The sequence below is a fragment of the Nannobrachium achirus genome, assembly GCF_963921795.1.
Source record: "Nannobrachium achirus genome assembly, chromosome: 9".
Classification (NCBI taxonomy): domain Eukaryota; kingdom Metazoa; phylum Chordata; class Actinopteri; order Myctophiformes; family Myctophidae; genus Nannobrachium; species Nannobrachium achirus.
In genome coordinates, this window is record NC_137818.1 from 49,275,849 (window position 1) to 49,394,416 (window position 118,568).

Consider the following 118,568-nt stretch of genomic DNA (forward strand, 5'->3'; position numbering starts at 1 on the left):
CAAGCTAGAAGGAAGCATTATAAAAATGTTCGTCTGAAATTATCTTTGGCCTTGGGAACATGTCAGAGATCAGCTTTTAGCTTACCTCTTCTGCTGGAGTGAAATGATCTCAATGCCTTCAGATCGAACTAATACCTCATATTCTCTTCATCATCCTCTTTGGGTCTTCTTGAACCATTCTTAGTCAGGCCCCTCCCCTGAGACCAATTTTCCATGGGAGACCCTACCAGGAGCACTAGGCACCGGAGAACACAGCTCCCAGGTTCATTGGGGCACGCAAACCTCTCCACCACGATAAGGTGATGGTTCTTTCGGAGAGGAACCTGTAAAAAAGAAAAGAAAAAGAAATTAGATTAACAATATATTACAAACAACAAGAATCCAACAGAGTCAGAAATGATAATTAGAACATTACAGTTAAGTAAACATTGTTTCATACCTTACCTAGATCACACCTACATTAGGAGAGATTGATTCCCACTTACCTTGTTATCAAGCTAGAAGGAGGCATTATAAAAATGTTCGTCTGAAATTATCTTTGGCCTTGGGAAAATGTCAGAGATCAGCTTTTAGCTTACCTTGTCTGCTGGAGTGAAATGATCTCAATGCCTTCAGATCGAATCAATAAGGAGTAAGTAAAACTGTTAAATCTGAATTTATCGTTGGCCTTGAAAACTTGTCATTCCATCAGCTATGATCTTACCTCCTCTGAAATAGTGAAATGATCTCAATGCCTTCAGATTGAACTAATACCTCGACTTCTCTCCATATTCAAGTTCTCATTAGAATTTCAATACTCCTCTTCCATCACTCAGCTTCCCTTCTTCTCTATTTCAGCCTCTGCCTGTAAAATGACACACAAAATGAAATGATTGTGAGAAAACACACTAAAAACAGCAAGCACAAAACACAATCAAATATGCATTTGAAAACAATACAGTTAAGTGGACATTGTTTCATACTGTACCTTGCCTATATCACACCTACATAAGGAAAGATTAGGTCCCACTTACCTTGTTATTAACCTACAAACACCAAGCACAAAACATAATGAAATATGCTGGATGTTGAGAAAAGGGCAGGTGTTGGCGAGGTTCCTTGGATGTCGAGAGGAGGCACTTCAGCTCTATCACACACTCAGGTGTCGTCGCGTTTCCCTGAATGTCGAGGAGGGAACCGCGACAGTCCTTGGATGTCGAGAGGAGGGCCGTCTACTCTACCACACACTCAGGTGTCGTCGAAGTTCCCTGGATAAAACATACATATGAAAACAATACAGTTAAGTGGACTTATATTGTTGAATAAGGGGCCCGTTGCGACCGCATTTCCTTGCTGACGTCGACCCCGTCTGCATTTGAACCCACGGCGGGAAAGGCGTGTGCTCTAACCGCGACACTAGGGCAGCCCCATATCAAATGCCAAGAAGTAGTAAACTAAAAACTTGGGTAAACCAAGAACCCATTTGTAAAAATCTATGAAATCCAAACATCAATAATCTGCACATCAAAGCTATACACACTATAGCTTTGATGTACGATAGGATACAAACACATTTCAGACACTCTTAATCCAGACCGATTTACAATAAGGGGCCCGTTGCGACCGCATTTCCATGCTGACGTCGACCGCAGGCTGCGACCGCATTTCCATGCTGACGTCGACCCCAGGCTGCGTTTGAACCCACGACGGCAAAAGGCGTGTGCTCTAACCACGACACTAGGGCGGCCCCATATCAAATGTTCGTCTGAGATTATCTTTGTCCTTGTGAACATGTCAGAGATCAGCTTTTAGCTTACCTTGTCTGATGGAGTGAAATGATCTCAAATGCCTTGAGAAAAGGGCAGGTGTCGGCGAGGTTCCTTGGATGTCGAGAGGAGGCCCTTCAGCTCTATCACACACTCAGGTGTCGTCGCGTTTCCCTGAATGTCGAGGAGGGAACCGCGACAGTCCTTGGATGTCGAGAGGAGGGCTGTCTACTCGACCACACACTCAGGTGTCATCGAGGTTCCCTGGATAAAACATGCATATGAAAACAATACAGTTAAGTGGACATTGTATCATACTGTACCTTACATAGATCACAGCTACATAAGAAGAGATTAGTTCCCACTTACCTTGTTATCAAGCTAGAAGGAGGCATTATAAAAATGTTCGTCTGAAATTATCTTTGGCCTTGGGAACATGTCAGAGATCAGCTTTTAGCTTACCTTGTCTGCTGGAGTGAAATGATCTCAATGCCTTCAGATCGAACTAATACCTCATATTCTCTTCATCATCCTCTTTGGGTCTTCTTGAACCATTCTTAGTCAGGCCCCTCCCCTGAGACCAATTTTCCATGGGAGACCCTACCAGGAGCACTAGGCACCGGAGAACACAGCTCCCAGGTTCATTGGGGCACGCAAACCTCTCCACCACGATAAGGTGATGGTTCTTTCGGAGAGGAACCTGTAAAAAAGAAAAGAAAAAGAAATTAGATTAACAATATATTACAAACAACAAGAATCCAACAGAGTCAGAAATGATAATTAGAACATTACAGTTAAGTAAACATTGTTTCATACCTTACCTAGATCACACCTACATTAGGAGAGATTGATTCCCACTTACCTTGTTATCAAGCTAGAAGGAGGCATTATAAAAATGTTCGTCTGAAATTATCTTTGGCCTTGGGAAAATGTCAGAGATCAGCTTTTAGCTTACCTTGTCTGCTGGAGTGAAATGATCTCAATGCCTTCAGATCGAATCAATAAGGAGTAAGTAAAACTGTTAAATCTGAATTTATCGTTGGCCTTGAAAACTTGTCATTCCATCAGCTATGATCTTACCTCCTCTGAAATAGTGAAATGATCTCAATGCCTTCAGATCGAACTAATACCTGGACTTCTCTCCATATTCAAGTTCTCATTAGAATTTCAATACTCCTCTTCCATCACTCAGCTTCCCTTCTTCTCTATTTCAGCCTCTGCCTGTAAAATGACACACAAAATGAAATGATTGTGAGAAAACACACTAAAAACAGCAAGCACAAAACACAATCAAATATGCATTTGAAAACAATACAGTTAAGTGGACATTGTTTCATACTGTACCTTGCCTATATCACACCTACATAAGGAAAGATTAGGTCCCACTTACCTTGTTATTAACCTACAAACACCAAGCACAAAACATAATGAAATATGCTGGATGTTGAGAAAAGGGCAGGTGTTGGCGAGGTTCCTTGGATGTCGAGAGGAGGCACTTCAGCTCTATCACACACTCAGGTGTCGTCGCGTTTCCCTGAATGTCGAGGAGGGAACCGCGACAGTCCTTGGATGTCGAGAGGAGGGCCGTCTACTCTACCACACACTCAGGTGTCGTCGAAGTTCCCTGGATAAAACATACATATGAAAACAATACAGTTAAGTGGACTTATATTGTTGAATAAGGGGCCCGTTGCGACCGCATTTCCTTGCTGACGTCGACCCCGTCTGCATTTGAACCCACGGCGGGAAAGGCGTGTGCTCTAACCGCGACACTAGGGCAGCCCCATATCAAATGCCAAGAAGTAGTAAACTAAAAACTTGGGTAAACCAAGAACCCATTTGTAAAAATCTATGAAATCCAAACATCAATAATCTGCACATCAAAGCTATACACACTATAGCTTTGATGTACGATAGGATACAAACACATTTCAGACACTCTTAATCCAGACCGATTTACAATAAGGGGCCCGTTGCGACCGCATTTCCATGCTGACGTCGACCGCAGGCTGCGACCGCATTTCCATGCTGACGTCGACCCCAGGCTGCGTTTGAACCCACGACGGCAAAAGGCGTGTGCTCTAACCACGACACTAGGGCGGCCCCATATCAAATATCAAATGTTCGTCTGAGATTATCTTTGTCCTTGTGAACATGTCAGAGATCAGCTTTTAGCTTACCTTGTCTGATGGAGTGAAATGATCTCAAATGCCTTGAGAAAAGGGCAGGTGTCGACGAGGTTCCTTGGATGTCGAGAGGAGGCCCTTCAGCTCTATCACACACTCAGGTGTCGTCGCGTTTCCCTGAATGTCGAGGAGGGAACCGCGACAGTCCTTGGATGTCGAGAGGAGGGCTGTCTACTCGACCACACACTCAGGTGTCATCGAGGTTCCCTGGATAAAACATGCATATGAAAACAATACAGTTAAGTGGACATTGTATCATACTGTACCTTACCTAGATCACAGCTACATAAGAAGAGATTAGTTCCCACTTACCTTGTTATCAAGCTAGAAGGAGGCATTATAAAAATGTTCGTCTGAAATTATCTTTGGCCTTGGGAACATGTCAGAGATCAGCTTTTAGCTTACCTCTTCTGCTGGAGTGAAATGATCTCAATGCCTTCAGATCGAACTAATACCTCATATTCTCTTCATCATCCTCTTTGGGTCTTCTTGAACCATTCTTAGTCAGGCCCCTCCCCTGAGACCAATTTTCCATGGGAGACCCTACCAGGAGCACTAGGCACCGGAGAACACAGCTCCCAGGTTCATTGGGGCACGCAAACCTCTCCACCACGATAAGGTGATGGTTCTTTCGGAGAGGAACCTGTAAAAAAGAAAAGAAAAAGAAATTAGATTAACAATATATTACAAACAACAAGAATCCAACAGAGTCAGAAATGATAATTAGAACATTACAGTTAAGTAAACATTGTTTCATACCTTACCTAGATCACACCTACATTAGGAGAGATTGATTCCCACTTACCTTGTTATCAAGCTAGAAGGAGGCATTATAAAAATGTTCGTCTGAAATTATCTTTGGCCTTGGGAAAATGTCAGAGATCAGCTTTTAGCTTACCTTGTCTGCTGGAGTGAAATGATCTCAATGCCTTCAGATCGAATCAATAAGGAGTAAGTAAAACTGTTAAATCTGAATTTATCGTTGGCCTTGAAAACTTGTCATTCCATCAGCTATGATCTTACCTCCTCTGAAATAGTGAAATGATCTCAATGCCTTCAGATCGAACTAATACCTGGACTTCTCTCCATATTCAAGTTCTCATTAGAATTTCAATACTCCTCTTCCATCACTCAGCTTCCCTTCTTCTCTATTTCAGCCTCTGCCTGTAAAATGACACACAAAATGAAATGATTGTGAGAAAACACACTAAAAACAGCAAGCACAAAACACAATCAAATATGCATTTGAAAACAATACAGTTAAGTGGACATTGTTTCATACTGTACCTTGCCTATATCACACCTACATAAGGAAAGATTAGGTCCCACTTACCTTGTTATTAACCTACAAACACCAAGCACAAAACATAATGAAATATGCTGGATGTTGAGAAAAGGGCAGGTGTTGGCGAGGTTCCTTGGATGTCGAGAGGAGGCACTTCAGCTCTATCACACACTCAGGTGTCGTCGCGTTTCCCTGAATGTCGAGGAGGGAACCGCGACAGTCCTTGGATGTCGAGAGGAGGGCCGTCTACTCTACCACACACTCAGGTGTCGTCGAAGTTCCCTGGATAAAACATACATATGAAAACAATACAGTTAAGTGGACTTATATTGTTGAATAAGGGGCCCGTTGCGACCGCATTTCCTTGCTGACGTCGACCCCGTCTGCATTTGAACCCACGGCGGGAAAGGCGTGTGCTCTAACCGCGACACTAGGGCAGCCCCATATCAAATGCCAAGAAGTAGTAAACTAAAAACTTGGGTAAACCAAGAACCTATTTGTAAAAATCTATGAAATCCAAACATCAATAATCTGCACATCAAAGCTATACACACTATAGCTTTGATGTACGATAGGATACAAACACATTTCAGACACTCTTAATCCAGACCGATTTACAATAAGGGGCCCGTTGCGACCGCATTTCCATGCTGACGTCGACCGCAGGCTGCGACCGCATTTCCATGCTGACGTCGACCCCAGGCTGCGTTTGAACCCACGACGGCAAAAGGCGTGTGCTCTAACCACGACACTAGGGCGGCCCCATATCAAATATCAAATGTTCGTCTGAGATTATCTTTGTCCTTGTGAACATGTCAGAGATCAGCTTTTAGCTTACCTTGTCTGATGGAGTGAAATGATCTCAAATGCCTTGAGAAAAGGGCAGGTGTCGGCGAGGTTCCTTGGATGTCGAGAGGAGGCCCTTCAGCTCTATCACACACTCAGGTGTCGTCGCGTTTCCCTGAATGTCGAGGAGGGAACCGCGACAGTCCTTGGATGTCGAGAGGAGGGCTGTCTACTCGACCACACACTCAGGTGTCATCGAGGTTCCCTGGATAAAACATGCATATGAAAACAATACAGTTAAGTGGACATTGTATCATACTGTACCTTACCTAGATCACAGCTACATAAGAAGAGATTAGTTCCCACTTACCTTGTTATCAAGCTAGAAGGAGGCATTATAAAAATGTTCGTCTGAAATTATCTTTGGCCTTGGGAACATGTCAGAGATCAGCTTTTAGCTTACCTCTTCTGCTGGAGTGAAATGATCTCAATGCCTTCAGATCGAACTAATACCTCATATTCTCTTCATCATCCTCTTTGGGTCTTCTTGAACCATTCTTAGTCAGGCCCCTCCCCTGAGACCAATTTTCCATGGGAGACCCTACCAGGAGCACTAGGCACCGGAGAACACAGCTCCCAGGTTCATTGGGGCACGCAAACCTCTCCACCACGATAAGGTGATGGTTCTTTCGGAGAGGAACCTGTAAAAAAGAAAAGAAAAAGAAATTAGATTAACAATATATTACAAACAACAAGAATCCAACAGAGTCAGAAATGATAATTAGAACATTACAGTTAAGTAAACATTGTTTCATACCTTACCTAGATCACACCTACATTAGGAGAGATTGATTCCCACTTACCTTGTTATCAAGCTAGAAGGAGGCATTATAAAAATGTTCGTCTGAAATTATCTTTGGCCTTGGGAAAATGTCAGAGATCAGCTTTTAGCTTACCTTGTCTGCTGGAGTGAAATGATCTCAATGCCTTCAGATCGAATCAATAAGGAGTAAGTAAAACTGTTAAATCTGAATTTATCGTTGGCCTTGAAAACTTGTCATTCCATCAGCTATGATCTTACCTCCTCTGAAATAGTGAAATGATCTGAATGCCTTCAGATCGAACTAATACCTGGACTTCTCTCCATATTCAAGTTCTCATTAGAATTTCAATACTCCTCTTCCATCACTCAGCTTCCCTTCTTCTCTATTTCAGCCTCTGCCTGTAAAATGACACACAAAATGAAATGATTGTGAGAAAACACACTAAAAACAGCAAGCACAAAACACAATCAAATATGCATTTGAAAACAATACAGTTAAGTGGACATTGTTTCATACTGTACCTTGCCTATATCACACCTACATAAGGAAAGATTAGGTCCCACTTACCTTGTTATTAACCTACAAACACCAAGCACAAAACATAATGAAATATGCTGGATGTTGAGAAAAGGGCAGGTGTCGGCGAGGTTCCTTGGATGTCGAGAGGAGGCCCTTCAGCTCTATCACACACTCAGGTGTCGTCGCGTTTCCCTGAATGTCGAGGAGGGAACCGCGACAGTCCTTGGATGTCGAGAGGAGGGCCGTCTACTCTACCACACACTCAGGTGTCGTCGAAGTTCCCTGGATAAAACATACATATGAAAACAATACAGTTAAGTGGACTTATATCGTTGGATAAGGGGCCCGTTGCGACCGCATTTCCTTGCTGACGTCGACCCCGTCTGCGTTTGAACCCACGGCGGGAAAGGCGTGTGCTCTAACCGCGACACTAGGGCAGCCCCATATCAAATGCCAAGAAGTAGTAAACTAAAAACTTGGGTAAACCAAGAACCTATTTGTAAAAATCTATGAAATCCAAACATCAATAATCTGCACATCAAAGCTATACACACTATAGCTTTGATGTACGATAGGATACAAACACATTTCAGACACTCTTAATCCAGACCGATTTACAATAAGGGGCCCGTTGCGACCGCATTTCCATGCTGACGTCGACCGCAGGCTGCGACCGCATTTCCATGCTGACGTCGACCCCAGGCTGCGTTTGAACCCACGATGGCAAAAGGCGTGTGCTCTAACCACGACACTAGGGCGGCCCCATATCAAATATCAAATGTTCGTCTGAGATTATCTTTGTCCTTGTGAACATGTCAGAGATCAGCTTTTAGCTTACCTTGTCTGATGGAGTGAAATGATCTCAAATGCCTTGAGAAAAGGGCAGGTGTCGGCGAGGTTCCTTGGATGTCGAGAGGAGGCCCTTCAGCTCTATCACACACTCAGGTGTCGTCGCGTTTCCCTGAATGTCGAGGAGGGAACCGCGACAGTCCTTGGATGTCGAGAGGAGGGCTGTCTACTCGACCACACACTCAGGTGTCATCGAGGTTCCCTGGATAAAACATGCATATGAAAACAATACAGTTAAGTGGACATTGTATCATACTGTACCTTACCTAGATCACAGCTACATAAGAAGAGATTAGTTCCCACTTACCTTGTTATCAAGCTAGAAGGAGGCATTATAAAAATGTTCGTCTGAAATTATCTTTGGCCTTGGGAACATGTCAGAGATCAGCTTTTAGCTTACCTTGTCTGCTGGAGTGAAATGATCGCAATGCCTTCAGATCGAACTAATACCTCATATTCTCTTCATCATCCTCTTTGGGTCTTCTTGAACCATTCTTAGTCAGGCCCCTCCCCTGAGACCAATTTTCCATGGGAGACCCTACCAGGAGCACTAGGCACCGGAGAACACAGCTCCCAGGTTCATTGGGGCACGCAAACCTCTCCACCACGATAAGGTGATGGTTCTTTCGGAGAGGAACCTGTAAAAAAGAAAAGAAAAAGAAATTAGATCAACAATATATTACAAACAACAAGAATCCAACAGAGTCAGAAATGATAATTAGAACATTACAGTTAAGTAAACATTGTTTCATACCTTACCTAGATCACACCTACATTAGGAGAGATTGATTCCCACTTACCTTGTTATCAAGCTAGAAGGAGGCATTATAAAAATGTTCGTCTGAAATTATCTTTGGCCTTGGGAAAATGTCAGAGATCAGCTTTTAGCTTACCTTGTCTGCTGGAGTGAAATGATCTCAATGCCTTCAGATCGAATCAATAAGGAGTAAGTAAAACTGTTAAATCTGAATTTATCGTTGGCCTTGAAAACTTGTCATTCCATCAGCTATGATCTTACCTCCTCTGAAATAGTGAAATGATCTCAATGCCTTCGGATCGAACTAATACCTCGACTTCTCTCCATATTCAAGTTCTCATTAGAATTTCAATACTCCTCTTCCATCACTAAGTTCTGGAGCGAGGCCCACTCCGACACGCCTAGGCCTTGGAACACATCTCCATGGCCCGGTTCTGGAGCGAGGCCCACTCCGACACGTCCAGGCCCCGGAACACGTCTCCATGGCCCGGTTCTGGAGCGAGGCCCACTCCGACACGCCCAGGCCTCGGAACACGTCTCCATGGCCCGGTTCTGGAGCGAGGCCCACTCCGACACGTCCAGGCCCCGGAACACATCTCCATGGCCCGGTTCTGGAGCGAGCCCCACTCCGACACACCCAGGCCTCGGAACACGTCTCCATGGCCCGGTTCTGGAGCGGACGCTGGATGTCGGGAGGAGGGAAACGCGACAGTTTCCAGGATGTTGAGAAGGCCTGTCAACTCACCCAGGTGTCGTCGCATTTCCTTGGATGTTGAGAGGAGGAAACTGCCATGGTTTCCTGGATGTTGAGAGGACAGCACTCGTCGTTGAGATTCCTGGGAAGTAGAGAGAAAACAATGCCAACGCAAGGAAATAAATCAAATGCAAAATAGATTAACAGTGTCGTCGAAGTTCACTGGATGTTTAGAGGAGACGTGTCACTCCAGGAACACTCCGACACGCCCAGGCCCCGGAACACATCTCCATGGCCCGGTTCTGGAGCGAGCCCCACTTCGACACGCCCAGGCTTCGGAACACTTCTCCATGGCCCGGTTCTGGAGCGGACGCTGGATGTCGAGAGGAGGGAAACGCGACAGTTTCCAGGATGTTGAGAAGGCCTGTCAACTCACCCAGGTGTCGTCGCGTTTCCTTAGATGTTGAGAGGAGGGAACTGCCATGGTTTCCTGGTTGTTGAGGGGAGTGCACGCATTGTTGAGATTCCCAGGAAGTAGAGAGAAAACAATGCCAACGCAAGGAAATAAATCAAATGCAAAATAGAGTAACAGTGTCATGGAAGTTCCCTGGATGTTGAGACAAGACGCGTCACTCCAGGAACACTCCGACACGCCCAGGCCCTGGAACACGTCTCCATGGCCCGATTCTGGAGTGGACGCTGGATGTCGAGAGGAGGGAAACGCGACAGTTTCCAGGATGTTGAGAAGGCCTGTCAACTCACCCAGGTGACGTCACATTTCCTTGGATGTTGAGAGGAGGGAACTGCCATGGTTTCCTGGATGTTGAGAGGACTGCACGCGTCGTTGAGATTCCCGGGAAGTAGAGAGAAAACAATGCCAACGCAAGGAAATAAATCAAATGCAAAATAGATTAACAGTGTCGTCGCAGTTTCCAGGATGTTGAGAAGGCCTGTCAACTCACCCAGGTGTCGTCGCGTTTCCTTAGATGTTGAGAGGAGGGAACTGCCATGGTTTCCTGGTTGTTGAGGGGAGTGCACACATTGTTACAGTTTACAGTTTAGGCATTTAGCAGACGCTTTTAATCCAAAGCGACTTACAATAAGCAGATAACATCACAATAATAAACAAGATAATATGTCAGTACATCATCAACAATATAACAAATGCAAATGTATATCTATCTAGAAAAAAAAATTGTTGAGATTCCCAGGAAGTAGAGAGAAAACAATGCCAACGCAAGGAAATAAATCAAATGTAAAATAGAGTAACAGTGTTGTCGAAGTTCCCTAGATGTTGAGAGGAGACGTGTCGCTCCAGGAACACTCCGACACGCCCAGGCCGCGGAACACGTCTCCATGGCCCGGTTCTGGAGCGAGGCCCACTCCGACACGCCCAGGCCTTGGAACACATCTCCATGGCCCGGTTCTGGAGCGAGCCCCACTCCGACACGCCCAGGCCTCGGAACAAGTCTCCATGGCCCGGTTCTGGAGCGGACGCTGGATGTCGAGAGGAGGGAAACGCGACAGTTTCCAGGATGTTGAGAAGGCCTGTCAACTCACCCAGGTGTCGTCGCGTTTCCTTGGATGTTGAGAGGAGGGAACTGCCATGGTTTCCTGGATTTTGAGAGGAGTGCACACGTCGTTGAGATTCCCAGGAAGTAGAGAGAAAACAATGCCAACGCAAGGAAATAAATCAAATGCAAAATAGAGTAACAGTGTCATGGAAGTTCCCTGGATGTTGAGACAAGACGCGTCACTCCAGGAACACTCCGACACGCCCAGGCCCTGGAACACGTCTCCATGGCCCGGTTCTGGAGCGAGCCCCACTCCGACACGCCCAGGCCTCGGAACACGTCTCCATGGCCCGGTTCTGGAGCGGACGCTGGATGTAGAGAGGAGGGAAACGCGACCGTTTCCAGGATGTTGAGAAGGCCTGTCAACTCACCCAGGTGTCGTTGCGTTTCCTTGGATGTTGAGAGGAGGGAACTGCCATGGTTTCCTGGATTTTGAGAGGAGTGCACACGTCGTTGAGATTCCCAGGAAGTAGAGAGAAAACAATGCCAACGCAAGGAAATAAATCAAATGCAAAATAGAGTAACAGTGTTGTCGAAGTTCCCTAGATGTTGAGAGGAGACGTGTCGTTCCAGGAACACTCCGACACGCCCAGGCCGCGGAACACGTCTCCATGGCCCGGTTCGGGAGCGAGCCCCACTCTGACACGCCCAGGCCTCGGAACAAGTCTCCATGGCCCGGTTCTGGAGCGGACGCTGGATGTCGAGAGGAGGGAAACGCGACAGTTTCCAGGATGTTGAGAAGGCCTGTCAACTCACCCAGGTGTCGTCGCGTTTCCTTGGATGTTGAGAGGAGGGAACTGCCATGGTTTCCTGGATTTTGAGAGGAGTGCACACGTCGTTGAGATTCCCAGGAAGTAGAGAGAAAACAATGCCAACGCAAGGAAATAAATCAAATGCAAAATAGAGTAACAGTGTCATGGAAGTTCCCTGGATGTTGAGACAAGACGCGTCACTCCAGGAACACTCCGACACGCCCAGGCCCTGGAACACGTCTCCATGGCCCGGTTCTGGAGCGAGCCCCACTCCGACACGCCCAGGCCTCGGAACACGTCTCCATGGCCCTGTTCTGGAGCGGACGCTGGATGTAGAGAGGAGGGAAACGCGACAGTTTCCAGGATGTTGAGAAGGCCTGTCAACTCACCCAGGTGACGTCACATTTCCTTGGATGTTGAGAGGAGGGAACTGCCATGGTTTCCTGGATGTTGAGAGGACTGCACACGTCGTTGAGATTCCCGGGAAGTAGAGAGAAAACAATGCCAACGCAAGGAAATAAATCAAATGTAAAATAGAGTAACAGTGTTGTCGAAGTTCCCTAGATGTTGAGAGGAGACGCGTCACTCCAGGAACACTCCGACACGCCCAGGCCCTGGAACACGTCTCCATGGCCCGGTTCTGGAGCGAGCCCCACTCCGACACGCCCAAACCTCAGAACACGTCTCCATGGCCCGATTCTGGAGTGGACGCTGGATGTCGAGAGTAGGGAAACGCGACAGTTTCCAGGATGTTGAGAAGGCCTGTCAACTCACCCAGGTGACGTCACATTTCCTTGGATGTTGAGAGGAGGGAACTGCCATGGTTTCCTGGATGTTGAGAGGACTGCACACGTCGTTGAGATTCCCGGGAAGTAGAGAGAAAACAATGCCAACGCAAGGAAATAAATCAAATGCAAAATAGATTAACAGTGTCGTCGAAGTTCACTGGATGTTTAGAGGAGACGTGTCGCTCCAGGAACACTCAGACACGCCCAGGCCCTGGAACACGTCTCCATGGCCCGGTTCTGGAGCGAGGCCCACTCCGACACGCCCAGGCCCCGGAACACATCTCCATGGCCCGGTTCTGGAGAGAGCTCCACTCCGACACACCCAGGCTTCAGAACACTTCTCCATGGCCCGGTTCTGGAGCGGACGCTGGATGTCGAGAGGAGGGAAACGCGACAGTTTCCAGGATGTTGAGAAGCCCTGTCAACTCACCCAGGTGTCGTCGCGTTTCCTTAGATGTTGAGAGGAGGGAACTGCCATGGTTTCCTGGTTGTTGAGGGGAGTGCACGCATTGTTACAGTTTACAGTTTACAGTTTAGGCATTTAGCAGACGCTTTTAATCCAAAGCGACTTACAATAAGCAGATAACATCACAATAATAAACAAGATAATATGTCAGTACATCATCAACAATATAACAAATGCAAATGTATATCTATCTAGAAAAAGAAATTGTTGAGATGCCCAGGAAGTAGAGAGAAAACAATGCCAACGCAAGGAAATAAATCAAATGTAAAATAGAGTAACAGTGTTGTCGAAGTTCCCTAGATGTTGAGAGGAGACGTGTCGCTCCAGGAACACTCCGACACGCCCAGGCCCCGGAACACGTCTCCATGGCCCGGTTCTGGAGCGAGCCCCACTCTGACACGCCCAGGCCTCGGAACAAGTCTCCATGGCCCGGTTCTGGAGCGGACGCTGGATGTCGAGAGGAGGGAAACGCGACAGTTTCCAGGATGTTGAGAAGGCCTGTAAACTCACCCAGGTGTTGTCGCGTTTCCTTGGATGTTGAGAGGAGGGAACTGCCATGGTTTCCTGGATTTTGAGAGGAGTGCACACGTCGTTGAGATTCCCAGGAAGTAGCGGGAAAACAATGCCAACGCAAGGAAATAAATCAAATGCAAAATAGAGTAACAGGTTGTCGAAGTTCCCTAGATGTTGAGAGGAGACGTGTCGCTCCAGGAACACTCCGACACGCCCAGGCCGCGGAAAACGTCTCCATGGCCCGGTTCTGGAGCGAGCCCCACTCTGACACGCCCAGGCCTCGGAACAAGTCTCCATGGCCCGGTTCTGGAGCGGACGCTGGATGTCGAGAGGAGGGAAACGCGACAGTTTCCAGGATGTTGAGAAGGCCTGTCAACTCACCCAGGTGTTGTCGCGTTTCCTTGGATGTTGAGAGGAGGGAACTGCCATGATTTCCTGGATGTTGAGAGGAGTGCACGCGTCGTTGAGATTCCCAGGAAGTAGAGAGAAAACAATGCCAACGCAAGGAAATAAATCAAATGCAAAATAGAGTAACAGTGTCATGGAAGTTCCCTGGATGTTGAGAGGAGACGCGTCACTCTAGGAACACTCCGACACGCCCAGGCCTTGGAACACGTCTCCATGGCCCGGTTCTGGAGCGAGCCCCACTCCGACACGCCCAGGCCTGGAACACGTCTCCATGGCCCGGTTCTGGAGCGGACGCTGGATGCCGAGAGGAGGAAAACGCGACCATTTCCAGGATGTTGAGAAGGCCTGTCAACTCACCCAGGTGTCGTCGCGTTTCCTTAGATGTTGAGAGGAGGGAACTGCCATGATTTCCTGGTTGTTGAGGGGAGTGCACGCATCGTTGAGATTCCCAAAAAGTAGAGAGAAAACAATGCAAACGCAAGGAAATAAATCAAATCCAAAATAGAGTAACAGTGTCGTCGAAGTTCCCTGGATGTCGAGAGGAGACACGTCACTCCAGGAACACTCCGACACGCCCAGGCCCTGGAACACGTCTCCATGGCCCGGTTCTGGAGCGAGGCCCACTCCGACACGCCCAGGCCTTGGAACACGTCTCCATGGCCCGGTTCTGGAGCGAGCCCCACTCCGACACGCCCAGGCCTCGGAACACGTCTCCGTGGCCCGGTTCTGGAGCAGACGCTGGATGTCGAGAGGAGGGAAACGCGACAGTTTCCAGGATGTTGAGAAGGCCTGTCAACTCACCCAGGTGTCGTCGCGTTTCCTTAGATGTTGAGAGGAGGGAACTGCCATGGTTTCCTGGTTGTTGAGGGTAGTTCACGCATTGTTACAGTTTACAGTTTACAGTTTAGGCATTTAGCAGACGCTTTTAATCCAAAGCGACTTACAATAAGCAGATAACATCACAATAATAAACAAGATAATATGTCAGTACATCATCAACAACATAACAAATGCAAATGTATATCTATCTAGAAAATAAATTTGTTGAGATTCCCAGGAAGTAGAGAGAAAACAATGCCAACGCAAGGAAATAAATCAAATGTAAAATAGAGTAACAGTGTTGTCGAAGTTCCCTAGATGTTGAGAGGAGAAGTGTCGCTCCAGGAACACTCCGACACGCCCAGGCCCCGGAACACGTCTCCATGGCCCGGTTCTGGAGCGAGGCCCACTCCGACACGCCCAGGCCTTGGAACACATCTCCATGGCACGGTTCTGGAGCGAGCCCCACTCCGACACGCCCAGGCCTCGGAACAAGTCTCCATGGCCCGGTTCTGGAGCGGACGCTGGATGTCGAGAGGAGGGAAACGCGACAGTTTCCAGGATGTTGAGAAGGCCTGTCAACTCACCCAGGTGTCGTTGCGTTTCCTTGGATGTTGAGAGGAGGGAACTGCCATGGTTTCCTGGATGTTGAGAGGAGTGCACGCGTCGTTGAGATTCCCAGGAAGTAGAGAGAAAACAATGCCAACGCAAGGAAATAAATCAAATGCAAAATAGAGTAACAGTGTCATGGAAGTTCCCTGGATGTTGAGAGGAGACGCGTCACTCTAGGAACACTCCGACACGCCCAGGCCTTGGAACACGTCTCCATGGCCCGGTTCTGGAGCGAGCCCCACTCCGACACGCCCAGGCCTGGAACACGTCTCCATGGCCCGGTTCTGGAGCGGACGCTGGATGCCGAGAGGAGGAAAACGCGACCATTTCCAGGATGTTGAGAAGGCCTGTCAACTCACCCAGGTGTCGTCGCGTTTCCTTAGATGTTGAGAGGAGGGAACTGCCATGGTTTCCTGGTTGTTGAGGGGAGTGCACGCATCGTTGAGATTCCCAAAAAGTAGAGAGAAAACAATGCAAACGCAAGGAAATAAATCAAATCCAAAATAGAGTAACAGTGTCGTCGAAGTTCCCTGGATGTCGAGAGGAGACACGTCACTCCAGGAACACTCAGACACGCCCAGGCCCTGGAACACGTCTCCATGGCCCGGTTCTGGAGCGAGGCCCACTCCGACACGCCCAGGCCCTGGAACACGTCTCCATGGCCCGGTTCTGGAGCGAGGCCCACTCCGACACGCCCAGGCCCTGGAACACATCTCCATGGCCCGGTTCTGGAGCGAGCCCCACTCCGACACGCCCAGGCCTCGGAACACGTCTCCGTGGCCCGGTTCTGGAGCAGACGCTGGATGTCGAGAGGAGGGAAACGCGACAGTTTCCAGGATGTTGAGAAGGCCTGTCAACTCACCCAGGTGTCGTCGCGTTTCCTTAGATGTTGAGAGGAGGGAACTGCCATGGTTTCCTGGTTGTTGAGGGGAGTTCACGCATTGTTACAGTTTACAGTTTACAGTTTAGGCATTTAGCAGACGCTTTTAATCCAAAGCTACTTACAATAAGCAGATAACATCACAATAATAAACAAGATAATATGTCAGTACATCATCAACAATATAACAAATGCAAATGTATATCTATCTAGAAAATAAATTTGTTGAGATTCCCAGGAAGTAGAGAGAAAACAATGCCAACGCAAGGAAATAAATCAAATGTAAAATAGAGTAACAGTGTTGTCGAAGTTCCCTAGATGTTGAGAGGAGAAGTGTCGCTCCAGGAACACTCCGACACGCCCAGGCCCCGGAACACGTCTCCATGGCCCGGTTCTGGAGCGAGGCCCATTCCGACACGCCCAGGCCTTGGAACACATCTCCATGGCCCGGTTCTGGAGCGAGCCCCACTCCGACACGCCCAGGCCTCGGAACAAGTCTCCATGGCCCGGTTCTGGAGCGGACGCTGGATGTCGAGAGGAGGGAAACGCGACAGTTTCCAGGATGTTGAGAAGGCCTGTCAACTCACCCAGGTGTCGTCGCGTTTCCTTGGATGTTGAGAGGAGGGAACTGCCATGGTTTCCTGGATGTTGAGAGGAGTGCACGCGTCGTTGAGATTCCCAGGAAGTAGAGAGAAAACAATGCCAATGCAAGGAAATAAATCAAATGTAAAATAGAGTAACAGTGTTGTCGAAGTTCCCTAGATGTTGAGAGGAGACGCGTCACTCCAGGAACACTCCAACACGCCCAGGCCCTGGAACACGTCTCCATGGCCCGGTTCTGGAGTGGACGCTGGATGTCGAGAGTAGGGAAACGCGACAGTTTCCAGGATGTTGAGAAGGCCTGTCAACTCACCCAGGTGTCGTCGCGTTTCCTTGGATGTTGAGAGGAGGGAACTGCCATGGTTTCCTGGATGTTGAGAGGAGTGCACGCGTCGTTGAGATTCCCAGGAAGTAGAGAGAAAACAATGCCAACGCAAGGAAATAAATCAAATGCAAAATAGAGTAACAGTGTCATGGAAGTTCCCTGGATGTTGAGAGGAGACGCGTCACTCTAGGAACACTCCGACACGCCCAGGCCTTGGAACACGTCTCCATGGCCCGGTTCTGGAGCGAGCCCCACTCCGACACGCCCAGGCCTGGAACACGTCTCCATGGCCCGGTTCTGGAGCGGACGCTGGATGCCGAGAGGAGGAAAACGCGACCATTTCCAGGATGTTGAGAAGGCCTGTCAACTCACCCAGGTGTCGTCGCGTTTCCTTAGATGTTGAGAGGAGGGAACTGCCATGGTTTCCTGGTTGTTGAGGGGAGTGCACGCATCGTTGAGATTCCCAAAAAGTAGAGAGAAAACAATGCAAACGCAAGGAAATAAATCAAATCCAAAATAGAGTAACAGTGTCGTCGAAGTTCCCTGGATGTCGAGAGGAGACACGTCACTCCAGGAACACTCAGACACGCCCAGGCCCTGGAACACGTCTCCATGGCCCGGTTCTGGAGCGAGGCCCACTCCGACACGCCCAGGCCCTGGAACACGTCTCCATGGCCCGGTTCTGGAGCGAGGCCCACTCCGACACGCCCAGGCCCTGGAACACATCTCCATGGCCCGGTTCTGGAGCGAGCCCCACTCCGACACGCCCAGGCCTCGGAACACGTCTCCGTGGCCCGGTTCTGGAGCAGACGCTGGATGTCGAGAGGAGGGAAACGCGACAGTTTCCAGGATGTTGAGAAGGCCTGTCAACTCACCCAGGTGTCGTCGCGTTTCCTTAGATGTTGAGAGGAGGGAACTGCCATGGTTTCCTGGTTGTTGAGGGGAGTTCACGCATTGTTACAGTTTACAGTTTACAGTTTAGGCATTTAGCAGACGCTTTTAATCCAAAGCTACTTACAATAAGCAGATAACATCACAATAATAAACAAGATAATATGTCAGTACATCATCAACAATATAACAAATGCAAATGTATATCTATCTAGAAAATAAATTTGTTGAGATTCCCAGGAAGTAGAGAGAAAACAATGCCAACGCAAGGAAATAAATCAAATGTAAAATAGAGTAACAGTGTTGTCGAAGTTCCCTAGATGTTGAGAGGAGAAGTGTCGCTCCAGGAACACTCCGACACGCCCAGGCCCCGGAACACGTCTCCATGGCCCGGTTCTGGAGCGAGGCCCATTCCGACACGCCCAGGCCTTGGAACACATCTCCATGGCCCGGTTCTGGAGCGAGCCCCACTCCGACACGCCCAGGCCTCGGAACAAGTCTCCATGGCCCGGTTCTGGAGCGGACGCTGGATGTCGAGAGGAGGGAAACGCGACAGTTTCCAGGATGTTGAGAAGGCCTGTCAACTCACCCAGGTGTCGTCGCGTTTCCTTGGATGTTGAGAGGAGGGAACTGCCATGGTTTCCTGGATGTTGAGAGGAGTGCACGCGTCGTTGAGATTCCCAGGAAGTAGAGAGAAAACAATGCCAATGCAAGGAAATAAATCAAATGTAAAATAGAGTAACAGTGTTGTCGAAGTTCCCTAGATGTTGAGAGGAGACGCGTCACTCCAGGAACACTCCAACACGCCCAGGCCCTGGAACACGTCTCCATGGCCCGGTTCTGGAGTGGACGCTGGATGTCGAGAGTAGGGAAACGCGACAGTTTCCAGGATGTTGAGAAGGCCTGTCAACTCACCCAGGTGACGTCACATTTCCTTGGATGTTGAGAGGAGGGAACTGCCATGGTTTCCTGGTTGTTGTGAGGACTGCACGCGTCGTTGAGATTCCCGGGAAGTAGAGAGAAAACAATGCCAACGCAAGGAAATAAATCAAATGCAAAATAGATTAACAGTGTCGTCGAAGTTCACTGGATGTTTATAGGAGACGTGTCGCTCCAGGAACACTCAGACACGCCCAGGCCCTGGAACACGTCTCCATGGCCCGGTTCTGGAGCGAGGCCCACTCCGACACGCCCAGGCCCCGGAACACATCTCCATGGCCCGGTTCTGGAGCGAGCTCCACTCCGACACACCCAGGCTTCGGAACACTTCTCCATGGCCCGGTTCTGGAGCGGACGCTGGATGTCGAGAGGAGGGAAACGCGACAGTTTCCAGGATGTTGAGAAGGCCTGTCAACTCACCCAGGTGTCGTCGCGTTTCCTTAGATGTTGAGAGGAGGGAACTGCCATGGTTTCCTGGTTGTTGAGGGGAGTTCACGCATTGTTACAGTTTACAGTTTACAGTTTAGGCATTTAGCAGACGCTTTTAATCCAAAGCGACTTACAATAAGCAGATAACATCACAATAATAAACAAGATAATATGTCAGTACATCATCAACAATATAACAAATGCAAATGTATATCTATCTAGAAAAAAAATTTGTTGAGATTCCCAGGAAGTAGAGAGAAAACAATGCCAACGCAAGGAAATAAATCAAATGTAAAATAGAGTAACAGTGTTGTCGAAGTTCCCTAGATGTTGAGAGGAGAAGTGTCGCTCCAGGAACACTCCGACACGCCCAGGCCCCGGAACACGTCTCCATGGCCCGGTTCTGGAGCGAGGCCCACTCCGACACGCCCAGGCCTTGGAACACATCTCCATGGCCCGGTTCTGGAGCGAGCCCCACTCCGACACGCCCAGGCCTCGGAACAAGTCTCCATGGCCCGGTTCTGGAGCGGACGCTGGATGTCGAGAGGGAAACGCGACAGTTTCCAGGATGTTGAGAAGGCCTGTCAACTCACCCAGGTGTCGTCGCGTTTCCTTGGATGTTGAGAGGAGGGAACTGCCATGGTTTCCTGGATGTTGAGAGGAGTGCACGCGTCGTTGAGATTCCCAGGAAGTAGAGAGAAAACAATGCCAATGCAAGGAAATAAATCAAATGCAAAATAGAGTAACAGTGTCATGGAAGTTCCCTGGATGTTGAGAGGAGACACGTCACTCCAGGAACACTCCGACACGCTCAGGCCCTGGAACACGTCTCCATGGCCCGGTTCTGGAGCGAGCCCCACTCCGACACGCCCAGGCCTCGGAACACGTCTCCGTGGCCCGGTTCTGGAGCAGACGCTGGATGTCGAGAGGAGGGAAACGCGACAGTTTCCAGGATGTTGAGAAGGCCTGTCAACTCACCCAGGTGTCGTCGCGTTTCCTTAGATGTTGAGAGGAGGGAACTGCCATGGTTTCCTGGTTGTTGAGGGGAGTGCACGCATTGTTGAGATTCCCAGGAAGTAGAGAGAAAACAATGCCAACGCAAGGAAATAAATCAAATGTAAAATAGAGTAACAGTGTTGTCGAAGTTCCCTAGATGTTGAGAGGAGACGCGTCACTCCAGGAACACTCCGACACGCCCAGGCCCTGGAACACGTCTCCATGGCCCGGTTCTGGAGCGAGCCCCACTCCGACACGCCCAAACCTCAGAACACGTCTCCATGGCCCGATTCTGGAGTGGACGCTGGATGTCGAGAGTAGGGAAACGCGACAGTTTCCAGGATGTTGAGAAGGCCTGTCAACTCACCCAGGTGACGTCACATTTCCTTGGATGTTGAGAGGAGGGAACTGCCATGGTTTCCTGGATGTTGAGAGGACTGCACACGTCGTTGAGATTCCCGGGAAGTAGAGAGAAAACAATGCCAACGCAAGGAAATAAATCAAATGCAAAATAGATTAACAGTGTCGTTGAAGTTCACTGGATGTTTAGAGGAGACGTGTCGCTCCAGGAACACTCAGACACGCCCAGGCCCTGGAACACGTCTCCATGGCCCGGTTCTGGAGCGAGGCCCACTCCGACACGCCCAGGCCCCGGAACACATCTCCATGGCCCGGTTCTGGAGAGAGCTCCACTCCGACACACCCAGGCTTCAGAACACTTCTCCATGGCCCGGTTCTGGAGCGGACGCTGGATGTCGAGAGGAGGGAAACGCGACAGTTTCCAGGATGTTGAGAAGCCCTGTCAACTCACCCAGGTGTCGTCGCGTTTCCTTAGATGTTGAGAGGAGGGAACTGCCATGGTTTCCTGGTTGTTGAGGGGAGTGCACGCATTGTTACAGTTTACAGTTTACAGTTTAGGCATTTAGCAGACGCTTTTAATCCAAAGCGACTTACAATAAGCAGATAACATCACAATAATAAACAAGATAATATGTCAGTACATCATCAACAATATAACAAATGCAAATGTATATCTATCTAGAAAAATAAATTGTTGAGATGCCCAGGAAGTAGAGAGAAAACAATGCCAACGCAAGGAAATAAATCAAATGTAAAATAGAGTAACAGTGTTGTCGAAGTTCCCTAGATGTTGAGAGGAGACGTGTCGCTCCAGGAACACTCCGACACGCCCAGGCCCCGGAACACGTCTCCATGGCCCGGTTCTGGAGCGAGCCCCACTCTGACACGCCCAGGCCTCGGAACAAGTCTCCATGGCCCGGTTCTGGAGCGGACGCTGGATGTCGAGAGGAGGGAAACGCGACAGTTTCCAGGATGTTGAGAAGGCCTGTAAACTCACCCAGGTGTTGTCGCGTTTCCTTGGATGTTGAGAGGAGGGAACTGCCATGGTTTCCTGGATTTTGAGAGGAGTGCACACGTCGTTGAGATTCCCAGGAAGTAGCGGGAAAACAATGCCAACGCAAGGAAATAAATCAAATGCAAAATAGAGTAACAGGTTGTCGAAGTTCCCTAGATGTTGAGAGGAGACGTTTCGCTCCAGGAACACTCCGACACGCCCAGGCCGCGGAAAACGTCTCCATGGCCCGGTTCTGGAGCGAGCCCCACTCTGACACGCCCAGGCCTCGGAACAAGTCTCCATGGCCCGGTTCTGGAGCGGACGCTGGATGTCGAGAGGAGGGAAACGCGACAGTTTCCAGGATGTTGAGAAGGCCTGTCAACTCACCCAGGTGTCGTTACGTTTCCTTGGATGTTGAGAGGAGGGAACTGCCATGGTTTCCTGGATGTTGAGAGGAGTGCACGCGTCGTTGAGATTCCCAGGAAATAGAGAGAAAACAATGCCAATGCAAGGAAATAAATCAAATGCAAAATAGAGTAACAGTGTCATGGAAGTTCCCTGGATGTTGAGAGGAGAAGCGTCACTCCAGGAACACTCCGACACGCTCAGGCCCTGGAACACGTCTCCATGGCCCGGTTCTGGAGCGAGCCCCACTCCGACACGCCCAGGCCTCGGAACACGTCTCCGTGGCCCGGTTCTGGAGCAGACGCTGGATGTCGAGAGGAGGGAAACGCGACAGTTTCCAGGATGTTGAGAAGGCCTGTCAACTCACCCAGGTGTCGTCGCGTTTCCTTAGATGTTGAGAGGAGGGAACTGCCATGGTTTCCTGGTTGTTGAGGGGAGTGCACGCATTGTTGAGATTCCCAGGAAGTAGAGAGAAAACAATGCCAACGCAAGGAAATAAATCAAATGTAAAATAGAGTAACAGTGTTGTCGAAGTTCCCTAGATGTTGAGAGGAGACGCGTCACTCCAGGAACACTCCGACACGCCCAGGCCCTGGAACACGTCTCCATGGCCCGGATCTGGAGTGGACGCTGGATGTCGAGAGGAGGGAAACGCGACAGTTTCCAGGATGTTGAGAAGGCCTGTCAACTCACCCAGGTGACGTCAAATTTCCTTGGATGTTGAGAGGAGGGAACTGCCATGGTTTCCTGGATGTTGAGAGGACTGCACGCGTCGTTGAGATTCCCGGGAAGTAGAGAGAAAACAATGCCAACGCAAGGAAATAAATCAAATGCAAAATAGATTAAGAGTGTCGTCGAAGTTCACTGGATGTTTAGAGGATACGTGTCGCTCCAGGAACACTCAGACACGCCCAGGCCCTGGAACACGTCTCCATGGCCCGGTTCTGGAGCGAGGCCCACTCCGACACGCCCAGGCCCCGGAACACATCTCCATGGCCCGGTTCTGGAGCGAGCTCCACTCCGACACACCCAGGCTTCGGAAAACTTCTCCATGGCCCGGTTCTGGAGCGGACGCTGGATGTCGAGAGGAGGGAAACGCGACAGTTTCCAGGATGTTGAGAAGGCCTGTCAACTCACCCAGGTGTCGTCGCGTTTCCTTAGATGTTGAGAGGAGGGAACTGCCATGGTTTCCTGGTTGTTGAGGGGAGTGCACGCATTGTTGAGATTCCCAGGAAGTAGAGAGAAAACAATGCAAACGCAAGGAAATAAATCAAATCCAAAATAGAGTAACAGTGTCGTCGAAGTTCCCTGGATGTCGAGAGGAGACACGTCACTCCGGGAACACTCCGACACGCCCAGGCCCTGGAACACATCTCCATGGCCCGGTTATGGAGCGAGGCCCACTCCGACACGCCCAGGCCTTGGAACACATCTCCATGGCCCGGTTCTGGAGCGAGCCACACTCCGACACGCCCAGGCCTCGGAACACGTCTCCATGGCCCGGTTCTGGAGCAGACGCTGGATGTCGAGAGGAGGGAAACGCGACAGTTTCCAGGATGTTGAGAAGGCCTGTCAACTCACCCAGGTGTCGTCGTGTTTCCTTGGATGTTGAGGAGGGAACTGCCATGGTTTCCGGGATGTTGAGAGGAGTGCACGTGTCGTTGAGATTCCCAGGAAGTAGAGAGAAAACAATGCCAACGCAAGGAAATAAATCAAATCCAAAATAGAGTAACAGTGTCGTCGAAGTTCCCTGGATGTTGTGAGGAGACGCGTCACTCCAGGAACACTCCGACACGCCCAGGCCCTGGAACACGTCTCCATGGCCCGGTTCTGGAGTGGACGCTGGATGTCGAGAGCAGGGAAACGTGACGGTTTCCTGGATGTGGAGGAGGCCCGTCAACTCTATCACACACTCAGGTGTCGTCGCTTTTCCTTGGATGTTAAGAAGAGGGAAAAACGATGGTTTCCTGAAGTTTGAGAGGAGTAAAGGCGTCGTCGAGGTTCCCAGGATGTAGAGGGAAAACAATGATAAGCAAGGAAATAAATCAAATGCAGAATAGATTAACAGTGTCGTAGAGGTTCCCTGGATATTGAGAGGAGACTTGTCACTCCAGGAACACTCCGGCACGCCCAGGCCCCGGAACACATCTCCATGGCCCGGTTCTGGAGCGGACGCTGGATGTCGAGAGGAGGGAAACGCGATGGTTTCCTGGAGTTTGAGAGGAGTGCAGGCATCGTCGAGGTTCCCAGGATGTAGAAAGAAAACAATGACAACGCAAGGAAATAAATCAAATGCAAAATAGATGAACAGTGTCGTCGTGGTTCCCTGGATGTTGAGAGGAGACGTGTCACTCCAGGAACACTCCGACACGCCCAGGCTCCGGAACACGTCTCCATGGCCCGGTTCTGGAGCGAGCCCCACTCCAATACGCCCAGGCCTCGGAACACGTCTCCATGGCCCGGTTCTGGAGCGGACGCTGGATGTCAAGAGGAGGGAAACGCGACGGTTTCCTGGAGTTTGAGAGGAATGCAAGCGTCGTTGAGGTTCCCAGGATGTAGAGAGAAAAAAATTACAATGCAAGGAAATAAATCAAATGCAGTATAGATTAACAGTGTCGTCAGGTTCCCTGGATGTTGAGAGGAGACGCGTCACTCCAGGAATACTCCGACACGCCCAGACCCCGGAACACATCTCTATGCCCCGGTTCTGGAGCGAGGCCCACTCCGACACGCTGAGGCCCCGGAACATGTCTCCTTGGCCCGGTTCTGGAGCGAGCCCCACTCCGACACGCCCAGGCCTCGGAACACGTTGACGCTGGATGTCGAGAGGAGGGACACGCGACGGTTTCCTGGATGTAGAGAGAAAACAATGACAACGCAAGGAAATAAATCAAATGCAGAATAGATTAACAGTGTCGTCAGGTTCCCTGGATGTTGAGAGGAGACGCGTCACTCCAGGAATACTCGGACACGCCCAGGCCCCGGAACACGTCTCCATGGCCCGGTTCTGGAGAGAGGCCCACTCCGACACGCCCAGGCCCCGGAACACGTCTCCATGGCCCGGTTCTGGAGAGAGGCCCACTCCGACACGCCCAGGCCCCGGAACATGTCTCCATGGCCCGGTTCTGGAGCAGACGCTGGATGTTGAGAGAAGGGAAATGCGACGGTTCCCAGGATGTAGAGAGAAAACAATGAAAACGCAAGGAAATAAATCAAATGCAGAATAAATTAACAGTGTCGTCTAGGTTCTCTGGATGTTTAGAAGGCCCGTCAACTCTATCACACACTCTGTCACGTTTCCTTGGATGTTGAGAGGAGGGAACCGCGATGGTTTCCTGGATGCTGAGAGCAGTGCAGGATGTAGAGATAAAACAATGACAACCTAAGGAAATAAATCAAATGCAGAATAGATTAACAGTGTACATTGTATCATACAGTACCTTACCTAGATCACAGCTACATAAGGAGAGATTAGTTCCCACTTACCTTTTTATCAAGCTAGAAGGAGGCATTATAAAAATGTTCGTCTGAAATTATCTTTGGCCTTGGGAACATGTCATAGATCAGCTTTTAGCTTACCTTGTCTGATGGAGTGAAATGATCTCAATGCCTTCAGATCGAACTAATACCCCAACTTCTCTCCATCGTCATAAAACCAGCAACAACCTTAATATAAATACAAATATAATCTATAATGACAGTATAGCACCAGCACATACAGATAAAAGTGAAACATTAATTACTTAGGTACAGATTACAAGTAGAGATGTTACCGATCAATCGGCAATGGATCGGATCGGGCCGATCAAAGCGTGATCGGCGATAATCGGTGGTTTAGATCAAAAGGTAAATTCACCGATCCGATCGGATCGGTGCATCCGATCAACCAGCCGTTCAGTATGCCCACTTGAGGCCATTTTTTGGTATTGATTTCCACAGTGCTGAAGGAATAATTAGTTACTGCTATGATAATAAATACATAGTAATGCTGGTAAATAACTATAAGGCAAATATATAAATTAATTCATGAGTGAATTAATTAATTAAAGTTAAAACATTAACATTTAGAAAATATAAATAATAACTTGATCGGATCGGTGATTGATCGGTATCGGGTGATAAAACTTTTGTGATCGGTGCTCGGTGATCGGTTCCAAAAAACCTGATCGGACCATCCCTAATTACAAGACATACAGTACATAAAATATTAACACTTACAACACGAAAACCGTTGTTAAAAATGTAATCATCCATTAATAAAAATGAATTATGACCCATCGATCTAGCCTCAACAACACATTAACCATGTCAAACAAAAAAAAAACTGTTAATAAGATCTCAACCATCTTAACCCTCTAAGGCCCAAATATAGAAATGCTTGAAATAAAAAATTGAAAAAAATCAGATGGTGTTGTAGGAGTCCTAATCAGAGGAAAATGTAATGTTTTTTTCAAAAAAATGTTTTTTTAAGGTTTTATAGCCATAAATCATAAATCATAAATCATGCTCTAATTTACATATGGGGGATATTTTTCACAATAATAACATATGTACATGTTCTAGACATTCTAATGATCACCCAAAAAATAGTACAGGCATTTTACTTATGTTTTTGTGAGGAATAGCTTCCATGAAAAAGTGAGATGTTGTTCATCAAAACTCTGGAATGTCAGCGGGTGTGGCGGTTGTGAATGTCAGCCCCTGTGGGGGGTATTTATATGCAAATATTGTGGCCAATGGCATTGTAATACTAAACAATAGAATCCAATGATGATGTTTAGGTGGTAGGGGGAGCTAAAATAAAATGATTTAAACCTTTTTTTGGATAAAATACAAACGTTGTAATATTACAACAGTGGGCCTTAGAGGGTTAAACTTATTTAACCATGTCCAACAAGCAACCATTAATAAGATCTTAAACAACTAAAAAGTCTAACAGCACAACTTGTATTAGCATTTTTCTAACATGATACATAAGAAATAAAAATTAACTGAAAGTGATACATTTTGCAATACTTACAGAACTTTAGCGTCCTCCACTGGTAAAACGAGTAGAAACTTTTCCCTTCATTCCATACTTCATTGGTTCTCGAAGTGGGGTCCGGGGACCCCCATGGGTCCTTGAGGGAGTTCTAGGGGGTCCCCAGCTAAATGATAGTTAGGAACAAAAGAGCAGTGGTGGAAAAAGTACTCAAATTCTTTACTTTAGTAAAAGTATCAATACTGCAATGTAGATGTACTCCGTTACAAGTAAAAGTCCAGAATTCAAAATGTACTTGAGTAAAATTATGAAAGTATTGGCATCAAATATACTTAAAAGTACCAGATGTAAATGCACAAAATGTTTGAAAATAGCAGATCTACAAGCTCACAACGCTGTAGATTTTTCAAACAACCTTGCTATAAAACATGGCTAAAGTGTTTAATGTGTGTTTTAAAATATTATAACTTACATCCAAAAAGTAACTAGTAAAGTTTTCCCAGATGTAGTGGAGTAGAAGTGAAAGTATTGGAAATTGGAAACACTCAAGTAAAGTACAAATACCTCAAAAGTGTACTTAAGTACAGTACTTGAGTAAATGTACTTAGTTACTTTACACCACTTCACTGGGGAACCAGAAAGGACTAGCGTTTTCGCTATTTCAATAAATAAATAAGCATGCATGGACAAACATATTCATGAACTAGAGCTGTAAAAGTCTTCTCTTAGTTAAGGGGGTCCCTGTTAGGGGTCCGCGGGCTAAAAATAGTCAATTTGGGGGTCCTTGACATGAAATAGTTTGAGAACCAGTGATTAAACCAACAGTAGATCCATATTCCCCTTCATTACGCGGCTATCGTGTTCTCAGTGTTGTTGCCAGATTTTGCTGGAGAAATAAGCAACCGGGTACAGGAAAACAAGCGACTACAGGCCACATGAAGTGACGTAGGCTACTGCACATAGCATAACCATGCAACGGCCCACTGAAACGCTAACGCTTTGAAAATAAAATGCAATCTACACAAGCTCACAACGAAACAAGTAACAATAATTTACAAACTTAACAGAAAAACAAGTCCAACGTCGCTTATAATAAGCGGACATGGCAACACCGGGAGAGAGACGCTGCGGTGATCGGTTTAAAGCCGAACATGACCGAACGTGACCCGAGTTTTACCGAACCTTCAATGCTGTGACGTTACCGTTTACCCGAAGTTTTCCGAACCTCTACCGCTGTGACGTCACCGCGGCATGCGTCGCTCTCATTGGTCCAAGCCGACCGGCCCAAGTTCAAAACCATACACAGGTGCACCGTGCGGTAACCATAGCAACTGAGCAACGGCCCGCGACCGCGACTTTTGGAAAGTACTACGTTCATATTGGATACATATTATTCACTGACATTAACATTTATTAGCCTAATTAAATGTTGTTTAAAATAATAACGTTTGTTGTTAAGCAACAAAACAAGGCAGCAACTGCTTGCTACTAGCTAAGCTAAGCTAAGCTAAGCTAATTTAACAGTTAAATATGACACGACCAAAACCGTCTCCCAGACGAAAATTAACGATCAACTGAAAAATCGACGGTGCTTTGTGGCCTCCGAGGCTAAATTAGACTACGTGTATGCAATGTAAACACTAAACACACAAGCACCACACACACAGAAACCATAAAACGTAATTATTGTGCCGAATTCCTAACAAAAACACAAATAAATAAACCATTTACCTGCATGTTGTGTCCAAAAGTGAATTTCAAGGTTCTAGTCTAGTGGTCAACGAACGTCGGTTGATTCCTACGCTTGGAGGGCCCTCTGCTGGAAAGACAAGCCGTTGCATCATCCATCCCTTTCAGACAAGTTCAAGTTGACGATCGGAGGCGACATCGTTGTTGTGGGGTTGAAACCAAGTCCAAAACCGTTCGTTTTGTATGTATCATTTTAAAAATTATTTAAACTAGTGAAAGAAAATGTGCAGATCTGCTGTTTTCACTACTTTTGTGCGACAGTCAGTCTTGTGTGATGAAGCAGGGCGTTTGGCTATACTTTGCAAAAGAAAGAAAAAAACTCAAAATGTGAAACTTGGAGATATGAGGTTTCTATCCGACAGTGACATTATGTTGTTGATCTCATTATGTTGTTGATGTCCGACGGTGATGATATTGTTGTTGATCAGCTGCTGCCTGCTGCTGGCGCGCCGCCGCCGCTCTGTCCGCTCAACTGCGCGTTCTGATCTGACCACGGGTTTATGTACGCCCTGCGTGGCAGCGCAGAGCCAATCAGCGTGCGCGCGGCTGGCACGCGCTGTCGCGCGTCACGCTCATTGGTCCGCTTGGGTGCGTGTTCTGCGCTTGACGGTCTACATAGCAACCACCGAGCAACGGCGCTGAAACACTTTGAAACGCCTACGTGTATTATATTTTGATTTTATGATGGGGTCATAAAAGTACCGTGCTTAAGTTTACTGTACTCAATTTTTGAGGTATTTGTAATTTGCTTGAGTATTTCCCTTTTTACTTCTGTGCTGCAACCAATGGCTGCAACTCCACTACATCTCAGAGACAAATATTGTACTTTTTTCCCCCAGTTACTATATTAGGCTACTTTGTAGATTTGGATTATTATTACAAAATATACATTAACCACTTCAGCCCTGTATGTATTTCGGCCATTTGAAAATAGCAGATCTACACTACAAGCTTAGCTCACAATGCTTCACAATGTGAGGTATTGTGAGCTTGTAGATCTGCTATTTTCTATATTTTCCAACTATATGTGTTCCACACATTTCCACCAGGAGGCAGTGCAGGGACACTCTTACACCCCGCTCCCCCAGCTCCTCTATCTGTGTTCCGGTCGGAGCAGCACTCCTTCCTTTCCCCAGTGCCGTTGTCTGCTAGTATGGCACTTTATAACTACAAGAAGATTATGGTGGTTCCCACCGCAAAGGTACGTTTTTCACTCACTTTGGCGTTTCGTAACCCGTCGGAGGTGATACCGTTGCTTTGGTTTTGTAATTTAAGTCTTTATGTGGTTTAGAGTAGCCATAAATTATAACTCCGGAGAGGATGCTAATATGCGGAGGTTATGTCTAGCATCCTCTCCGGAGTTATAATTTATGGCTAGGTTTAGAGATGCCTGTGAGTTGTCAGAGCTCAGCTGAGACACAGACACGTGTTGTGATAGCTGATAGCAGTGCAATACTGTGGAAAACAGACACCAGACACGACATTACACAGAATAGTACGTTAGCCAGTAGTTCTCTTTCTGCACCAACAGTGCTAAACTAAGTGTAACTTCAAAGTATTGTGTAGCATCAGCATGCCATGCTGTCTAATGAATATTCACAGACTGAGTGGGAACAGTGGCCTTTGGCTGTGTGTTAAACTGGTAATAGATTGTAGCTATGCTTTAAATCCCCGATCGGGTATTGATGTTGAATTATCTTGTGTATATAATAGCCACACACGTACACAAACAAACATCAATAAAGATCCTGTGGCATGCTAACTGCAAATGGACTCAAACGTTTAATTTTGATCCTCAGTTCAAAATAGTGTTCAAACTGAGTTTCAGTATTGATATAGACTTACAGACTACATTAAATTAAAACGATTAAAAATGAAATTATTACACCAAAATGTGGGTGGCACAGCTGTCTGTCTTTTGTCCACTTATGACTAGTTATCAAGGTTGTACTTTATTGTTACATCTTTTTTCCCTTTTTTTTGTGGCTTCCTAGTAGTTCCTACAGACAATGCAACAGCAGATTGATTGATTGAATTATTTATTAGAAGTTTGCAATAGAAAAAAGTACAGTTTCATGACAAATCACTGGTACAAGGTCAACTAAAAGGAGATCCTAGAAAGCCGAGGCTTATTTCCACAGGAACCACACTTTAAGTATCTCATATAACATTGAAAGACAGACGGATAGAACATAGTACTTTATCTAGGATAATATCAGTTTCAAAAGCATAACATCAAATACAAAGGCAGAAAAAAAAGAAAAAAGGGGGGGGGGGGGCATGGGGGCTTAGTCTTTTTACAAGTCACGGGTAGCAGCTGTCTGAAGGTGACTTTTCATACCAATTTTGAAGGAGGCTAGGGATTTGCTCTCTTTTAAGGCTTGTGGAAGGGCGTTCCACATGTTGATGGTATAGCAGGAGAACGAGTTAGCGCCTTGTTTAGTGTTAAATCTACGTTGATGATGATTAGTGGAGCTGCCTCTGGTGTTGTGATCGTGAACATCCTTGACCTTTAAGAAGTAGTTTGCCAGGTACATGGGTATCTTGGAGGTGTAGTGAATCTTGTACACCAGGCCCATTGCAAGATGCTGTACTCTGTCAGCTACTTTGAGCCACCCCACACTTTCGTGGTGATGATCGGTAAGTTGGGTCTGAGGTGGAAGACCAAGCACAACCCTAATTAGTTTGTTCTGGGCTGTTTGGAGCTAGATAGATAACAATAGCAGAATAATGACATCAAAACGTGAAATGATTTAAAGAAAGGAGTGCAAAAAAGAGCAAAGAGAATTAAAAAGAGCATAACCAATAACCAGGCAATACCAATAACATTTTGGTATATTATATACCAACAGCAGTTATGAGCTCACTCCTATGCTTGCAAAATGTTGGAAAAGTGGAAACTACAGATGTAAACTCCTTTTAAGATTAAATGTAAATCATCTGACCATGACATGAAGTGGTAGCTGCTGTTCAGCATTGCTAGTTGTTTACCGGGGCAGCAACAAGCATCATTGTCACCCATCTAATGCTGCTCTCCTTCCTCCATACAGGATTTCATCGACATGACTATATCTAAAACGCAGCGGAAGACTCCCACAGTGGTGCACAAACATTACCTGGTCCATCGCATTCAACGCTTCTACATGCGCAAAGTCAAATTCATACAGCAGAACTACCATGACAGACTCAGCCAAATCCTCACGACTTCCCCAAGCTGGACGTAAGTTAAATTAAAACACACAAACTCTACTCCTCTCCTTTTTCTACCTTTCATGTGAGTGGTTAAAGGAGTAGTTTACCCCAAAAATAACTTATTTTCTATCGATTACTCACCCCATGGAGACTTGGATTCATGGATATATTTTTGTTTTGTCGCATTCCTAATCCAAAGAGACAGCTTTTTTCGCTATGGAGATCACATTATTGGCAAAGGAATGCAACAAAACCAGAAAATCCATTAATTTTCAGTACAGAAAACATGGACTACAAGTATCTTCGCTGCTTATTACTCAGTAAAATCATAGTGTTAATGGACGGACCCATAAAGGGTCCATTTGGTTCCATTTGTAGACTCCTCTGGCTTAAATTAACATTACAGTAGTGTTGAACTGTTGTTGTTGTAACAAGGATGTCTACAGTATATTTCTGTCTTGCATATTTGTCCACCAGAGGGTGCACACCTTTAAGTTGCGTTTTGTACCATATACAGGTCTATCCCAAAAAATAGAAAAATAGAATAGTGTGTAAAAGTTCATTTTCTTCTGTAATACAATTACATTTTGTGGCGCAAAACCAGCATTACATTGTATTGCTGGTGTTGGTCCACTGTATTAAATTTGTGGTGCAAAACTACTAGTAACTGGTGTACTGACCATGGCGTTACTAGGCTTAACTGACCAGCAAACTGGCCTGACCTGAACCTCACAGAGAATCTGTGTTGTGTTGTCAAGAGGAAGATGAGAGACACATGACTCGACCAAGCAGATGAGCTTAAGCCTCTACAAAGCAAACCTGGGCTTCCGTAACACCTCAGCAGTACCACAGGCTGACCACCTTCATGCCACGCCCCATTGATGAAGACATTTGTTCAAAAGTATTCCAGACCAAGTATTGAGTGCATAAATTAACAAACTTTCAGAAGTTTGATGTTTTGATTTTCATGAGCTGTATGGCATACAAATCTAAATTAAAACAAAAAGGTTTTTTTTCACTGCATGCTCAATGAATCTAGAATTAAAGGACCACCGACCAGTTGTTGCATGCTGAAATACTAAAATATCTAAAAACACAGATTGAACACAATAAAATAACTCAGGATTATGTTGATCGTGTCCCAAACAACAATAAAATAAGATCTGGTTGTCCCCAAGGTGAGGTGGTCCTTTAATGAAAGTTTTAAATTTCTAATTGTATAAAGAAGAAAATTTACTTTTACACAATATTACATTTTTTGGAGATTGACCTAAGAGAACACATTTAGGAAATAGACCCATAACGGCCAACAACTTGCTTTTAAACAGACGCCGCTAACTCAACTCTTGTCTGTTTTGTCTCTCTCCTTGATCCCCAGGTGATGCCCACCCTGATGGAGCTAATGAAAGACCCCAGTGTGAGGGACACCACTGCCTGGACGGTAGGCAGGATCTGTGAGCTGCTGCCCGAGGCGGCCATCAACAAGGTCTACCTGTTCCCCTTGCTGCAGTGTCTGATAGAAGGACTCGGGGCCGAACCCCGAGTGGCCTCAAACGTCTTCTGGGTAAGCAACGCACAACTGTACACTGAACAGGGCTATCACGATGACACGTTTTTAAGTTGAGACAATTAATTGTCACACACACAATGGTGGCATCATGGATGTAAAGCACCACTGTTGCATAGCACCTCTGACCTCTGCCAGTGGCATAGGTTTAGGTTGAATATTCAGCTTAGTCGTGAAGTTACAGCTGCTGTTGTAGTGTGAGACAACCGATGTTACCGAAAGCCTTTCCTGTTCAACAGGGACTAAAAGTAATCGGAATAAAAACTGCCGGTTGCTTTAGGTTTTTGCTGCTGAGATAACAAACATTCCATACATCACAGAAACCACAAGGTGGTCAGTACCTTGTAAGTTTTGTTATAATGAAAAGCTTGTAATGATGATGAGTTGTCTGGTCTATGATGATAAATCATGCACCAAATGCTGAAATTGAGATGTATAACTTAACGATTGTATCTGAGACCAAGACAGTTTTTAGATGTTTACACCAACGCTTCAATGCTTGTGTGAAATGTATTGTCTTAATACCTTGTCTTAAGTGTGCAGGTTACAGAGTATAAAAGTATAAAAATATCTTTAAAGTTCTATGAAATGGACTTGATTATTCTGAGGTATTTTAACTTAGGAACATGTGGAAGAAGAAAAACCTTCAATATAGCTCAGAAAGACTGAAGAAAAACTAAATATGTCATTCCTTCTTAATCCCATGTTGCAGGTACATGTTGCTTGAGTGTGTGAAGTTGTAGACCCACAGTTATGGCATATTTGAAACTATAATGAATCTTATGTTAATTTGAATGCCGGCTAACTATAGAAGTGCATTGAAGACCAAATAAGTATTCACTAAACAATCCCTCAGGCCTAATGGTCCAGGCGCATACCACATAGGCATTGCCACATAGGCATTGATAACTGACGGCGTCGCCGGTTCAATTCCCGATCCGGACGGCCTTTGCCGCGTGTCGCTCCCCATCTCTCCCCCCATTTCCTGTCAGCCTACTGTCCCATCCAATAAAGGCATAAAAAACCCAAAAACAAATCTTTAAAAAAAAGAGTAATCACAAACTGGAAAATTACCTAGCATTCACAAGACTTGACTGACTTGAAGTGAGTTTGCCGATGCAAGGAATTTGAATCTGTTAGTTATGCAACCATAACACATTATTTAATGCATCGGGCATTACAGAATTGTTAAAGATTTACAGCAAAACAAACAATAGTTTTTAAATTAAAATGGGGAAATGCTGGTCCCTAATTGTACAGGGAGCACATGATTCTGCTGAGAACAGAAGCCATTGCTCTGCACTGATGGGAGTATGCATGCTGAAATGTAAGAAGTTTTGGCAGGAAGCTATACATAATCCAAATGAATGAATCGTTGTTTTCCTCCTCCAGGTGTTCTCCAGTCTGGCGGAGGCCGCCTACGAGGCCACGGACACAGCTGACGACTAGGAAGAGCCAGCCACGTACTGCCTGTCTTCCTCCTTCGAAATCATCGTACAGAAACTGCTAGAGACCACAGACAGGTCAGACAGACGGGTCAGACAAACTCCCATACAAAAACAAACTTTTTTCCAGTTTTCTCAACCATTTCCTGTTAACCTCATGCTTTAAAGGGGCAGGTCACCCAAAATACTAAAAATAGAGACAAAAACAAACAAAACATAATTCTTTAACTCATCGGATGCCCACGTGGTGTCAACCTCTTTGATGTCGCTGGAGGCCCATCGACGCGTTTGACGCGTTGTACAGTATTTACAGTAACAATATTAAGATATTGGAGGTGGTCTGGCATGCCTTGCTCGTTGACAATGACTCAAGATGTACTTGATAATAGGCCTACTGCCGACCATTTTCCAAAACGTACAAAGTTAAATTATAATGCATGAAAATCAACGTCCTGGGCTTCTTGAACTTTAGTCAGTTGGCTTGACACTGATGTTTGTGTCTCTACCTGCTGGTGGCGCTATAACAAGCCAATGTGAAAAGGGTAGCATTTGTTCCTTGACATAGTGGGAATATGTATGGCAAATTACACGGTAATCGCAAGCCGTGTTGATGATTTGAGGCATTGTGTTCAAAAACTGAGCAATCCTGCAAACTTTGGAAGCTAATATTAGCCAATCAGGATGGAATATGAAATATCAGACGGATCAGACTTGATCACATGACTATAGAGATACTGTGTACTGATTTGTTATTTTTGGAGAAAATCTGAAGGAATAATATCCAAAAGAATGTTTTACATAAGTCGGCCCAAAGGTGGCGCTATAAAAGGCTGATGTGAAAGAAGGAACATTGTCCAATCCCACCGGAAGATCTCCTAAACCACTTTAGGGCACTATCAGACTGGGAGGTGCAAATGAGCCCAATACCAGAGATTGACGCTGAAACACATCCCCATGATGATGGTGTTCTAAATGTTAGGTTTACAGAGCAGGAAATCAAGGAAGTTGTTTCTAAATTAAAATCGGGCAAGGCAGCAGGAATTGACCAAGTTCTGAACGAGTACATAAAAAGCACAGCAAACATATTCATGCCACTATATGTATCCTTGTTTAATAAGATTCTTGACTCTGGTATCTTCCCTGAGGATTGGACGCATGGTCTGATTGTACCAATTTTCAAGAAGAAAGGAAATATTGATGATTGTAATAATTATAGAGGCATTACGCTTCTGAGTTGCTTGGGCAAACTGTTTACAAATATACTAAATACAAGACTGACTAACTTCTGTGAGAATAGCTCTATCCTGAGTGAAAATCAGGCAGGATTCAGGAAAAACTACTCCACTACTGACCATATTTTTGTCCTGAAGCATATTATTGATCTAGTATGCTTTAAGAAGAAGAGACTATTCTGTACCTTTATAGATTACAGCAAGGCATTTGATACAGTTTGGAGGGATGCCCTCTGGTATAAAATGTCAAAAGTAGGTATCAAGGGTAAATTTATGGAAGTTGTAAGGAATATGTACGAAAATGTTAAATCATGTGTTTTTGTGAATGGTTTAAAGTCAGAGTTCTTTGTAAGTCTAGCAGGAGTCAGACAGGGAGAAAATCTGTCGCCATTACTGTTTTCGTTATTTATTAATGATCTAGAGGATTACCTTATACGCAATGGCTGCCAGACCATCAAGTTTGATGATGCAACTATTGACAGCTACTTCCAGCTTATGTTACTGCTGTACGCAGACGACACGATTGTCATGTCTAATACAAAGGAGGGACTACAGAAGGCAATAGATCAGATGTGTGGTTTCTGTGAAAAGTGGAAATTGAAAATGAATAGTGAAAAAACAAAGGTTACAGTTTTTGGAAACAGAAAAGCAGACACCAGAAATTTGAAGTTTGACTGTAATGGAGAAAATCTAGAGGTTGTCCATAGTTTTAAATATCTTGGAGTCACCATGAACTATAATGGTTCATTTAAGATTGCTATTGAAGAGTTGAACAAGCAGGCCTCACGTGCCATGTACTCCCTCCTCAGTAAATGTAGAACCTTTAATCTACCAGTAAATGTTGCATTAGACCTCTTCGACAAGCTGGTTTCGCCAGTTATGTTGTACGCTTGTGAAGTATGGGGGTTTGAAAAAATTGAAAGATTAGAAAAGTTACATCTTAAATTCCTCAAATACATTTTAAAAGTAAAAACAAATACCTGTAGTAACATGGTGTATGGAGAGCTGGGGAGATACCCAATTAGTATTTCAGCTAAAATGAGACTTATCGGATACTGGGCCAGGCTGATTGAAGGCAAAGAGAGTAAACTGAGCAGAATAATGTACAACTGTCTGCTTAACCTGTTTAATACAGGCGTATATGTATCACCATGGGTCTCCCAGGTCAAGCGGATACTGGATGACTGTGGTTTGTCCTATATCTGGCTGTCCCAGAAGTGCAACCTTAATTGGTTGAAACTAACGGTCGAACAAAGGATGAAAGTTTTTTGCAAAAGTGGAAAAGTGAACTTAACAGCATGACATCATGTGACATTTATGTGGAGTTTAAACAAGAGTTTAAATTGGAAAAATACCTGCTGTGTGAAAATCCTAACTATCGACGGGCCATTTGTAATTTCAGATTAAATAACACAAGAATACCAAAGGTTACTGGCAGATATAAAGGGTTGGAAAGAAGCCAGAGGTTTTGTAATTTGTGTAATGACAACAGAGTTGGGGATGAGTTCCATGTATTGTTTGAGTGCAAGAACTCTAGCATAGTGAATTGCAGAAAAAAATACTTGCCGAAGTTTTACTTAAACCAGCCATCTTTGTGGAAACTGATATTATTACTACAAAACGACAAGCCCAAAGTTATTTGTAAACTGGGTGCTTTCCTAAAGAGTGTTATACCCTTGTTCAAATAATGTTTGCCATGCCCACTTTTTGCTACGTCTGTTTGAATATTGTATTATACTGTTATGTATTGTATACTGTATGTATATACGGTAATCTGTGCTCCATACCATGTGATCATGGTCGTGAGTAAATAAATGATGATGATGATGAAAAATGCAGGGAAAGGGTTTTCCTTGGCCTCTAGGGAGTGCGCTTACAAAGTTTGAAACTGATCGGTGGAGTTATAGGTAAAACCACAAATCGGCCTGTTATAGCGCCACCATGAGGCTGATTTAAAAAGTTTGAAGTGGCATTTCTTCCTCAACCTAGTGGGAACGTGTGTGCCCAATTTCATGATAATTGCACTTTGCGTTTGGGATTTGAAGCATTTTCTTCAAAACGGCTCAATCCTACAAACTTTGGAAGCCAATCTTAGCCAATCAGGATGGAATATGCAAAATCGGACAGATCCGTGTCGATCACATGATTGTCGAGATACTGCCTACCGATTTGAGACAAAATCTGTAAGAGTAGTGTACAGAAATGTGTTTTGCGAACATCGGCCTCATGGTGGCGCTAGAACCATGAATTGGCATCCAGGGAGTGTGTGTGTGCTCCATTTTATTCTCTTCATTTCTTTGATGATGACTTTTCCAAAGGATGAAGCCATGCATCAGATTTTACACCTGAACGATGGCAGCAGCTCTGTCTGGCAGAAATCCTCCCTCTGCTGCTGTCGTGGTAGCATTTGAGCATCTGTGCTGTGACACCATTTCCTGTCTTAACGATATTAACATCCTGCCCCCCCCCCCCCTCTCTCTCTCTCTCTCCCTCTCCAGTCCCACATTCAGAGCACCTCAGACAGAATCCAGTTCAACGATCTGCAGTCGTTACTGTGCTACTCTACAGGTCAGAATACACACACTACTGTCCTCTCCCCTTCTCTAGTGTTGCAACGTGCAAAATTACATTTATTTTGGATCCAGTTGACTTGACATTTGAATGGCCATTAATTGAGGTGCACAACTTTTTAGTTTGTGCCTTTTTTCTGTGAATTTTGATTTTCAGCTCATGTAAACAAGCTGTTGGTACTAGAACCATGAAAAAAACTAGAATACCTGGGGCCACATGTATGAAAGTTTGCACAGAATCCTGGGTTCCTTTCTGGGTTCCCGTGCCAACAGCTGTGATTGGCATCGTTACCAACATCCAGAGATTTTCTTTTATTCGTAATTATTTGCACCAGCAAGGAAAGTGCATTGAACGTTGAACCTAAGAGAAATGTCTAATTAATTCAACTATAATTGGTGATAAAGTAATGAATTCATATTTGACCTTGAGTTGAAGACTCAAGACAATTTAAAACGGATGAATGTTGCTATGCAAGCCAATTTTATTGTACCAAAACACACTGCCTAAAAGTCTGCATACACTGCCCGCAGAATATGTGGACAGATATGAGTAAATCAGGCTGCTATTGAATATTGTACATTTCAGTTTTACACAGTGAATGGTGCCTGTTTTTCACCAGTTCTGAAATGTAACTATGCATGTCATCAAAATATGACATACTTTACAATGCTCATTTGAACACCAGTAAAATGATAGAAACCGCGTAAGTGTGTATGGTCTATGATGATAAACCATGCACCACGCTGAAGCCTGATGTATAACCCTTTACCACTATCTGAGACCTATACTCACTTTTTCCCACGGGCTCTGCAATCAAGCTGTGCAGAATGCAATGTATTTCCAAGTCAGCGAAATGTGCCTTGAGTCGAATACACCAAAAAGTTTGAACTTTAATGTTGCTATTACATTTTTATTGAACTCGGAACAAAGACTATTATACTTGTTCATGCACCATCTGATGTCAAGTTTCCCTTTGTGTAGATAGTTTCTCATAATCCTTATCCGTTCACCATTGATAGTTGGAGGAGTTATTATTATTATTTTTTTTATCTGCCAGATTGAATAGGCAAATGGTCCCATCTGCAGTATTCAACAAATCAATTTAAATATGAAAGATTCAGTTAAATGTTGTCATGTGCCAGCTGTTTTGACTGGTTTTGGTTTATTGATATATACATTTGATTGTGTTCATGGAAGTTTTAACCGGATTTGAAAAGTGCGTTCTAAGCAGCTATTGTTGTTGGTTGGTATTACAAAACCAAAATCTTACAATGTAATCTATCGGTGGTTTTGGACTGGTACATGAGCCCGCTGTGACGTTGCTTTGCAGAATGTACTTCGTAAGCTACAGCACCAGGATGCCCTGCAGATCTCGGATGTGGTGATGGATTGCGATAGCAGATCTACAAGCTTGCAGCGCGCTGTAAGCTTGTATATCTGCTATTCTTCAATAGTTAAAGCATAAAATAATGGTTAAAGTGGTTCTAATCAAACGCGACGAGGGCGGCGTTCCGGCTCTTAAGGGGTTAAGTAATCCCTGACTCCATGTTGAGAGGCAGTGGAGGCTTGACGACTTGTTTTGATTTCTCAGATGGAGAGGAAGGTGAAGAAGATGATGAAGAAGTCCCAGCAGAAAGGCATGAACATGGAAGAAAGGCGACCGACACATCTTCAACCTCAAACCCAAACAACTCCTGGCTGGGAAGAGGAAATCTGGTACCAACGACCGCAGATAAACACCTCCCCCCCAACCTTGTCCCTGTACGGTCAGGCTCTGGAGAATCACTTCTGTACCAAGACACCTACGTATGTCTTTTTTTCCTTTCCCTCATTCAGAGTTTCAGACCCAGCTCTTGTCCCAAGAAAGCGGAACCTATGCGGCATGTTTGACATTCTTCCTGATAGTCCAGGCAATCTAGCGTTTTACGACAAAGTAATTGTAACATAATTTTTTTCTTCACAGACCTTTTCTATAAGGTCTCCAGAACAACATACTAAAAGTCCTAAGAAATCCTAGTTGCGGAAATATGTTTAATTGGCACCAATCCAAGAAATCCACCCAGGAGGAAAATACCCAGAAAAATATTTTTTTTCTGGGTATTTAAGGAGGATGTGGGGGGTCTAACTAAGGGTGTGTCATGATGCTGAATCCATTGCAGGCATTTGTTTTGCACCAAAAACATTCCGTGGGCTAGAAATGGCCTCAGAAAACAATACACGTATGGGTGAGTATTCATGTTAGTCGGAGGCCTTAGGGTTTTTTTTCTCGTGCTAATCAGTCTAAAAGTGCAAAATTTTGCACAGATGTAGCTCAGGGCATGCTCTAATGATTTAGCTAGGGTGCCCGAGTCGGCGACCTTCGGGGTCACCACAGCACCCACAAAACTCTGACTCATCACTTTTCATCACTAAAGTCGATGGGAGCCCAACTTGATTTGGCCGCTGTGGCGCGACCCCAAATGTCGCAGACTCGGGCGCCCTAGCTAAATCATTAGAGCATGCCCTGAGCTACATCTGTGCAAAATTTTGCACTTTTAGACTGATTAGCACGAGTAAAAAAAACCCTAAGGCCTCCGACTAACATGAATTCTCACCCATACGTGTATTGTTTTCTGAGGCCATTTCTAGCCCACGGAAGGTTTTTTGTGCAAAAAAATGCCTGCAATGGATTCGGCATCATGACAAACCCCTAGTTAGACCCCTCAGATCCTCCTTAAATACCCAGAAAAAAAAAGTATTTTTCTGGGTATTTTCCTCCATGGTGGATTTCTTGGATTGGTGCCAATTAAACATATTTCCGCAACTAGGATTTCTTAGGACTTTTAGTATGTTGTTCTGGAGACCTTATAGAAAAGGTCTGTGAAGAAAAAAATTCTGTTACAATTACTTTGTGTTTTGGTTCCAAAATGAGCTAGTTTGCTTGGACTATGAGGGGCGTTGTACAATATGAGTGATGTTGGGGTGTCGGCTATGGAGGGCCGTGGCAACATCACTACACAACAGAGCAGCGGTTCTCTACTCTGGTCCTGGGGACACGGAGTGCGTCTGATTTGCTGCCAAATCTGGGAGTAAGTTAGACCAGGGACACCAGATGAAGGCAGTGAACTAGCTGTAGAATATAAGATTGTCTGTGTCCTCTGGGCTGGGGTTGAGAACAGATGGAAAACCGTAGAACCTTTCTTCCAGTAACAGCTTAAGGCCTATGTACTTCGTTTTACAGAAAATAGCGAATGTAGCTGATTACAGTGGTTAATCTAATTTTTTGTTGCGTAATAGCTTTGTTTAATTTACCAATCAAATACAATGCCTTCTAACTTATAACTGAAATTCATCAGTAATGTTTGCTGACCGGGTTCCCACGGTCATGAAATTCCTGGAAATATTTTTAAATTAGAAAAATATTTTTCCAGTGCTGGAAAAGTTTTGGAATTGATCAAGGGTCCTGGAAGGTCCTGGAAAAAATGTCTAAGTATTGTTTTTGGTTAGATTTTGTTAACTCATTTTGTCATTTACTGCCACCATAAATCGACTTTGAGGGTTCCCTGCAACGATTTTCTTACCTTTTGATGTGGGCACGTGTGTGTCCATCGTGCACGATCCGCATGCACGCCACGGTTCGTTTTCGGCGTGCATGCTTTATTTTTGCTACACTGCCTGTCTTTGGACATTGCACATAGGAGTAACAGACTTGTTATTAAGCTGAATGATTGTTATATAGTCCTGGGAATTGGTTTAAATATTCTGGAAAAGTTTTGGAATTTGTAAAAATGTGTGGGAACCCTGTGCTGAAGTGGTACATGATAAAGTGGTGGTTGATGGATGTTTCCAGCACACCAAATGTCTTCTGCAATATGACTCTACATCTGGGAAGTCAATAAATATCTTAACTAAAATGACTGCTTGTGTCTCTCAACATTGTCCTACAAAGGTTTGCTATTTGTGTGGTTTTACAAGTCAGGAATGATGAGGATTTAATTTTCACATAAGTGAAAATCGTATTAATTGCGGGCGCCCACTGGCCTAATGGTCCAGGCGCATACCACATAGGCATTGCCACATGATGCCTGACCGCATTGCCAGTTCAATTCCCGATCCGGACGACCCTTGCCGCATGTCACTCCCCATTTGTCCCCCCATTTCCTGTCAGTCTATTGTCCTATCAAATAAAGGCATGAAAGCCCCCCGAAAAAGAAAATCATATTAATCGCAAGTTAAAACACAAGATTACTTCTTCCAGCAACACTTTCAATGGGACAAACCTGGTTGTGGATGTCTCAGACAGGCCACGTGGTCCAAGAGGCACAAGGACACAGGTTCACATCTGACCACTGCCTTGGCCATCTCCATTCTCTGCTCCTGGTCTCGTACATAGACCGTAAAAATGAATGGACAAAGTTATTGATGCCTATTTTGTAGGGGTGTAACAATACATTTAATGGCGATATGATACAAATCACGCTTTTATTTGTCTGTAAAAAGTGCCCTTTCCAGACCATGAATGCAGTTTTTACTATGGTGAAAGAAATGCAAATCCTCTCTTTCCAAGCCATACCTGAAGGCAGCATTCAAGAGAATTACCTTGTCCCAGAGTGTATATAAGATTGTCCTAACTCTCCTGAACCTGAATGCAGCATCTTATGTTGAAATAATTGCCCTCTTGTCTAGAAATCCATGCCATTACGCCACATTTCCAGTATTCACTTGATTATGCGTAGTTCAGTGTGGTATCACGCACTGAATTTCAGATTTTTTATTCTTTGTATCATTGTTTGTATATATTTTTTTATGTTCCACATATGATCAAAATCGACTGATGAACAAAGGACTTGTTCGTCTGACCTATTATATAATTGTGGAACTTAATCATCCCTTTTGAAGGTGAGTGTTTTAGTCGGGACACAAGAAAGGAATGTCCAGCTGAATACATTATTCAGTTAACAGAGCACACTGCACACCTGTCCAATATTAAAAGCTTTTATAATAGTTGAGAAAGGAGAAAATAAGAACAGAATTATACAGATATCCATCTTCTCCAATGGTATCCATAATCACGCTGCAGGCGTAGATCACTCCTAGGGGCGGGCTAAAGCCTAGTGACGCAAGGTTAGGGGCGGGCTTAAAGCTGTGCTTCCTGCTACGTAACTCAGCAGCGCCGGCAGTGTCGAGAGAATCTAGCCTGCTGCTGGATGGAATCATGATGGAATACTAGTCTGCCTTGAACTACAGCGCTAACAAAGCCTAGCTGCCTACTCTACTCCGTCTGTTGATCTTAAAGATTTTGATAGTGACAGAGAGAGAAATGGACGTGAACGATTTTTGTCGTTTTTGCAAGGAAAGATTGAGAACTGAATCGGGAACACTTAGACATACTACACAAATTTTTGAGAGGAAAAAAGATCCGAGGGACAGAAATATTTTCGAGCGACTCTGCAATATAGGCTTGACTTTGACTGACCGTCGGAGCAAATCATGTCGTTCTTGTGTTAAGTGTGAAAACCTAGCAAAGCGGTTGGAAACAGCATTACCGATTTTCAGAAAATGGGAAGAGGAAGAAAATGGACCTGGATTTAACCAAGCAGTGTCGGGCGCAGCAGCAGCATCTGGCCATGGTTCTAACCAAGAAGCGTCGCCCGATGATCCCGTTTCTGCATCGTTGACCAGCTCAGACTCATCAAGCCATGGGTCATCTTCCTCTCTCTCAGAAACAATGACCCGAGATTCACCATCGAGGGATGAGAAAAAGAAACGTGTAATGCCAGCAACTGTACAAAGTCCTGCTCGCCCACCAACCTCTGCACGGCGAAGTATTACTGAGGTAAGATTGCTATTTTGTTGTGAATATCGTCGTCGTCTGGTGGAAACCTTGCATGGCCAAATCCGTTCGTTTTGTATTGATTTCTGCGAATCAATACAAGGGGGCATGGCAAGAGAGAGAGAGAGAGAGATAGATCTCACACCTTTCAACAAAGAGAAGAATCAAATACGGCCCTGGTGATTTGCATATCAAATAGCCAAGGAACTACAGTATAATGTGGCTGTGGCTGCATATCAGCGGGTCTTTGACAAAAAGTGTGAAATCCCCCAAAAAACAGAAACAATCACATTGCAGATAGAAAGAGGATACTTCAAGCTTTCCATAGAGCCGCAATATTGGCGAGTTTGACGTCGTTTAATATAATCAGATAGCAAAAAACTGTTTTGATGCATTGGCTGCCTATGGGAGGTATTGCAACCCTTGCCTGGCGGTGCTAGCCTGGGGCTAGCTCTGGTCCATCGCTTTCACCTCCCGCATTGCTCCCGGTGAAGCTCTGACAGACCCGTCGGGAAACGCATGGACTCGAGATTGTCGGCCCCGCCGAGCGCTCAATACTAGTGAAAATAAACAAAACCGTTTCACTACTCACCAAACCAAAGCTCGTTTTGCGCTGTTGAAAGTCTATTCTCCGCGGTGGTGAACCTCTCAGCACCCCACCTACTCTGTAAAATACATTATTTTTGTCATGAAATAAAGTGCATCCAACTCGACCGCCGCTTATTTCCGGGTTGTGAACCATTGTATCTGTGGTGGCCGCTAGGTGGCTCGAGGTGGGTGCGTTTTTTTTCTTGACAAAAATAATGTATTTTATATAGTAGGTGGGGTGCTGAGGGGTTCACCACCGCGGAGAATAGACTTTCAACAGCGCAAAACGACCTTTGGTTTGCTGAGTAGTGAAACGGTTTTGTTTATTTTCACTAGTATTGAGCGCTCGGCGGGGCCGACAATCTCGAGTCCATGCGTTTCCCGACGGGTCTGTCAGAGCTTCACCGGGAGCAATGCGGGAGGTGAAAGCGATGGACCAGAGCTAGCCTGGGGCCAGCCTATACTAATGCAGCTAACTAACTTGTTTTAACGTGTGGGGATGTCTAGCTGCTGCTAGGCTATGGCGGTGCCAGCCTCTATCACACGTGTTGGATTGCAGGGAGAGATTCCATTTCTGGGGGGGGGGGGGGGGGGCTAAAGCCTAACCAGAGCTTTAATTGCCCCCCTCTGAACTTCAAAGGGGTTTTGAACTGCGGTAATTGATTGAGCCATACAAGTGTCAATAGCTCGTTAGTCAATGAAAGCATCAAAGACTACGTACGGCCTGTTTGATGTCTGTAAGAGTGTAGGGGGGTGTTTGTTTGTATACACACAGACTCACCTGATTGGCTGAATGGTTCTGAACCCTAGGATAAAAAGGAAGGATACTACAGAAGGTATCAAAATTGCAGGGGTATTGCACCAGGGGTGTTGTTGCCTGGATTATTCATGAAGCTTTCCCGGAAGAGAAAGATCCCATGATTGGACGCTAGTTGCACTGTTTTCCCCCAGCAAGGTACCAAAAATATTTGTTCTCCACTAGACCCCATTCATTTTCCTCTTTGATTTTCTAACCTTAACACATTGGCTGCCCCTAGAAGGAGCCAGAGTTATGCCCTCTGGCTGCCCAGGTCTAGCCTGACACTTCAGTCCGCACATCACCACCCCCTGCTGGTGGGTGGTGTGTAGTGTGGACTGAAGCTGCACACATTTTAATCTATTTCGAAAGCGCCCAAAGAGAGGGCGCATTGAATGGGCCAATCAGGGTTGTATGCTTGGGGCACATGGTGTGGCTGGTCCGGTCCGGTCCCAGTCCCCTCCAAACAGAGCTCTTGAGCTCACGTGAGACTCGCTCGTGGACTCTGATTGGTGTCCTCTGCCCACGTGAGAGTCTAGTGGACTCTGATTGGTCCGTGAAAACTGTCATGGCGGAGTCAGACTCGACTCGTATTATTTTAATAAACTATGAAATAGTGCCGTTTCTTCACGTTTTAATACCATTTTGCACTAACGTAAACATGCAGACATATAATATGTTATGAGAAATAACGTATTTTTGCAATGTCACGCCACGTCGCCGTCGCGTGTGTGTATGTGTGTGACGTCAATAGGCTTTAGCCTATTGACGTCCACCTCCATTCTATTGCAAACAGCCCTGCTGCGTCAGTGCAGCCTGATTATGGATCCCACTGGGAAAGATGGATGGAAACGGCATAGAGCGCTCGTTTTCAGTTATTGTCCACGACATTGCAAGCGGCGCGAAGGCCAGCGGACCTTGGTCCTGCTCTTCGCGCCGAGCGCCGCAGGCGCGAGTGCCCGCGAAGAGCGGGCCAGGGCCGCGCGAGTTACGAAGCCGTGGTGAATGCAATCGCTCTATTTATGCGGCCTGGGCAAGCGCACGATAAACGCAACGATAATTGGGTTTTGGTGCACCTCGCGCGGTCCAAGTGACTACAACGGAGCGCTCCCTACGTCCGGTTCAGCCAATCACAAGCTTCAAAAATGAGTCCGGGGCGTGGTTATCCATCTTTCCCAGTGGGATCCATAATCACGCGTCAGTGCATGCGTAATGACGTCACTTGGTCACATGACCGTAGTCAGGAAGTTTTGTACTTCCACCTAGTATGGGCCAGTGTAGTATTTAGCTATTGATTGCCGATCTAATTTGGTCATGTTTCCAGCCACGCCCAGAGTTTTAGCCATAAAAACAAACATCAGAGATAAAGGGCTTTAAAGATGGGGAAATGCATTGGAGTATATGGAGAAAAACGGCATCCAATGGAAACAACCCGCGGTGATTGATATTGTGTAATACATGATAATAGATTCTATTGTGTTATAACCACTATTATAATCTATTATAGTGTATTTTAATTATCATAATAATACATTAATACTTAATAGTGTATTATAATCACAGTTAAAAAGGTCAATTTGTTTTTGTGTAATGGAAGATGTAGATATTTTTATGTGGTGCGGTGTAGTGTGGTGCTAAAGCTGCAGTCGAAAAGGGGCTTAACAAGTGTCAATTTGGGGGCAATCTCGAGACAGAGTCAATGATGGAAGAGAGCCAGACCGAGTGGGCGTCGCCCTTTCTTTGATGATGGGTTCCCAGAGCGATTTGGGGGTGGTTGACATGAACAAGTTTGAGAACCACTGTACGAACGTTATGCTATTATCTTATTCGTCAGTATATTCTGGGCTAAATAGAAATCACATAATTATAACAACACCAATATGTTGTCAATCAAGCAAGTTGAACAATGAAAGAGGAGGCTTTCACTTAGAACAAGCATTTTGCAGCACTTTTCCCATTCCCATTCCCAATTTATTTTTTTCTTCCTTTTTTGACGGATTGGGGATCCATCTGCCACCCTACGTACTCGCCAACAAAAGTAAAATAACTGAGAAGCTGAACTTTTGTATGTATTTTTCATGGCTGTGAGGAGGTGATAAAGACTTTATCCACACACTTCAAAGAACTTGCACTGTAGTCCCAGTGTTGTCAGTCAGCACACAGGCTTTTAGGATAAGAGTCTGGTGTAATGTAGCACAGTAGCAAATCATATTAACAATAATTGTGATTTTATTTTTTTATTTTTTTCACATTGATTGTAGCCCCAGGAGCCATCCTTTGTTGAACCGATGCAAGCCACCGGGCTGAAACCAGACATCAAGTCGTGCGGTCTTGGTATGTACAGTTTATTATTTAATCTGATTTATTGCGACTGTAGATCTCATTTAGTATGAAAACCTGCAGATCATGTCAATTATTTATTCAACATGAGGCATCATTCCAAACAACTTTGTTTTACTGTGCTGTAATTAGCCCTATTCACGACCCGCCCACTCAGCATCCCCCGGGTGCTGAAGTCCCGTTTTGAAGGGGAAAATCCTACTATAAGCCTATAGAGTTAGCACAGAAATCGCAAATCTAATGCAATTTCCGAATAGTAAAGTATAAAATACGGCTAGCATGATCAAGAACACAAGATAGTAAACGGCACAAAGCATTATAATTTACTTTACCGTTAGAAATAACGATTTGTTGGCTTTAAGTCCAGTATAGTTTCCCCTTCTAAATTGAAGTCAGCACCCGGGGGATGCTGAGAAACGGAAGTAGGTGGGCGGGCCGTGAATAGGGCTAATCATTGTGTTAGTCCTAGTGTTGTTTGAGAGTGTTGCATTCAATTGCTCATGCCTAGGTGAAGGTCCTGAGGTTGATTCAGACGTCTCTTTCTGTCTCTAGCCTTGCAGCCTTGCGACATAACTCCACTACTTCTGTAAAAGACGACAGAGGCTTATTTACTCAGTTATACTCAAAATAATTATTGAAGTATTTATTCTATTCCTTAATTCTAGACCAGTCTGGGGACTCCAGCCTGCAGATGAAGATGACTGGAACAAGTATATGCTCCGAAAAGACGCAACCATCTTTAAATCCTTCAATAAGCTCTGTGATCTATACAGCCTCACTCAGCTTATTACCCAACCCACCAGGGTGAGTGAACTATCTGAAACCATCATAGATCTCATTGTAACTGCAGACAAATCTAAAAATCACCACGAGAAAACGAGGTGACAAACATTGTCAGATCACTGAAAGCATCCAAAGCTAAAGATGCACACGGGCTTGACACAAACTTTCTTAAAACAAATATTGTCTCTCTGGTGGCACCAATCACACATCTGGTAAATCTGTCCATAAGAAAATGCACTGTCCCAACTCAGTGGAAAGCTGCTGTTATAACACCTATATTCAAATCTGGCTCAAAAACGGACATATCAAACTATAGACCCATAAGCATCTTACCTGTTATATCAAAAGTGGCTGAAAAGTGGATTGTAAAGTCTATTGTTAAACATCTAGACAAAGGCTACACCCCTCTGCATCCTATGCAGTTTGGGTTTCGAGCCTTCCACTCCACCGAGTCAGCAAATTGCTTATTCATTGAAAAGTTAAAGTGTGCTTTGAACAAGGCCCCATGCGCAATGGCAGTATTTTTAGATTTCAAGAAAGCATTTGACTCTGTCAGCCATCAGGTCCTCTTGTCCAAACTAACACATTTCAACTTGTCCCCACAGGCCATCAAATGGTTTACATCATACCTATCAAATAGAGAACAGTGTGTAAGCATAAATGGCATCAAGTCTCCTTATCACACTTGCTCGGTTGGTGTCCCCCAGGGATCAATAGTAGGACCAATTCTGTTTTCTCTGTTCATAAACGACCTACCTGATGTATGTAAAGATGTACATATCCAGATGTACGCAGATGATGCGGTTATACTGACTCATGGAAAGAGCTATGCAGAGGTGTCAACGGTTTTAACTTCTGTTCTGACCAGCGTTCAGGACTGGCTTACAGACTCATGCCTGCTCCTGAATGCAAAAAAGACGGTCTGCATGGCTTTTTCCAAAAGACCAGTTGTGATGGAGTCATCAAATGTGTTTCTGGGTGGAGAGGAACTTGAACTTGTGCCAGAGTTCAAGTACCTCGGGGTCATGTTAGACTCAACCCTAACCTTTAAAAAACATGTAAAAAAGGTTACAAACACAATCAAGTTCAACCTTCAGAACTTTAAACAAATCAGACCTTGTTTGGCAGTTAGTGCTGCTAAATCTTATCTCCAATGCATGATCCAATCACACATTGAGTACTGTTTCACAAACTGGTCTTGCACAGGTATAACGATTCTCAAACCCATTGAACAGCTATATAAGAGTGCGCTTAAGGTATTCGATAGGAAACCCCGCTCATATCACCATTGTAATATTCTTCAGAGGTACCGTTTTTTGAGTTTCGCTAATTTTAAGGTATTTAAACAGGTCAGTATCATATATAAGACCCTAAATGGTCTATGCCCACCTCCCCTAAAGGAATTCATAAAAAGGAAGCCCGATAGAGGACTCAATACTAGAGCAATCACTAGAGGGGATTGCGAAGTACCGTACCGGGTAACCGCTTTTGGAAAAAACACCCTTTCAGTGCAGGGATGTTCAATCTGGAATGACCTACCTCTAACAATAAGAGACTGTTTGTCATTTCCATCCTTCAAGTTCAATCTAAAAAAATGGTTAGTTGACAATCAAACCTGTGACCATGTATAGTTTTAAGAGTACAGCTCATGTCATGTACGTATATTTTTAACTTTTCTTTTCTAATGTAGGGTACTGCTAGTAATATGTGTTGTTTTGTTGTTTTCTCTTGGTTGAGGAAAAATAGTATTTGTATGTATGTTCTTAGGCGCCCTCTCCTAATGTAGGGTTACTGTTTGTTGGTATGTATTGTTTTGTCTTCATGTGGGGACTACGGATGAAATTTAGCATTCTTGCTAATTCCGGCTTATTTACATTGCTTTCATGTAGTGTTCATTAATATGCATTGTCCCGTCTAAATAAACAAATAAAGTAAAGTAAAGTCTTGTATGCGGTCTAAGTGATCATTATATGATTTACTGTACCCGTCAAATACATAAACCTAAAGCCGGCAGTCACAAAACGGTCGAAGCTGGAAACCTTAAAACCTACTCTAGAGAGACCTTAGAGAGACCTTCAATCACAAACTGGTGAATCTAGACTTGTCCCCTGAACTTGCGAGTTTACAGATAGATGAAGCATGGATGGGTTCTAAATCCAAATTCTTAGCTTCTTTAAAATCCATGGCTCCCTTGAGAACAATCAAGGTTAAAGCCTTCTCAGAGCCATGGGTGAATTCAGATATTCAGTAATCAATGAGATTCGGATGTAAATCCCTAACTTCCTTTAAAAACGGCCAGCCTGAAAAGTCACTTTCGAGTCACTAGAAACTGGTAAAAGCCAGAGCCCATACTTACCTCCCCATTTCTTTTTATTATTTTCTCTTTATTTTCTTATCTTTTGTTTTACCATTATTTTTCTTATTGATGAATATCCTCTGCACAGTACTGTGTTCTATCTGTCTGTCATCATTAGTTTAAAAAAAAAATGGTTTCCTATGTAAATAAGCCGTAAGGTTGTACCAGTGAACTGTACTGTCAACTACCTTTTCCTATGCAAACTTCTAATACAATTTCAATCAATCAGTTCTACAGTGCCTGTCAGGACCATTGCTACTACTACTACTAATCCGGAACCTGTACCTGAAATTGAAATTAAAATTGAAGACCAGGAACCTGTACCTGAAATTGAAGTTGAAATTGAAGACCAAGAACCTGTACCTGAAATTGAAGTTGAAATTGAAGACCACCTGGATCTCGGTAAGTTTCATGCTTTCTTCCCTCTCCCACCAGCCAAAGGCATGGGGGAGAGTATGTATTCGCCCCTGTCCGTCCGTCAGTCTGTGCGTCCGTCCGTAATCACGCAAATCGGTAGACAGTGTCTCTACAGTCATGTGATCGACATGGATCTGTCCGATCTTCCATATTCCATCCTGATTGGCTAAAACTGGCTTCCAAAGTTAGCAGGATTGGTCAGTTTTGAATAAAATGCCTGAAATCATGAACGCAGTGTGAGATTTTGGTGAAATTGTGCATGCACATTCCCAATAGGCAGAGGAATAAATGCCACTTAAATATTTTCAAATCAGCCTCATGGTGGCACTATAACAGGCCGATTCATGTTTTTACTTATAACTCCACTGATCAGTGTACAACTTTGTATGTGCACTCCCTAGAGGCCAAGGAAAAACGAAGGTTTTTTCATATCTGCCTTTTATAGCGCCACCAGGACGCTGACTTATGTAAAACACATTTATTCCTATTATTCCTTGAGATTTTATCCAAAAATCATGCAAATCACTACACAGTATCTCTATAGTCGTGTGATCAAGACAGATATTGTCCGATATTTCATATTCCATCCTAATTGGCAAACATTGGCTTCCAAAGTTTGCAGGATTGGTCCATTTTGGACAAAATCACTTAAATCATGAACGCAGCTTGTGATTACAGAGAAATTCTGCACGCACATTCCCACTAGGTCAAGGAACACATGCCACTCTTCTCACATTGGCCTGTTATAGCGCCACCAACAGGTTGACTTTTTCCAAACACATTTTTGTAACAAAATGCCTCAAGTTATAGGTAAAAACACAAATTAGGCTGATTTGAAAATGTTTAAGCGGCATTACTTCCTCGGCCAATGAGAAGGTGTGTGTACATTTTCATGGAAATCACAATCTGTGTTCATGATTGAGGCATTTTGTTCTGCAAACTTAGCCTATCAGGATGCAATATGAAAAATCTGAAAGACCCATTTCATTTAATGACTATCAGAGATACTGTGTACCGATTTGCATGATCCTTGGACAAAATCTGTAGGAGTACTGTTCAAAAATGTGCCTCCTGGTGGCGCTATAACAGACCCATGTAAAAAACCTGGGGCAGATGTTCTGCTCTGGCACCCAGGTAGTGTGCATGCACAGTTTTGCTGCCATTGTGGCAACGGTGCCACAGATTAGCTGTTCACACAGACAGAAGGACAGGTCACACGGACGGACGGACACACACGCGGACGGACAGGTGCAAAACATAGTCTCCCCATGCCCTTCGGCCTGGTTGAGACAATAACGACATTTGGGAGAAAAGAGGTTAAAAACCTACAAAAAAGGGAGAAAAACAGATCACTCACAACTCTTGTTTAATGTTGTTGACTTGTTGTTATACTTTTTTGCATTTCATTGCCACTTCCTAAATAGCCCAGGAAATTTGTAAAACAATCGTTCACTTTGTGATACAAGCACCACATTTTGCACAAAGTTTCCTCTGGACCTACTTTTCCCAAAAGGCACGTTAGCCACTCAATTTATTTAAAAAAGGGTTGGGGTCCCATTGACTTTCTATACAGTAAGATAATACAAAAAGATTAACTAGCATGTGAGGGGTCAAACTAGGGGTTTTTCATGATCCTCAATCCAATGCAAGCATTTGTTTTGCACAAAAAACATTCCTTGGGCTAAAAAAGGCCCCACGAAACTATGGTTTAGTGATGAGTCATCACTTTTCACAGTAGTGTGGGGGCCATTTTTAGCCCAAGGAATGTTTTTTTGTGCAAAACAAATGATTGCATTGGATTCAGAATCATTAAAAACCCCTAGTTCGACCCCTCACATGCTACTTAAAGCAGTTTTATGTTTTTGTATTATTTTACTGTATAGAAAGTCAATGGGACCCCAACCCATTCAAAAAGAAATTGAGTGGCTAACGTGCTTTTTGGGAAAAGTAGGTCCAGAGGAAACTTTATGCAAAATTTGGTGCTTGTATCACAAACCGAACGATTCTTAAAAAAAAAAGTATTAATTTCCCACACTAAAAGCATCTTTTGTGTAAATGAATGCACTACGAAATTAAAAGAGCACCAAACATTTATTTTACTTTAGTTTTTTCTCATTATTTTCCTGTTTGGAACTGGCATTGAACAAAGCTTCAAAGCTTGTCTTGTTTATGCTATTTCAATATGTATTTATATTTGCTTCTTAGGCCAAGAACTATATTTACTTGGAATGGTATCTAAACTTATTATAGTACAATCAATTTGTAGTATTGAAGGAGCAACTAACACTAATAGACATTTGTCCTTCCTCATCAGAATAGTGTGTGTCTCCCCCCCCCCCCCCCCCCCCCCCCAGTGTCTGCACTGCCTGCAAAAAAACAAAACGTGTAAAGAGCCTTGCAAGTATAATATATTGGTTGTAATATAATAATTGATGTAATATAGTTTTAATTATTTTTGTAGCAGATAATTGACTTTGATGAACGAGAATAGACGGTTAAGGGTCGATTCAGAGTCTTATAAGGAGCCTAACTTATTTCGGTTTGGCACTGTCCAGAGTCCAGACCCAAATATGGGTCGGGGGAGCATCAACCGACTAAACTCAGATCCTCTGTGTTGCCGAAAGGTTGTTACATCCCGACTTAATTTGGGTACTCAGCGGTGTCTTCTCATTCATTCAGCCCGGCTTCAAGTTCATATTTTCGGCTGTGAAGCCAAGGAAACAGCGGTCGTTTGGGAGGGAGACACACGACTTCCAAATGCTTGTGTGGTATTGAGCGTCGCATAACGGATACATCAGCTGGCTCTAGCTCTGGCTGGCGCGCCACACACACACACACACACACACACACACACACACACAGCAAGAGAAAATAAGAGCTTAAAGTAAACACAACCTTGCTACCGTTCCGTGTTGATAGCCTATATTACCTCTGTGGTTTATAGCCGATCTGCAAGCTCTGTGACAAGTTGTGACTGTGATGCATGCAGAAAGAGAGGCCGGACATCTATAATGTGAGCTTGTAGATTGAATGTTTTCGACAGCTCGAGCGTGAGTGAGAGAGAGATCGAGACCCCATCTCCATCTGGTGCTGCTGCTCACTGGACCTCCAGCGTGCAGCAGCGAGGACCAGTCAGATATGTATCCGTCCTGCTAACAGTCCGGGAAAAAAAGGGTGATTTTTGGCTGAACGTGGATTCGCTTGTAAAAGTTTTTTTCTCAACTGATTCTTGTAGCTTGGGGTCACCTCTTAAGGATTCAAGAGGATGACCAGTGATATCCATTGAGCATTTTCTATTATTAACCCCTTAATGCCTGAAACATGGGCTCCCATTGACTTTCTATACAGGAGGAAAATACCCAGAAAAAGATTATTTTTCGGGGTATTTAAGGAGGATCTGAGGGGTCTAACTAGGGGTTTGTCATGATGCTGAATCCATTGCAGGCATTTGTTTTGCACAAAAAACATTCCGTGGGCTAGAAATAGCCTCAGAAAACAATACACGTATGGGTGAGTATTCATGTTAGTCGGAGGCCTTAGGGTTTTTTTTTCTCGTGCTAATCAGTCTAAAAGTGCAAAATTTTGCACAGATGTAGCTCAGGGCATGCTCTAATGATTTAGCTAGGTCGGCGACCTTCGGGTCACCACAACACCCACAAAACTCTGAAAAGTGATGACTCATCACTTTTCATCACTAAAGTCGATGGGAATATTTTCCTCCTGTATAGAAAGTAAATGGGAGCCCATGTTTCAGGCATTAAGGGGTTAATAATAAAAAATGCTCAATGGATATCACTGGTCATCCTCTTGAATCCTTAAGAGGTGACCCCAAGCTACAAGAATCAGTTGAGAAAAAAACTTTTACAGGCGAATCCACGTTCACCCCCATTTTTCCCGGACTACAAGCGACTTCGGCACTAGCCGTTAAGAGAGTATGAATGGATTCCCCCCGAACTTAAATCATTTCGGGTCAGGGGAGCCCTCCTGAACCGAAATAAGTTAGGCTCCTTACTGCATGGAATAATGTTATGTTCAAACATTTAATGGGTTTCTCCCATGTCATCTTTTGCCTAGACTTCCTGCACCATCCCATCATGTGTAAAGAGGAGGTTGCTCCTGAACAGCAGGAGAGAAGCCCCAGTCTGGTTCAGGAGGAACCAGAGCCTCCACAGGATAAAGAGGAACAGGGAAAGCTACTTCAGAGACCAGAAGAGACTGATGGATCAATGATGACATTACTTGCAGACAAGAGTGCTGATAAAAAGAAAAGGTTTAGTTGTACAGTTTGTAGCAAAGCGTTTTCTCACAAGGAAACTCTGCAGACGCACATATTCATTCATACAGGGGAATACCCCTTTAAGTGTACAGTTTGTGGCAAAGGCTGTTGTCATCGCAGTAAGCTAAACGCGCACATGATGACTCATACAGGGGAATACCCCTTTACGTGTGCAGTTTGTGGCAAAGGCTGTATAAGTAGGAGTCACCTAAAAACACACATGATTACTCATAGGGAAAAGAGGTGTAAAGTTTGTGGCAAAGGCTTTGCATATAGGAGTCACCTAAAAGCACACAAAATGACACATACACGGGAAAAGCCCTTTACGTGTACAGTTTGTGGCAGAAGGTTTTCTTCAAATTCCTATCTTACACAACACATGAGGATTCATACAGGGGAAAAGCAGGACATCTGTGAGGTTTGTGGCAAAGGTTTTGGTCACAGGGGTGTTCTAGAACTGCACATGAGGACTCATACAGGGGAAAAGCCCTTTACTTGTCAAGTTTGTGACAGAAGGTTTGCTTCCAATTCCCAGCTTACACAACACACAAGGGTTCATACAGGGGAAAAGCCCTTTACGTGTGCTTTTTGTGGAAAAGGGTTCAGGAAAAGTACTCATCGGAGGCTGCACATGATGGTTCACACAGGGGAATACCCCTTCCGTTGTGCAGTTTGTAACAGAGGCTTTGGTCAAAAATGTGAACTAAAAACTCACATTAAGATTCATACAGGGGAAAAGACCTTACCCTGTGCAGTTTGTAATAGAAGATTCAGCAGAAATGCTCATCTGAAGAAGCACATGATGAAGCACAATTGTTCTAACCAAGAAGCGTCGCCCGCTCCAAGTCCTGCTCGTACCACACCAACCATACTTCGCTCTGCACGGCGTATTGCAACTGCAAGTATTACTGAGGTAAGATTGTTATTTTGTAACTAGTGAAAATAGCGGATTTACAAGCATGTTGTGTGCTTTAGATCTGCTATTCACACTAGTTTTGTGCGTCAGTCTTGATGAGACAGAATTTTAGTTTACAAAGAGTTACGAGGTTTCTGCTGGACAGTGGCGATATGCTTATCCTAGGAGTTTAAATATTTGGGGAATAGTTGGGCTTTGTAGTAAATTCTTTTTTGGTCAGGCCTGACCCAAACACAGACAACCATGTTACGATTGATTGATTGATTGATTGATTGAAGTATTTATTAGATTGCATAGGAAAAGGTAATGTTTCATGACAGTACAGTTCACAGTTCACACTAAAAACAGTTCAAATTGGTGAATGTATATACAGTTGGAGGGGGTAGTCTAGCACACCCTGGCTGGAATGAAGTTGGAGGTCCGACTGATGATTTGATGGTCTTTATTAAATCAATGTGAAAACTAAAACATAAGGGCATAAAACACAATCAGTACAAACATTCATAAACCAACGCATGTCCCACAACCAATAAAAGCTGCATGTAACAAATCACAGCTACAACATAATACCAACCACAACAATAAAATCCCACAACAATAATATGACAAACACACAAAATAACATTCTCCTTATTCCCTCTCCAGCTAGGGGCTAAACTGGGTGTCCTTCCAGTGGCATGTCTGTCATTCTATGTGAGCCCAAAGTGCCGCTAAAATCTATAACAGATTATAATCCCATAGCATTTCCATTTGCATTCTTGGCCACTTTTGGCCACATGGAGAAGACTGGAAAGGATACCACTAAAACAAAAAAGGGAGCACTTTTTAATTGGGGGAACACAGAGGCAGGAAGTGCACAACCTGGGTTCAAATGACAGATAAAAGCCAGTCCAATCCAACATGGCCACATTATCTTTGTTCTGCAATGCTATGAGCAAATGAATGTCGCTCCAGGAGGAGTTGGTTTCAGGGTTGCCAGATCAGAATGACAGTTTCCAGCCCAAGCACAACTTAAAACCGGCCCAATTCAATAAAAAAAGAGACCAAATCGGCCAAAACCATGTGAAAGAAACCGCATAATTGAGTTTGAAACGCATTACATAGGCCTACAGATACAATATAATAACCATTAATAGTACACAATAAAACGTTTTCCTCTCACGTCGGCATTAAACGGGTAACCGACACTGTATATGCAGCTGCACCCCCATTTGACGGATTGGGGATCCATCTGCCGCCCTATGTACTCGCCAACAAAAATAAAATAACTGAGAAGCTGAACTTGTATTTTGCATGTATTTTTTGATGGTTGTGAGGAGCCTAGGAGGTGATAAAGACGTTATCCACACACTTCCAAGAAAACTTGCACTGTACTCCCAGTGTTGTCAGTCAGCACACAGGCTTTTAGGATTATGGTCTGGTGTAATGTAGCAAATCATATTGTCAATAATTGTGATTTTATTTTGTTCACATTGAGTGTAGCCCCAGGAGCCATCCCTCATTGGACCGATGCAAGCCACCGGGTTGAAACCAGACATCAAGTCGCGCAATCTTGGTATGTACAGTTTTATTATTTTATTTTATTTATTGCGACTGTAGGTCGTATTTAGTATGAAAACCTGTAGATCATGTCATGCTATGACATGATGCTATGCTACGGGCATAGACGGCCCCTCTCATGGCCCTTATATACTGTATGCCTCATATCAATATGCCTATTGATGGTGGTGATGATGACATCATCACCCGATTGATGACATCACTCTCTTTCCAAGGGTTTTCCCAGTGGATGACGACAATGTGGACAAATAAACACAAACAAACAGACGTAGACTTATAGATAGATAACAGCAGCGTGCGGTACTTGGGACCTGTGGATAAAAGAAAACCTTTAGGATAATGCCCCCAAATATACCTCCAAGACTACTTACTGTCTCGCTAAAGAAGCTGAGGGTAAAGTTGATGGACTGACCAAGCAAGTCTGCAGACCTAAACCCTATTGAGCATCTGTGGGGCATCCTCAAACGGAAGGTGGAGGAGCGCATGGTCTCTAACATCTACCAGCTCCTTGATGTTGTCTTGGAGGAGTGGAAGAGGGTTCCAGTGGCAACCTGTGAAGCTCAAGCCAAAGAGGGTTAAAGCAGTGCTTGAAAGTAATGGTGGCCACACACAATATTGACACTTGGGCCCAATTTGGACATTTTCACTTAGGGGTTTACTCACTTTTGTTGCCAACAGTTTAGACTGTTAAGTTGAGGAGACAATAAAACCAGTAAGGCTCCCTAATCGGGAGATAAGCGACCGTAGGTCACTTATCTCCACCAATAGGGCAAAAATGTGTTTTGCCAAAATCTTCCTGATCCATGTTAATGACATGAGTGTAGACATACTGTGTAGTGATTTTCGTGATTTTAGGGCAAAATCTGTAGGAGCAGTGTCCAAAAATGTGTTTTTAAAAATCGGCCTGGAGGTGGCGCTATATGGGACAGATTCATGTTGATGGGATGAGTGTAGACATACTGTGTACCGATTTGCGTGATTTTAGGGCGAAAATTGTAGGAGCAGTGTCCAAAAATGTGTTTTGCAAGAATCGGCCTCATGGTGGCGCTAGAAGAGGGCCATGTGAGAAATGAGGGGTGGGGTCTCCGCGCCGGCAAGGCGGACGAATAAGTACCGGGCCCGGCTGTCCCGGTCGCTCCTAGCCGGAGTTACGGCATTTTATGTGAGCTGCAGTGTAGGGGGTCCTCCACTGGGGGCGCCACCACTTTTGCATCCGTTCTGGAGCACCAGGAGTCGGTGGTCCCCGGGAATTCCCCGTGAGCAGCCCCGTTGGGGTGGTCATTTGGTCATGTTTGCGCATTTGGTCATTTTTTACATCTGGGGGTCCCCCAGGGACCTGGGGGTCCCTGGAGCTCCGGGGGTCCTTGGAGGTTGTAGTTTGGCAGCCAAGGAACGTGTGTGCAAAATTTGGCATGGATCGGGGCAATGGTTGCGGAGATATAAGCAGGGAAAAAGTGTGACGTGTGAGGTGTGACAGACAGACAGACTGACAGACAGACGGAGGGACGGAGTTACACTTTGTGGTGGTTTTACACTGTCATCCAAGCTGTACACTGACTACTTAACATTGTATCAAAGTGTAATTTCTTCAGTGTTGTCCCATGAAGAGATATAATTAAAATTAAATATTTGCAGAAATGAGAGGGGTGTACTCACGTATAATAATTGTTGCGACCGTCAGGGAGCAGTTTACTATGAAAACCTCCACCGGCCGTCCGTCCGTCCGTCCGTCCGTCACACGTCACACGTCACACCTTTGCCCTGCTCATATCTCCGCATCAGTATGACATCACACCACATGTGTACACAAACCTTTGTGTACGTTGCTGTGGCAACAGTCTGTTGTTGCTGGTCTGTTAGTGTACGTTAGCAACCACCTTAGCAACCATGGTTTTACCCCAAGCAACCAACTGTTTACCCTAGCAACCAACTGTTTACCATAGCAACCATGTTGTTTTACCCTAGCAACCAACTGTTTACCATAGCAACCAGATACGCAGAGCAGGGATATCCATATATGGGCATAAACAGGTGACATCACACTGATGTCAGAGACTCAGAGCAGGGATTTCTCCATAATATATGGGCATAAAAGGGATTCTGTTAGGGATCTCCATATATGGGCATAAAAGGGATTCTGTTAGGGATCTCCATATATGGGCATACAAGGGATTCTGTTAGGGATCTCCATATATGGGCATAAAAGGGATTCTGTTAGGGATCTCCATATATGGGCATAAAAGGGATTCTGTTAGGGATCTCCATATATGGGCATAAAAGGGATTCTGTTAGGGATCTCCATATATGGGCATAAAAGGGATTCTGTTAGGGATCTCCATATATGGGCATAAAAGGGATTCTGTTAGCTGTTAGTGATCTCCATATATGGGCATAAAAGGGATGCTGTTAGGGATCTCCATATATGGGCATAAAAGGGATTCTGTTAAGGATCTCCATATATGGGCATAAAAGGGATTGTATCCCAGATGATGCCCTGTTAGGAGATCCACACTAACAGAATCCATATATGGTCCTACCGACAGCTGCTATAAGCCAACCCTGGCGATAATGTCTGAGTCGAAGAAATGCTTCTTTCCTGGCAAGAATTGCCCCTTTATACTGTAGGGCTCGTTTGTGTATTGTATGACATCACGCCACATCATCGGCTGAGGACTGTGTGTTGTCATCATATCTCCATATATGGAGACATAAGTTGCTCATGCCCAAATATGGGCTGGTGAGGTCAGACTTAGTGTGATGCGTAGGTTATCTCCATATATGGAGATTCAACTTCAATGAGTAACCATGGCAAACTGTCAACTGCCCGTATGTCTTGATAATTGGTAAAACAAACTTTTGGCCTATTTGTGGAGATAAGCGACCAATATCTCCCGATTAGGGAGTCTTACTGGTGTAGATTGTGTGTCATTGCCTTGATATTGTAACTGCGTTAGCCTCATAGCAAGGGTGGATTAAGGCTATCTAAAAGAAAGAACTAAGAGTGGCAGCGGACCTGGCAAATATAAATATAATAATTGCGTTGTGCGTGTATGTACAGTATAACTGCGTTTATCCAGGATTCGCTAACGCTCTGGACCAGCCAGGGCAAATGTCTCATAAGAATCACTGAGGATGGTGTGCGGGGCGTGTTTGGATGCATGGCTGCCACTCAAGACGGCCGTGTGTGCGTGCTTAGATTCAAGGAGCGTGGCCTTAAGATCTAGTGCGGTGGCAGGAAGGACATGAGGCATCATTCCAAACAATATTGTTCTACTGTGCTGTAATCATTGTGTTATGCCTAGTGTTGTTTGAGAGTGTTGCATTCAATTGCTCATGCCTAGGTGAAGGTTCTGAGATTGATTCAGAGGTCTCTTTCTGTCTCTATCCAGTGCCTGCCAGGACCATTGCTATTAATCAGGAACCTGTACCTGAAATTGAAGTTGAGATTGAAGACCACCTGGATCTCGGTAAGTTTCATGCTTTCTTCCCTTTATTTTTGTTCGGTTATATCATATCATACGTTATATATGTATCTAGCCATGTTTAGAAAGATATCACTTGAAGGTGCTCACAGAGGAGGTCATGGGTCCAAATCCCCCTTGGTGGTGCGTCTGGCTTTGTTGAGTGTCTACATTCAGGGGAGGGAAGCTGGACGGGACAGTGATAATTGTCATACCACGGTTTTGAGTGGCACCTGTGTGCCTGAGGAGATGGAAGGCCCCTTGGTTCTCCCGGTGGGGGCTCCTCACTAGTAGGTGAGTCAGTAGGATTCAACAGCATTGACAACACAGAAATGTGTGTGGGGAGGAATCAATTGAAACTAGGAGTAGTGCTCTTCCGAGCACAGGTCTCCACCAGGTCAGGTAGGTTATTGTGGCCTCCTGGTAGCGCTGTAAGAGGCCAAAGTGAAAAGGGTGCCATGTCTTCTTCGGCCTTTCACGGCAATCAGACACCGCATTCATGATTTGAGGGATTTTGTTATATGAAAAGGGTGGCATTTTTCCTAGACCTAGTGGGAATGTGCGTGCAAGATTTCACAGAAATAGCACGTTGTGTTCATGATGTGAGGCATTTTGTTCAAAACTGACCAATCCTGCAGACTTTGGAATCCAATCTTGGCCAATCGGGCTGGAATATGAAATGGCGACGATATCCGTCTTGGTCACATGACTATAGAGATCATGTGTACAGACATCATGTGTACATTTGCATGAAATATGGATAAAATCTGAAGGAGTAAAACATAGAAACGTGTTTTACATAAGTCGGCCTCCTGGTGGCGCTTTAAAAGGCAGATTTGAAAAATGCAGGGTAGAGGGTAGCACGGTTCCAAAAAATGGGAGCCTAACCGAATGGCCCAGAGAAAAATTCTGATTTACTGTAACCGGCCTGAAATGGAGCTGAATTAAAATGGAGCTGGAGAAAATGTACCCGATCTGGCCGGGTCTTTGGCCCAAACTGTGTCCGATGCTGTATTATGCTTATTTTTCACCATTACTTTGAGACTGGTCGTAGACAGAACGCACCCTAGAGTTCTCAAATTCTGCCCAGGTAGGGCCAGGCCTAAAATGAATGCTAATTGATTATTATTCTTATTTGTGCTGTCTGCACTGCCTTCACAAAAACGAAATGTGTGTAAAGAGACTGGCAAGTATAATATTTTGGTTGTAATATACTTTTTTTTTAAGAATTTGTCATGTAATTATAACTATGTATCTATTTGTAGCCGATAATTATTTGATAAAAGAGAATACACGGTTAAGAAATTGAGCATCTATTTATAATGGAAGTTCTTCTCACATGGGTACAATAGAGGAAACACTGCATGTAAAAATGTGTGTTCAAACATTTAATGGGTTTCTCCCGTGTCATCTGTTGTCTAGCCTTCCTGCACCATCCCATCGTGGGTAAAGAGGAGGTTGCTCCTGAACAGCAGGAGAGAAGCCCCAGTCTGGTTCAGGAAGAATCAGAGCCTCCACAGAATAAAGAGGAACAGGGAAAGCTACCTCAGAGACCAGAAGAGACTGATGGATCAATGATGACATCACTCACAGACAAGAGTGAAGATGCGGATGAAAAGAAAAACTTTAGTCGTAGAAAGCAAAATCTGCAGAAGCATGTATTAATGCAAACCCCCTTTATAATTTATACTTGTACAGTTTGTGGCAAAGTCTGTGAAGATGGGAGTCGCCTAAGATCACACATGGTGACTCATAGGGAAAAGACCTTGAGGTGTACAGTTTGTGAACAAAGATTTTTCTCTATTTCACATCTGAAGAAACACATGAGTATTCATACACAGACTTATACATGTGAGGTTTGTGGCAAAGGTTTTCGTCGAAGGCGTGTTCTAGAAGTGCACATGAGGACTCATGATACAGGGGAAAAGACCATACCTTGTAAAGTTTGTGGCAGAAGGTTTGCTTCCAATTCCCAGCTTACACAACACATGAGGATTCATACAGGGGAAAAGCCCTTTACTTGTGAAGTTTGTGGCAGAGGGTTTTCTTTAAAATGTGTTCTTAGAAAACACATGAGGATTCATACACAGGGCTTTACTTGTGAAATTTGTGGCAGAAGGTTTTCTGCAAATGGCGCTCTTACAAAACACGTGAGGACTCATACAGGGGAAAAGCCCTTTACTTGTGAGGTTTGTGGCAGAAGTTTTGCTTCCAATTCCCAGCTTACACAACACATGAGGATTCATACAGGGGAAAAGCCCTTTCCGTGTGCTTTTTGTGAAAAAAGATTCAGGAGAAGTGGTAATCTGAAGCTGCACATGATGGTTCACACAGGGGAATACCCCTTTCATTGTACAGTTTGTAACCAAGGCGTTGGTCAAAGGTGTGAACTAAAAAGTCACATGAGGATTCATACAGGAGAAAAGTCCTTACCCTGTGCAGTTTGTAACAAACAATTCAGTAAAGCTTCTTATCTGAAGAAGCACATGATGATTCATACTCGGTCTGAACAATTGAAACATGTTTAATTGTTATTTTTCAGACCAATTGTTGTGACTGTTATCTCATTTTTGATGTGTTTATGTTTAGTAAAGCTTCAACTGTTTTTACTGTTAAGTAGAACTACCACCACATTAGATTATATCAACATAAATAGATGGGCGGCCCTTTGCAGGCATACCAGTACACAACTGTTTCCAATTATTACATCAAGGCTTGGAGGTGTCTGTTCGGTAACATTAAGGTGCATGTGTTCATAACATCTGTATTATACAATGTGTATTTAAATAACACACAGGGACTAATTTGTTTTTAACAATTTCTGTTAATTGAAAACACTGTTAAACCAGCTAACATAGTAGTTTGTCACCTGTCTCTACTGCAGTACTTGCACTCCTTGCTAGAACTGCCGATATAACTTAGTAAATAATACCATTCACTTTTTATCTGCTTCCGTTCCCAGTCTCTTTCCCCCATGTGGTTATTGTCTCTAGGATCCACCTGGTATAAAAGAGGGGTTGGAAATGCTGAGGTCCAGTTTTGCAACAATGGAACAATTGTTAGTCATGTTTATTTCGATTTTGTTAATAAAAACAGCAGTGATGTTAACCATGTTTTTGCAGTTGATGCCAAAAAGATTTCAGAATTGCCACAGACCGAAGTCAAGCTGAATGGCAGTAGCATGTTTGTTTTGATTGATTCTGAAGCATCAGCAGACTATCAGTGAGACGCCACGTCAGAGTCCTGCAACGGGCCGGGTACTTATCCGTGGGTCTGAGCTATAACGGGCCAATGTGAAAGGGGTGGCATAGATGTGTTTGACATAGATTGGCATCCTGATGGCACTATAAGGCTGGATTTAGACTGCAGTCTAAATCCAGCCTGTATCAGATCTGTGTCACATCCAGACTGGAATATGATTGGTTCCATGTGACCAATCAGACTCAAATCTGGATGTGACTCGGATCTGATTCAGGCTAGATTTGAGTGCAGTCTAAATCCAGCCTAAAAGGAAGATGTGAAAAATGCAGAGCAAAGGTTTTTCCTTGGCCTTGGGGAGTGCATATACAATGTTTTACACTGATCGGTGGAGTTATAGGTAAAAACACAAATCGGCCTGCAATAGCGCCAGCATGAGGCTTCCTTTCCAGACTGGGAATTAATGTGCGTGCACAATCACCTTTCAGAAGGACAGAGCCCATTTCTATTGTTCTAGCCTTGACAAAAAAGTAAATGTTAAATAAGAGACAGAGATGTGCCAAGAGTGCCTGAGAGGTGGTATAGTAGTCTAATGATTAGTTCTTTGGCTCAGAGGTGCCATGTTCAAACCCCAGTCTTCCCAGTGTTCAATGATGCACTACTTTGGAATTTTCTATGCAAACATAATACATGGGTGACTCAAAATGTCTTTATGAATGCATTGGGCACTCACATATTCTGAGCTCTGTTAGAAAAGCTCTTGACTCATCATCAAAAGGTCATGGGATCAAATCCCAGCACTAGCACCTCTGCATCTGAGCAATTGACATGGATGGCTTGATTTATCGCTCCTTTAAAAGGCCATTGTCATTGAAAATGCATTGGGTGCTTAAAGTTAACAGCGAGGTGCCAAAGTTTTCAGATTCAAGTTTTAAAAGTTAAATATCTCCAAAACTACGAAACAAACAACTAAGCCACCCAAACACACTGGGTGCCCAGTGCATTTTCAATCACTCATGCATATCTTTACAAAGAACATTCCAAAGTACTCCATCATCAAAATACAGGTAGACTGGGGTTTGAATATGGAACCTCTCTGCTGAAAGTCAGATCATTAGACCACTCAGAGACTGATTAACCCCTGCTCGATAATTTTTCAAACACCCTTCACATAAAAGCATATTTCTTTTGTGCAGGCCTATATGTGAATGGGACCCCAACTTGCTAGCAGCTGTCAGATTCCCCTAGGGAAACTGAATTTCATTATGAGAGATGTTACTAGTACAAACACATTGGTAAGGACTTTTCTTCCCAGATTGTATTATCCCGACTAGGCCTACTTGAATTGAAAGCAAGTCGTTGTACTCTATATTATGTACCTTAACATTACAGTATCAGTGGATGTAACCTCGCCTACCAGGCTACAGTGGATGTATCCATCTGCTGTTGCACCTCATGAACACCACATTTATGTATAGGGCTTGTCTGAACATTTTAATTCTAACCATGTACCCACAACCCAAAAGCACTAAAAACTAAACTCCAAACAGCCCAAAATAAACTAATTAGGGTCCTGCTTAACCTTCCCTATCAGACTCACCTCACCAGTTAAGAGTGGGGTGGCTCAGAGTAGATGACTTGCAATGGGCCTGGTGTACAAGATACACTACACCACTATGATACCCAAGTACCTGTCAAAATACTTTATAAACGTTAAGGATGTCCATAATTACAACACCAGAGGCATCACCACAGATCACTTTCAACCCAGAGTCAAAACCAACAAAGGGTCAAACTCGTTCTTCTGCTATACCACCAAAATGTGGAAAGCCTTACCGAAGGCCTTAAAGGAGTGTGGATCCCTAGCATCCTTTAAAATTGCCCTGAAAAACCACTTACAGGCAGCAGCCGTTCGCAACTGGTAAGAAAACAAACCTAGCCCAGCCCAGCCCTACCCTGCCCCTTCTTTGTAGGCCTATATACTTACTGTTTGTTTAGACTTACGGTTTTCTTTTTTTTGTTCTTTCATTTTTTTTTCTTTACATATCTACTGCATAGTAGTGTTCTATTTGTCTCATTCAATGTTATGAGATACTTAAATGGTTTCCTGTGGGAATAAGCTGTCTTTTCTTGGATCTCCTTTTAGTAAACCTTGTACCAGTGAACTGTACCATCATGAAACTGTACCTTTTCCTATGCAAACTTCTAATAGTCTTCAATCAATGTAGGCTCTTGAGTTGGTCAGGTTTGTCTTCAAACTATGTGGAACCATTGACGTGTAAGCCTGTATATGAATGTGGATGATGTTATGTTGACCATGTCTGCCCTTGTTTGTATGTAATATTTGATATGGACCATGTGTCCTTACATTTGATTAATGATTAAAGCGCTGGATACAGGGAGATTCCTGTAGTGAACAAATGCTCTATAGAAATTATTACCATCAGAATAGTGATTTTAACCTTGTTTTATCCAAAACAAGACCCTAGGTTTAGGCCTACATTTAATTGTATGCTATAAACACATTTTGCTGGGAAACCCCCCCGGCCCACCTTGAGAACCACTGCTCTATAGCATTATCAGAGGCTATTCAACCCTAACCTGGCTTGACCATAGATCACACACACACTCAGAGTAGACTAGACCAATTCCCATATAAAATTGGTGGGCCTCACTAATGCTCATTGTCTGTTGACAGTTCAAACCCAACCAGTGACATCGTTGGCATCCCACATTTGATAATCAAAGTATCCCTTGTACAGGAATTTACTGTAAACATTTGGCTACAGTATGTCATTTGAGAAAATGAAGAAAAAAATATTTATTTACAGGTCAGTAAAAAAAGAAAACAGGCACTTCTGAAAAAAGAAACAATTTGGAAAGCAGTGAATATGTGTTGCTGACATTTAAAGCTGCAAATCAATGTCCAACCCGGAATTGGATTCACGGGTGTCCCACATTTGTTCTTCAGGTAGCCTACTAAAACCAAATAAGCATGGAAAATAAATGCACATTACAGACATGCCATACACAACATGAATTACTTCCATACATAAACATGACAATATACATCTTGTAAAAATTGCCACCATAACCAAGATCAGGTGCTTCGATAGTGCCCCTCCAACGCCTCATTGAGACACCAGTGAGGTGGCAGCTCCTGGTGTGCTAGTATAATAGGACCATCACCGGCGACTGACTGTCGAGTTCAGCTGTCCTAGCTTCGTGTTGCCTTGTGCCGCCTTGGATAATTCTCGCTGCAAGGAAATAAGAGTTTTAAACACTCACATGCAAAAATTCACTGCTGTCAGTCTAAGATTTTAGTCAACTTTTAATAGCAAAATGATTTTAACGGAACTTTATAACTACTAGTCAGTGGTTGGAGATGGTATAGTCTCCCAACTATTGAGATTTTGACCATGGTGTCAAACAGTGTACAGTTATTGACACTGATGGCCATAGTTATTGAACTCTACTTAACCAACCCCACCTAGGGTATGGGCACTGATGACGCAGGAGAGAACAGAGAACTGTTAGACAAAAGCGCTACTGACTACACCACTGTGCCCCCAGAAGAAACCCATTCCAAATGTGTAGGATGAAATGTAGAGCATGATTTTTATTCATCCACATAAGCATTAGAAAAATACACTTACTGCAAATTCTGAATAGCTCCCGGCTAATGAGTTAGAGCTGAAGGTGGCATTTGAGGTGCCGTCGTTTCTCAAGGCACCAAGAGGGGGTCTACTGAGTGCCAGTGCACGAGGAGGCTTCCCCAGCCCATGGCTTTTCTCACCCTGAGAGGAACCCCACAAGTGTTAATAATTCATTTCAACCAAACAGAGGGTGTGCAAGATGATTTTTTAAAAATATGGATCCATAATGTCACATGCAACCTCCTCAAATACTCTAGGGACTTTCCCCTCCTGATGCAGGTCCACTGCCAATACAACTGTAACTATTCTCAAGTCTGTCAGATTAGTCCAATTATTGTTGAAGAGCCATAACACCAACCATATCAATTCCTGTTTTTTTTCTCCCCCCAGCGACACTCCTGAAAGATAACAGGCAATCAGTATGAACATACCTGGGTAGAAGACAGTGGAGGCCTGGGGGCTGTCATCTTGGAGCTAGCTGCTCCAAAGCCTGAACTGAAGGTGCTGTTGGGAGTCGACAGCGATGGGCTGCTGATGACCTGGATATGAGAGGTGGTGTCAACCTAGTACTTTCACATGCAGAATGATTTTATAATGACCATGGGGATGCACCATTACTTGTTGAAACTCACACCCCTTGTCCTAGTGACTCCCCTGAGATGAAACTCATAAAAAAAAAGTATAATAATAATAATAAAATAAAATAAAAAGACAATCCACTTTTTAGGACAATACAATATAGGACAACAGATGGAGGGATGTGCATTTTCTATAGCCAAATTCCAAAGGTGTCTTACCTTTCTCATTTTGGCAGGTGTGGCGCTGGCCTTTGCCAAAGTGGGAGTGGCTGCCAGTCGCTTCTTGGCAGGAGTCAATATTGTAGTACCGAAGCGCATATCCTCCTCTTTTTGCTTGATCTTTTTCTGTTGCTGTTAAAAGAAAACGTTTTGAAAATTAAATAGCTTCCAAATGGGATAAGACTTAAATAGACCGTTTAGTCCAAATGATTTACCCTCTCCGCCTTTTCCAGCTCCTTCTCCATCTGGAGGTTGTTCCACTGCATTTGGACGTACTCGATAAACTGCTGCCCGTTAACCAAGAACTCCCTGCCGTGCTCCTGTTGCCATGCCTCAACTTGAGCCTTGAGGGCCTTCTCCAACTGGAAGAGAGAGGACCATGTTGACAACATAGGACCATTTAGTCAATTACACTAATGATTTTGCGGTGAAGTAACTACCACTGTGGAAGATTTTACCATTTAATACTTTAAGCGTATTAAACTGTGTACAGGTAGTATAGTCAAAAGGTTATGCTAAAGGGGTTAGTTTCCATTGTACTCTATGTATGCTGTAGAAGACACCACCACCATTGCCTTACATACATTACTTACTTCAAAAAAATGTACCGTCTGATCACACCTTGCCTTGGTCTTCAAAATGACATTTTTTTTTTACTACTACTTAAGCCTTAAGTCTACAATGACATGCCCAAAATAGGAACGCCACTGGCAGGGGAGGACCACTCTGCACTGGTGTGAAGCAATTATGCTTTAAAGAGCACCACCTACTGGCTAGTGCCAATACACAAACTATAAACGGTAGCTCCCCAAACCTCATCCAACTCGCACATCATCATTAATTTTTGATACCAACCGTTTGGTTTCGGTGAGTATTTTGTTCCTGTACAGTACTTCTATTCACTGTGCCAATAAAAAGCATTTCAAGATATCTGCTCACCTTGGACAGAGATTTATGCACGTCAGACCTCTGCTTCTGTTCTTTAAGCAGATTCCCTCCTCTGTTGTTCAATCTGGAGGGATCATTGGCCTTTTTCTATGGTGGAACAAAGTGCAGACAATGAGTCATGTTACCATAAAGAATTGACACAGCAATTGAGCATTTAACTTTCAAACACGTCAGGGTTCCAACAACATCTACTCTGGCTTTTGATGCAGACAGTTTTAAGTTTCTTGATTCAATAGTCATTTGATCAGACAGTACAAGCCCATTCAACTTCATGTTAAACATGTTGGTTACCACAAGAGCCATACTGTCATTTTTCAATAACTTTTCCTGAAATGAAACTTTTAAACATTTTAAAATGACAGTCCTCTCTAGGACAAGTCACCAGAACAGTAGCCAAAATCAATTGAGTGTAAAATATCTAAACACTAAAAAAGCAACTTAAACTGCCTGTGCATACCAAAGCCTGAAGTTCAAATTATCCCCACAACAAGTGTTTTCATTGAACATTTTAAGGAAATGAACAAAATCGTTCAGGATTCATTCATGTCACTCTTGATTCTAAATGTTACCCAATATCCAGTGCAAAGTTCAAATTTACATATGGTAATTAAGATCATTGGATGGACCATGGTTTTACAGTATCCAGCATTTTAAACAAACATAATACTTTGATGTTTGCTTTGGCCCAAGAGGTAGCCAGAGATTCCAGATTGCCCAAATAATACTCACGTCAAGCTCAACAAACAGCTCCCAGTTCTCATGCCAGTGTGCGACTCCCTCAAACAGCGCTCTGTGATCCTCATAGTATTTCTTGAGAATTACGACCTCCTGTTCGTGCTGATTGAGGAGCTCCTCTGTGAAGTCGTCTTAAGAAAGATGTATTGTTATCATTTGCACAAAAGACCACAATGGACAAAATATTTTTGCGCCTCAACGGTTGTTTTGACAGATATGTACTAGAGATGTGCTGATTGATTGTGATCGGCCGATAATGCCTCCATCGGCTTTGATGGGTATAAGTTAGATCAGCTATTTTCACAATATTAATCTTTGGGACTGAATGTAACAGCTTCAACTCCTACAAGTTGAATTGGATACTAAAGGACCCCATCCTGTTATCACCCAATGTAAGAAGAATGATCATTAAATATATAAATGCTGCTACAGTAACACAATAAATAGAATTTATGGATTTAACGATCGATCGGGAATATCGGACGGTATCGGCATATACTGATTACAGTTGATCGGTGATCTGCCCCAAAAATCGCAATCGGAGCATCTCTAATATGTACACATATGGTCACGCATAAGCAAAAACATGAGTGTCGTCAGGTCAGCCACTCACCACCATAATAGGGAGTGAAGGCCCGACGCTGTTCCTGGCTATAGAGGCATTTGTCCCACAACAAGACGACCTCCGCTCTGATGACCTCAATGAAGGTTTTGATGCTCTTCAACTTGAGCTCCTCCAGCCGCTGGAGCTCATCTTTAAGCTGGTAGGACAAAACACGCATGATGAGGAAAATTGAGGCAATGACCTTCAGGAAATGTTGACAATGTCTCCACACGTGTAACTAAAATGCCTTACTGCCGCTCGATTCCTCATCTTGGAGTTGACCATGTGGTCAGACATGGATTCCCTCTCTTCCTGAGGAATCTGCAGTCGCTCCCACAGGTCCTGGATCTTGTTACGGATTGTAGAACAATGCTGCTCATTCTGCAGCTTTGCAGCTTCCATCTAGTGAAAAAAAATAAAAAAATAAAACTAGTGTGATTTAAGGCAGGAACACACTGTACGATATGGAAGTAGTCAGGGTATCATTGGATTGTTAAAGTATTTCACACTATACAAGTGTTTTTCTTGAAATAGGCTGCTGGCTGTCATATCGTTGTGGTTTTCACTACACAATTGACCCCAGAGAAGGGATCACACATTGCACAGTTCTTATAGCCTAGTTGTAGCCGAGCTTCGGGCCAATGAGTGGGAGTGTTGTTGTGGAATCGACATTAGCAGCATGAAGCTCAGGGATTGGTCGGGGTGGATGTACCAGTACACTGACTGTACTGTCATGATTATGAAACTGTATAACTTTCTAATTAAGTCTTCAATATTTTGGTGTGTGCTGCAGTTTGTGCGAAGCCTAGTTAAAAATCAGGGTATAAAGTTGGAACGATAAACTGACGATTACAGCTCTGACAGATGTCAACCAGTCGATCCTCCTTTTATTAGACCCATGTGTTATTGTGTTGTGCATTTTGTTTTCTGTGTCGCTTTCTTGGAGCCATGCAGCCCATGCAGATGCTGTTATCATCTCCAGTGTTTATTTTGGGTTTGAGCACAACACATGGATCCACGCAATGAAGGATCGGCTGGTACTCTTGGGCTTCCTACAAACAGTAAATACACCTGCCCTCTCCTTGTCCTTTGAGAATGAGGTGGGGAGGGTGTCGTCCAATTCATTCTCTATGGAAGTCACATGGTTTCAAGCCTCTTCAATGAATCAAGCTTGATTCAAGCCAAGAGGCTTGGAAGAGGCATGAAACCATGTGACTTCCATAGAGAATGAATGGACGACACCCTCCCCCCCCTCTCAAAGGACAGAGGGTACAGTATATCACTCTTTAGTGTGAATGCAGCCTCACTGGTTGAAACTGATGCTTCTCGCAGTGTGGTATCTTGCAGTGTGTACCAGCCCTTAGAGACGAGGGGTGACATTGTCTCAATGATTTGATGTATAGAGAAGAGTACCAAGCATAGACCCCTAGGGTTTTACCTGGCTGAGCTGGAGTTTGAGCCGGTCCAGGTTGGTGGTGGATAGGCAGAAAAGGCCCTCATCCTCACACAACACCTGCTTCTCGAAGCTTGTTTCAGGGGCCAACTCCAAATCACCCATACATGATATGACCTGCATCTTTAAGCTGATGAACTCCTCATGTCTACGCTCCTGAAAAGGACAGAAGGCAGGATGCCATTTAGCTTGTGTGATTAACATTTACACATGTTGCGCAACAGGAAGAAGACAGCCTACTCGTACTAATAACATTATGATTACAGCTATAGTTACATGTAAAGCTGAAGTACTGTTAGGCCTCTTCATAGTATCAACTGCAGACATGTACAATACAAAAAAACAGACAAGCATTAAACCTCCTCTTTGGCTAGGTCTTCCAGGTATGAGCGGTAGTCCTGAAGCTGCTCCTGGGATGGTATATCGTCATGGCTGATGACATAGGGGGAGGAAGACATCCGGTCACACAGCTCACGGTCTTTAGAGACCAGAGCAAGGAGCCCTTCCATTCTCTCTCCCTTCTGTTTCCGCAGATCTTCCACACAAGTGCGAGTTGCCTTCTCCACCTGCAGCATGGTACCTCCCCTTTCCGCCTAAAGTCACATGGTGACAAAGAGTCACAAAGGATGTTAATGGCCTTCCTAAAACATGAATGATACATTTTTAAAAAGACAAGCGTCAGTACGTGAATGTACCTCAAAAGGGGGCAGCTTAAGTTGCTCGCACAGCATATTGATCTCCTGCTGAAACAATCTTATGTTTTCAGCCATTCTAGTCTTCATTTCATCCTCTTCTTCAATCATTTGGTCCAGCAATCCCTTTAAATACAAACAATGTTGATGATCAGCTCTCTAGTTACCCACGGCCAACAACTAAATGGCAGACCTTTTGCCAGGCAATGTGGCACTCACTTTAATGTGTTTAGACACAATATGCGTCCTCTCTACACGCTGTTCTTCTAGGATCCCTACATCCTCCCAAATGTCCTGAAGCTTTAGCAAGGCTTTGCGGAGGTAGGTCACTGCCTCCTCTGCATGGACTTCACTGCAATGACAAGAATCAATTAGAGATGGTTAAATGGTGCGTTTATTTACAGAGATTGTGCTTACATTCATACACTAATGGCGGAGGAAACCGTGCAATAGGCAGCCGCACCAACCGGCTCATTGAGAGCTATTAGGGGTTCAGTGTCTTGCTCAAGGACACGTCGAGAGACCAACTCTGGGGGAGCCTGGGATCGAACTGGGAACCTTCCGGTTGCCAAGTGGCCACTCTACCACTGAGGCACTGCCACCCCATGTTCACACTGGCAATATAGATAGCAGAGAGCTCCTAGCTAGACACTAAACTCTAAAAAAGTTTCTAACTTTATACCTGACAGACAGGCCAACTTGGTAGTCACACGGAGGGATGCACTTGCGCAAGAAACAAAGTTAAAGTATATAATCATCGGGTCTCCAAGTGTGGGGTCCCCACCCCAGACCCCACTTTGAGGAAGTCATGCCCATGATCCCCCTTCCCCCAGTTTAGGATTAGACCATTTACAGCGCAGGATAGGCTTGCGGTTACCGTTTTGCAGGAACATGTTCCCATGACAATGGCATTCAATGCTTGTAGATCTGCCTGCCCCCCCCCCCCCCCCTGGTGCTCAGTGTGAATGGCCCATATACTCAAATGTGCATTGGTGGAAGTCATTGGCGGGGCGCATCAGGTGAAACCGGTATTACACTTCATGTAAACAATAAATACTAGGTACCCATAAAAATAAGGACTTTTATCGTGAACACGGGTTCCTAATGTCTAGTTAACATCCGTGGCTACACTACAGGTGTACGGAGAAGTACAGAACGGGACTAATAGCAAAGCAAACTAGCAAAGTCACACTCGAATATGATAAGTCTTCACAAGACTGACTAGATCAGTGATTCCCAAGCTTTTTTAGCCTAGCACAGCTAAACTTATAGTTAGGTCTATGTACTCGTGCAGTTAACTGCAGTCAGACACAGTGTGAATATAGTATGGCTTATAGGCAGGCTAAAAGCCTTTTCTGTGACCCAGTGAAAACGGCAGCTCACAAGCTCACAATTCGAGCTGCGTTGTGAGCTGATAGATCTACCATTTTAAACATTTGTTTTCCAATTTATGTAATTTCTAGACGTCCAATGAAATAATTAGGTTTTGAAATATTGAAAAAAAATTGAAAACCTAAAAATGAAGGGACCAATAATAAAACGCGACCCACAAATGAGTCCCGACCCACTGTTTGGGAACCACTGGACTAGATAGATAATTCACGACGAGTTCTGGCCGCTTGTTTGTAAAGCGAGACATAACTATCTTTAATTCAAAAAAATTAAGTGTGGTCGTAAAAAGTTGAAATGAAATGCTAAACACAGAACGGCTGTTGTTAATGGTGTCAGCGTAGATACTAGCCCTACATGATGATGAAGAGTAGGCCCGGAGCGTGCAGTGATCTGATATAACAATTTCATGTAACTTTTCAAAACAAAAAGACATTATCAACTAACCTTCTCCTCATGTTCACGATTACAAAGGTCAGGAAGCCAGAAAACTTTCTTCTATTCGACGTCGACGACACAAACAAACAGTTGAGCTCAAACTGCTGCAGTAGTCCTGGGGCTGAGAGAGACGACGAAGAGTAAAGAGGACTGAATTTTAAAATTGTTGCACTGAAGAACGTCACGGCCGTTTATTGGCTGAAGCGTTTAGCGTCACTATGCTCTGAGTGGTTCTGCTGCCGTTTAGAGCACCGCCTACAACACACACACCAGTAGCGTCAGTTCAGCAAAAGCTAAGGTATGGCAACATGACTGGTGTCTTGCAAGACACCAGTCATGTTGCCATACCTTAGCGACAGGCACGATATAAAGTAAATGTTATTATTTCCCCCCTGTAGCCAAGTTATGGCAGCTGCCATAGCTTGCCATACCCAATTGACGCCTCTGACACACACACACACACACACACACACACACACACACACACACACACACACACACACACACACACACACACACTTTGTTTCCATTGTGGCCCTTTTCAATTCATTATCAACAAGATAATGGCCATTATGCTATGTATTTTTTGCTCTTGTGGTTTACATATTTGTTTGAATGTGATCAAATTTAGAAAAAAAAAACAACAAGAGGTTAAAATGGTGCTTTCACCATTTGCTTTCACTTTATTAAAAAAAGGGCCAACATGTATTGTACACTGTACCATTAAATAGTCAGGATGCTGTGTCCAGCAGAGCTACACGTCTGTACCACTGTTTCATTAACATTAACATAACATAACTCGATTACTGAAAAGAAATGGACGATCAAAAGAAATGAACAATTAAACAAACAAACAAACACATTTTTCATTTTCACAAAACATCACAGTAAAAGGATCAGGTGAAGGAGCTTGATTCTGGACAGTGTTTTATGATGCATAAACTGCACATTATATTATCCACCAAAATGGCAGATGAGAATAGGTGTAAATCTAGCTCCCTTTTTTCCCCTCGGGGAATGATGCTTAATTTATATTTAGCATCACATAATAAAACAAAATGTATTTGTCGTATGACAAATTATACATCAGGGTTACAGCAGCAGTAGTAGTGTGCCTGCATTGTTCTACACCACAAACTGAAATCCTTTCAAGTATGCAGGCTATTATGATTATTATCATAATCATCATCATCATCATCACCACTTTATTAAGTTCTACTTTTACTGTTCAGTGCTTTTGGGGAACATTTCACACTTTTAATGAAACTGTACATGTAAAAAGTATTTCAATACATGATTCTGTTCCTGGTCGGGTCATTATGCAACAACACATTATATACACACAATATATGTACACTCAGCACATTGCCTCATAGCCCTCAGTGAAATAACATATACGATTCATATAAGGAACACTGTATCGTCAACCATGTGACACATAGCTACAGAATGAGCTGGCACTGGGAGGTAATATGCTGCAGTCTGTGAATCTATCAAGTACCGCTTACATTCTTGAAACGTCTCCTTCTGTCAGTCAGAGCTCCCCACAAGTATAATAGAATTTGATAAATAGACATTGAGAGGACAATTTTCCGGGCCTTCACGTTCTGCAAGTTAAACTTGCAATTAGGAAAATGTTCAGATTGGGGCTCAGGGTTAGGATTTGGCATTTAGAGGTTAGGTTTAGGGTTAGAGTTATGCCTGATTTTAACTTAGTTGTGCAACACCGGGATGCAAAAACGTATAACTCAGGCTTTACAGTTAGGGTTAAAAATGGTGTGCGTGTGTGTGTGTGTGGCACTGCATCAAATCCAAATAGTCTTTCACTGGCAGAAAGTCAGGGGGAGTTGCCAGACGAGCAGTGTGCTGTCACTCGTGTCCCTGCAGCTGGCTGCTGAAGCCCCCTCCCCAAGTCTGCGGTAGCCCCGCCCGCCAGAGAAGACGGCCGCCGAGGTGACCTTATTGCGTCTGTTTGTCCCCTCCCTGGACAAGCCTATCGGCTGACCCCGCACCCACACCTCAGGGTCCTCGCTCAGTTCGTAGATGGAGCCGTCCTCTGGGCTGTGCTCCAGGGAGTCCTCTGGCGTGGATATGGGGGACTGCTGGTTGTCCGGCTCTGCAGTAAGCAGCTTCCCAGGTAGCTGGCTGGTGGAACGGAGACGGTACTGCAGCAGAACCCCCCTGGGTTTGTCTTCCATTAGCGGGGAACCCAATGCAGAGTCAAAGGAGGTATGTCTCTGGACACTAACCCTCTCCTCCCTCCCTTTCTTTTCTCCTCCCGTTGTTTCCCCTCCGCCACCTCCTCCACCTTCCACTCCCTCGTTTCCCTGGTCACTGCCGCTGCCGAGCGAGTCTCTTTTGAGCATGTCTGGCGATAGTGTGCTGCATGTTGCCACAAGGAAGTCGACAGGACCGCAGTGAGCGTTCAACGATGTCATTCCTTTACCTGTGGGACAAAACAAAAGAATCGATAGTCACTCACTCTTGCAGGTATAAGCAGCGAAATGTTGGTGTCTCCTGTTCCACTAGACTGCGCGTATACCTTGAGGTTTTAGCAGAGTATTATCATAACTCAAGTTTCAAGTTTTGTTATTTAAAATAAATTTGGCAGTAGACTATTCCGTAGATTTTCTGGTGTGTTCACTTGTCATTCTGAAATACTGACAGTTACTGTAGCTCTGGCATAGTTTCAGAATGGCAACACACTGATTGATGCCAGTGTTACTGTACTCCAGGTTGGTGGAGCTGACTACACATTTTTGAAACATTTTACTCCCAGAATGCCGCCGGTGTGCCTGAAATGACCTACTACTGCAGGAAAGCTTTGAGAACACAGGAATCAAAAGACAACACATTTCTGTTTACATATATCAGAAACATAACAATCTGTAATTGGGACAAATAATTTGAGAAACATTGTTCATTCACATGTGATGATTCTCCCATGCTGAGGCTAGTGGAAATGTATTGGGCATGTAATCCGTAAAGAGCAGGACAACATCACCCAAACTGCACTTCACTGGATACCAGATGGTAAACCTAAAAGAACACCTGGTGTAGGACAGCGAAGGGAGAGCTGAAGACCCTGCATCACACCTGGGGCTCTATAAAGACGCTGGCCCAAAACCGACAGGAGAGGAGATCCTTTGTTGCTGCCCTACATGCCAGGCCAGCCTAGTAAGTAAGTAAGAGCCCATTCTCACCCGTTATCTTTGGAATGCCCTCTAGTGTGGGCACAGGAAAGGTGAGGACGAGACCCTGTGCAGTGCCAACCCATAGCAGTCCCTGGTAGAGCAGCAAACTGGTGACCTGGACTGTGCCTGGACCTGGAATATAAAAACCCATGTTAATGCGCTAACAGAACCTTAATCACGGAAGGTGATGAGTTGGTGTACAATACTATCGTTCCTATTACTAGTTAACCACAGCTACTTAGTTTTATCACTTCAAGCAATAGCTTCTTATGCATGAAAACATTTGAGAAAATTGAATATGGTTTTAGAGATACGTTAAAGTAAAGATTTTATTTGAAAAATACTTTGTCTTAGCGCAAAGTTCATTATGCCAGATTTAAGCAGTTTTTGCTTTATTTTTGTGAAAGAAAAGTGTATAATGAATGACACAAATACCTGAGGGCAGAGAATGGAAAGTTAAATGGAAACGATAACCTACCAGTCAGTGCTTGACCGCACAGCATAATCAATAGTCAAATAAATGTTGGTGTGTCATTAACCCTTCTAAGCCGCGGCAGAACCCCCTGAACCCCGGTACTGCCGTGCAATCAGCGTTTTATTTATAAACATATTTTAAAAAACAAACACACCAAATGATAAACAACGCGCGCGGGTCGTTCAGTGCAAGCCAGCAGGACGTGCACACACTACGTGTTTGGGCGGCCACTTACTTAGAAGCTGCTGCTGGCTGTATTTCTGCCGTTCATTTGCATGGAGCGAGATGGGGTAATCCGCGAGAAAAAACAGCGTTCGAAAGTACATTACGTCCTCGTCGCACGCACATCGATCTAATTCCATGTATTCCACTCATTCCGAAGCCTTGATTTCGCCTGTCGTCTGGTCGGTATACTAGGGGGGATGGGCTAAACCAGGCTGCAGCACACACAGTGAAGGGGAACGTAATGGCCGCTCGTGGAGCCAGTGGCAGAGCCAGCCGATGACGTCATCACGTTTCTGACGTGATCCGATTGCACAACATCTCTTAAAGAGACAGAGCACGACCTGCGACTGTATTTTTCAAAAAATTATGATTAATTTCATAAATTACGGCGAAGTACGGGAATAGACGATTGGCTGAGGGGACCCAGTAGGAAGTCCGAGGGAGTGCGGCCAGGCTTAGAAGGTGTTAAGAACACAGCAGCTATTGCTTCATCTCATACAGTATGTCTCACATACAACATACTCCATCACATTCTGAAACGTTCTAGTAATTGTCGGGTTCCTCAAGGCACATTATTAGTACCTCTTCCTGTTTTAAATTTCCATGAGTGCAACAACTTGCCTGCAGATGTCAGATGTGCAGAGCGCGTGGAGATGTTGATCTCCTGCAGGTGTTCCAGAGTCTCAGTGTGAAAGAGGTGAATGGAGGATCCCTGCGAGAAGGCCATCCACACCCCACCGCCAGAGCGCATCATGTGAGTCACACTGGATGATGCATCTGGGTGGGCTTCAAAACTCTGCAGCATATGACAAGAAAAGAAGAGATGAGATGAGATATTTACTAATACATGTTTTACCATTTAAAAATGTATAATTTCAAATGTTGCTTTTTCATAGAACACATTACACAATGAAGCAAAGTTTCTTAAGATTCTGATCAAAAGTTAAATTTTCTCTAGAAATCAACTGATCCATAAACTATGGTGGATGATGCTTTTCTTGGGTTTTCTTTTCATACACTGCACATTTTGCATGATAACACTCTGGCAGGTAAAATATAATAGTTCAACATTATTTGTTACTGTTGGCCTTTTCATGAAGCTTAATATGTAGAGACAGCGTCTCAAGAGTCTGTGTTTTATCAATATTTTTGGTTTGTGCAGTGGTGACACTGCCCACCTGAATCTGGAGGTTAGATTTCTGTATGACGCTGATCCGGTTGGCACAGCTGGCCCACACACAGTCTTCCAGGGTGAGGAGGGTACGGACGGGAGCAGTACCCAGAGTCACCAGCGTGCAGGACTCAGGATCCCAGAGGCTCTCTGAAAGAAAAGTCCACAGTGATGGATGCAGAGTTATCAATTGACAATTTTCTAGCAGCACTGTCCATTGCTCATCCTCAGTTTCACTTGTTTGCGAGAGATGACTGAGACAGGAAGGTGCCTCTCTCAACTCACAATGTTTGTAACAGCTATTGCTATAGTCTTTTGTTTAGTAGTGATTAAAGCCAATATCATGTGCAGGCAGCTACATTTGGTAAGAAAACAAAGTCTTGACGTTGTCAGCAATATTTGGAATGTGGCCTGTGATCGCACAATATGTACTGGCCCCCACAGACCATATGGTCTGTACACTAACGACTAACTGACAAGATGCTGTAGTGATGCAAAAATATTATATTTTGTATACATTCACCAGATGGTTATTGGACACAGGGTCTCCCTGGGTGTATTGAAAAGTAATATATAAAAACTATGGGCACAGTAAGTCTCTTGGTTCCATACATCTAATAATCAGCAACGTCTGTTAGAATGTTTTATTTCTAATTCTACTTCTTAAACAATCAAGCAATTTTGGATCATTATTATTTGATACTTGCTCTGTTTAACATCAGTATAGAGACACAAGGCACATATGGTTTGGTGACGGTCACTCACCCCCAGTCTGTCTGTGGTACACAGCCACTTTTCCATTGGCCAGTCCGGCAAACAGGAAGATCCCTGAGTGTTTGAGGCACAGCACTGGACAGCCATCGGGGTTGGAGAAGCTCTGCAAGCACTGGACAGCCGTGTCCATGCTACCGTACACCAGGATTCTGGCATGGTCAAGAAAAGCCTCCTCAACAGCGTGTTCACAAAGGCAAACTCACGACTTGTGCGTGGTGTATTGAAAAACTATTGTCTTTTGTTACTTGATAAATACAAAGAAGGAGTCAGCAAAGCTGGATAACTGACATGTTGTCCATATCGTAACACATACACAGAAAAATCTTCAGTGTTGTCGATTTTTAACATTGAGAGTGCACAAATATAACATTGTATACACTTATAGTTAAAGGTGATATTGATAAGATTTGTATGCAGATGAATAATACAAAGAAAATACATCCATTGAGTTTTTAAAAAGATGTGTATGTGTACATCTGTAAGCTGAGGTCTGTTTTTGTTTTTGATGTGTTTTTGTTGAGAAAGGTACTTCTTTCTCTTTAGAGATGTGTGTAGGTAGGTAGGTGACATTACAATGCAGCAAACTGCATTAAAGGCTTGCAGCATAAATCAAGGAAATAAAGAACCTTGTGCACCATCTAGTGGCTGAATCTTGTCTAAAGACCCTTAAGTTTAAATGATCAACACTGAGGATTTTACTGAGTAAGAGGATAATTTGACTCACTTGCCATCCTGCAGGCCTACACAGATTGTATTGCCTGTCTTGGCTGTACCGGGGGCTTCCTGTTCCTCCGTGGTGGGACAGTGCTCTGTCACATACTCCAGACACAGGACCGGGGCTCCCACCTGGATGGACTTGACCAGGCGGGGTGTTGTATGGTTGAGGGAGAAGATCTCCAGCTGGCCTTGGTTCTGGCATTTACCTCCACTGGCCACCTGATCATGTAAAATCAAACCCAACAAAATGTGTTCATGAAGGCCTGGTCAGTCATAGACTCTCTCATTAGGAGAGGAGCGCAGCATGTACAATTTAGATAAATAGCTTAGCCTCAAACAACAATGCTGTGATCATGGCCTGGACCATAATGATTTTGTTCCTATTATGAACAAAATCAAATATCATGATATTTCTGACCAAATAGTAATACCTAAATTGTTCGGAAAATTGCATCACATTACTGTTAGGCCACCATTAAAACTAGGAAAAGATAACAATTATGTCACATCACAATATTACAATAAATGCCAATATATTGCCCAGTATAATTATTTGACAAATCCTGAGTGTGAATCTGACTCTGAAAGTGTAAAAAGAGGGAAGTAATCCTCAGGACTACATCCTACATGCTATACTCACCCAGAGGTAGCCCTGTGGAAGAGAGGTACTGGCTGCACCAAAACCCAGGAGGGCACACTGGGCTGGACTGTGAAGAGCTGCTTCCAGCTGCAACAACATCAAAATAAATAAATGAAGAAACTTTTACAGTGACATTGTTGTTAATTTAACTCAGTGTACAAACGTAACCAAAACCACTCTATAGCAATGATTACTATCGGAACATATAGCTATTTAAGTCTATTATGCATGTGCCTTTCATCTGCAGAGTTGCTGATGAAATCTGACACATAGGCTCACTTTAAAGGGAACACACACTGAACGCGGAGGCGGCGCGGAGGCGGCGCGGAAGCGGCGCGTCAAAACATACGGCCCATTACTTTCAATGAACTAACCCACACCGGCGGCGTCAGACGTGGGCAGTCTGCCGTCTCGCCTGCCGCGCAGATACGCCGCTGTTCTATTTTTCCAGCGTTGCCGCGCGGTGAACATCGCAACATCCAATTGGGGATACCGCGCGGCACTTCACGTGCGTCGATACCGCGGCGCAACGCTGCGCAGCCGCCTGCGTCCAGTGTGTGCTCCCCTTGAGTCAATCTTGGAGGGGGCTAGAGGATGGTTTTGACCTGCATACTGTATACTGTAATACTACCAATGTATGATTCCCGTTTAATGAGTGGGCCTTTCTTCACATAAGGTGACAACAGATGTGAGGAATTTATCGGACTAAAAACCTGAACTTTCTTTCTAGTAGCTGACTATGGCATTTTAGTGTTGCAATGTTTGTTTGCTGAAGTGATTAATCTCTATTGTTATTGAACCTATAGAATGGTCTTGGCAGTAAGGCTATAAAAAAGATAAATGGTATTATAACCTGTTTTGTTACATGTAGTTGGATGTTGAATAATCTATAGAGTAGCATTGTAGCAAAGAAGCCACAGCCATCACAGTTTGCAATGACACTTCAACCAGCCATCTTTGTTGTACAAAGTCAGACATGTCAGAAAGTACAAAGAAAGAGCACTCTGTTTTTCCAAATACATGGAGTGGCACCATATCTAAGCTTTAAAATCCCAGGCCCAGACATAAGATGTTCTGTATCCACCACTGCATCATAATATCAAATAAAGTAGTTAATGTATGTATTTTGAACACCAAATGTGTCTACCTTGGGTGTCTGTGTTTTGTTGGTTAATATGGGTAACCGACAGGCCAACAGTGGACACCAGAATGGAGCTCTGGTCCTGCCATCGTCCTCGGGACAATCCCAGCCTGGTGTGTTCTCCTCTCCTGTCAATGGAAAATAACTCTGTAACCCCAAAACGGTATGGTACTTCATGGCCTAGCTCCTGATTACTTACAGTATGTTAGAGTTACTAACACCAGTCTGTGCACATCCTGTGCTCCTTATAGGCCCTGCTGGTTGTTCATGGAGAGGGGACAGTGTCTTTGCTGCCAGGGTTCCTTAACTCTGGAACAACCTGCCTGAGGAGCTCAGACTGTGATCTTTTAAATCACTTCATAAAACATATTTCTACCGCAAGGCATTGCCATAATCGTAATGAATTTTGATTGCCTTCACTATGCATGTTAAAATAGTTTTTCTTCTTTTTGTTTATTCAGTTTTAAGCAAAGTATGTTTTTGATAGGTTCTATATAAATCAAATGTATTATATAATAAATTATTATTATCAAAAACAACCCAATTTATCATTAGGTACTAGTGTCATGACAAATAGGAATAATCTTTGCACCCTTTACCCTAATCTGGCTGGCTAATCTACATGGCTTTCTACCTCATATCCAGCATTCAAGTATGCAAGACAATGCTCACACCATTTTCCCTTTCCAGCTCAATACAGCTTCTCCCAGGGCTTTTGAATCCTGTTTCATACATACTTACTGCCAGGGGACCAATAAACTGCTGTTTTTCAGAGATCAGGATCACAGTAATCTTACAAATATAGATGCATTCTAGATGCATCTCTGCATTGTCTTAGATTTTTTGTGTTGTCCCTGCTGCTGTATCTTACTGACCAGTGAGGAGCCCCCACTGGGAGGACGTAGAGTCTTCGTTCTATTCCTCCTGCCCAACTCTCCCCGCTGACAGGTGCCGCCCTAGCCCGTAGGAGTATGTCTAAAGACAAATATCAGGCTTCCCTCCCCGAACACGGCCAATTGATGGCTACACCGCGGTGGGTTCGAACCCCCAGACTCTACGGAGGTGGGCAGCTACTTTACCACTGCGACACCCGAGCACCCTGGACTAAAGCCATCTTAATATGTACGTTCAAAGGTTCGTTAGGCAGGTACTGCACTTACTCTGGGCAATCTTGGCCAGGTGCAGTCGGTTGACCCAGGAGATCTTACTGAGGGAGCTGGGAGTGTTGAACACCACCATGATGCTGACAGGACGACCAGACCTGCAGGGCACAAAATCACGATACTGTATGTGAAAAAATATCCAGGGAGTTACATCCTTGGCCTAGTGGCAGTGTGTTCACAGAATTTGGCACTGGGTCAGTCTAGTCCTCTTCTACAATGGATTGGTACCATGCAGTAAAGAAGTTGAGAACTTACTTGTCAGGTTTGCCTGGTATGGACAGACGGAGACGACACTTGTTGGCACACTGGATCTCTTCTTCCTTCATGCGTATGAGTCTCTGAAGTGCTAGACACCAGTCCTGAGATACCGTGGTGTTCAGATTCTGTGCATAATGAAGAACAGAAAATCTTTAACCCCATAGTCTTTGTTATTGTCATAATAGGCAAACATTCATCAAAAAGTAGCTTATTATCATGAAAACAAATGCTACAAATAATAAGATATTATAGAACTAAAGGCCTTATTATAACCGTGAAATAGGATTGAACAAGTAGCTTATTGTGAAAGTTTGAGCTCCTCAGGCAAGATTGTTATGTGCTGAGAGCGACATACAATTAAAACGTCCTACATGACATTGACATAGTTATATAGACCTAGCCAAGACGCAAGTTATTGTCATCGTGAAGAATGAAATCAAGTCAACAGAGCTTGTGTGCAATTTCTATTGACCCTGTTGAAAGTAAGTCATTATTTTTGAGCAACACTGTCATACAACAAAGTATACATTTAGGCTTCGGTATGAATAAAGTAAAGTGAGAAGAAACGCTACCTGGTAGGTGCCGTTGAGTGTGCCAACTAGCAGGGTGACCTCCTCAACTACACCAAGGTCATGTTGCAGTTCCTGCAGCTCCTGGTACAACTTGGGAGGACCCAGGAACACTTTACCTGCAACACACAATGTCCAGTGCTCATTCCTTTAACACATAAAACTACACTACACTACACTATTATTGTTATTATATACAAAGAAAGCAGAACGTGAAAAGAAAATTATGATGGGAGATCATCAGTCATTTCTACCACCTGGTCTGGAAACTGGTCGTATACGACAGATTAGAAAAACAGATAAACAAACCCACAACGTGTCAGGATGCGATGAATTGTGAGCTTGTTGATCAGCTATTTCTTTTAACATTTCTGCATTTGAAAAGCTAATTTTTGTATTTTTGTTAAAAAAAATAGATACCATAATCCCATAAAAATGGTTACACATATGTGATCGTGTTGTGTTGATGAATAATTATAACTGATAAACTGGTACATTTTGATGCTGGCAAATCTTTTAAATCTTTGTGTATTATTTATCACCATATGGATATATTTGTATTGTTGGCATAATCTGTATTTAGAACAAGCTTTTTTTGTGTGTGTTGTGTCTTTTACCATTTATGCTAGGGGTGGAGTTGAGTTGTTTCTCTGTGCCCCGTGGCTGGACGAGGCCGTCCTTGATCTGGAAGCTCTCCTGTCCCACCTCCACCACCTGTGTCTGCTGGAGCGGCCCACTCCACTTCACTGTGTACTTAGGACCCATGGGAACCAGGCTAGTGAGCTCGGGGGGACCCCTAGTGGACACAGAAAGAATAGCAATAGAAACAATAAACTTTCATAAACAAGTTCAGACGAATAATCACAATCCTTAGGAAGGAATAACTGAAATAAATTGACACACCATTATTCATCCATTCTTCAGATCAGATTGAGCACGAGAAACTATATAATGCATGAAGCATATACTGAATCATTAATCATTTGAGGGCATACAGTATAATGCTTTAATTAGCTTTAAGACACTTTAATGACTATGTGTCTGATGTCTGATCTTTGAAAAGGTCTAATTGTGAAGCTAATTGTGAAACAAATCAATAGCTGATAGTCAAAACATAAATTTTCAAACCACAAGTAGCATGTCAAAGAAATAAAAGATTTGATGCAAAAGCATAAGATATCAAGGGGAACGAGACTCACTTAACGTTGGCACAGATCAGGGTGTCATTGAGGAGGAACACTTTGCGCTCCTTAGACTTGACAACTTGTCCTTTCTCCCCGTACACGATCTCAGTCAGCATCTCACAGTGAATGAACTGCCTCTGGTCTGAGTTCAACAGCTGGAGAAAGATAGGGGTAGGGAGAGGGAGAGAAAGATAAATGAACACCCCTGATTTTACAGTATGGCATTAAGGATGGCTAACACAGAACACAGGACCCGGTCTGGAATGAAACTGGTGGTGGAACCAAGCTCATAAGGTTGACACTAATCTGATCTGCTGCTCTAGGTGCATAGATGGGTACATGGGTGGATATATGGACAGACAGACAGACAGACAGACAGACAGACAGACAGACAGACAGACAGACAGACAGACAGACAGACAGACAGACAGACAGACTGATGGCTGGATGTACCACGGGGCAGACTGTAAGAACAGACAGACATTCAGAGGGGCATTTAACCACTTAAACCCTATATACTTTGTTGACCAGTGTCCCCCCAGGGTTCTGCACTTGGTCCCCCCTTTTTTCTACACCAAATCTCTTTGACGAAAATAGCCCATCTACAAGCTGTCAAGCTAACAAAACATCATTGCAATGCAGCGTTGTGAGCATGTAAATCAGCTTTTTTCCACCAAATGTTTGCAAATTATGCCAATAATAGAGACACTTGACTAGGTTATAGATCAGACCGGAGCGAGATCCCTAAAAAACATATGCCTTACTTGAACATCATGCAAGAAATGCATAGTGTGTTTACATTGTGTTCTCTTGTCACTGATAATCTAGAAAAACTGTAACCTAGAAAGTTGTTTATTAACCTAATATTTGCCTTTGCTGGAGAAACACCCTTCTCTGTTCAATTTAACGGATATGCAAACTGTTCCATGAAGTAAAGGGCGGTCAAAATTTGAGGCTTTCCATAGACTAGCCAGCTCTACTGAGTTTGAAAAATCCTAGATTATTATTTGATGTTAAAGTTATTGACTGAGAAATATAAATTACAGTCACCTTGCTGAGGCTGCGGTCTCCGACGCTGCGCGCTAGTTGCCGGAGCTCCACCACCTGCTCGGCCAGACGCTTCTGCTCGTTGAGTTTCTCGGCAAGCGTCTCCAGCTCCGTGAGAGCCATCTGCAGGGGCAGCCGATCCGGGTGAGCCCTCGGAGTGTTCTTCAACATGTCCTGACACACGACACGCAACATGACACGACACATCGTTGAGGAGAGTCCGTCAAAACATATTATAGACAGGTTTCTTGCATACATAAATTACTGGGTGTATGAGCATTGAGGGAGGAAACGTGCTTGACATTACAGATAAATATGTTTTATGAGGTTGAAAACCTGTATTTGAATAAGCCTCAAAGACTTACAAAATGCATTTTGGGGTGAACATGTGAATGTAAATGTATATAATGTGTGTGTTTATTATTGCACAGAGACATCAAGTATACATGTACAGTATATGGGTTAGAAGTTGTGCCCAGGCTTTGTTTTGTCTTTGTTCTTGTTTTAGAGAAGTGGGTACAGAGAGAGGAGAGGGCCATACGGAGGCCGCTGCCACAGCAGACAGAGCAGCCTCTCACTTCCCTTGGGTGGGAACTCCGACGTTACAGTTCAAATGGAACATCCAGTCTTTCATTGACACAAAACACTCCAGTGGTGGAAATTATTGTTTATTATTGGTATTGTTTTTCTAGATTGATATTCCTATGCATTTGTTATATTGTTGTTGATGTACTGACATATTATCTTGCTTATTATAGTGATGTATTATCTGCTTATTGTAAGTCGCTTTGGATTAAAAGCATCTGCTAAATGCCTAAACTGTAAACTTAAGTAGTACTTATGTAGAGTAAAAGTCTGTAATTAAAAATGTACTTGAATAAAAGTACAAAAGTATTGGTATCAAATTATACTTAAAGTACCAAAAGTAAAAATACTAAAATGTTTGAAAATAGCAGCTCTACAAGCTTGTAGATTGGCTAATAGCCTAGGTATAAATTAGGGCTAAAGGTTAAAGTATGTTTTATAAGATTATAATTTATATCTGCAAAGAAAAAAGTAACTAAAGTACAATATAATTGGATCCGAGATGTGGTGGAGTAGAGGTAAAAGTACTGGACATGGGAAATACTCAAGTAAAGTACAAATACCTCAAAATGGTACTTAAGTACAGTACTTAAGTAATGTATTTAATGTAATGTAAACGATAGTTATTTACACCACTGAAAAACTCCCAGAAAAAGCGCTGGGGTTTCTACCTCGTCACGCCCGACGGAGCACGTCTGGTCCCGGCCCTTCCTGCCAGAGCTTCTACTTCCTATTAGAAAATGTTTAACGGGCCTCGTAATCATGCAACTTGTATGTGAAACTAGTCAGCAATACGATATGATGAACGTTTGTTTCTGTAAATGTATTTCTATCACATCATGTCACATCATCTGCGTGTGTTTATGCAATAGTGTGAATGTGTAAACAGCCATTGGGAGTGAAATGTATTTGTATTCACAGCCAGTCTTAAAAAAGTACAAACTCTGGTTCAGGCTTCAGGGAGAAAACATGGTATGTAAAGTTATTGTGTTAAAGCAATCCAGAACTAATTTTGATGAGTAAAAGTTATTGTAACCAATCTGGTTACAATATATGCAAATACAATATGAAGAGCAGTGACTGGAGGTGGTCTCCCTACTCTTCCACTGTATACCCTGGTGTCAAGTAGTGGAGCTCAACCATGGAGCTCAGCTCTCCATGGTAGAAATTCTGCCTCCCGTGCTGGAGACCTGGGTTCGAATACCTAGGAAGGACATAAATCTTACGGATTGTAGCTTTAAGTCTAATATACTTAATGGTGTCGACCCCCAAAACGAGCTGATCATTGAGACAAGCGACGCCGTCGTATTGCAGAGTTATTATGAATGAGGCATCAGGCCACTCTGGCCTGGCTACTGACCTGTAGCAGCAGAATGAATTGTGGGAAACGCTGGATAGGTTTGACCATCAGGCCGTACAGAGTGATTCTGTCTGGACTGGCCACCTGCTTCTTCTGGAGACATGCAAACAGAAAGCTTATCAGTACTCCACACAGCAAGGGATAGCTTAGCAATTAATATGGCACTGATATGAGGTGTTTTTACAGCGTGCCTCTGTAGGAGGCTAGTCGTCTGTACATGTGTATTTCACTGGACCGATCAGCCTCAAATCTCTTCACATAATGTTCTATCTATATCCTTTGAAATATTGAACGTATATATTTATAACGGAAGTAAAGTGGGCTCAGTCCGAATTAGGCTGAAGCAAGCCTTGCCCTTTTTTCTTTTCTTTTCATTTCATTTCTTTTCCTTTTTTATATAAAATGGAAACAAAATTCATTGAATTTTATTCAAAAATGGGAGGAATGAATATTTGGTCATCTCTTCTGTGCATAATTGAAGTAACAATATGAAGTATGAATCTAGTCTCCGTTTTGGACTCATTTCAACAGTGTCCCTCACTTTTTTTCATTTAGAATTTTAACTTTTTACATCTTCTCAAAGCACTGACAACTGTTTCTGAAACTTTGGATATAAAGTAGTATAGATGGTCACATGTGCCATATGTATGTGTTCATACATAGCCACCTATTGTACTCTACTGAGGGGGAGACACAATGACATTATTGCTAAGTTGGAAACAGGAGGACCTTCAACATTTATGCACCGAACAAATGTTGCCCCCATGGATTAATTACTGCCTCTGTGGTGTTGCAATGAATCGAAATGTACATTCTATACTTTTCTATGATCAAAAGGTTGAAGTAGAACAAAATTCAACAACTTGTTGACATCATATATTTAACAAAATCATACAATGACCAAGGAAGAACCAGCGGGAGCACCTTCAGAAAGTCCAGGAAAGCTTGTTTGGAGAGGCAGGCATTCTTGATGAGAACCATGGCATTTGTGAAGTTGTTCACGTAGTCGCTGTACACTTCAAAAACCATTGATTTGGAAAACTGTGAAAGTAAGGGGAGGAAAGTTTATTTGTTTAGTACATTTCAATTCATGCACAACAGGTATGTATTACATGATACATTAGGTCTGTATCTTATTCTGTAAGGTTGCTTTCTTCTCTTCAAACGTTTAAAAAAGATACAGTGACAATACCCACAACACCAGGGACTATAATCTTCACTAATAAAATATAGGAAGATTAACCCATAAACAAGGAAATAAAGTACAGAAACTAGACTGCACTCTGTTGGAGGACTGCATGAGGTCTGCATGAAAGAAGCAAAAAATAAAAATAATAATGGAAGGAAGGAACAAATAAACAAATGAAGGAAGGAAGGAGGGAAGGTAAATTAGGAAGGAAAAAATGAGGAAGTTATTATGGAGTGACTTTCAAAATAAGTCAGGAGTAGCACTTTGCGGTCTGACTCACCGAGGCCACGAAGAGATCCCCGATCTTCTCGCTGACGTCCCACTCCGCCACGCGAGACGCCAGGGCTATCTGGAACATGGAGTGACACTGATGAATCTCCCGCAGCCGGTGGAAGATGAGGCGCACCTTTTTGGGGTTCAGGAGACGAGTGTCGGACTCCAACAAAGGCTTCTGGTACTCCTGAGAGCAAAACAGTGTGTTAGTTTTCACTCCTGTTCATAGAGGATTTTATGCTTTGTACGGATGCACTTGGGATTTTGTGACAACACAGTATAATACTCTCCCGTGCTTTATTCAACCACGAATATGCACTGTACACTTTGATGTGTGGTATCACAGCATTCAGTCTATAGTCATTATTATATTTTAAGGTTCAAGCGTTCAAGGTTGTATGTTATTGTTACATCTTTTGTACAGGTACATAAGAGTAAAACCTATTTTTGTTTGGCTTCCTTCAGACAATGCAGCAGTACAGGTATATATAATAATAGCAAACAATATAATAACAGCAAACAACAAATCAAAAATCAATGATGATGTGTATGCCATGGACCAGAGTCATGTGTCTGCCTTATTAGTGTGAGTTTGATGAGATCATGAAGAAACATCTGTCCTTCAGGAATTAAACTTTACACTAAGACCCGACCATGTCTTCTGCAGTGCAGTCTCTAACCTGTAGGATTCTCTTCAGAGAGTCCAAGTAGTTCCTCTCACTCTGCACAATGGAGTTGAGAATGTGACGCCGGACAATCTGACAGAATCAACGCAACAGAGAAACACATTATCCACACAAGCCTTAGTTTGCACCCTCACAATTAAGGCATTTACAATTTAGTCATTTAGCAGACATTCTTTATCCAGAGTGCCTTACAGTAAGCAAGGTAAACGCAACATCAAATGCATAGAGACAGTGTAGTGCCTCAGTAATCTTGTGAGGACCAGGGAAATGGTCCTCACAATGTCCATTTCTCAAAATCAACTATGCTTGTTCGGACATTTGGCCTTCACAAGTATAGTGATACAAGTTCACGCACACACACACACACACACACACACACACACACACACACACACACACACACACACACACACACACACACACACACACACACACACACACACACACACACACACACACACACACACTCACACACACACACACACACACACACACACACACACACACACACACACACACACACACACACACACACACCTGCTGGCTGCTGAGACCCTCGGGCATGGGACTGAGCTGGGGTGGGGGATGCTTTAGCTCATTTACAAAGACATCCATATAACCTGTATCATCCTCGCCTTCCCCTGGGAATCAAACAGAGAAAATAGCTTTATTCATGAGGCCAACTAAATATATGTATAACAGGACCTCACTTACAAAGGCAAGGTAGTATATAGCACATATATGTTATACATTCAGCATTATCAGTCTGGTTGGCTGATCGATCATTTTCCATAGGATGTATGTACTGTAGCATTAGTATCCTTTTTTTTCAAGTTAATGTAGTTATTTAGTCTAATACATTTCATTGGTTGAAGGTTTATAAAGATAGATATTTATGTATATGGAAATGTTGTTTTTTCAAATGTTCACTGGTTGTCTATCCGTGCACTATAAAATGTGTTAATTTAATATATTATAATATTATTGTGTACTGACCACTCTGCTACTTATTTGTTTGAAATTTAGTTTCGACCTTTTTCCAATAATTTTTGTTCTAACTCCATCTTAACTCACTTGAAAAAGACACCGATAGAGGGTGTAAGGTGAGTGTTAAGCAGTGCATTGAACAACTGTACCAGCAACAAATCCCATATTAACAATATACTGTACCACAAGCCACTACTCTCGTCACTTACCTCCTAATTACCTTCCCTCATCCCTCATCCCAATTACCTGCAGATTCCTTTCGCTGCAGGAAAGAGACTTTATGCATCATGGCCAGCTTTGTCTTTGCCAGTCCGTCTTGAGTGCCATGCCTAGCTGCTTTCATAAACTGCTGCACCTGAATGGCAAAAAAAGAAAGACAAATAAAATAAAATAAAATAAAATAAAATAAAATAAAATACAGATGAAAGGAATAGATCTTTTTCTTTTTTTCTCTCTCTTTTCACTGCATCTCTCATAGATCTTTTTCAATGTATTGTGCTTATGAGCTTTAGGCAGTACTATTGACAAGACAACCAACCTAGCCGACACCAGGGTCTAAATGTCTCAATGCAAGAGTAGAGAGAAATGAATACGTTCCGGAATGCAGCTTTAAAGGTATATTAGGTCAACATTTATTATGAAAACGGACGCTAAATGTTTTAAATGTTGAATTAAATACTTGCTTTTCTACCAATAAATCCACAAGATTGTAAAAAAGATAATTCAAAGTGTGATTATAAAGGCTGACTAATTTAACTAAAAGGATTGATTTACACAACAGCAGAGTGGAAGACCTCCCATATGGATTCAGATTCCTACCTTGAAGTCACAGCTCTGTTTGATGTTGACCACGTTGCATGCACCCCAACGGCCCACCAGATCTCGCTTGGTCTGTGCACAACGATCTTTTAGACGGCGCACATCTGGAGGCTGCTGGAATAGAGGAGAGGAGAGGAGCAGGGTAGGGGAAGGGAAGGGAGGAGAGGAGAGGGTGTCAATTCAAAAAGGATAGTAAAACTAAGGCAAGGGACCAGTAGGTTCTAAGTCATAAACATTCATAAATGTTGTCATTTTATGAACAATACACTGTTAAATCAATATCATTCCATTAATCAATGGTTCAGACGTGACACCTACTGTACGACACGAGACTTCCCAATTGCCCTTATCCCTTATTCAAAAATCCACATGAAGACCAGACAGTTTCTCAAAGATATGAAAATCCATTAAATGGTCTCCTGCTGTCTCTGCAAAACTGATGCACTGATGTCTTCAACAAGTTCCAACAGCTCATCACTTCATTCAACACAGACAGAGAAAGCAGGGTCACTCATCACGGCCTGATTTCACATGCTGAAAATAGCCGATCTAGGAGCTACAAGCTCACAATGCATTGCGGTGGGATGCGTTGTAAACTTGTAGATCAGCTATTTTCACAGGGACAAAGAGGAAGTGAGAAAGACTGCTGACGGAGCAAGGGACTACCAAAAATATACATTATATTCACTTCCTCAAACCAGTGTACACAGAGGCTGTGTTCACTGTAAGCTGATTCAACCAGGGGCTTCTCTCAGTCAGTGTTGGAAAGTAACAAAGTACATTTACTTGAGTACAGTTTTGAGGGCCTTTTACCTGAGTATTTCCATGTCTTGATACTTTTCGACTTTCACTCCACAATTAGTTGTGAGCTTTAGTTACAAGTTACTTGGCATATTTAGATTAACACAAAGGTACTGTACATTAGATATATCTATACTATAATTTTGCGAATGTCTGAGTGAGTGAGTGAGTGTCTGTCTGTCTGTCACAGCGTTTCTCCTCGGTGGCTGGAGCAATTGATCTGAAATCGCATCACCATCAGCATATGAACACACCTGACATAACTGTGAAGCCCGTTTGTCACTTTCACAAATCGTATGCTGTATATTAGCATTTTTATGGTGTATCTATATCTATTTAGCCTACAGTACCTTTTGTGACCACACATGTTAAGGGAGGGGCGCTGTTGTTCAGGCCATGCACAATCACACACACACACACACACACACACGGGGGGGGGTGTGCAGGCAGGCGGGCGGGCGGGCGGGGGGGGGGGGGGGGGGGGTTCTGGCCCTGTTACAGATGTTGTCCAAATATCATGCAGATCGGTACACAGTATCTCTGTAGCCGTTAAATGGAACGGGTATTTCTTACATTGATGCTCCTACATATTAGCATGCAAGCACCATTTAAAGTTACTTTCCATCCCTCATATACTGTGTGCACAGTGCACATCCCATAACCCACACACTGCACATCATTTCGGAGCTCATATCTTTGAACGGGTAAGGGCTAGTTATGATGTATTATAGGTTAAGCTACTCAGCAGCATGAACAATCAGCCCACCTTTGCCAGCTCCAAGATTAAAGTGATGAACACACAAAGGCTTTACTAATTATCAATAATATGATATGTGAAATGGACCATTCTGCATAGAGAGTCATTTCTGATACTTTTACTTTAAGTATAAGACAAATATGCTGTTCCAGCTACAGTAGATGTTTTGAGGGTTCTTGTGGAACACTTGTCACCTAGAGAATAAAATGCACTGCGCTGCCATCTAGTGGTAAAACAATGCAATGACACAAAGAAAAGTGGCTACTCATTTCTGCATTATAGAAAAATATAAAGTGTTTCTCTGTACCAGAATATCAGATCTGAGCACTGCACACTGCCAGCATTTTCAGCCAGCTGAAAAGGTTTAACTGGATAACTGCCAGGCGAACCTGACTACACCATACAGTACCTTTCTGTATAGTGTGGTTCCTGTGGAAATAAGCCTCTGCTTTCTAGGATCTCCTTTTAGTTGACCTTGTACCAGTGATTTGTACTGTCATGAAACTGTACTTTTTTCTATTGCAAACTTCTAATAAATTCTTCAATCAATCAAATTCTTCAAACTACAGCAGTGGTTCTCAAAGTGGATTTCAGGGACTCTCTAGGTTCCTTTATGGGGGTCTAAATGGACCCTTACAAGTCAGTAAAAGTTGAGGGGAGACCTTCAATGTATACCATTGCCTTTTTCTGTATATACTGTATGTATGTAGATATATCTGACCTGCTCCAGTTGCTTGTGTAATTTCACTGCACTTGAACACTGAGCAGTTTTCTTTTTCTTTATTCTATACTTCTTCCCTTTCCTGCAAAACTACAAATGATGGGAGCTTGCACAAAAAAAGAAAAAAAATCACCCACTGATTTACACCTGTAAACTTGTTGAAGTTGAATTGAGTAGATATATCAAGATTAAAGAACCACTGCTACTGCTGAATCTAAGGTAGGGATGGGAAGCGACGGTTAGTTTTGCAAAGCGTTGTCGCAATGCAATGGATTTATAAATCCCCCCCCCCCCCCTATATGTGATTCAGTTCATGTGCTTAAGGAATTATCTTGGCAGTCATGGCAGACCACTTTACATGTGGGGGTCTGAATACAGATCTTTTTGTGTATCGTCAGATGTCCAGCTCAACTTTGTTTAGCTGTGCCCTTGTCCCTGGTCCTACAGATGCAGATTAATGTACATTGATTTCCCAGTGAAGGACAAGCGTTTGGTGTTTGTTACCTTGCTGCTGCTGAGGGCTTGAGGTTTGGTCTCGCCGTCCGACAGCTCGTCGTAATCCTCGAACTCACTGGAGCTCCAGCCGTTGCTGTTTGAACGAGGTGTTGGTGTTGGTCTCTGGACGTCCTCATAGATGTCATCTGGATCTACAGAACAGCAGAGGAAAAACTTTGGCAATACTGTATGTATGCTTTGTATTAGATGCACATAATCATATAGGTACAAACTAGATACTAAATGGTAGGTAGTATTTTCCTCAAGATTGGCAGGGAAAAGGAGTGCTTTTTTTATTGTATTCAAATGTCATTTAAAACTGTACAGTCATCTTAGGCAAAACACGTATTGTGTAGTGGTTTGTCAGTACAGGTCAGGGCTACAGTACAAATTATAACATTTAAATTGAACACCTCTTTCCTTTCTTTCTCCTTTCACTCCAACCCTCAATAGTTGTACATGTTGTACATTTCACAGAATGTTGTACATACCACTGACTTGTATTCATTCCACAGCTAACGCTATTTTCTGCACATATACAGAGACTTAAAACTGTCTTTAACGTCTAACCCTGACAGCTTCCACTTTTATATATCTACTATTGGAACGGTAACCATGAATACATAATACTTGGATGCTATTTTAGACAGGAACATCCAATAAGGGTAGTCATATGCTTCAAAGCTGCTGACATAGCATCAATGTTGCCATATTCACCAAGCTTGTTTTAGCAAATAAGGGAAATTCAATTTTGCTTTTCTCAGTAATACCTTAATGTTGTTGTTGTTGTTGTTTTTTTTTTTGTCTATGGAAGCAATTTGATTTTGAATTCAAACTAGACAGCACTCTGTCAAGATGTCAGTTTGTGCCTTGTGCACTCATAGCCAAATATGGCCTAATAGTGCGCCAGCAGAGCATACATACATTAACCACTTTCAGCCCTATATTCATTTCTACCATTTGAAAGATCGACAAGATCTATGAGCTTGTAGATCGGCTAAAACATTTGTATACGTTTTATACATTCGAAAATGGGACATTCTACATATGAGTCCTTTTTACTTTTGGCACTTTAAGTACATTTTGATACCAATACTTTTGTACTTTTACTCAAGTAAATTTTGAATCCTGGACTTTTACATGTAGCAGAGTATTTCTAAATTGCGGTATTGCCACTTATACACTGCCTATTATTACACACGCATACACAATCCCACTCACCTTCCATCGGGGACAGCTGGTTCTCAGAGGGCACATCATCGTAGATCACGTCCAGACTCCTGCGCAGCTCGGGAGCGGCTGTGCTCTCGGGGCTGTAGTAGGTCTCACTGTCCTGGGTCTCCTGCGCTCTCAGACCCAACACCAGGTCTCCGTTCGGCGGCCCGTCCACACCGGACGGCTCTTTCTCACCTGGACTTACTGCTTCTGGCCTGGAAACATTTTCAGAAATGCTGGCCTGGTCTTGACTGGCAGTTGGTGTGAGCGTTGCAGTCCCTGGAGGTGTGAGCGTTGCAGTCCCTGTTGGTGTGAGCGTTGCATTCCCTGGAGGCAAATGAAACCATATTGAAGGCTAATATATACTTTGTTACATGGCTGTGTTGCTCGCCGGAAATCTGTTAATAGTTGGCTGTTAGTCCGCTTTAGTGCTAGTGCTAACTGTAGTACTCTAATACTCTGATATGCCTATAACATCTAAAAGATAATGGCTACTAATCTGGTGGGAACTACGGGTGGAGGAACAGAGGCACTGAATTATTCTTGGTATGTAGGGAGTCACGGATAGCAAACATGCACGCACACGAACACGAACACGCACGAGCGCGCGCGTGTGTGCACACACACACACACACACACACACACACACACACACACACACACACACACACACACACACACACACACACACACACACACACACACACACACACACACACACACACACACTCACAAAGTAAACAGGAAACAGGACAAACAGGGGGTGTATAAACATTTCTACTATTTTGGAGCAGCTAGTGTGGAACTCTTTATCATTTCAGTCACCAGGTTGAATTCAGTCAAACGAAAAAGCTCTTATCTCTCCAGTTCCAGTGTCTATCCTGCTGGGGTTTGTACCGTCTACTTTACTGAATGTCTGCTGGCTATCCCCTCATCCTTGAGGACAGTGCAAAAATGTCAGGACTCAATTGTGTCTTTAGCTATTACAGAAATAACTATGAACACAGATCTTTTGTTTAAAGTCATGTAGTTAACTAGAATAAGATTCTGACAATTTTCTTTCTTACTTTTAAACAGTCGTATATAAGAATTACATCATGACCCTTAGTTCTTTTATTTATTTATTTATTTGTTTAAATATATTTTTGGGCCTTCTTTGCCTTTATTCATAGTACAGTAGGTACTGTAGACAGTAAACAGGGAGAGCGAGACGGGTAGTGACACACAGCAAAGGCCGTCGGGATCGGGAACTGAACCCACAACACGCTGTCATGAATCAGAGCCTACAGTATGTGGCATGTGCCTGGACTGCTAATCCAGCGGACACCTCCTCATGAACCTTAAGGTATTGCCTGGAGAATTGTCTTTAGTCCAGCTCAGTGTCGTGCAGCCATGCCCTCATCAAGTCTAGCAGACAGGCCTAAGGACACTTCTCCTCTTAACTCATTCTAAATATCTGTGCCTTTGAATTATGTTCCTTTAATCCTCTGCTCAGTTTTTCTGCAGGAGCAGGAACATTCTGAAATTGATTGATTGACTGAACACTTTACAGTTTGCAAAGAAAAGGCACAGGAAAGTACAGTTAAATACAAGGTCTGCTAAGAGGATTTTAAACTCAAGAAAGCACTAAGACTTGTTTCCATTGGGGTCCTTTGTACTAAATTCATCGAAAAATATAATTGGTATAAGAATTGTATTATATAATATAATTTAGTATACCAAATGTGCAAAAATGACCAAATGACCACCCCCACGGGGCTGCTCACGGGGAATTCCCGGGGACCACCCACTCCTGCTACTCCAGAACGGATGCAAAAGTGGTGGCGCCCCCAGTGGAGGACCCCCTCCACTGCAGCTCACATAAAATGCCCTAACTTGGCCTAGGAGCGTCCGGGAGAGCCGGGGCCGGTACCTATTCGTCCGCCAAGGCAACGCGGAGACCCCACCCCTCATTTCTCACATGGCCCTCTTCTAGCGAGACCTACGGTCGCTTATCTCCCGATTAGGGAGTCTTACTGGTATAATATAATTTAGTATATACTTGAAAGCTGCTCGAGGTGTCCGTCCGTCCGTCCGTCCGTCCGTCACACACGTCACACGTCACACTTTTGCCCTGCTCATATCTCCGCAACCGTTGCCCCGATCCATGCCAGATTTTGCACACACACTCCTTACCTGCCAAACTACAACCTCCAAGGACCCCCGGAGCTCCAGGGACCCCCAGCTCCCTCGGGGACCCCCAAGTGTAAAAAATGAGCACATGTGCAAAAATTACCAAATGACCACCCCAACGGGGCTGCTCACGGGGCATTCCCGGGGACCACCCACTCCTGGTGCTCCAGAACGGATGCAAAAGTGGTGGCGCCCCCAGTGGAGGACCCCCTGCCACTGCAGCTCACATAAAATGCCGTAACTCGGGCTAGGAGCGACCGGGAGAGCCGGGGCCGGTACCTATTCGTCCGCCTTGGCGGCGCGGAGACCCCACCCCTCATTTCTCACATGGCCCTCTAGCGCCACCATGAGGCCGATTCAGATTTTGCCCTAAAATCACGAAAATCACTACACAGTATGTCTACACTCATGTCATCAACATGGATCAGGAAGATTTTGGAAAAACACATTTTTGCTCTATTTGTGGAGATAAGTGACCTACGGTCGCTTATCTCCCGATTAGGGAGTCTTACTGGTATAATACCAGTAAGACTCCCTAATCGGGAGATAAGCGACCGTAGGTCTCGCTAGAAGAGGGCCATGTGAGAAATGAGGGGTGGGGTCTCCGCGTTGCCTTGGCGGACGAATAGGTACCGGCCCCGGCTCTCCCGGACGCTCCTAGGCCAAGTTAGGGCATTTTATGTGAGCTGCAGTGGAGGGGGTCCTCCACTGGGGGCGCCACCACTTTTGCATCCGTTCTGGAGTAGCAGGAGTGGGTGGTCCCCGGGAATTCCCCGTGAGCAGCCCCGTGGGGGTGGTCATTTGGTCATTTTTGCACATTTGGTATTTTTTTTACACCTGGGGGTCCCCCAGGGACTGGAACTCCGGGGGTCCTTGGAGGTTGTAGTTTGGCAGGTAAGGAGTGTGTGTGCAAAATCTGGCATGGATCGGGGCAACGGTTGCGGAGATATGAGCAGGGCAAAAGTGTGACGTCTGACGTGTGACGGACTGACGCACGGACACCTGGTGGAGCTTTCTGTAGTAAGTGCGACCTACGGTCGCAATAATTTAGTATATACTTACCAGTAAGACTCCCTAATCGGGAGATAAGCGACCGTAGGTGGCTTATCTCCACAAATAGGGCAAAAATTTGTTTTTCCAAAATCTTCCTGATCCATGTTGATCACATGAGTGTAGACATGCTGTGTAGTGATATTCGTGATTTTAGGGCAAAAACTGTAGGAGCAGTGTCCAAAAATGTGTTTGAAAAATCGGCCTGAAGGTGGCGCTAGAATAGGGCCATGTGAGAAATGAGGGTTGGGGTCTCCGCGTTGCCTTGGCGGACGAATAGGTACCGGCCCCGGCTCTCCCGGACGCTCCTAGCCCGAGTTACGGCATTTTATGTGCGCTGCAGTGGCAGGGGGTCCTCCACTGGGGGCGCCACCACTTTTGCATCCGTTCTGGAGCACCAGGAGTCGGTGGTCCCCGGGAATTCCCCGCGAGCAGCCCCGTTGGGGAGGTCATTTGGTCATTTTTGCACATTTGGTCATTTTTTACATCTGGGGGTCCCCCAGGGACCTGGGGGTCCCTGGGGCTCCGGGGGTCCTTGGAGGTTGTAGTTTGGCAGGCAAGGAGTGTGTGTGTAAAATCTGGCATGGATCGGGTCAACGGGTGCGGAGATATAAGCAGGGAAAAAGTGTGACGTGTGACGTGTGACGGACTCACTCACAGACAGACAGCCGGTGGAGGTTTTGGTAGTAAATGCGACCTACGGTCGCAACAACTAACTGAATTGTTTACATCTGTGTAAATCTATCGGCAATGTGAATAGAGCTCTGAAGTGTGGTTGAATGTTGTCATGGATATCGTCCTGCGTACATTGTCATGCAGGGACGTGCAGAGAATGTTAGAGAGGCATGGGCTGGAATTTCCACACGGGCCTTTTGGTGGAAGCACCAAAAATAGCAGACCTCCAAGCTCACAACGTGTCGCAGCGCTTGGAGGTCGGCTATTTTCGGTGTGTGAAACAACACTGAACTAAGCATAACCAAGTCAATACTGGAGATGTGGCGTAACGGAATGGATTTCTACACAGAGAGGGCGATTCTTTCAACATAAGATGCTGCATTCAAGTTCAGGAGAGTTTTGACAAGGCAATTCTATTGAATGCTGCCTTCAGGTATGGCATGGAAAGAGGGCATTTGCATTTCTTTCACCATAGTAAAAATTGCACTTATGGTCTGGAAAGGGCAGTTTTTACAGACAGATAAAAGGGCAGGGGCTCAAGCCCCCTCTGATGTCTATGTGTTGCACGTGCCTGTTGTCATGGATACTGCCCTGCATGCATTGTCATGGATACTGTCCTGCGTAGGTTGTCCTTCGCCCATTCGTTTGCGCTGCCACTTATTTTATAGCATCTGTGCCCGGCTGCCCACACTGCCCGGACTCACAAATAATAATAATTATTATTAATCTTCCTCTGTATAACCTAACTTTGAGATTTTCATTTTTGAATCCAACCCCCCAAGGTGTTTCCTGTAAGATATTTTTGTTTTGTTTCCTGTTATGTTATGACTATGTCTTCAAGGTTTGGAGAAACTGTGTTTCTGACTTCCTTTTGTACAGAGCTGTTTTTTTGGGTGGATCGTTGGGATCTGGTGAGGTGAGGGTAGAGAGTTTTTTGGGGGGAGACAGCTAGCTAACATCTGTAGGTTACAGGGTAACACAAATCTGGGGGGTACAGTGTACCACACATCTGGGGGCTACAGTGTAACACAAATCTGGGGGGTACAGTGTAACACAAATCTGGGGGGTACAGTGTACCACACATCTGGGGGCTAACAGTGTACCACACTTCTGGGGGCTACAGTGTACCACACTTCTGGGGGCTACAGTGTACCACACATCTGGGGCTACAGTGTACCACACATCTGGGGGCTAACAGTGTACCACACATCTGGAGGCTACAGTGTACCTTTGTGCAATCGCAATGTGAGCTCTGAAACCACATTGAGCCATTCCTTGGCTCGAAGTGGCGTTTGTCCTGAACACACACACACACGCACAGGGCACACGCACACGCTTTTTGTGATGATACAGACAACTAATAGACACAACAAAGGCACATGCACACATAAGTTCATACTGTACATACACAGTCATTTACAGACAGTGACTGTACGGCTTTCATCCACCTTACACGCTTTTTACTTTGTTAAGGTCTGCACTTTACATCTTTAATATACTAAATCAACACCTTTATTATGTTGTGCAGTGTGCTGTTTACTGTGAAGGTGTATTGTGTTTTAAAACTGCAAATCAAATTAAACCTCAAGTGAATCCTGTGATCTTTAAATTAAACAAAAATACTCAGATATCAAATGATGTATAACATGTTTAAGCTGATCACAGGGACAGACTTAAGGGCTATAAATCATATGTGGACTGTCTATAATTGTGTCACACATGACATAGCAATGATAAACCTTTCTTTCATGAACCTTCTGTAATAGGAAGTTAGAGATTGCAGCATTTGTGTTGGTATTTACCTTCATAGATACAGTTGGCTTTCCACAAACTCTCAGCATCCCCACTCACTCCTAGCTCAAAGGAGGTGGACCGTCTGAAACAACAACAAACAATTAGTGGTTTCATATTTCTTCCAGCCTGATTTATACTTCATTGTACAGCAGTGTTTTACAACGAGAATAACGATCCTAAAAGCTCACACTGCGCCTGCGCGAGGCATTGTGAGTTTGTAGATCGGCAGAATGAAGGCATGTTATGATGCTAATTTAGGTTGTGTTCCATTTGGGTCAAACAGAACCAGTTGGCTCACTGGAAAGAGGTGTTTACCTTACTATTTCAAGTATTACATGGCTGTCCTGAAAAGGTTGTTTTACTAGATGTTTGATGCAATAACAAGAGTTCATGATGATCTTACCCTTCTGGTGACTCTCTGGTCTCCTCCATACCTCCTCTTTCTTCCGTGTGGATCTCTGACTTGCCTGAATATGATGGGGATGGGGGAAAAAAATGTATTACCTGTACTTCATATTAATGAGTGCTCAATTAGACCTATTTCTAATGTTGATTAGAACGTTTCAGCCTCATCTGATCTCTAGTAACGTCCAGTATAAAAAGAAATGAAAAAATAAAAAACATTATAGTATGTGGGGGCGGGAAACAGAAACAAAATGTCAATCCCTGTTCTAGTCGGCACACCTCTGAGAAGCTATGCTGTAAATACAATTCATAAGCATTGATGTTATTTCCATATCCTATCCATATTCAATTTCCCTGAGCTATAAGAATGGAGGGTTGTTGGTCCTCCTCCCGTACAGGGAGCATACCATTGATTCCTGGCGCTACTTTCTCTTCTTCAGCTCCTGCTGCGTTGCTCCTGGACGCGTCATGGTCGATAAGCTTGGGGTTCTCTGTGCTTGAGATGATGTTGTTCTTGATCTCGGCAGCAGAAGTCCCCGGTGCCACTTGTTCCTCATCACTGTCTTCAAACTCAAACTTTTGGCCCTCTTCATCCTGGTCTTCCTCCTCCGTGTGGGTCGTCCCATTAGGTATAGACACTAAAGAAGCAAACAGGCCAGTGAAGAAAAGACAACAGGATTTCTTCATTACATTCAATTCTTAAGACATTACCTTCAAATAGCAGTGATTTGCAACTTGTGTTGTGATTTGACGATGATACAGTGTATTGCGTCACACGCGCACACACACACACACACACACACACACACACACACACACACACACACACACACACACACACACACACACACACACACACAACCAGTGTTTGTTTTCTTGTCAAAATATCAAGGCACACCTTACTAATGCCAAGTAAAAAGTTGAATTTATAATTTGCCACTGTATTTGAAATGAGTGCACAAAACGTACTGCTCTAAGCACACCTGGAAGCTCATCTCTGGACCCATTTCTACATCTACTTCTACTGGACTGACAGGAACATCAGAGACAGTCACCAACTGTAGCCTACCTTGACGCGTAATGTAACTGATCCCAGAGATTCCAGGTTGAATCGCCAAGTCTGTCAGAGATGTAATGTTGTTTCCCATTCAGTTATACAGACTAATATGACACACTGAAAACAATTCCATTTCCTTTCCCACCAAATAATCTTATATTATACCCAATAATATAAACTCAAAACAAATGTGTGGTTATCTTGTTTAAAAACAAAAGATCTCTGCTCCTCTTGTCTGTGTATTTCACTTCCCCACTTTGGTGCGGTTTTTCTACAACCGCACAAACATTGGCTGAGCACAATTGCTTTGACCCTTGTACTCCTCGCTTGCTCGTAATTTCAACTTAGTGTCAGCTGGTAAGCTTGTTTTATAGTGCATGGTGTTGCAGAGTCACTCTGGATGACAGCATCAACTACAATAAAGGGAAAATCAAATGTAAACCTAAATCAGTGCTGCCATCTGAACGACTAGAGAAATGAAAGCCATTCAAAGGGGATGAATTTGTGGGTTTGTCATGCAGTGGTGTAAAGTAACCAAGTACATTTACTTGTACAATTTTGAGGTACTTGTATTTTACTTGAGTATTTCCAATTTCCAATACTTTTACTTCTACTCCACTACATCTCGGATCCAAATGTTGTACTTTTTACTTTAAATTTATTTGAAAATGTAGTTACTAGTATCTTTGTAGATATACATTATAATATTATAAAACATACATTAACCACTTTAGCCCTATTTTATATCTGGGCTGGTAGATCTGCTATTTTCAAACATTCTGTACTTTTACTTTTGGTAAAGTAAATTTTTATGCCAACACTTTCATACTTTCAAATTTTTTCCGGACTTTTACTTGTAACTGAGTATTTCTACATTGCACTATTGATACTTTTACTTAAGTAAATAATGTGAGTACTTTTTCCACCACTTGTCGTGGCACACGCGAGGCTAGCTGAGAGGAAGGATTACAATCTAAGCCTATGGCTTTTAACCACTTAAGCCCCATATACAGTAGGCCTACTTTGTTATATGGCCGATCTACAAGCTCACAACACGTCGCGGTGTGAAACTTTGAAAGTTTGTAGATTATTTTTTCTTTTTTTGCTATGTTTTAAAAATCTTAATGCTAAAGTTTCTCATCAGGACACAATACATAACACACAAATACAAACACAACCAGACAGCAGCAGCAGCACTTGCAATTCAACGTCATGGAAGTCGTGTGACAGCTGAAGAAGTGCAGGAGAAGACATTACAGAACCTGCCAGACTGCAACGTCTGGTGACAAGTTAACTCATTTAAAGGGATAGTCCACTTTCAACAGGGAAACAGTGGAAGGGGTTCTCTCCACATACACACCCATTGTAACTTCAAACTTCATTTTAACCATGTTAGATTCATTAAAAACACCCATTATTTTTTCTGGTAACTCATATTACCCTCCTAATATGTGAGCAGGCCGTGTTTTATCCATAACTTTTTTCATTTATTTTTAATAATTATTTGGGAAAATGGAAAAAATGAAATACAAAAAAGAAATTATTAAAAATAAATGAAAAATGTTATGGATAAAACACAGCCTGCTCACGTATTAGGAGGGTAGTATGAGTCACCAGAAAAATAATTGGTGTTTTTAACTAATCTATCATGGTTAAAATGAAGTTTGAAGTTACAATGGGTGTGCGTGGGGAGAGGCCCTGCATGGGCCTGGAGGGCCTGGTAACATTTACGTCATCAAATATCTAAATATTGAATCAAGCAAATTAAAAACTGTTCAGGGTGTTCATAAAAGCCTTATTAGACGATACAATTACCAAAGGTTTTTTTGAAAGTGAAATATCCCTTTAACTATATGGGCAAAGACCTCAGCTAAACAAATGCAAAGTGATTTTTAAGATATTTTTGGGAGCGTTTTGGCCTTTTTTTATATAGATTCACAGTAGAGACAGACAGGGAATAGGGAGAGAGAGATGGGGAGAGACATGCAACAAAGATCGTCGGGAATGAGACTCAAACCCACAATGTGCTGTAAGGCTACTACACATCAGCCTAGGTGCCTGGACCACAGGACCATGGTCCAGGCCTACATAAAGACCTTTAACCTTACAGTAAGTAAAGGCTTATTGGGAAGGAATACAAGTATTATTTAAAATAAATTGAGAATATCTATCTATAAATGCGAGAAGTCTCTGCGTGTGTGTTTGTAATCCGCGTATCTCGAGAACCGTTCGTCCCACCGGCTTCAGATTCGGCACGCGCACTCCCCGCCGCGGCACGGAGTGCAGTGCCGGGCCTCGACCCGACCCGACGCGCGGTTTTCCCTAACCGGCGCGAAACGTTCGGAATCTCCTTATGCGGAAATCGGCGCAAAATCGGCGCAAGCGCTGACTCATTGTGACATCACTGCAGTGCCGGGTGCAAGCGCTGAGTCATTGTGACATCACTGCAGGCAGATACAGGGTCCTAGCCTCGACCCGACAGACTGAGATCTCCATATATGGGCATATGGGCAGATACAGAGATCTCCATATATGGGCAATACAGGGGCCTTGCCTCGACCCGACAGATATCTCCGTATATGGGCATAAAAGGGACACAGACAGATATATGGGCATAAAAGGGACACAGACTGAGATCTCCATGACAGATATCTCCGTATATGGGCATAAAAGGGACACAGACTGAAACAGAGAATGGGCATATGGGCAGATACAGAGATCTCCATATATGGGCATATGGGCATAAAATGGACGCAGATATATGGGCATAAAAGGGACACAGACTGAGATCTCCATATATGGGCATATGGGCAGATACAGAGATCTCCATATATGGGCATATGGGCATAAAAGAAGTAGATACAGGGTCCTAGCCTCGACCCAACAGACTGAGATCTCCATATATGGGCATATGGGCAGATACAGAGATCTCCATATATGGGCAATACAGGGGCCTTGCCTCGACCCGACAGATATCTCCGTATATGGGCATAAAAGGGACACAGACAGATATATGGGCATAAAAGGGACACAGACTGAGATCTCCATGACAGATATCTCCGTATATGGGCATAAAAGGGACACAGACTGATACAGAGAATGGGCATATGGGCAGATACAGAGATCTCCATATATGGGCATATGGGCATAAAATGGACGCAGATATATGGGCATAAAAGGGACACAGACTGAGATCTCCATATATGGGCATATGGGCAGATACAGAGATCTCCATATATGGGCATATGGGCATAAAAGATGGACACAGATAGAGTATATGGGCATAAAAGGGACACAGACAGATACAGAGATCTCCATATAATGGGGTTTGCATTAAAGGGTGGGGCATTCATTCCCTATTTACATCGTTCCCGAGTTGGCCAGGTCGCAAACTCCATATATGGGCATAAATGGGCACAGGCAAACAGATGGTCAAACCAGGTCCTAGAGAGATCTCCATATATGGGCAGAAAATGGACGTAGACAGACATATCTCTCCATATATGGGCATAAATGGACACACGCAAACAGATGGTCAAAACGGATCCTATGACAACAGGTATAATGGGGTTTGCATTAAAGGGCGGGGCATTCATTCCCTATTTACATTGTTCCCGAGTTGGCCAGGCCGCCGACTAGGCACTCGGCCGCCCGAAGGGCGGCCGAGCTTCTAGTACTTAAAATGAAGGTTATTGGTAGCCTAGCTCAGCTAGACAATCCACCCATGTTAAAACAAGGAGGGGATGTATACTGTAAGGAGTACAGGGATAGGAGGGGATACTGCAGTTACATGTAGTTAGCTGCATTAGTATATAGTCTGCTAGGTTATTGGAGCACCCATTTAATTTGTACCGGTATATGTATTTTAACAACATTTTGCAGGACAACACTTCCAGCACCAGTTAGGATGGATAAAAGCAGAGTACAAATTTCACAATGACATACTGTAGTCTATGTGAAAATGTACTGTGACAATAAATACCCCAAAGGAGATGCAGTGGATCTTTAAACAGAAGAGCTGAAAGAAAACAGTTTCTTTAAGCATGAGACTCCAATTGCAGCCACTTGAGGGAATCAGAGAGTCCACTTGTTTGAGCAAACTAGTCTGGCCTAAGGCTTTGGCATTGCCTGGTTGATACAATAATAATGTTACAACACAGGGAGGGATAGACACCCAAACAGAAACTGTTAATACCCCAAACAAATGCTTGGGGTATTATAAATATAAACCTGGTAGTGAGATAACTATAGGCTTATCTTTATGTATTATTATGTATGAAACGTCTGCCGATATTTGCTGCCACTTTGTGGTCTTAATTTTAAAGACTGGGGTGTCTATAATAAGCCATCTGTTCCTTTCTGAAGTAGCAGGCAAATATTAACCTAATGAAACAATATACCGGTAGATCTCTGAAGTAGTCATTTATATCTGAGGACAAGTTCAGATTTCCTCGGAGGAAGGCAGGTTGTTTAATGCAATTAGCATTTAATAGTAATTGCTTTCTGACATCCAAGATGGTGTTATAGTCCTTCAGTTTAATGATAAAGCATACAGGTATGGACAGAGAGTACCGGTAGCTGTATTATCTCTTTTCTTTCAGAAAGTTGTGGCTCTATTTCAGTGAGACATTTCTTTGCAGTTTTGTAAGCAATGATTTTGCCTCATAACTCATTAATACCAGGAAGCATCTGTGTCATATTTTGAGATGGGGTCAGCGGCCAAATCCACATAATCTTAAGACATTAAATGTTGTAGAATTGGCCTCATGTTGTAATGGGTTAACATGGCTTTAGCCACAGGCACCCTGGCATCCATGAGAATATTTTATATTTTTGGGAAATTTCTGAAAAGTGCCTGCTGAGTTGCAAGATGGAGGAGGGTGTGTTGATAGATGCTCATCAAGATAGGGATCTAAGATAACAATAATCAACCCCTAATAATGAAGATAGTATTAAATCTGGTAGAAAATGTAAAACCTTCAGCGAGAAGTGGGGGTCGCCATCCATATTAGGAGCATACTATTGATAACGTTTCAGGAGATGGTATCTGGATGTGGAGCAGGAAGCACTTCTGTCAATGGCTTCATTGGCTCCGGGTGCTCAACACTAAATATAATGGCGGCACTCCAGAAAATGCAAGACTGCTGGCAGATCTTTTATCCATACCTCGTCCTTGAAGGAGGCTAACCACAAGAGGGTCTGTTTGCGTGTGTCTGTGTGTGTAGTTGTCTGTATGTCTGTTTGTCCAGAGCCAATATTGCAAACCGCCGGACTGATCAACGCCAACTTCCTTGTTTATTTATTTATTTATTTATTTATTTATTTATTTATTTTTTATATTTAAGATGATGAACTGACTCAGATTTGGATGTAGAAAAGTGTAAAAGAAAAATATCATCTTTCTAAATGTGTGCGCTCTGTTTCAGGATGGCACGTTGCTGACACAACACAAAGGCGTGGTCCTGAGAGCAGCAATTAAAGATTCACTGGGGTAATCCTGTTGTGTTTGACCGCTTAAGGGTCCCTACGGTATTCCTGGACAGGTGCTTTCTTGTGAAGGAGGAGGACATATGGCCCGGGAGGAGCCTCCATGTCCTTAGACAGCATATGGTCACTAGGCTAGCGCTGACATCATCAGGAAGCTGCCTTCTGGCCTGTATCAGATTAACTGATCGGTCTTCCTCTATGGCAGACTGAGTTCCCTAGAATCAGACCCGCTGAGCCCACCGTATTGTAGGAGCGCAACAGTTAATCAACATAATTTATTGATAGATTTTCTTTAAAACAGGAGCAGAAATCATCATGCAATGCCTTGTGAGCCAGTAGATTTGCAATTTTTGCATGACATTGATGTATGACAAAGTATAAATAGTATAAAAAAAAGTGGTTAATCAGACAATTTTTACTTTTTACTTCTTCCATACGTTGGGATATTTAAAAGAGAAAATCAAATATGTAAAAAAAGAAAAAAACATGTATGAAAACACACTGACTTTTGCAAAAAATAGCCCATCTAATAGCCGCTTCTAGATCTAGGTCTTTTTTACTATACAACAAAGTGGTTCAAATGTAATGTATTTAGGCAATGACGTCCACTACAGTATGTATAAGCCTCCCAAGTGAGATGAACATCCTGTGTCAGACCACAAGATATTGAGCCCACACTGTTTCTCCAAGGACAGCACAGTCTGTCTGTCTGTCTAGTTTAATGGTTCTCAATTAACCCCCACGGGTCCATGAGGAGTTAAGGGTCAGTAACTCTGTGAGTGTAAAATAGAACCAAACAACTCTAATAACACAGTATAGAGTGGGAACTCCAATAACACAGTATAGAGTGGGGTCCCGGGGATAGAAAAGTATCAAAATAGGGGTTCTTTAAATTATAACGGTTGAGAATCACTGGTCTAGTTCATTATGAGAGATCTTGGGGTGGGGGGCTAAGCAGATGATGAACAGACGATCAACTGGAACAGATGTATCACTTAATTTTACTTTTAACTGAAACACTGAAACACTGAAAAAACATTAAGACCTGAGACAGATTCTAATGCCTTGTAAACCAGTAGTTCTCACATTTTCAATTTCTTTCTAAAATGTTCAAAAATAGCAGATGTACAAGCCAGCAACGTGGCACTAAGTGACGTGCTGTGAGCTTTTATATCTGCTGATTCTGAATGCAAAAATCTACACTTTCCTGGGTTTGGGATGAGTAGAGGTCACATGATCCAAATAGGAGGGAACAATATTGAGATGATTGATCCATCACTGCATCACAGAATGGAAACCAAATGTGTCGATTGTTGCCTGATTTGAATGTAGTTCTTGTTTTGTGTTGAATCATTTGCATTGACAGTTATGCTGCCTCTCTAATGTGTGAAGCACAGAATAAAACTTACGGAAATAAAATGACTCAGAGTTTTGCAGACAGACAGGTTATGTTGACTAGTCAATAAAATATTTTAGTGGCTCACCCAGGGCTTGACGGATGAGAGGGAGCGGAGAAGCCATGTTGGGTTCCTTTGTGATTGTCACATCAACTGTGAATATAAAACAGACATAAAGTTTAGAAAACATCACCTTAAAGGCAGGAGCAGGTTAACACCTTAAGCCTTGTGTACTTAGTTTGTAGTATGACATAGTGAAAATAGTTTCACTATTGGACATTCAGTTAGTTAGTTAATGTTAATTTGTTCGTTTTTTAGGAGGGGGCAATAATTGCAATTATTATTTTTGAAACTTTTCACCTATAGTATTAGTGACAGGCCAGAAATAGAGGCCAGTTTAAAAGTGATTAACAGGCACACAGCTGTCTTTATTTCCTTGTGTATTCCCATCCAAATCCAAGCCTAACCGGTTGTTCCAAACCTGCAGCATGACAGTTAATCATTTCAAAACAGTTGTCGATAGGTGAAAGGTGTGTGCCTGACATCTGATGATCTGAAGCATATTGAACGGCTCAGAGGCAGAGATGTTGACATGTGTGAGTCAGCATGGTTTCCCAGGGGGAGCCCAGCGGTAAACATCTCTGCTTCTTGTCACTGCATGTTACAAGAGACAGTGACCAGGGGTGTCGCACCAAATTCTGGGCCCCTGGTATAAGGATTCACTGCAGGCTCTCGCACAATTATTTTGTGCTTTACCTATTGAACAATAGCAGATATAGAAGTCTTTGAATATTTCAAATCCTTCTAAGGTTTTTTGAAGAAACGATGTTTCTATGTCAGTGGTGCTCAAACGTTTTCACGTGAAGGACCCCCAGAATATGTATTTGGCCACAGACCCCCATCTCAACATAATTAGTTCCAGAGACCCCCCAGAAGCAAAATTTGAGTTAAAAATGTTCGCTTAAAAATACATATATTCAAAGATTTGCACACATTTTCACAACTTTTCGAAAATAGCAGATCTACAAGCTCGCCGCGCTGTGACCTTGTATATCTGCTATTTTTCAATAGCTAAAGTATAAAATAATTCAGTCCCTCTTTTCCCCCCCTTGTGACGCCCCTGCAAGAGACAGTGACTAAACATCCAGCAGCTTGGATGCTCAGTGTATTGAAGTGTCCACGAGAGAGTTTGGTACACTCTCAAACATAAACCTGGACCTTAACAGTGAGGCATGCATGTGATATTTCAGGTGAGGTCGGACAACATATCATCGCTGTCGGGCAGAAACCTTGTATGTCCAAAGCTTGTATTGGTTCAATATTTATAAAACAATCATTTTCACTATATTTTTTCGTTTGCGACACGTATTGATTCGACATGTTATGAGTAGATCTTAAATTATGAAATAAAATGTAGAAATATGGAGATAGAAGATTTCTTCCCAACAGAAACGATATGTGAATGTTAGGCCTTCACTTGAGAGTGCTGCACTCATGCATACAGTATACGTATATACCTGTCTCATAGGAGGGCTGTAGACACCAGTGACATCATTGTTAGGCAGGTTTTTTCACATTTTTTATTTTGATTTCTATTAACGTGAGAATAATGGCTTCCATTATAGCATGCAAACTTTCCTGGAATAGAAAGCCTATACAGTTTCTATTAGCTTGGATTCCCATTGACGATGTCACTGGTAGGTGAGTTTCTGAACTGTCCACAGTGCTCCTCTGAGACACAGACCGAGTAGACAAAAATGGTACCATATTATAATGAGCTTTAGTGAGGACCAATTATATGAAAATATAGGTTGAAAATGGGTGAAGTTGTCCTTTAAGAATGTTGGGTTTCAACTTCTTTCAAATACTCAAAATCACATCCCTCAACCCCGCGCACACACAAACATGCAGCAGTCCAGGTAAACACATCATTATCCCCATGGAGGCCGTAGGTACACCCAGGGGCGTCACAACGGGTAGGAAAGTGGGACTGAGTTACTGGGGCCCAAGGTGGAGGGGCCCTAATAACTTTATCTATTGAAAAATAGCAGATATACAAGCTCACAGCGCGGCACCGAGTGCCGCGCTGCGAGCTTGTAGATCTGCTATTTTTGAAAAGTTGTGAAAATGTGTGAAAATCTTTGAATATATGTATTTTTTAAGCGAACATTTCTAACTGAAATTTTGCTTCTGGGGGTCCCTGACTCCCTGGAACTAAATATTTTGAGATCGGGGTCTGTGGCCAAATACATATCATCTTGGGGGTCCTTGACATAGGTTTCTTGCACACATTTTCACGATTTTTAAAAAATAGCAGATATACAAGCTTGCAGCGCGGCACTCGGTGCCGCGCTGTGAGCTTGTATATCTGCTATTTTTCAATAGTTAACATTCATGGGGGGCCCGCAGTGAATCGGATGAATCCTTGTACCCAGGGCCCAGAATTTGGTGTGACGCCCCTGGGTACACCTGTAGAGTAGACAGCTGTGTACTGTGCAGCAGTGACGTGAGTGCGCTAACATTCCTCGGGCGTCTATAGCAAATCCAGACTTGTTAACTTGTCACTTCCAACATGTGTTTGTTTGGCGTCAACTCAAGACACTAGCCTTACACAAAGTGACACTTCACCAACAATGATTTGTCAATGGGTCAAATCGGTCAATCTCCAAAGTGTGATATTTACCTCAATGTGAGGTGATCAAATGTGTGGATTAATTCAGATAAAAACGTAGACACTAGACAGGGCAGCAAATAAATCTAAATGCTGGATATTCAAATACTGGTAACGTGAGAAAAACAATAACGTATCGTGTATGTTATCATTTGGCATTCTCGTGAACAATAAATATGTTATATATTTTAGAAACAGCTAAGGCTGCCCAGCCCCCACATTTCCTATACTCAAGGCTGTGATGTCAAGGCTGGAGGAAGTCCATCCCTGTTAAACTCACCCACCTCTCGATAGAAAGATCATCAATAGATTTATTTTCACAGTTAATGTAGAGAGAGGCTTACAGAGCATTGCAAATATACTGTAGCTGGTTTTGAATGCTAGACATTTATAATGTCCATTTATCAGCCAATATTGTACAATGTATAGTCAATCAATACAGTGTACAACTAGCTACCTCAACTTGTGGTGTAATTACTGTGCAATTCCATTCTTCTACCTGCACCTTAAAAGTCCTCATTTTAAATTGTTTCCATGTGTTATTGTATATAAAAAAGGAACTGCATTGTTGTTTAGATATGGACTACCGGTAAGTATGTAAATAACTGAAGTTGTCCCTTTTGTTATCTTTAAATAGCATGTCAGTACGGAAGCTGCAACTGTCCATCGGGTACAAATTGAGAGAACTATTATCAGCAACACTTGATGCCGGGCTGGCATCTATGCTTGCACTCCAATAAGGTCAATGGAGTCCTGTATTCACCCTAATTTCAGAGAAACATTTTGCCCTCAAACTACACAAAGTTGAAGGGCGGCTCAACGGAGATGAATTATTCACAAGGCTATATAGGAAAAAAAGGGCCATCAGTAGATATGGTGGGCACAATAAATGTAGAACAGCTGAGAAAAAGAAACTACGTGTACTTCTGTCATCTCTGATGAGAGAACAGCGTTGCGATTGTCCAGACCAAGGGACCTTTTGTCAGCGTGGGACCGCTGGCGCCCACCGCAAAGGCGAGCATTCAATCTGTGTATGACCCCCCCATCAGTTCTTGCAAGGAAAGAATGGTGGTTAAATGAGACTCACACACATTCTTGCATATTTCATTAAAAAGCTGATGTGAATGCCATCGTACGAGAAAGGGGCTATTATTATTACAAGAAGCAGGCCTATATGTGGCTGTACTGGTTATAGCTACATGCATATGGGGTTTGAAGAGAACACAGATGAACTCTTTAACACTACAAATGATGAAATAGTTCATCAGCGGAAAGGACTGATAATAAAAGGCAATATTCACAAAGGCTGTTCCATGTTCAGCATTTCACAGTGAAATCCGTAGTGGTCATTTAACTCAGATGGATTGGTTCCACTTTTCTACACGCTCTCTATACAAGTTAGATTAACAGTGACGATTTGGCTGTGTTATTGTTGTAGTTTCTATTCAACAACAAGCACTCAGTTTCTCTCTTTTGCACCCAATATTCTTGGAATTTGCACCCAACATTCTTGGAATTTGCACCCAATATTCATTAATCAATAGAATGGTATGGGAGTCTGTCAAGCCAGGACCTTTAGGAGAACCCCTCTACCTTTGTACTCTCCAGCAATGTCAGCTTTAAAGACGACTCGAGGGGTTTAAAAGAAGTCTGTCGTCGTCATAGCGATAGTCAGGCTTCCAGTGTAAACAGCACTGTTGTGCCTTGCCTGGCTTGAATACATGAAAACATGACAAGGTCTAATAACAGCGTGGCTTCATGTGGACCTAGGACGTCATGTGGCCAGTCTGTGACTTAAATCCTCTATGACATATCTATAACGTATGACAGCATATGCCAGTCACTTCCATTTTCTAAATTAAAGTTCAAATATTTCCAATGATATAAAAAGGAGGAAGAAATGCATGCAGGTACTTCCTTGGCCTATACTGGCAGTGCTAATCAGTCCAGCTGTTTGAAAGACTATCCCCGGCCCGGACAGACTTCTAGATGACTCATGTCCTACAGCACCTCACCAAAGTAACAGCATCCGCATTAACTACTACAGTATCTATATCTATCTATACTACAGTATAGAGACAATAGGGCAGCAGCTCAGCAAGCAAGCTTGCAGTCTGTTGCACGCTCCCGCCAGCCTGTGACAGGTCACATGCATCTATAAACATGTCCTACTTGAGCAGGTCATTGGAATTTGTTACTGTTGTTATTTCACAACTGTACCATGAAACCATTTCAGTTTCTCTGAGCCCTGACTCATAGAAACAGACCTGTCATCATGGCCTTCCTTGTTACTCCTGACTGTGTACTTTACTAGTTCTCAACATGGGGTCCCCAGGGGTCCTTGGGGGGGTTCCAGGGTATCCCTCAGCTAAACAAAAACTGGGGATTTATAGGGGTCCCAAAGATATAAGTCTAACCCTAACCCTCTCAGAAATGGTGTCTGGCCTAATGGATATCAAACGGTGGGTCCTTGAATAAAAAGGTTGATAATAATCACTGAGTCCCTCCCTATGCTGCTAACTGAATGAATGACGTATAGGAATAGACATGTAGCCTACACAACTTCTCTGAGAAGATGGGTGGTGTCAGTATTGGGAAACCTCTGGAAACACACCCTGTGATTCATTTTCAGGTGTTTTATTGTGCCAACCAAGCAAGGTCATCATAATGTACAGTGATGCTCCCCCCCACCCACCCTCCCTCCTGTAGTTTTGGGACCACTGCACAACCATGCACCATTTCACTCCCCTGCATTCCGGTGTCACCATGACCATGATCAATCAGAAAGAAAAACAAATGTTTTTACAATACAATATAAAGAATCCTGAAATTATCTTTACAAATAAACAATTGGAGATATGAAAGAAAAGCATCAGTGTAGCTTTTCTGTTGCAGTCACAGTGGGAGTGGGGTGTGCAATGTGCATGCATGGTGCAGAGGATGACAGACAGACAGACAGACAGACAGACAGACAGACAGACAGACAGACAGACAGACAGACAGACAGACAGACAGACAGACACAATACCTCCAACGTCCTCTTGGTACACTGGCACACTTCTTCCA

General features: G+C 43.6%; 5 protein-coding genes and 1 long non-coding RNA gene across 6 annotated transcripts in view; 3 read left to right on the forward strand and 3 right to left on the reverse strand.

The window, feature by feature from the left end:
• The window catches only part of LOC308290933 (immunoglobulin superfamily member 21-like), a gene marked incomplete at both ends in the record, with an annotated part of 132,638 nt that extends 107,493 nt beyond the window's left edge, over window positions 1-25,145 (reverse strand). The window contains 5 exons of the mRNA XM_080732849.1: window positions 1,014-1,025; window positions 3,136-3,147; window positions 5,265-5,276; window positions 7,394-7,405; window positions 25,077-25,145. Coding sequence (XP_080588975.1) covers window positions 1,014-1,025; window positions 3,136-3,147; window positions 5,265-5,276; window positions 7,394-7,405; window positions 25,077-25,145 — 117 coding nt within the window. The remainder of the gene's footprint in view (window positions 1-1,013; window positions 1,026-3,135; window positions 3,148-5,264; window positions 5,277-7,393; window positions 7,406-25,076) is intronic.
• Window positions 25,146-30,275: 5,130 nt separating this feature from the next.
• On the forward strand, window positions 30,276-40,875 carry LOC308290595 (GTP-binding protein 4-like). Its single transcript, XM_080732499.1, has 4 exons — window positions 30,276-30,327; window positions 32,177-32,346; window positions 35,278-35,421; window positions 40,725-40,875. The coding sequence occupies exons 1-3, from the start codon at window positions 30,280-30,282 to the stop codon at window positions 35,393-35,395; spliced, it is 336 nt and encodes a 111-aa protein (XP_080588625.1). The 5' UTR covers window positions 30,276-30,279; the 3' UTR covers window positions 35,396-35,421; window positions 40,725-40,875.
• A 3,852-nt stretch (window positions 40,876-44,727) lies between these two features.
• Window positions 44,728-57,136, forward strand: LOC308290934 (uncharacterized protein; the record flags this gene model as incomplete). The annotated part of the gene is made up of 6 exons (XM_080732850.1): window positions 44,728-44,948; window positions 48,591-48,663; window positions 49,335-49,473; window positions 52,038-52,210; window positions 56,300-56,919; window positions 57,101-57,136. Exons 1-6 carry the CDS (start codon window positions 44,841-44,843, stop codon window positions 57,134-57,136), a joined length of 1,149 nt encoding a protein of 382 aa, XP_080588976.1. The 5' UTR covers window positions 44,728-44,840.
• Window positions 57,137-57,162: 26 nt separating this feature from the next.
• LOC308291285 lies at window positions 57,163-65,280 on the forward strand. The gene is made up of 4 exons (XR_013962325.1): window positions 57,163-57,414; window positions 58,900-58,972; window positions 62,367-62,444; window positions 63,861-65,280. It is a non-coding gene; the product is annotated as an uncharacterized lncRNA (long non-coding RNA).
• Window positions 65,281-68,784: 3,504 nt separating this feature from the next.
• LOC308290935 (protein regulator of cytokinesis 1-like) lies at window positions 68,785-76,468 on the reverse strand. The gene is made up of 14 exons (XM_080732851.1): window positions 76,358-76,468; window positions 74,741-74,873; window positions 74,525-74,647; window positions 74,189-74,422; window positions 73,815-73,985; window positions 72,629-72,778; window positions 72,386-72,533; window positions 71,767-71,903; window positions 71,029-71,124; window positions 70,305-70,451; window positions 70,090-70,221; window positions 69,724-69,831; window positions 69,293-69,433; window positions 68,785-68,893 (listed from the first exon to the last, which is right to left on the reverse strand). The coding sequence occupies exons 1-14, from the start codon at window positions 76,366-76,368 to the stop codon at window positions 68,822-68,824; spliced, it is 1,803 nt and encodes a 600-aa protein (XP_080588977.1). The 5' UTR covers window positions 76,369-76,468; the 3' UTR covers window positions 68,785-68,821.
• Window positions 76,469-77,852: 1,384 nt separating this feature from the next.
• Window positions 77,853-104,528, reverse strand: LOC308291144 (rho guanine nucleotide exchange factor 10-like protein). The gene is made up of 24 exons (XM_080733087.1): window positions 104,494-104,528; window positions 98,801-99,121; window positions 97,589-97,731; window positions 94,806-94,919; window positions 94,233-94,341; window positions 93,537-93,640; window positions 92,994-93,071; window positions 92,321-92,500; window positions 91,776-91,892; window positions 90,852-90,944; window positions 88,910-89,080; window positions 87,875-88,014; window positions 87,293-87,471; window positions 86,679-86,794; window positions 86,104-86,231; window positions 85,846-85,946; window positions 84,692-84,813; window positions 83,545-83,631; window positions 82,912-83,123; window positions 82,179-82,336; window positions 81,421-81,563; window positions 80,864-81,038; window positions 79,552-79,674; window positions 77,853-78,794 (listed from the first exon to the last, which is right to left on the reverse strand). The coding sequence occupies exons 2-24, from the start codon at window positions 98,805-98,807 to the stop codon at window positions 78,172-78,174; spliced, it is 3,423 nt and encodes a 1,140-aa protein (XP_080589213.1). The 5' UTR covers window positions 98,808-99,121; window positions 104,494-104,528; the 3' UTR covers window positions 77,853-78,171.
• Window positions 104,529-118,568: the final 14,040 nt, after the last annotated feature.

Coding starts and splice junctions, on each gene's coding strand:
- LOC308290595 (XM_080732499.1), top strand. CDS start 30,280: ATGGCACTTTATAACTACAAGAAGATTATGGTGGTTCCCACCGCAAAG. Junction 30,328..32,176: donor TGGTGGTTCCCACCGCAAAG/GTACGTTTTTCA, acceptor TCCTCCATACAG/GATTTCATCGACATGACTAT. Junction 32,347..35,277: donor ACGACTTCCCCAAGCTGGAC/GTAAGTTAAATT, acceptor TTCCTCCTCCAG/GTGTTCTCCAGTCTGGCGGA.
- LOC308291144 (XM_080733087.1), bottom strand. Junction 93,641..94,232: donor GCAGCGAAAGGAATCTGCAG/GTAATTGGGATG, acceptor TTTGATTCCCAG/GGGAAGGCGAGGATGATACA. Junction 86,795..87,292: donor CTCCACCCCTAGCATAAATG/GTAAAAGACACA, acceptor TGTGTGTTGCAG/GTAAAGTGTTCCTGGGTCCT.
- LOC308290935 (XM_080732851.1), bottom strand. Junction 72,779..73,814: donor TCAAACTCCAGCTCAGCCAG/GTAAAACCCTAG, acceptor TTTTTTCACTAG/ATGGAAGCTGCAAAGCTGCA. Junction 72,534..72,628: donor AGATGAGGAATCGAGCGGCA/GTAAGGCATTTT, acceptor TTGTCCTACCAG/CTTAAAGATGAGCTCCAGCG.